The 141,689-nt window shown below is 51.8% G+C and overlaps 1 protein-coding gene across 1 annotated transcript; it reads left to right on the top strand.

Annotated features, from left to right (window-relative positions):
- The first annotated feature begins 40,431 nt into the window (after positions 1 to 40,431).
- On the top strand, positions 40,432 to 138,124 carry BCL11B (BCL11 transcription factor B). The gene is given in 5 exon segments (XM_053889782.1): positions 40,432 to 40,574; positions 54,086 to 54,454; positions 81,069 to 81,124; positions 81,126 to 81,282; positions 130,930 to 138,124. Coding segments are annotated over 5 exon segments (2,703 nt in total). The 5' UTR covers positions 40,432 to 40,516; the 3' UTR covers positions 132,993 to 138,124.
- The last annotated feature ends 3,565 nt before the right edge of the window (positions 138,125 to 141,689 follow it).

Raw genomic sequence — 141,689 nt, 5'->3', positions numbered from 1 at the left:
AAAAGAATCGGAGACAGGTACACAGCTACTTCATACCCCAAGTCTTCCGACATTCAGGTTCGGACCCTTCTCGTTCCTGCGTGGCGCCCTCCTTACCATGGGCTATGTCGCAGCAACGAGACTGATTCACGAGCGTGAATCTGTGTGGTCACGCCCTAGCAGCAATGATAAGAAAGCATGTGGCTCTAATGTCGCTGCTTGGGCACAGGATGGTGATGCAACACTGTGTCCACAGGAGGGGACAGAACACAGAGGGGAAAGAGGCACGGGGAGGCAGGTGGAGGCACCCCAGTCACTGTTCTATTCCCGCTTTGCCGGCTGGGATAATTTCGGCTTCGGGTTTTCAAACCTGAGGGACGTGGGCCTTACGTGGATGTCCCAGATTTACCCACCAGTCCCAACTGGGCGGGGCCCAAACGCAACATGGCTTGCCTTTTCCCCGCTCTCTGGCCCCATCTGGACCATGTCACCTCTCCCCTGCCCTCTTTTAACCCCTGACCCTTTGGTCCCCTGGGCGGCCGGCCCTGTCCAGACGCTGGCTCTCATGGGAGGGGGGCGCATGTGTGAGTGGGGGCGCTGCCCCACAGCAGGGTGGCTGGCAAGGCAGGGCCGGCTCTATTCAACCTTGTCCAGCCCGCGGCCAGGCTCCTATGGCCTCTGGCTGCCTGCAGGCACCCCCTCTCCTCCAAGGTGGCTATCTCGGGTGAGTTCAGACCTCATCACCTTGCTCTGGGTCCTCTTGGTCTTAGGGAGACACGTGTGTGCCTTGTCACAGCAAACCGTATCCCTTCTGCTTCCCCCGCCCCAGAAACTGGCTGCCTCTTGTTCTCTCTTCCCTCCCCAGACAGGCTGGCTGGGGTGAAGCAGCAGCCAACACACAGCCTAAAAAGACGACTGGCAGGGTCACCACCTGTTGCTGCCTGGGGTGATGGCCAAGGACAGCTGGGCGGCCACCAGCCTGTCAGCCTACTTGAGGTTGGGCTTTGGTCCTCAGGCGGCCCAGGTCCTGCAGTAAAGCAGAATTGCACTCAGGAAGGGAAAGTGGCACCGAGAGGGTCTGCGGAGGCGTGAGCCAGGTTAAAGGAACCAACGGGAACATCACTGCACCAGGCGCCGGCAGCAGCAGCGGGAGGCTGGGAGCCCCGGCTCAGGGGTGGGGGTGGGGTGGATGTCACCTGATAAAGTTGCAGTCGTGCGAAGACAAAGCTAAGAAAGCCAAGAATACGCCGGCCTCAACCACTACCCATCTCATCCCCAGCTGGGGCTTCCTATGAGCTGCACCCAACAGGAAGTCAGGCGGGCAGAGCCACCCAGGAAGTGCGGGCTGCCGGCCACCGGGCCTCAGAGCAGGACAGAGGAGGGCGGAGACTGACTTGTGGGGTGGGCAAGTGGTGGCACGTGGAGAACGGTCAGCAGGGTCAGTCACCTGATCTCCGGTGGCCAGGGCGTCACGAAAAGGCTCAGTCCACATCCATGACCTTCCACATATTTTAGAGAGATCAGAGAGAGAGAGAAAGCCTCTGATGTGGGTATGAGGACCCTGCATGCTCAGCCCTCAGCTGGGAGCCGTCTGCGGGAAGCCAGGCCTTGGCCTTGGTGCAAATGCTTGAGGATGCTTTCCAGAGCACCGCAGTGGGTGGGGGTGGGGTGGGGTGAGTAGGTCAAGGGAGCCCCCTGAGATTGGAGGCCTGCTCAGTGCATTTTCATGGGCTCCAGATGGTAAGGGACATCTCACAGGCCCGGAGCAAGGATTGCAATGAGCAAAAGCAGTATTCGCCATTTAGCGTATGCCTGTGGTATGCTACAGGCTGTTTGGGATGCTGCTAAGTTATTTGCAAAAATGCCCAAAGCGCTGGCCACATAGCAGGCATCAGTTTCCCTTGCCAGCCCTTGCAGTCCAGCCCCATTTTATGCTACAAAGGGTGACCCCTGACAATCTGCATCATCCAAAGGGAGTGAGTGCAGGGAGTCTGGATGGCTCAGCGGGTTAAGCATCCGACTTCCGCTCAGGTCATGATCTCCCGGTTCGTGAGTTCCAGCCCCACGTCGGGCTGGGTGCTGACAGCTCAGAGCCTGGAGCCTGATTTGGATTCTGTATCTCCCTCTCTCTCTGCCCCTCCCCTGATTGTGCTCTCTCTCTCTCTCTCTCAAAAACAAAATCAACATAAAAAAAAACAGTATTCACCCCACTGTGACCACCCCGCACACAGGGGTGTCCCTGGCCTATGAGACACTACATTCCACTGGGAATATCCAGGTCCCCTTGCTCACCAGCCACAGGCTCTGAGGCCCCAGGAGGGAAGTGGAGTGGCCCAGGGCCTCCCAGCCTGTCAGCAGAGCCTAGGAGAGCCCTTCCATCCTGGGCTTTCCTGTGTCCAGGAGCCTGGCACCCACCGTGTGGCCACCACCGCTGTGTTTCTGAGGCCAGTAGTGGACTCTGGATGATCATTTACAGATCAGAGGGGGAGATACGGCTGTTGCCAATGCCTGTTTATGTGCCCTTTGAGGGTTATAAAGAGATGGCACCCCTGGGGGCCATGCTTCTGTGCCAGCCCCCCCCCCCACTGTCTCTTTCTGCCTATCTTTTATTGCCCACTCCTATCTTTCTTCCTCCCCAAGCCCCACCCTGGTGCAGAGCCCAAGACCATAACCTTCCTCAAATTGCTGCTGGCTTTTCCTGACCTTCTGCCCCAGGCACAGAAGGTAACTTTATTAGCAGGGCTGGTGAGGGCTTGGCTGGGGCCCCAGCCCTGGATGGTGACAGGGGGGAGTTATGCCTGCACAGCAGAGACCTGGAGTTGTCCAGCTTTGAGAAATAAAGGGGTTAAGGGATCAAGTCCAGGCTAATGATGTCCTGTCTATCTCTAGTGTATTTGCCCCCCACTCTGTCGTCAGCTCCTGCCCCTTGGGGACAGGACATGGGGTTAGATTCAGCCCAGTTCTACTTGTCTGTCCTTCTCCTGCACAGTGACAATGGCTCTGCTCAGAGAGTGAGGTGGCTGCCTGGGATAAGAACTCCATGTTACCAGGGCCCATCAGGGAGTCCTGGGTCTCCATCTTTGCACCTTAAAAAAGATTCAGACCCAGTTCTGTGTCTAAACCTTCTAATGATGGTGACAGTAGTTGATCTTGGATGTAGGCAGCCTCAGTTTGATAGGAAGTAAGAGGACATGGAATCAAATGACCCAGGATTCAACTGGAACCCCTGTTCACTTGCACAGGAACTGGACTTCATGGTCCTCATCCTCCAAATGGACCCATGATCCCTACCTCACAGCCACCATGAGAGAGCTCAGTGCATGTTTACTGAGGGGGCTCGTCATGTGCAATGGGGTCGAAAGAAGGCAGCTTTGAGTCTCGGACTCTTGGGTTCAGCTCTCGGCATCGCCATTGGGCAAGTCCGCTCTCTACACTATGTTTTCCAATTTGCAAAATGGGGATAGTGAGGCCTACTTTTTGGGTGTTGTGAGAATTGAAGCAGTGTGTCCTTGGTGATAGTAACTGCTCAGCAATGGCAGCGGCCAGTGCTGAGGCTGAGAGGAGATGTTAATGTTCCCATTTGACAGGGAGGAAACTGAGGCTCCAGGAGGATGGTCAGATGAATGGTGGACCTGGGTCAGCTGGGCCTGTCTGATGTCCACCCTTCCCACTGGTCACCCAGCCCCTTTCCCCCCCCCTTGACTGACCCCAGCAGAAGTGTTGCTCCTGGAGCAGGCCCAGCCAGCCTTGCATCTCGGCCACAGGCTAGGGGTGTGAGCATGGCTGGGGTGGCATCTGCCTTCTTTCCCTGAACCTGCAGTGACAAGCGAATAGCCACTACTCAGGATCCTGCATTCCACCACCAGCAAGGGACACATGGTGATGGCATCCAGGACGTGGGCCTCAGTACTTGTTCCCCAGTATTCAGACCAGCTCTGCGGTATGGGGGTGCTGGGAGGGCATGGCCGGGGGTGGGGGGGGGTGCACCATCTTCCTCCAGTTCTGATTCTCTTGAGTCATTCTACTCTGGTGCCCAACCCATGTTTGTTTTGTCTTTCTGGGTTTCAGCCCTTTGGCCAGTGGGAGGTTAAAGATTATTGAGGCAACTGACAATAAAAGTGCCCGGCATGCTGGCCTTTGACCATCCATTAGAAGGCAGTGGGATCACATTCTACACAACCGCCACAACGGTGAAAGTGGCAAGGGTGTGGGCCAGGGGCACACCCTCCTTGTATTAATATTAAGAGGACAGTCGCTGCTGCCTGGGCAATCAGGCCAAGTTTCTCTTTCATCTGAAGCCAGGGCCACAATGTGGCATTGTTCTCTGTCTCAAAAGCCACTCCGCGGCCCCTGAGTGGACCCAGATGGACTCCACCTGGCAGAGTAAACACTCATCTAGAGGTGGCCGGTGGCAATGAGAGGAGCTTTCTTTTTTTCTCCTGGAACAGAGATTTCCTTCCACGTGAGTCTGAAAATCAGAGACCTCGAGGTGTTGTTAACGCCCCTGTCTGGGCCTCAGTTTCCTCATCTGGACCATGGTGGTCAGCTTACACTCCATAACCCAGGCAAGGTTCTTAAGCTTTTCTGTGCTGTGGAAGCCAAAGGATCCCTTCCTACAACCACGTTTTCTTAATGCATAAAATAAAACCAGAAGATTACAAAGGAAATTGATTAGGGGCGCCTGGTGGCTCAGGTGGTTAACTGTCCAACTATTGATTTCGGCTCAGGTCATGATCTCATGGTTCAAGCTTCACATCGGTCTCTGCACTGACAGTGCGGAACCTGCCTGGGATTCTGTCTCTCCCTCTCTGTCTTCTCCTCCCCCACTCTTACATGCTCTCTCTCTCTCTCTCTTTCAAAATAAATAAATAAACTTTAAAAAATGAAAAGAAATGGATTATATTGAAATACAATTATCGAGATATTTAAAATCAAGTTTGAGATATAGAAATGCATGTGCTTTGTTCTGAATGCATTAAATAATAAGATCTAACCAACCCCTACATCTATCAACCACTGTAATTTCAAAGTAGGGATGAGTGAAAATTACATTGGATGGTATCTACAAAGGCAAAGTTGCAGGCAGTTTCCATATTTTTTTTTTTTTTTTGCCTAGATTTCTTTGAAAAACAATTTTATTTTGAAATAAGTATAGACTCACAAGAAATTGCAAAAGTCATAGAGGGGTCCCACTGACCCATCACCCAGCTTGGTCCAATGGTGAAATCTGACATAATTATGTGCATTATCAAAACCAGGAAATTGGTGGGCACAATACGATGAACTAGACTAGAGACTTTAACTCAGATTTCACCAGCGTTTGAGTGCGCTGGTCTTTGGGGCATGTTTCTGGTATAGTCCTATGGCATTTTATCACACAGGTAGATTAGTAACGCCATTATCAGAGACAGAATTCTCCCTCGGGACAAAGGAGCCTCCTCGTGATACCCTTCATAGTTCCACACACCCCTCTGTTGTCACCGCTCCCTCCATCCTACTAATCTGTTCTTCATCGTGTATAAATAATAATAGCTAAACCTGTGCCAGGCACTGACCAAGCACTTTCCCATGCCCCAAAGAGATCATAGTTGAGCCTCAGAGAGGTTGGGTAATTGCCTGAGGTCAACTCAGCAGAATGGGTGCCCCTGCATCAAGGTCTTCTGCCCTCAGCCTCTTCTATGAATCTCATAGTCTCCAGAAAAAATATCCTGGACACACACTGGGAAACCCACGCTCGGTTTCCAGCTCCACCTCCTGCTGGTGGAAGGATTTGGGGCACCTGAACCTCTCCGAGCCTCAGTGTTTTCAGCTGCAAGATGGCGGTCTCAGTGCCTGGGCAGTGAGAGAAGAAGGCATGATAAGTTCACCTTGATGCGGAAGCATGCTAGATGCACCTGGAGAGGGCAGGCCTCTCACTTTGGTGGAGCTCCAGGCAACTCCTCTGGGTGAGCTGCCACCCCCTAAGTGGAGTGTGTGTGTGTGTGTGTGTGTGTGTGTGTGTGTGTGCATAGTGAGGGTGGCGGTGATGGTGATGGGAGTGGTGTGCATGTGTGTGTGGGGTTCAGAGCCAGAGTGGCCTTGGGAAAGTTCAGTGGCTACACACACACACACACACAACACACACACACACACACACACACACACACACACACACAGAATGCTTGGTGGTCAGAGCACCTGGCCTGAGGTCCTGGGTTACAGGCAGCTGAAAGAAAGTAGATGTGGTATCTGGAAAAATTCTGTGCTACCAGTTGCCAGAGGAAATTAATGAAAAACTGTGCATTTCGACTGCGATTGATTGAATAAATAAACAAAGAAGTCCACAGATATTGTCAAAGTAACACAGCACTCGGTTTTCTGAATTCCTCGAAATCCTTTTGATTGTAAATGACATAGTTCCAACTCAAATTGTCTTAAGGGGGAAAGAGTTAATGTGGTCAAATGTCCTCCAGGGCCCAGGTACAGAATACTTAGAGATGGGAGGTAGGGGGCTTGGACAGTACTGCTCCCTCCTACCACCCCCCCGCCCCATCTTTTTCTCTCTGTCCATTTTATAATCTCAATTCCGCTCTGCATGCTGCCTCCATGTGTGTGCAAAACAGATCTGGGAGGAGGTTATGACCCCAGGCATTTCCAGAATCACACCCGTCCAGTTTAGTGACTCTAGAGGAAAGATGACCTTTCTCCATAAGCTCCATCCAGAAAACAGGCTGGAGAAGGACCCAGCTAGCCATCTTTCATCCCACGGCCATGTTTGGACCAATTACAGCGGCCAATGGACTCAGCCTGGACTGTTTCCCAAACACTTAACTGGGGAGCTGTGCTAGGCTGAAAAGGCAGCAACAATGGGAGGAGTCAGAAAAGTGTCTGGATGTCCAGGGAATTGCCTGGGAATGTCTAGAGAAGCTCTTTGAGGACAACGAGGAATCTGGAACTGCCAGCGAGTAACCAATGAACAGGATGGATCCCTCAGGAAGCCCCTGAATTCATGCTTAGAAATGTTTATTAAAATTATTATATTATTAAATATATTATTAATATATCATTAAATATATTATTAAAATAATAATTTAAATTATTTAAAATTATTTAATGTCCCATGCGGCACCTGGGTGGCTCAGGTCGTGATCTCCTGGTTTGTGAGCTCAAGCCCTGCATTGGGCTCTGTGCTGACAGCGCAGAGCCCGCTTCAGACCCTTTATCTCCCTCTCTCTCTCCCCTTCCCTGCTTGCACTCTCTCTCAAAAATAAATAAACATTAAAAAATTTATTTAAACTCCCATCCAAATATGTAGCTACAAACAAAGCCAAACTAAACTAGCAAAGATGCATTGTATGGCCTCAGTTTAAAGAGGTCAGGCCAAAGACTTCACCCATCCAGCCAGCCAGCCTGCCAGCCATTCATCAAATGTTTGTTGGGTACCTGTAAAGTCCTAGGTGCTGGACATAAATTGATGAATGAAGCAGACATAGCTGCTGCCTCAGTTTGCTTGATGGTGACACTCTCCTGCTCACAAACCTGCCAGGGCTCCCTGGTGTCTAAGAGTGGGGAGGAAATTACTCAGCCGGGCATTTGAGGCATCAACTATCCAGTGCCCCCCTTCCCTTCTAACCTCACCCTCACTCCCCTCATGGGATGACCCATGGTTCCCCACAATCACTCTGCCTTTGCAGGCCTCTGTGCTTTGGTCTGTGCTGTTCCTTCTGCTTGACATGCTCTCTCCCAGTCTCTTCCTGACCCTGTCTGAAGCCCCTTCAAAGCCTGTCTCTTAGGCCACCTTGTCTCTGAAGCCTGTGTTCCCACAGTTCTTTGCTTGTAGGGAACAGAGTGTTGTGGCATCAGATGCTGAGGTCAACCAAGCAATGCAAAGGGTCTTTGTGGCATGAAATGACGGACTTTTCTTGGGGTTGGATTCCCGTGAAGCCCTGGACACTGGGCCTTCCTGTGCATCCCCATTGCTTTCTGAGGTGTTCCATCCTGTTTTCTCACAGCAGGAACATTTGTTTACAGCTTAGTTACAAAACTGTTGGCCCATGTGGTCCTCCAACTAACCTGGAGAGCAGGGATAGTGGCCCATTTTGAAGATAGAAAAGCTGAGGCCCCAGAATTTCCATTTCCAGCAACACTGTGGGCCAAAAGGACAATTCTCTTACTGGAAGCAACTAAAAATCTTGGATTGAGAGAACCCTAAATGCATTTATGAGTTGGCAAGAAAATAAGGTATACTCAGCCAGGAAATAAGTGGAGACGGAGACTCAGGAAGGTGAGCAGAGGGTGAAGCCAGCTCGGACTTGAGGATGTTTGTTGAACCAGGTACAATTGCACATTGATTTCATATATTCTGAGATGAGGAAGTAAAAGTAAGAGTGAACTGGAAATCAATGTCCCCTCCTGAGACCACAAGGAGCACTGCCTGTCTTGGACCCGGGGCCGGGTGGAAGTGAAAAGGAAGCTTCTTCTGAGAATTTGCCTCCAAGGACAGTTTGTAGCCTGAATTAACACAACTTGGGAACCCAAAGAACTTCAAGCCAAAACTTTAGCTTAAAGTGGCCCCTTCCTGGTAGTGATCCCAGGCACCTGAGAGGCGAGAACACAAATTCTCTCAAAACGAAACCACGTCCATCCTAGGCTTTAAGCACTTTCTATAAAGCTCCATGAAAATGAGCAACTCTGATTTAAAAATCACTAGACAGTGGCGCCTGGGTGGCTCAGTCGGTTAAGCATCCAACTGGTGATTTCAGCTTAGGTCATGATCTCATAGTTCGTGAGATAGAGCCCTGTGTTGGGCTCTGTGCTGACAGTGGGGGAGCCTGGTTGGGATTCTCTCTCTCCCTCTCTGTGCCCCTCTCCTGCTCTCTCCTTCTCTCTTAAAATAAATAAACATTAAAAAAAATTTATAAAAAAGAATAAAAAAATAAAAATCACTAGACATACAAGGAAACAGGACACACACACACACACACACACACACACAGAACGTAGGATGAGACAACCAAACTGAAAAGCTTCAGATATTAGGATTATACAATGAATGAAAAAATTACATTTAATATATTTAAGAAATAAGAGGAGGTTTAATTTTTTTTTAAGTTTATTTATTTATTTTGAGAAAGAGAGAAAGAGAGAGAGAGAGAGAAGAGGAGGGGTAGAGAGAGAGGAAGAGAGAATCCCAAAGAGAGAGAATCCCAAGCAGGCTCCACACCGTGTGCAGCCTGACTTGGGACTCAAACCCACGAATCACGAGATCATGACCTGAGCCAAAACCAAGAGTTGGTGCTTAACTGATTGAGCCACCCAGGCATCCCAAGAAAATGCAGGAGGTTTAAAATGAGTAAGTAAAAAGTAGATTAGAAAATGAACTCCTAAAAATGAAACATATATATAATCATTGGAGTTACAAACTCAATGGATGGATTTAATATGAGTTTAGACAAAGGTTAAGAGAGAATTAGTGAATTTGAAGATGGAAAAGTAAAATTATTGATAATTAACCCGGATAAGGAGACAAAGATGAAAATATGAACATGAGGCTAGGAGACTTAAAAGATAGAGTGAGGAGGGAGATGTAGTCTAATTACAACTCCAAAAACAAAGGAGAGGAGAGGAGAGGAGAGAAGGGAGAGGAGGAGGAATACTGGAGGTGAGGGAGGGGAGGGAATGGGGCAAAGCCAATAATATGAAGAGGTAACGGCTGAGAACTTTCCAGAACTGAGGAAAGAACAATCCTCAGAAGCCCTAGAAATTCTAAGCAGGCCAAATTAAAAGAAAAACATAATGCAATGAAACTGTAGGGCACCTAAAACAAAGAAAAGATTTTGTAAGCAGGAGAGTGGAGAGATTTAACATAAAAGAGGGACAGGCTGACAGGTGACTTCTCAACAGAAACAGTTGGAGTCAGGGCATAGTGGAATGACCTTGTACATGTACTGGAAAACATCAGCCAATTCCATACCCAGTGGAAATATCTTTTAGCAATGGGAATAAATACAGTTAGTTTTAGAGAAATAGAACCCAGAAAATCTTCCACCAGTAGATCTTCACTATGGGAACTCTTAAAAATATACTTTAAGCAGATAGGAAATGATCTCAGATGAAAGGTATGAAGTGAGGGAAGGAATGAAGAACTAAGTAGGTGTAAAATGTGGGTAAAAATGGCTTTATATGGGGTATAGAAAACAAAGTACAGGAGCACCAGCATGTACATATAGAATAGATGTTCATCAGTGGTTGCAATGACAATGACGATGACAATGACGATGATGAAGAATACAGCTTGCAGGGTGGGTACACAGAATGGGTGCAGGACTGATATCAGAAAAACTAGGCTTGATCATAAAACTTCCATTAATGAGCTGAATAAGTTTGAGAAAAATTGAACCGTCTGTAGTTTTGTGACAAATTAGATAGGGATAAAAATAGTGCTCACAGGGGTTTTTTTTGTGAAAAATAAATTAGATAATGTGAGAAACAATCAGATCATTAAAACCCTAATCACAGGGCTTGGTGCATAGTTGGAACTTTGATCTCAATTTGAATCTCTACTTCTCAAAGTCTGGAAATAGAGGGATAAGAGGTTGAGGAAGATGGACAGGGGACCAGTCAGTTATGCATATTAACAACGAAGGTGACCATGTATTGGGTATCTACTATATACTAGGCACTGTGCCATGAACTTTGTACACATTTTTTTTAACGTTTATTTATTTTTGAGAGAGAGACAGAGCGTGAGCAGGGGAGGGGCAGAGAGAGAGGGAGACACAGAATCCAGAACCTGAAGCAGGCTCCAGGCTCTGAACTTTCAGCACAGAGTCTGATGCGGGGCTCGAACTCACTGACCGTGAGATCATGACCTGAGCCAAAGTCGGATGCTTAACTGACTAAGTCACCCAGGCACCCCTGTATACGTTTTCTTATTGAACTCTTATAGTACCCTTGTGAAGTGGTCAGTAGCAGCATACCTAGTGTGTTTAACTCCTGAAGCAGGTAATTTTTTAACACTTTACATCCTCCATATAATAAAATTATTTTCAATAACAATTGTACAATAATCAGTAATAAGTACTGTTTTCTTGATTGTTTTTCCATTCTAAAACAATTAAAAAAGAAATATCAATATTAAATACTTTTAAATTCAGTAAAATATTTTATTTGTGAACTAAAATTTTCATTTATCAAATGAAAATGCTAGACCTCTCAATTGGCAAGCCTGGACAATTCCCAACCATTATGCATTCATTTTCCAAATGAACACACGTAACTGAGTTCATGTGTATTGTGTACAAATCTTTTAACTAGAAGTTCTTGGAATTAACTTCCTCGTAGGATGCAATATTCAATAAAGGGTAAGTAATAAAATGTGTTAATTTGAAACTTGTCTACATATTATTAAAACTCAAATGTAATAGCAGCAATTATTTAGAGTTTAGACCAACAAAAATTTTTGGGTTTTTGCCAGAAGTATTTTATTATTGTCATTATTTAGAATGACAAATGCATGGTGTTAATAACAAGCAGATCAACTTTTTGTTTGTTTTATTATTGCTTTAAAATTATCTGTAGATAATTGCCTATACACAGGGTAGACCATACTCATAAACTTACACTTGATATGCCATGATATGCCACTGACTTAGGTATTTTCTTTGAAAATTTTCATATTGGTTGGGACTCTTGAATTTCACATTTATTGTATGTTTGTGCTTCATTCAAAACTATTTTTCATCTACCCATCCATCTAAAATGAATGTGTGTGTACATACATACACACACTTAAATGTATAATAAATAGATCATTCTGAAATTTAATATCATACTATATGATTTTTGTTGTTGTTGTTATTTTCCTTTGAGGTGTGTTAAGGACATTTTATTTTTTCTTTTTTTAATTTTTAAAATTTTTAAAATTTTAAAATTTTAAATTTTTATTTATTTTTGAGAGACAGAGAGAGACAGGGCATGAGCAGGGGAGGGGCAGAGAGAGAAGGAAACACAGAATCCAGAATCCAAAGCAGGCTCCAGGCTCCGAGCTGTCAGCACAGAGCCCAATGTAGGGCTCAAACCCATCAACCACAAGATCATGACCTGAGCCAGAGTCGGAGGCGTAACGGACTGAGACACCCAAGTGCCCCAAGGACATTTCAAATTAGTACATACATGGAAAGTTACACCCTTAAAAAATGGTTATGTGACATTTTATAGTGTAGATGCACCATCATTTTTAAAAAATGTTTACTTATTTTTGAGAGTGGGGTGAGGGGCAGAGAGAGAGAGAGGGGAATGGAGGATCTGAAGTGGACTCCCCCCTGACAGTAGAGAGCCCGATGTGGGGTTTGAACCCACAAACCGTGAGATTATGACCTGAGCCAAAGTTGGATGCTTAACCATCTGAGCCACCAAGGTGCCTATATCACTGTAATTTTTAAAGTAATCTTTCACCATCTACTTTCAAACTATGTCTTTACATTTAATGTATATCTATTGCAGATAGCAGTTAGCAGGGTTTTGCATTTTTTTTTCTAGTCTGACAGTCTTTGCCTTTTCATTTTAGTGTGTGATCCATTTTTATTTACCCTAATTACCAATTTGGTAAGGTTTAGGTCTATCATTTTGATATTTGTTTTCTATATGTGTCCTCTTTGTTCTTTCGTTTCTCTTTTTTTGTCTTATGGGTTAATAAAGTTTTCTGATGTTTTATTTAAATTCATTTGATGGCTTCATGGCTATGTATTACCATTTTAATTTTTAAGGTCCTAGAGATTACAATGGACATCTTTTATTTATCTACTTAGAGTTTATATTGAAAAATTTCAGATAAATGTAGAACCCTTGAAACAATGTTTTAATGTTATAATCGTATATATTACCTCTCTACTGATTATAAACTCAACAATGCAGTGTTGTTACTTTTGCTTTAAACAATCATATGCCTTTTAAAGACATTAAGACAAGAAAAAATATATATCCTAAAATTTATCCACATATTTGACATTTCTGGTGCACTTTATTCTTTCCTATAGATTGAAATTACCATCTGGTGTCATTTCCCTTCAGTTTCATTTAGCATTTCTTGTAAAGTGGAACTAATTACATAATTTTTTTATCTCTATTTTGCAGTCATTTTTGAAGGACAGTTTTTTGGTTGAGAGTTTTATTTTTCTTTGAGTACTTTGAATATGTAATTTGAATAAAATTTGAATAAAATTTGAATTTTAGTCTTCACTGTTCTTTTTTTTAAAGTAGGCTCCATGCCCAGTGTGGAGCCCAACAAAGGGCTTGAACTCACAACCCTGAGATCAAAACCTAAGGTGAGATCAAGAGTCAGATGCTTAACTCACTGAACCACCCAGATGCCCCTAGTCCTCACTGTTTCTGATGAGAAGTCAGCATTTAATTTTATTCTTTTTCCTCTCTATGTAATATGCCATTTTTCTTGACTGCTTTCAAGAATTTCTCTGTATCTTGGCTTTTAGCCTTTTGATTATGGGATACTTAGGTGTCATTTTCTTTGTATTCATCCTGCTTAGGGTTTGTTTGGCTCCTTGCTCTGTAACTTAACACTTTTCACCAAGTATGGGAACTTTTAAACCATTGTTTCTTCAAATATTTTTCTCAGACCTCCTCTGTCATTGCTCTTTTTGAACTCCAATTATACATATGTTGGATTTCTTGATATTGTTTCCAAAGTTCTCTGATATTCATTTTCCCTCAATTTTTTTCTCTCTGCTTTGGATTGGATAGTATCTATTCATTTGTTTTCAAGTTCACTGATATGTTTCCTTCTGCCATCCCCAATATGTTGCTAAGCACCTCTACTACATTTTTATTTTTAAGTTACACACTTTTCCTTCATAGAATATTTGACTTTTTAATAATTTCATCTTCTCTGTTAAAGTATTCTGTTTGGTTACTTACTAAGTTCACATTTTTGCTTAATCTTTTAAAATACCACGTTTCCCTTTGTACATGTTCAATAACTATAATAGCTGCTTCTAAGTCTTTGCTTGCTAACCTGATGGCTGTACCCATTTGGAGTTTCTATTGATTGATTATTTTTCCTGCATGTGTGTCCCGTTGTCCTGTTTATTTGCCTGTCTAGTACTTTTTTTGTTGTTGAAAACTAGACTTTATAGACAATACATTGTAGTGATTCTGGACTCTGCTACGTTTTTTCAGGATTGTTGGTTTTTTTTTTCTAGAAGGCAGTTGATCTGGCAGGTACTCAATCTTCAAACACCATCACTTCCATCCTCAGTTTTTCCAATTCTCGCTGTATTTTCAGCTTGGTTCCCTGGGCACACCACTGCATCAGCATAGTTTGGTGGTTGGCCAAGGATCTGAACAGAGTTTATGCCCACATTTTGGTATTCAATGTGTCTCTGACTTCCTTGTTCCTTTGGTTTTTCTCTTAAAATTTTAGCTGTCTGCCATTCCTGAGCTCTGACCTCTAAAGCCAGTAAGGATTCAACTTTCTGCTGCCTGAGCATTCCGTGTGGGGGGATACCTTTAGTAAAAAATACAGCGAACTTACAAATCTTTTCCAGTGTAGTTCTATCTTTTAAAGGCAGACTCTTCTCTGATTTCTGCCTGCTTTTTTTGCTGGGCTCCTTGGTTTCTCCTCCATGCATATAAAATTAGCGATCAGCCAGGGATTTGGGCAGAGTTTAGAGTGGAATTTTTTGTTTGTTTGTTTGTGTTTGTTTGTTTTTAAAATAGGTTTCACACCCAGCACGGAGCCCAGCATTTTCAAAGTGTTATTTTCTTTTTTCTTTAAGAATTTTTGTTTATTTTTGAGAGCCAGAGGGAGCCAGAGTGTGAGTGGGGGAGGGGCAGAGGGAGAGGGAGACACAGAATCCGAAGCAGGCTCCAGGCTGTCAGCACAGAGTCTGATGTGGGGCTGGAACACTCAAACTGTGAGATCATGACCTGAGGCGAAGTCAGATGCTTAACCTATTGAGCCACCCAGGCGCCCCTAAAAATTTTTTTTCTGATGGTTATTTTTGAGAGAGACAGAGACAGAGACAGATTATGGGAAGGAGGGGCAGAGAGAGTGGAAGACACAGAATCTGAAGCAGGCTCCAGGCTCCCAGCTGTCAGCACAGAGCCCAACGTGGGGCTTGAACTCATGAACCATGAGACCATGAACTGAGCCGAAGTCAGACACTTAATGACTGTACCACCCAGGTGCCCCTCAAAATGTTATCTTATGGTTTGCTGCTGTTATAGAGAAATAAGAGTGATATCTTTATGTTGAGCTAGTAGTTGGCAATGTTGCTAACTTCCCTTATTAATTTTAATATTTGTGTCTGAGAAAATGACAGCTTTATCTTTTCTGATTCTTACATCCTTTATTTCTTTTTCATTCTTTATCACACCATCTAGGATCTTCAGAACCATTCTGATATAAATAGTAGCAGTGATATCCTTGTCTTCTTTTCTATATTAATGGGAAAAGATAAGGATGATGATAATTACAGATTTTAAAATATATAATCTTCACCGGTGTTTGGAGGTTTAGTTCTATTCTGTGTTTGGTAAGATTTTTCTTTTTTTTAATTAGGAAAGGATGTTGAATTTTATCAAATGATATTTTTTCCTGCATTTTCTGAGAATGTACTGGATCAAATGGGTTGATTTTCAAATATTAAACCATCCTTGCCTCTCTGAAGTAAATGATATAAGATCATGATGCATTATTCTTTTTACAAATCATTTGATTTGTAAAATCAATTTGCTTACACTTTGTTTAGGATTTGGGCATCTATCTTCATAAGAGGAACTGACCTGTAATTTTTCATTTTTTTTTAATGTTTTTATTTATTTTTGAGACAGAGAGAGGCAGAGCATGAGCAGGGGAGGGGCAGAGAGAGAGGGAGACACAGAATGTGAAGCAGGATCCAGGCTCCGAGCTGTCAGCACAGAGTCCGACGCGAGGCTCGAACTCACGGACTGTGAGATCATGACCTGAGCCGAAGCCGGACACTTAACTGACTGAGCCACCCAGGTGCCCCTGTAATTTTTCATTCTTATCACATCTTTCGACAACAAGATTATGTTGGCCTTGTAAAATTAATGGGAAAGTATTTCTTCTTCTTTTTTTTTTATTCTCTGGAAAAATGTGTGTAATATTGACACTATTTCTTATTTGAATACCTGGAAGAATTCACCCGGGAAACTGTATGTGCCAGGACATTTCTTTTTGGGAAGATTTTAAATTTCTAAATTATTTATTCATTTATTCATTCACTCATTTATTTAAATGTATATTTATTTAAAAAAATTTTTTTATTTTACTTTTGAGAGAGAAAGAGTGTGAGCAGGAGAGGAGCACAGAGAGTGGGAGACACAGAATGTGAAGCAGGTTCCAGGCTCTGAGCTGTCAGCCCAGAGCAAGACGAGGGGCTCGAACTCAGGCACCATGAGATCATGACCTGAGCCGAAGTCAGATGCTCAACTGACTGAGCCACCCAGGTGCCCCAAATGTTTATTTATTTTTGAGAGAGAGAGAGAGAGAGACAGAGCACAAGTAGGGGAGGGACAGAGAGAGAGGGAGACACGGAATCCGAGGCAGGCTCCAAGCTCCGAGCTGTCAGCACAGACCCCAACGTGGGGCTCGAACTCACGAACCATGAGATCATGACCTGAGCCAAAGTTGGACATTTAACCCATTGAGCCACCCAGGCGTCCCTAAATTACTAAATAATTTAAATATATTTATATAGTAGTCACATTTAAAATTCCTTCTCATGTCAATTTTGAACACGTTCATTTTTCTACAACTTTGGACAATTTATCTAAATATCCAAATGCTTTGGACAATGTTCATATTGAGTCCATGGAATCTGTAGTGATGCCCATTTTTTTCATTTCTAAGTTGGGAATTCATTGTTTGTTTCTTGCCTGATTTTTCTGAATGTTTATCAATTTTAATCATATTTTTCAAAGGAATATTGTTTTCTTTGCTGATTTTTCTATTACATTTTCCCCCTCTTTCATTAATTTCTGCTCTCTTAATTATTTCCTGTTTCTGTCTTTCAGTGTTTCTTCTTTTGTCGTATCTGCCTGTGAGACCATATATTCCCTCTGACTTCAGTTCCATGTAATGTTTTGGTTTGTTCTATTTTTGGTATCATTTCGTTCAGAATATTTTCTCATTTCTATTTTGATTTATTGTTAACCAAGTGGTTATCAGAAGTCTTTTACTTCACTTCTAAGCATTTGGAGGTTTTCTGGTTTTCTGGTTTTTTCCCTCTGATTTCTGCCTTAATTCCACCAGGGTCCCAGAACAACTGAATTATTTCAATCTTTTCAAATTTGTTGAGAACGGCTTTATGGCCCTCCGTCGTCCTGATGTCTTAAAAAATGTTTTTTAAACTTTATCTTGATGTTCTACTTGTTCTTCAAAGGCACATTGGTCTCCTGAAAGCAATTTCATCCTAGCTGAAAGCAAAACTCCATTACCTCATAATTTAATTAATCACACTTCTATTGGTAAACATTTAGTTAATTTCTAGTCTCCTGTAATATTAAAAACCCTGCAATAGACATCTTTGTAGTCCCTTTTTGTGTACTTCTGTGACTCTATCAGAGAATCAGAATTGCATAGCACAGTGGTCGAGGGCATGGGCTCTGAACCAGATTCCTGGGTTCAAATCCTGGCCCTTTATCTTGTCAAAAACACATTCTTCCGGCGCCTACGTGGTTCATCTCTTGAGCATCTGACTCTTGATTTTGGCTCAGATCATGATCTCACAGTGGTGGGATCAAGCCTGCTGTCAGGCTCTGCACTGAGTGTGGAGCCTGCTTGAGATTCTCTCTCTCCCTCTGCCCCTCCCCAGCTCATGCTCTTTATCTCTCTAAAAAGACAAAACAAAACAAAACAAAACATACATTCCTGGGCTCTACCTCAGACCTATTGAATCAATAGTATCCCAGGAGATTCTCATGCTTCTGTAAGTCGGGAAACTATTGCTCTAAAATAAAATAAAGGCTTGGGATGATGAAGACACATTGACTAGAATTGCCAAAGCACAACAGCAGATCACAGATGTTCTAGAAGGGAGGAGAGAGAAAGAATGAGGAAGAGAAAGAGAGAGAGAATGAGAGAGACGAGGGAACAGGTATACAGATATGTAACTGCCTTGGATTCCTTTGCCTCTTCCCAAGTTGTTCCCAAACTTGTGTTATAAATCAGGTGTTCTGGGATCTTCCTTTGTCCTCCAGTCATGCTGATGAGGAAAAGCAGAGTATTCTCAGAGATAATATTTAGGGGGTTTTAACTCATAGTCCTGGGTCTTGGTGGGTTCTGGTGGCTGCTGGAGAGTTGATTTCCATTTCACCTTGGGGGCTAAGGAGAGCCATGTCTCAGGCATTTCTCTTGGGGCCACACCAACAGCTGCCTCACTCCCGTTGGAGGTGGGGGTAGGTTCATCAAAACCAGGTTAATTCACAGAACAAGCTCCAGTGACAGCCTGTGGGGATTTTCTATCAGGATCTCCCCATTCATATTTGCTCTCTCTTTTTTTCTAGAGTTTATTTATTTATTTATTTAGCAAGTGGCGGGGGGACAGAGAGACAGGGAGAGAGAGAGAATGCCAAGCTAGCTCCATGCTGACAGCTCCCCAATGGGGGGCTCGAACTCATGAACTGTGAGATCATGCCCTGAGCTGAAATCAAGTCAGACGCTTTACCGACGGAGCCACCCAGGCGCCCCTGTTTGCTTTTAAGTATTAATCTTGAGACCTTCACCTGAGAGATGTCTTTGGCTAGAGAGGACCTCATTTCTTAGGTTCAGCTTAACATTCATTTTTCCCACTCATTCACTCGACAAATATATATGAAACACAACTGTGCAACACATAGATTTAACAAATACTTACCATTAAAATTCAGTGGCAATTACTGTTCTAATTGCTGGGCACACAGTAGTAAACAAAAGAGATCCAACACTCTGCCCACATGGAGCTTATATTCTGGTAGGTGAAGACAGACAATAAACAAAATAAGTGAGACGTGCTATATTGATTTGTTAAGAACTGCTACAGAAAAAAAAAAAGCACAGGGAGGAGACAGGAAGTGATAGGAATGTTTTACAATCTACTGCACTCACTGATTAATGAATTATCTGACATAAATTTATTTTTTATTTTATTTTTTTAATATATGAAATTTATTGTCAAATTGGTTTCCATACAACACCCAGTGCTCATCCCAAAAGATGCCCTCTTCAATACCCATCACCCACCCTTCCCTCCCTCCAACCCCCCATCAGCCCTCAGTTCATAATTTTAGACTTAACAGAAAATTTGCGAGAATAGTACCAAATACTTTTCAGACACTCTTCATCCAGGTTGCCCAAATGCTAATATTCTACCACATTTACTTCCTCTCTCTCTCTTCTCTTTCTACTTCTTTCTTTCTTTCTCTCCTCTTTCTCTCTCTTATGAACTATTTAAGAATGAAATGTAGATATGATACGACACTGCTTTATCTCTAAATACTTCAGGGTCTTTACTTCCTAAAAACGAAGATTTCTCTTACCTGACTACAGTGCAGTCATCAAAACAGGAAACCGATATCGTTATAAAAGTATTATCTAAATTGTAGTCCTTATAATGCCCTTATAGTAGAAGAACACCCAAGGTCATCCATTGTACTCATTGTCATCTCTTCAGTCTCCTATTTCATGACTCTGACACTTAAAAAAATTTTTTTTAATGTTTATTTATTATTGAAAGACAGAGCGTGAGTGGGAGAGGGGCAGAGAGAGAGGAAGACACAGAATCCAAAGCAGGTTCCAGGCTCTGAGCTGTCGGCACAGAGTCCCATGCGGGGCTCGAACCCACAGACTGTGAGATCATGACCTGAGCCGAAGTCGGACGCTCAACCGACTGAGCCATCCAGGCACCCCAAACATTTTTTTTTAATGTTTATTTATTTTTGAGACAGACAGAGACAGAGCATGAGCAGGGGAGGGGCAGAGAGAGAGGGAGACATAGAATCCAAAGCAGGTTCCAGGCTCTGAGCTGTCAGCGCAGAGCCCGACGCAGGGCTCGAACCCACGGACCGTGAGATCATGACCTGAGCCAAAGTCAGATGCTCAACTGACTGAGCCCCCCAGGTGCCCCAATGCTGACATTTTGAAGAGCACAGGCCAGTTATTTTGTACAATGGGCTTGTTGATGTCTCCTTATATTCAGATTCAGGTTGGGCACTTTTGGTGGGAAAATCACAGAAGGGACATGTCCTCAGTGCATCATATCAAGAGGCATACACTGTCATTCAATGGTAGTGGTGGTGATGTTGTCTTTGATAATTTGGTTAAGATGGTGTCTTCCAGGTGTCCCCAGTGTAGTTACGATTTCACCTTTTGTAATTAAGAAGTATCACATGGGGAGACACTTTGAGACTATGTAAATATCGTGTTATTCCTCACACTTTTATCCATTAGTTTTGGCATCCATTGATAAATTCCTGGCTGATTTAGTTATTCCTGTCATCATTATTACCAAATGGTGATTTTCTAAATAGGTCATTCCTTCTACTTTTCTTAGTTGGCTTTCTACTGTAAGGAAGAGTTTTGGGTCTTATTTATTTATTTTTACTTATGAGTCACAATGGCCTCGTAGATTCTTACTTTATTCTGTAGGTTATCATCCCTTGCTGCCATTATTTATTTTGATGGTCAGGTTGTCTCAGATTGGTCCAGTGAAAGCCCCCCCCCCCCCAATCTGGCTCTGTGCTTTTCACATGTTTCCATCACTTTGAGGTACCTCCTCACCTTTTGCTACAGGAAGATGTATCAAGCTCATCTCGTACTTTCCCTGCCATTTACTCCTTTTAGTGGAGAATGACATTTATTTGCCGAGATCTGGTCTATACATAGGTGCCCTGCTATTCAGGTCTGTTAGCACAGAGACCTGGGGAATTTCACGTGTACATACATACACACACTCATACACACAGTCATATACATTTATATTTACTTCTATGTTTAGCTATCTGTATGTATTAAAACTATGAGTTCATATTAATAACCAAATCCAAACAATGCCTCATGGTCCATTTTATATATCCCCTCTCTGCATTGGTAACTCCTTTCTTGACAGTGAAGAGTCTGGATCCCACTATCAACAATATATTTGTATATTTGTTCCATTCTGGAACGTGCAGAGAGTAGTTTCAGAATTGCTAATTCGTTTCTTTGCAAAAAGGAAGGCCACTAATTAGAATTCAGGATTTGTTTAAAGTCTTTTTCTGCTGTCTGGGGGCACATGATGCAAATACTGAGTTCGAAATTTACTTAGTTCTCCCCTTTGTTTTGTTCTCCCCTTTGTATTGTTCTGTGATGTTGTCTGAAACATTGCTCTGTGTTGTTTATATTCTCATTTAGGTCCTCTTCCCCAACCTTGTTGATTTTCCTTTTTCTTTTCTTTCTTCCTTTCTTTCTTCCTTTCTTTCTTCCTTTCTTTCTTTCTTTCTTTCTTTCTTTCTTTCTTTCTTTCTTTCTTTTTCTATTTCTCTATCTCTTTTTTTTTTTGAGTATGTGAAACATTAACATGGTCAGTGTTATACAAAATATTATAGTCAGAAAAGTACATTCCACCACCTCCCATCTTCCCTATTCTTCCCACTGCATTCTCACTCAAGCTCTGCATGTAGCTGTTATGGACTTATTATGTACTTCACAAGTCCATATGGTGAAGCCCTAACCCTTGGTACCTCAGAATGTGACTGTTATTTGGAGATAGGGTCTTTAAAGAGGTAATCAAGGTTAAGTGAGGTCATATGGGTGTGACCTAATGCAACAGAACTCTTTGCTTTTAGAAGAGGAGGTTAGGACACAGATAAGCACAGAGGGAAGATGGTTATTTATAAACCAAGAAGAGAGGTCTCAGAAGAAATGAACTCTACCAACACCTTGATCTTGGACTTTCAACCTTCACATGTGAGGATATACATCCCTGCTGTTTCAGTGCCCCCCACCTCAAACCAATCTGTGATACTTTGTTAATGCAGCCCCAGCAAACATACAGTAACCAACCTCACTAGTCCTTCATTTCTTTCCTGTTTTTTTTTGTTATTGTTGTTCAAATGAGCAGGCATGTACATATTTTTTTATTTTTCCCTTTCTCTTACATGAAATGTAGTATACTATAGTATGCTTGCATTTTTTCCTGTAATGTTATGTCCTAGAAATCACTCCACATCAGTACATCAACTGCTGAATAATAAGCCAACCATACATTCCTAGAGTAAATCCCACTTGTTCATGATGTATCATTCTTTTAATACGTGTATTAAATTTTCTAATAATTTGTTTGGGATTTTCACATCTATGTTCATAAGAGATAAAGGTCTGTAATTTTCTTTTCTTGTGACAATCTTGTCAGGTTTTGGTATTAGTGTTATTTGTCCTCATCAAAGGAGTTGGGAAGTGTTCCCTCTTTCTCTAAAAAAATGCATAAAAATTGCATAAAATTGGTGTTATCTCTTCCTTTAATGCTTGGTAGAATTCACCGGTAGAGTCATTTGGGTCTTTTTTTTTTTTTTTTTTTTCTTGTTTGTTTGGTTGGGGAAAGGTGAGGAAAGAGGAAGGAGAAAGGTTTTATTTATTTATTTACTATTATCATTATCATTATTATTATTATTTGAGAGAGAGAGAGAGAGAGAGCATGTGAGCAGTGGAGAGGGAGAGACAATCTCATGCAGGCTCCATACTCAATGTGGAGTCTGACATGGGATTAAATCCCATCAAGACCTGAGATGAAATCAAGAGCCAGGTGGTCAACCAACTGAGCCACCCAGGTGCCCTGAGGAAGGTTTTAAATTACAGATTCAATGTTTAGCAGACATGACTGCTACAGCTTTCTGTTTCTTCTTATGTCAATTTTTATTAGTTGTGATTTTCAAGGATATTTGTCCATTTCATCTAAGTTGTCAGTGTTTTAATGTACAATAGGCTGGTTCAAGAGAACCTCTCTGTGAAAGCAATATATGAGCAGAGACCTGAAAAGGGGGTGGGGGCAGCACATCATGAAGATATCTGGGGAAGAGTATACCAGAGAGGGAAAACAGAAGGTGCAAAGGCCTTGAGGCATGCACGTGCCTGGTGTGCTGAAGAACAATAATCAGGCCAGTGAAGAGCGAGAGCGAGAGAGAGTGATAGAGATGAGGTCAGCAAGGTAATGGAGCCCACACCACTTAAGACCATCTAAGCCATTGTCAGGTCCTTGGCTTTTGCCCTGAGTAACCGAGGGGTTTTAGGCAGAAGTCTGTTGTGATTTGGCTTATGTTCCAAAAGTCAGACTGGCTATTGAGAATAGAACCAAGGATGGAGAGAGAAAGACCACACAGGAGGCCTTTGGTCCAGGGAGGTGGCCGTGCAGGTTGTGAGAATTAGCACGTCTGGAAGGTCTTTTAGTGCAGAACCAGTGGGATGCGTTGATGGCTTGGATGTTGGGTGTGGGACAAAGAAAAAGGGACAGGGAAGACTCTGAGGGTTTTAGCCTGAGCAATGACCATTTACTGGGTTAAGGAATATTGTGGGAGGGGCAGGTTTGGGGGAGAGTTCAGAACTCAGTCTTGGAAAGGTATTATTAGTTTATTATTAGACACCCAGTGAGGAGTTAAGAGCACGTGGTTGGGAATGTGCAAGCAGAGTTCGGGGTAGGGATATAAAGTAGGGAGACATTGGCATGTGGGAAGCATTTAAAGTCGTTTGACAGGTGGATGTCACCAAAGGAGTGAGTGAGAATTCGGAAGAGGTCTGAGGGATGACTCTGGGGCTGTCCTATGTGCACAGGTCGAGAGATGAGGGGCCAGGAAAGAGATTGCTGACCAGTGAACAAGAAGAAACAACCTGGGGCATGTGGCCTCCTTGAAGCCCACTGAAGAGGAGGGAGGTCAGCCTTGCTATAGGCTGCCAATGGGTCTGGTACAGTGAGGCCTGAGCGCTAGCCATTGGATTTGGCAATGGAGGTCACTGGTGACCTTGACAAGAGCAGCTGGGCACAGCTGGAGAGCCAAAGCTGACAGAGTGGTTTCAAGAGGGAATGGGAAGACAGTAATTCATCTGAGTATGTGTAGACAATTCCTTCCAAGAATCTGTTCTTCTTGGAGAATTGGGGTGGCACCTGGGGGAAATGTGGAGAAAGTACAGTATATTTTAATTAAAGCCACAAATACAAGAGCCATGTTCTCCATGCCTAGGATTTGTCATTGCTGCAGCACTCTGGGGACTCAAAGGTGACAGAAGATGCCATCTCTGACCGCGTGGAGTTCAGCAGCAGAGATGGGTCTATAGAGATTGACAGCCCAATGCGTGATGCACTGCGATGGGTGAAGCCCACGGGCTGGTGGGAGCCCCACCGTGGGGCCTGAAACCAGCTGAGCAATCCGGGAAGTCTTCCTGGAGGAAGTGGTGCTGGGCTGAGACTTGAAAGGGAGACGAAGGGGCCTCCACCCTGGGGGAGGCTTTTCCCTAATGTCTCTGGTTGGTAATCTTGCCTTTGTTTTTGCACGGCATTCCCCACCCTTGTCTCCTTAGAACTTGCTTCATTCTGCTTCTATTGGTCATTTATCTGGATTCCATTTCTGGGTATCAGACACCTTCCACACCCAGATGCTAAGCTTGGTACTTTCTCCTGCATTATCTCAGTGCGTCTTCAGAGAAGCACCGAATTGCCCCTTGCCTTCCTTGATCTTTGAAGATTCCCACCACGCCCATCATTTCCCTGTCACCTGCTGTTGTCCTAGGTGACTGGGATTCATGGGCCTGTTCCAAGCCTTTGTCAGGCCTAATGGAGACAAAGTCCTATGGTTTCTCAACATCTTGTTTCTTATTTGTTGATGGCACACATTGAAGAGAGAGTTGGGGAATGGCTGGGGCCGCAGCCCCAGGCCCTGGGATCAGGGGCATCAAGGCCCACCTAGAGGCCTCAGGCACCCGCTCTGGGCATGTGCCTCCTCCCCTGGCCTCAGACTCTCTCCTGAGGTAGGTGGACAGCATCATCTGTCGGTTCCTCCCAGCTGTAAAGTTCTCTGTTCTAAATCCATCCATCAAACACTATTTTGAGGGTTTCGAAGTGCAGCCTGGGTGTTTTACATTATCCCACACACCTATCTCACACCTTCCAGAGTTCAAAAGTCTCTTTTGATTGGCACGGGCGGCAAACGGACACATTTCCGGACCAGAGGGGCTCCGTCCGCGAGCCTCTTCTGCCCAGGAGCTGACTGGTCGTCACCTCCAAATCCTGCAGGCGGCAGGTTGCACAGCGAGGAGCAAATTCTCCTAAAGTTAGGCCTCTGAACTACCCGGAAGGGCCCTTATTTCTTCCGTGTGGCGCGGCCAAGCACAGGAAGAGTCGGATGAAGACTCAGGGCCATCAGTAAACACCGGGGGATCGGGTGCTGGGGGGTGGGAGACCCCGACTGGCTCAGCATGAGTAGCCTAAGTCCAATCATGTCACAAATCCTTCGTGTTATCACTGTCACGGAGCCGTACTCCCGCTCCGCAAATTGGTGAATACATTTCCAGTTAATCCCCCTTTGCCCTTTCAGTCGGGACGCTCACACGGTTCCTGGATACGGTGGCCGAGAGGCACAGGCCGCCGGGATCCCACCCACGTTCGCGCCCGCATCTCCCAGCCTCCCTTGCGGTTAGGCGGGGTCACGTGAGGAGCTCTGGCCAATGGGCTTGAGTGCGAGCGGGCTGAGGCCCCGGAGAGCCGGCGCGACGCTACCGCATCCTCCTTCCTCGGCGGTGGCCTCCGAGGCCCCGAGGTGTGGCTGGAGCTGCCGGACGACCGCCCCGGAGCCTAGGCCGTCGGCGTGTGGACGCCTTACGGCCAGGGGTTGGTTTGTACCGCAGCCTGGCTCACCCTGACGGACATGAGGACGTGGAAGGGAATGACTCCCGAGCCCCTGGCACAGCAGCCTGCGGGCCCCGCCTCTGCTGCCGCGGGCAGGGCGGCGCTGGCCTGGCGCCGAAACTCGGGTGTCCCCTCTGCAAACTGGGATACGGAGTCTCACTGACAGGGCGGACGTGCCGGAAGAGTGGATTTGCACGTCCAGCTGGGGCCTGGGCCCCAGGAGGGGCACGGACCGGTGTCAGTTCTCCGCTCCCTCCGGAGCTTCGCGGCCTCGCAGGGAGACCAGCCCCTCCAAGAGCTCAGTGACATCAGCTTGCCATCCGGGCGTACGTTTGGTCAAAGGTGCAGACGCCTGTGCCTGGGCGTGAACCCAGCACTTCTCAGAAGTGTGAACTCTCCGCTCGCCTCCCCCGCGGCTGCGCACGCAGGACCGAAGGCGGTGGAGCCATCCGGAGTCCGCCCTGCCCTTGGCGTCCGCTTTCTTAAGAGGGTAGGTGGACGAGGAAGGTAGAGAGGCCTCTCCCTGGTCTTCCACATGTGCAGGAGCAGGGCTGGGTCTCTTTGCCTGAATGATACCACGGGTGTGTGTTGGGGGAGAGAGCAGTGCCTCTTGACTCGATTCCATCCAGAGCGGTTTCAGCAGAAACGCAAGAGACCTGTCTTTTATCCAGTTCCGTCTTCCTGAGCACTGTATGGTCAGTTACTACCACTACCACTTAGCAGTCGGTCCCTGTTGTGTGTGTGTGTGTGTGGGGGGGGGGTTAATTCTTTGCTTGTTAAACCCCAAAGTGAAAAATGAAACCCAACCACCCACCAAGCTAACACCTCCAGCAGCGGAAGAGTTTCAGAGAGGTGCTGGCTTGTTTTGAGTGTGCTTCCTTGGGGGCTGTGATCGGAGGCTGCTGGACGGATGCTGGAAGCTCCCGGATATTTCCTCCACCAAAATGTGGCTTTTCCCCAGCTTCTGCCACTACAGTCGGAGTTTGAAGGATGCACCAAGCTCCGAGCTAGGACAAGAGGTTGGCGAGGGATGCACGAGTGGGTTTCTGGGTGGAAGGATGAGTCTGCTTTCACCTTGGCCTCCAGATAGTCCTAGTCCAGTCATTACTACCCTTTTTTGAGGCCAACAGTTCTCATTAACATTTTTGCAAATGCAACATTCATGAGTTGTAGGGAGGGCCTGTGGCCTCTGAGCCCCCTGAGGGCAGGGTCCTCATCTGTGTTGTTCAGCTCTGCTCCCCTGTGCCTCGTTCATGCAGGAGCATTATTACTTTCCTGTGGCTGCCGTGACCGAAGTATCACAAACTAGGGGGCTGGAAACAACAGACATTTACTGTATCCCGGTTCTGGAGGCCAGACGTCTGAAATCAAGGCATTGACAGTGTTGTGCTCCCTCTGAACACTCTAGCTTCCCTCTGAAACCCTGTGTCTCCTTGCCTCTTCCAGCTGCTGGTGGCTGCTGGGCTTCCTTGGCATTGGATATATGACCTTTCCCCTGTGTGTCTACTCCTTTTCTTAAAAGAACAGCAGTCATTGGATTAAGAGTTCACCCTAATCCAATATAACATCACCTTAACTAATCACAGCTGCAAAAGCTCTATTTCCAAATAAGGTCATATTCACTGGCACAGGGGTTGGGGCTCAGCGTATTTTTGGGGGACACAATTCACCCCACCACAGAGCGCAATCCGTATCCACCAAGTGAAAGGTCAGATGTTTGGGAGCAGAGAGGGCATGGGAAAATGAGGCAGAACGGGTCACAGAGAGATGGGCTTTGCATGGCAAGTGTGCTTATGTAGCAGTCCACACACCGTGGTACGCCGTGATGCAGGAGAGAGAAATGCTTTTTACCCAGTTCACCACTTTGCCGAAGCCCAGGGTCTTTCTCTTCTGAGGGCCATTGTGCACTTTTGCCATTCATTCATTCATTCATTCAGTGACTCTATTGAGGCCAAACCCCAAGCTGAGAAGTAAGATACACTTCGCTCGCCCCAGGAGCTCCCAAGCAAGCAGGGGAGGCAGCTGTGACAAGGATAATTTGGATACCTTGGGCCGGTAGATGTAGATACAGAACTCTATAAGGAATCTAGCAAAAATGTGGCAGAGCAAGGTTTTGTTTCTTTTTAAATATGCCCCTTTTTTGAGTTTTATTTTATCCAGATCAGGACCCCTGGCCTGAAAGCTGTTTGACCTCATGATTACTGGGGAAAATCTGGGTGCCTTGACAAGGGTGAGGATGTTCTCTGCAAATATCAGAGCAGTGGCACTGATGACAAGGGCACTTCCCCACGACTGCTCAGGGCTGGAAGCAAAACATCTCGAACACAGGTTGTGAAGGTTCCAGGGGCGAATGTCCTCTGCAGGAAGAATAAGAGCCATCCTGTAGACTTCCCTGTTCCAGAAGGCTCCGTGGTGAATACATAATTAGGCCCTCTGTAATTACCAGTTTGAATCTGCCTAGGACACTAGGGCTCCCACCCCCTAATTTACCTTATAAATTTATTCTGCTAAAAAAGTCGAAAATGTCAGTCTTCTGTGAAAGCTGCATAAATGAATTATCTCCCCGGATGACAGAAGGTGGGAAGGAGGGGGAAGCTTCAAGAGGACATTCTTCATTGTGAGTGTCTAAAAGTACCCCACACTTAGTGTGCACCCAGCACAGAGCCCAGCCGGGCTGCTTTCCGAGGCCGAGGCCCAAGCTGTGTGTGTGTGTGTGTGTGTGTGTGTGTGTGTGTGTGTGAAGCCTGAGCTCCACCGGGGCCAAGAGCATGAGCTCCACATCCCTGGTGGGTGGGGGGAGGTGGCGTTTCAAACCAGCCTCTGCGGACCTTAGAAAATCTTAGCTCTGAGAGCCGTTTCACATGCTGGAGGCCCCCGAACGGAAGGGAATGAGGGAAAAAAGAGGCAGCTTCTTGGGAAGGGTCTCATCCAGTCCGACAGTCCCCCTGCACCTAGGATGGCCCCATGCCAGGATGGGGCCCTTCTGTGACCCTGCATGCATCTCAAGGCCAGATGCCCCCATGGAGCTCTTCACAGCCCAGTGCTGGCTTTTTTAATTCTTTCACAAACCTATATAAAAAATGTATGGCGAGTCTTCAGTGACGTTTTAGGAGGTTTGGGAAATCAAGTTCTTCTAAAAGCCCTTCTAATCCCATAACCCTAGCACAGTATCGGCCGCCATTCTGGTATCTCTATCCACTCTTTTTTTTTCCCACAGGTGGCTTGTATGTTCCCACCCCCACCCTCCAAGCACTGCTGCCACAACTTTTTTAACTTCTGGGGGCAGAAGTGCCGATCCTGGGGAATTTCGAGACTAAAGAGGGAATCACTGGTGGCACTCTGGTCCCCATCTCTCAAGTGACTCCCACTCACATTCTGAGAGGCTTCCTCCCGGCCTTTGTTCTGCGGGCTTGGCTCTTCCAGCTGCCGTTCCAGGTTGTGGATATATGAGTCTTGTAGTGAGATCTAGCTGGCTCATTCATTGATGACCTGTGTGCCCACCGAGGGCAGGGGAGAAGAGGCACGTCCCGGCTGTCTGCTTGGAAGAAATCAAGGCCCGGCGCTGTGTGGCAACCCACTTGCCAATAAAGACTGTGGGGTTTTCCTCTGGGTGTTTCCAGAGGCTAGCCGGATCCGTGGCACATAGTAGGGGCTTCATCAGGATTAGTTGAATACGTTCATGAATGAAACCTGGGGAGGATTCCTCTCTTCCTTCCTGAGATGAAGTGCTGAAATGCACGCAGGTCGGGTTGGATGTGGTTCTCCTCCAGAGCCCAGCACAAGGCCCCAAAATAATAATGTATATAAGTTGTTAAATGCTTACCGCGGGCCAGGCCCTGTGCCTGGGGCTTTCGGATCGGTGACCTGAGGTAATCTTCATGATCGTCTCAGATGTAACACAGGAGGACCTAGGACGCCAAGACCAAGAAAAGAGGCTGTTGACCTGAGGTCTACCAGCCACCAGTGGGCACAGTGAGGCCTGGACCTGCGCCTCTCGGAGGTGTACGTCCAAGCTGCTTGTGCCCTGCCCTGCATATCTCACAAGGTTGCGGGAAGGACAGACTCAAGTCAGGGAAGTGGAGGGACTTTGTCCCCCGTGACGCTCTGTACTACTCTGAGTGAGTTGTCTGTTCCAGAACTTCAGCAGCAGAACCCCTGTCTACACCACTCCCTCTCCCTGCAGAGGCTCATTGCCTCTGTGAGTCCTTTTTGGGACTCCAGATCTTACTTCTCTCTCCTTCTTCATCCCATTTTTCTCTGCCTCTGTTATTTTGGTTTCAGAGCCATTGGTCATGTTTTTTCCCTGGATGTTGCCATCCCAAATGAAAGGGAAAAAAAAGCTTCTTCTGCTAATCCCATCGTAGACCTGGTTTCTTTCAAAATTTTCTCCTTCTTCCTCTGTCCTCATCCTGTGCTGACTTGGCCTTTGCTACTGTGGTTCCGCATCTAGTGGTGTCCCCAGCTGCTCGCTGCTGTGGCCCTGCAGGAGGGCTGGAAACCGAGTCTGGGTGGAGACTGGTGTGGTTGGACGTGGAGACAGCCTGGGGTCCATTCTGGCCCTGCCTCTTAGTGGCTGGCCTTGGCTTTCCTGGGAATGAAGGTCCTTGTCTTCCCAGGATTAGATCAGGCAAATGACCTAACAATGTCATTAGACCATCGCTCTTTGACCTAGTAGGCCTTGAAGGTCTTGGAGAATTCTGTCATCTGTGACCAAAGACCCCTGCCCCCCATTCCTGTGCTCCCATGGCACTTAGGACACATGGGCTGGAGTACTTTTGGGGGGCTCTATTAGATCTGGCATAGTCCTGTCACCGTGTCGTTGACGTCTGCTTTTCCTTGTGTATTCCTCAGAGCAGGGGCGGTATGTGAAATTCAGGCTTGTCTGAATGAGGAACCCGGGTACTGACCGTCACACGATGCCGCCATCTGGGCCCCCAGCCCTCCATGTTGTGTCTAGCAAGCTGGCACCCTATCGGTGTGTGTTGTTAAAATGTTACGAAGTGACTGCCATGTGCCAGAGCCTGGGCCAGGCCCGCTCACCTCTGCTCCCACGGGTTCTGAAGCCCTGTCTGATGAGGGAGATCACCCGGCAGAGAAATAAACGCCCTCTCCTCAGGCCACCCAGCCGCTGGGTGCCTTTCACGTGGTGTGAGACGTCAGGTGTGTGCCCCCGGCTGCATGCAGCGCAGGATGGTGCAGGGTGGGGGCCTGGGGCGGGGGGACTTGGGGCAGCAGGCGGCCCTCTTGGCTGGTGGGGAGGGGGCTGACAATTGGCCTGGCTGTCACTCCTGGCAGGCAGGGCTCAGGGGGTGGATGCCTCATCCAGACCCAATGTCCATTTTTCATTCAGAAGGAACCCTCGATGGGCGCAGTGGCGGTGGCTGAGGCCAGTCGAGTGGCGCTGGGAGCCAATGTCCTTGTCACCTTCTAACAACTCGTGGGGAGCTTCCGCCGGATTACGTGGGATGTTCAAGGGCCATGTACGTCAGTGGCGGCTGTCACCACCAGAGGCCGGGCAGGGCACCGGTGCAGCTAGGGAACCTGTGCCACTGTGTGTGACCACTGCCCAGCCCGGCAGGTCCTCTGTAGTCACCGGGAACGTTGAAGTTAAAGACTTTGATGGGGAGCGGCAGCGGGGAGCAGCCCAGCACATCGCGGAGGAGACGGTGTTTCCTAACACTTCCGGAGGACAGAGTGCCAACTGGCGTGGCCATCTTCGCTTCGGGGGTCTCCTGCAGCCTCTGCCCAGGAGTCTGGGGGCTCACGTGCATTTGCCCCTTACTCGGGAACCGTAACCCTCAGAGATCAGAAGGAGCATGGGAGCGAGACGATTCAATAAACTCACAATAAAACATCCAAAGCCTTTCATACTTTCTCACTTTCTTTAACTCAATTTATTTTTCATTTTGTGGACAGAGATTTAGTCTGGGTATTAGTTTATGATTTTTTGCTGAAGGAATTACTCAACACACACACATATAAAAAGGAAATATTATTTTTATCACTTATTTTGTGCCATGTATACCATAGGAGAAAAAAATGGAGCGAAATCACTTCAGTACCGCTGTGTTTTTCATTACAAAGTTATTACATATAGAAATTACTCCAAATTATCTGAAATGAATGGAAATTATGAGGTTTAAATTCCCCAGGTTACTGCAGGCACAGCTCTGGAAATTTATTTTGTCATCTTGCTGAACATAATTGCTACAACAAAATTTCTTCCATTTTACAACTGCAGCATAACTTATTTATACCGGTGTAGCTGTAATTTTACATCAATAAGTTGAATGGGAAGGAATACACAGGTGGTAATTGAAAACAATAATTTGTGCTGAGGTCCAGGTGGAACGGTTGGCTGAGGAAAAGACTCCAGTTACCATCGGCAACAGCTTTGTGTCACCGTGGCCTCTTCCCGTCCCGTTTGCCAACACCCGTCGCACCATCCAAACATCCTCAACCGTGCCCCCCGGGGCTGCCACCGTCAGAGCCAGGGTTTGCCCGGCTTCGAACGGTGGCCCGTAGATCCCGGTCAGGAAACTGAGGCCTCGGGGCCCTGGGGGGATCGAGGGGCCCGTGCTGCCTCTGCGGCTCTAGTCCTTTCCTTCTCATGCTTTCCAACCTGCCTGTGGGTTGGGTGCCTGTAGGTACCCGCAGCTAATTAAGGTGTTTGATAGATTTCAATTGGAGTATGAGTTCTTGCCAGAAACATTGACAGTTCGATTCCCCGAACACAACGCAGAGTGTTAAATCCACTAATGCTTTCTGCATTACTGTGTTCCTTCCCAGCCGGAATGTGTGGTCTGGGTACAATACCGAAATGGTCCCCAAGCAGGCGTCCTCACTCTTCAGTTCTCTAATTGTTCCTGTTAAGCAGATACAAATAATGAAACTGCAGATGCCAGAGCTAACTCCCAACAGCTGATGAATCTACCCGCATGAATACAGAGGTCCAAATTCAGATAAAAAAAAAAAAATGACCGTAAATCTGTCCTGTTTAGATTGCAGCCCATTGGAGACAGGTAAGAGAGAGGTGGGCGCCTATGCTCCCGTCTCGTGTTCCACTCCAGGACACGTGTGGGAGGGGACGAGGGGCTTTGTCACGAGTTCAAATGGGAAATGTTACTGCCACAGCCATATTTTAGAAGCCATTGTCGTTTCAGTGTTCCCAAAGGCTTAAAGTCACAGTGAAATCATCTTTTTTAAAGGACCCAGATTAAACTAATGCCAGAATGCACAGCAACCCAGCATCTCGGTTTTCCCTGGGTGGCATTAATTATCTTTTGTTGTAGCAAATTGTCTGCCTTGTAAATTGAGCCGAGAGAGTGTCTTCAAGCAGATGCAATGGTTTAATATGCGCACAATGAAACAACTTTTATAACTTCCGTGTACTCTATATTATTCCATCCCCAATTATGTGCCTGCAGTTCAAACTTTGTCGCAGAGGCTTGCTTGTCGTCCTGCACCCTGACCCCTTCTCTATGAAACAGAGGGGAATCCACTTAAGTGTTTTCTAGCATACAAAGTACCTTTGTTGAATTCACTGGAAAGCATTTGTGGACTGTTTCTGAAACTACAAAACAACGGACGAGACCTCCCAGATCCCTTTTTCTTTTCCGGGTCTGGGAGGCATATCTGAAACAAGGTGTTGGCTGGTTCTTATTTTTATTTTTTTGGTAAGCGCCCCCTTGCAGCATTTCATTAGCTGTTCCTTCTGAGGGATGCTAGCCTGACTCATGCCTCTCTCTCTCTCTCCTTCTCTGTTTTTCCCTAAGCGAGTACTTCCCTCTCACTTCCCTTTCCCCCACTTCCTTTGTAGACCGCATCAAGGCACAGACAGGAGTATTCAGAGCCTGGGATTGGGGGGGGGGGTGCGGGTGGAGTTTGCAACTGAGTCACGCTCACCTACAACTCCAGTTTAGCATTTCCTGAAACTTCCTCTTTCTCAAACTGCTTAAGGATACAAACTAATTAATCCTCACAGCCTCATAAAACCCTTGTTAGGAAGGTGATCATTATTGTCTCCAACCCCAGCTCCTCCCCATCTCCTATCACCAGACACCTCATTGTAGTGCCAGTCCTGACGACAGCGGTTGACAGCCAGACTCAGAACTGAAAATTCCCTTCTGGATCCCGGTTCTTTCTCCAAATGAACCATTTCAACTCTCTATCTCTTCCTTGTCTGTGCTCCAAATAGGGTAGATCGACGGTCACTAGACCACTAAATTCAGACTAGCGTGTGCAAGTGTGTATGCACGCATGCATGTGTGTTTTGCATTTTCAGTTACACAATTTGTAGGCTCGGTGACTAGAGGGAAAGCAGCATAGAGCCCCTTTCTGTGCAACACACGCGCACACACACACACACACACACACACACACACACACCACCCCTCAGCCACTCTGTATAAGTAGGGGTGGGGGGTGGGATTTGGTGGAGTTTGATCATCTTCGTGAACAATATTTTTTCCCAAGTCGACCAACTGGGTGATGCCAGTCCCTACCAAATTTGAATTGATGACTCAGAATTAAAATTAGCAAGGCAAGAAAATTCCAAATGAGGTGAGAAAGCAGTAGAAATAGTTCCAGATCCCCTAGTACTGAGCCATTCAATATCATTTCTGATGACAGGGACAGAGCTAGGAACATTCCATGTGGGTGTGAGTCTTTTTCATATACGGAGAGTTGGGTAAGTATTTTTAAGGAAAATAATACATGAATCAGGAACAGTGAATTTGGTTTAACCCCCTGCAGGCTGCAGCTATAAAGACAGCAGGCAGTGATGTTTCTCAGTTTTCCTAGAGCTTACCTATGCTTCATGTCCTTAAAGCAATAGTTGGAAATTTACCAAGGTATCAAGCCCAAGTGTTTCTTGCAGAAACAAGTGAGGTGCAATGATAACCATGTTTTAACAAAAGCAATGTTGCTAAATTCATTACATGGAAAGAATCGAGCGAACAATTGCTGGAAGGCAAGTGTTGTGGTCCTGTCTCTGCAATAAAGTGACAATGCAAAAAACCCCTCCAAATCCAGCACAGCCTTAATTGAGTCCTTATGGCATTTAGAGGTTTGCTGTAATTTTCAGAAATGTCTTAAAATAATTCTAGAAGATATGCCAGGAAGCACAAAAGGCCTCTTTCGTCTTTTTATGCTTCTGGATTTGAGAGCTCCTAGAGATTCTAGAACTGTAAGGAAGGAGATAAGGGCCATTTTGAGAGCTTTATTAATATGTATATTAAGAGGCACCTGGGTGGCACAGCTGGTTAAGTCATGATCTTGAGGTCTGTGAGTTCGAGCCCTGCGTGGGGCTCTGTGGTGACAGCTCGGAGCCTGGAACCTGCTTCGGATTCTGTGTCTCCCTCTCTCTGCCCCTCCTCACTCATGCTCTATCTCTCTCTCAAAAATAAACATTACAAAAATTTAATATGTATATTAATATGATTTGATTAGTACCACGATTACAGTTTCCTCAAAAATTAAAACAAGTCAATCAATCCACTGATCAGATTGATGTGTTTTCTATGTCCTCATCTTTAGTCAATAGTGTTTATAGATCCTGAAGTAAAGAAATTAACAGGCAGTTTGCTTCTGAGTTTGCTTTACACCCGTGAATATGGAAAGATCTGCCTTTTCTTTGCAGATTTTTTTTTTTTTCTTTTTAAGCACCAGAAATGAAGCCCAAAGTAATTTGGTAAGATGTGTTGCTCAGTTTTCGTATTGCTACAAAGTTATTTGACTACATTTTAGAGGGTGGATCCCTGTTTAAAAAAAACAACAACAAATGAAATGTGGATTTTCCTTCTACAGAAACATTGGGAGTTCCCATTTCTATTGACACGACTTATCTTGGTTCTTTCCAGATTTTTGTAAAGACGTAATATAAAATATAACTGCTCAGAAGGCAAAGATAACATTGTAGGATCTCAAATAGAACCCCACCTCGGCTAAGAGCTAAATATTGAGAATCATTCAAAGAATTTCAAACAAGAAGCCTTGGCTTAGGGGGTCACGTGTGTGTTTAATCTGCCCCCACTGCATGGAATGCTGCATGCGCACACACAGGGAATCCGAACCCCACACAAGGTTAATAAAAATGCACTCTGATTTGATGAAATGATTTATGATTTTTGAACTACTCCTCTATAAAGAAATTTAAAGTGACTAAGAATATGGGGGATTATCTGCTGGAATGCACTGTGAAGCTAGAAAAAGAAGAGCAGGGAAATATTTGTGAGTTCAGAAAGCTTTCTGACATCTGCTCTTTCTCTTTCTCCCCTCCCTCTCTCATTCCCTTCCCCTCCTTCCTTCCTTCTTCCTTTCCCTCCCTCCCTCCCTCCCTCCCTTCCTTCCTTCCTTCCTTCCTTCCTTCCTTCCTTCCTTCCTTCCCTGCAGAAAATATGGCATTTCTTTCCATCTAATTCCAGTCTGCACGAAGCCCCCAGTCTGGACCAGGCACACAGTAGGCCTACAGCACGTGCTGGAGAAATGAGTTTGAGGTATGGTAATATTACTTCAGCATCACATTTGTACCTGTACTTTTCTTTTTATATGTTACTGTGTTAAGCACCTGTGCGCATAAGTGCGTGCACACACACGCACACACACACACTTTTTGGGGACAGGACAGACTTTCATGTATAGAAATGCTTGGTAGATAAAGGGGTGGGGTGGGGTGTGTGTGTGTGCGCGCGCGCAGTGACCTTCTCAGAAGGGTACTGGACACCCCGCCTGTCTAGGGTCCTGAGTAAGGAGTAGGGCCCAAGCTCGGCCATCCCCTCTGGCACCGTCTGTGCTCTGGGCATCAAGAGAGGGGACATATTAGTGGGGGGCTAGCTGCCAAAGCCAGGCGGGGTCGAGGGAGAGGGTAAGGTCGGGGGAGAGGCGGCTATTGATCTTGCGTGGAACGAGAGACAGAGAGCGCAGCAAGACTAAAGGGGGAGCTGTGAGACCAGACATTAACAGCTTTCAGCGCTAATGATGCCCGTGCCAGACGGGCAGAGGGAAAAAAAGGAGACTGGAGCGGCAGCTGGGATTGCTCTCTGCCTGCACCCGGCCGCCTCTCGGGCGAGGAGGAGGGAGGTGGAGGAGGAGGACGACGAGGAAGGGGAGGAGGAGGGCGAGAAGGAGGAGGAGGGGGGAGAGGAGAGGGCGAAGGGGCCAGCCCAGGGCTGGGCAGGGGCAGGGCGGCCTCTCCCCGGCCGCCGCGAGGTGGAGCGCGCCGGCGGGTGGCGGCGTGTCCGGCCCTGCGCCGGCCCGCCCGCGCGTCCCTCTTCCCGCCGTCGGGGCAGCGCGGGGCCAATGAGGAAGTGCTCTCCGGGTCCGTCGCGGCCCGCGCCGCCCCCTGCCCGCTACTTCCTGCCAGGGGTGGGGCAGGGGTGCCCGGGTCCACAGACCCCGCCGCCGGAGCTCCTGCCGGAGCTCCTGAGCGTCCTGCGCAGTACGCGGGGGGGGGGGGGGGGGGTCCCCGGGGGGGGGGTCCCATTTCTTGCAGAGGGCTGTCGCAGCCCCCCCCCCCCCCCCCCCCCCCCCAGGCCACAGACCGCGTCCCCAGTCCTGGTAATTAACCCCAAGAGGGCCAGGGTCGCAGGTTGGAATTTTGGGCGCCGGGCCACCGGCGGTGCCGAGCAACAGGCTAGCCTCGGCGATTTGAGTCAGACCTGCCCCAGGCGCTGTGTGACCTTGGGCAAAGCGCTAACCCTTTCTGGACTTCACCGCGCCGGTTCTCAGACTGAGAGCTAACTCCCAAATTTAGGAGTCTGGGCCGGTTGGGATGACAGTTTATGCTTTTCTTAAGTTTATTAAAGGTGCGTGTGAGCATTTTTTATTTAGGCCACTTTCCTGGAAAGATTTTCACGTTGGGGCTGGATGGGAGGAGGGAGAGGTAGGTACTTCTGGACTTTGGGCCACGTGGAGGTGGGGTGGAGGGCAGCTGTGTGTAGTCGAGGTGGGGGGAATGACGATTCCTACCCGCCCCCTCCTTGCCCAGTGCTCACCTCCTCGGACGCAGACCCTTCAGCCCAGTCCATAAAATTGCATGCTAGGGCACATTTTATTGTTATTAAATTAGGGGTGGGGGTTTGGACTGGGAGTTCACTGCGCTCTAAGTTGTTGGTGCCTTCGCCCCACCCAAGACCTTGGGGGCGAGCTAAAACTCCATGTGTCCCCCAAGGAAAAGGCCCCGAGGGAGGCGGCGCGCCGGGAGGCGTCACCGCCCAGCCAGTCGCTGGAGTGCAGCCGCCAGAGCCCGGCCTGGGGGCGGGGTGGGGTGGGTGCAGCTGGGCTCGCCCGCGAAGCCCAGCCCTGAGCCAGGCCCCGACCCGCCCTGGCCGCCTCCCGGCCCAGACCAGAGGAACCCTGAGATGGGAGAGGGGTCCAGCGCGCGGCGCTCCCAGCCATGGAGGCAGATCATCACATAAGACGAAGTTGGCCGCGGCCTGCGGAGGGATGGGGCGCGGGGGTGAGGGAGATGTCCACGCGGCCGAGGCCTGGCCTTGTCCCCAGGCCACGGACAGGCCCCCACAACTCCTCGTCCTCGCCGGCTGGAGATCAAACGGCTGACAAGGCAGCTGTGTCCTTCCCAGTCTGACGGGAGATTTCAAGTCCTGCCCTGGGCGGAGGCGCACTGGGGGTGGGGGTGGGATGCTTACTTGCAGGTGTCAGTAATTGTCAGGGGGGTGAGAGGGGACTGGGGGACCGGAGGGGGTCACCCACCCGAGTATCTTCAGCGATCCGGCCACGCCCACTTCTGGGCCAACCCGTGCATGTCCCTCTCTCACGCGGATCACCCTGTCCCCTGACCCCTAGGCTTCCCACAGACCCAGGCCTCAGGGAGTGGGACCCGTGTTTGACCTCAATGAGTTTATGGGGGAAAGGCACAGATTCGGGTGAATGAATATTCCCTCCGGAATGGGACTCACACAAGGTCTCACGTTCCCTTTCCCCCCAGTTGTGCTCTTAATTCTTTCCTTCTCTTACGGTCTTTTATTTTGTCGGCGTGGCTCTCACAGAGTGTGTAATATAAGGATTTCTATAGGAGACATTTTTTGGAAGTTTAACCCCGACCCCCCCCCCCCCCCAATAAAACAAAAGTAAAAACAGCTAAGCTCTTCTCCAAGGGGGTGAAATAAACTGACCATGTGCCCTTGTCGACCCCAGTCCACTCAACACAGCCCTTCCTCCCTTCAGTCCAAAAGAGCTTTTGGCGGGGTAGGTGGGGACTAGCGTTGATTCAACTAACTTCCACGCACTCCTTACTCCTCCTTCCTTCTCAGGGGGTCCTGCTCCCCGGAGGGGAGGAGGGATGAACAGGATTTTCTTTTATTTAAAAATACCCTCCTACCCCTCCCCTTTTGCGCTGCGGGTGCACAGGGAGAAGAGGAGCGCCCAAAAACGCTGTTTGCACGTGTGGCCGGCCTGGACGAGTGTGCGCACGGGCGAGTGTGTGTGTGTGTGTGTGTGTGTGTGTGTGTGTGTGCGCGCGCGCGCGCGTGTGTCTCTGTGTGTGCTTTCTTGTTCTCTTACAGGGTACAATGTTAAAAAGCCACCGCTAGTCGCCCCCAGTGCTCCGACTCTCTGGGTCTTTTTGTCTCTAGTGCAGATTAAACGTCACGTCCGCACTTGAACTTGAATTTTATCCCATTGTACAGAGGCAGCCCCAGCCATAGAGAGACCGAGAGCTCCCAGAGAACCCGGACTCCGCCATCTTCACGTTGCAATCTATAGCTCCCAGTCCGCGCCCGCACCGACCCAGGCGCACTGGGCGAGCCGCCCCTCAGCCCCGCTCCCCCCGGGCCCGCGGCGCCAGGGGAGCGCTGGGGAGCGCTCGCGGGGACCCGGCAGCTTCTCCGGCCGGCGCCAGCCTGCCAGGTGAACTGGGAAGGAGCCGCTCCTGGAGTCCCCCCAGAGCCTCGGAAGGGTCAGTCTCCGAGAAAAAAACAGGCAGCCCGCAGAAAGCCCAGAAACAACCGAACCCGGGCAGTTTTACATTGCTTTGGGTTTTTTGAGGGGGCGGGGGTGAGGGGGGTACGAGACAAGTCCCCAAGTTTTCTTTGCTTTTTTTTCCTTCTTTTATTTTTTATTTGTTTGCATTTTTCTCCCTCCCCCCCACCCCACCCCCCCCCCCCACCTCCTGGTAGAAGTGCGCTTTCCACCTACCAGACCCTGAAAGAAAGTGTCAGGAGCGGTGCAAAATCCGGTTTAAGTTCAAGAAGACATTTGGAAGTCCAGGAGGCCAAGCAGTTTGAAGAAGTGTAAGCGATTTTTTTTTCCTTGAAAAGAATATATTTTTAAAGAAACCAGCCAGTCCGCGGCAAGCAACAGCAGATTTTTTTTTTTTGCCTCTTTCTCCTATTTTAGATCGAGAGATTTTTCTTTTCTTTTTTTCCTTCTCTTTTTCTTTTTGCAAACAAAGCAAAAAACAGCATAGAAGAAAGAGCAAAATAAAGAAGAAGAGGAGGAGGAAGAGAGGGCAAGAGAGGAAGGGGGAAAAAAAAAACACAAAACACCAACCCGGGCAGAGGAGGAGGCGCGGGCTGGCAGCGGCGGCGGGCGGCGGCGGCGGCGGGCGGCGGCGGCGGCGGGCAGCGGCAGCGGCGGCGGCTCGGACCCCCTCCCCCGGCTCCCCCCATCAGTGCAGCTCTCCGGGCGATGCCAGAATAGATGCCGGGGCAATGTCCCGCCGCAAACAGGGCAACCCGCAGCACTTGTCCCAGAGGGAGCTCATCACCCGTAAGTGTCCGCTGCGTGCGCGCCAGGGGCCGGAGGATGGGGCTCCGGGTGCCCGGGGCTGGGTACACCGAGCCGGGCGCTGCCGGGGCCGAGCGCCGGGGCCGCCCGCGGGCTCGCAGAGGCAGCTGCGTCGGCCCAGAGCATGGTGGGGGGCGGGGGGGCACAGGAAAGTTTCTTTGCAGCCCCGAGAGTCGGAGCGCTGCGCAGGCAGACGCGCCTCGGGCTCGAGGGCCTGCGGAGCGGGCTCCGGGCCGGGGAGGGGGCGCGCAGGCTGGAGGAGGTGTGTGTGCACGCGGAGCCCGGCTGGACGCTCGCCCCTCCGAGCGGCGTGTGTGGCGGCGGCGGCGCTGGTGGCGGGGTTTGGAGAGGAGGGGGAGGGGGCTGGGGGAGCGGAGGGGGAGGGGGGAGCCGGGAAGTGGGGAAAAGTTGGCGAGCGCGTGGGTCCGCTCTGACGGCGCGGGCGGAGGAGAGCGGGGTGCGCTCCGGCCTAGGGGAGATGCGGGGCTACGGGCCGCCGGCGGCTCCGAGTCCCCGGTCGCTGCACTCGGCCGGGCAGGGCGCCGGCCACGCCGCTCCTAGCATTCCGCCGCCGCCTTTCTCTCCCCTCCTCTTGCTATTTGCAAAAGAATCCAGCTGCGCGGCTGTTTGCTGGGCTCTTGCCTCCCCCCCCCCCCACACACCCCATTTCCCCACCTCCGTCTGTCTCCTGGGATGATCTTGTCTTCTATCCCCCACTCCAAAAAAAGGTGGGGGGATTGGGGGGCTGGTGAAAAAAACCCCGCCACGGGGAAAAAGAAGGATTGCCAGCCAGGATTGGTAAGACAGGGATGTGCTTGTAAAATAGGAAAAAGAAAAAAAAAAAAAAAAGAAAAAAGAAAAGGAGAGAGACCTATCAATCTCTTACCCATCTTTCTATCTCAGTATGTTTCATCTCGCTTCTCTAAATAAACAAGGCAGGTCGCCGTGGAAATCCGCCGGCTGAAATTCCAGCAAGGGGCCGGGCAGGCAAAGTCAGACAGCGGGGCAGAGACGCAGCAGTTTCCAGCGCCCCAGTTGGGTTTATTTAGAAAGGGGAAAAAGCGAGCGCGAGCCGGCCAGGTACGGTGTTTGCAGGGGAGCTCGCCCCGAGTGCCCGCACAGTTGCAGGGGGAAGGACGGCTCGCAGCGATCCCGGCCCGGCGCAGCCCGCGGGGCCGCTGATCCGCGGCGCGCGAACATCTCCCCGCGGTCCTTTCTCTCGCGGTGCCTACCTAGATCGCCGTTGCTTTCTTTCTTTCTTTCTTTCTTTTTTTTTTTTTTAATTGCAATAGAAATAAAACATCCTCAGGGTGCCATCGAGACCATGGAGAGGTTGTGTTCCTGGAATCGTCCGAGCACCTCGTCGGGCTGGGGCCGGGCAGCCCGCGCGGAGGGTGGAGAGGGGCTGCGCGCCCAGCCGCAGCCGAGGACTGGCTGCGGGGCGGCCGAGAGCCGAATATTTATGTTATATTTTAAAAAATTTAAATAAATAAATAAATATATAAAGGGGCTCTCCCCTCCCCTGAACACCCAGCATAGGAGCCATCTGCTCGGAGCATTTGCTGCTGCCGTCTCTCCTTTGTTACAGCAGATACATTAGTAAGAATTTGTGGATTTATTATTGTTTTTTTGGGGAGGGGAATAGATTTTAAAGCGGGGTTCGCCTTGGGAGAGGGATGCGTTTTTGGTGGGAGGGAACAGAACTTCCCTTTTATTTTGCACCATTGAAGACTCACTGGTTGCATTTAAAACAAAATGTTTTACAACCAGACTTGAGCATGGTTTGATTAAGGTCCCTTTTTGGCCGGTTGACATTCCGTCCTTTTACCAAGCCAGTAGCCATCAGCTTATGCCTCTGCACCCCCCACCCCCTTTAGATGGTGGACTGGTGGTTACAATGTCTATATTTGCAGAGGTTAATGTCTCTAGGAGGCAATTTGCCCCTCCATACCCTCTGTGTAATTGTGAGGGGTTTTGAGGAGGGGGAAGTTGAGGGGGGGTGTTCGGGCAGTGGGGAGCAGTCTTAGGGCTGCATTGCCAGGCTGGAAGCAGCGAAAGGAGTCGGGAGTGTTTGCAGTTGTGTTTAAGGGGGGGAAGAAGCAGGTAGGTTTGTTTTGCCTTTGCTCTCTCCTCCTCTGGCATTCCTGGGACAACAGGAGAAAGCCCTGGTCAGGAAGACTGGTGGCAGCTGGGCGTGGGGGACGAGGCGTGCCTGTGTTGGTGCTAGCAACATCCTTCCATCCTTCATTTGTTCCCCTCTGTCTCTCAGCCTTGCTCGGAGTGGTGCTGGGGACAGACAGCCGCTGGCTGCCACTGGAGCAGGGCTGGAGGGAGAGAGAGAGGCAAAGGAAAAGAGGGGCGAAGGAAATCTTGCCTGCCTTTCAGGGGCACATGGAGCTCAGGGCATGTGCAGGGGGTCAAGCAGAGAGAGTGGTCCAACCAGTTTTCAGACAAGGCTATTTATGATCAAAAAGCAGCTGGCTTTTCTGTTTGTCCTGTGTCACCCCGGGAGGTGGGAGGGGCAGAAAGGGGAATGGCAAGAATTAGATGCAGTTTAGGCTGCGTGGCCTGTGGAAGTGTCTCTACACAGTGATGCAGGAGTTGTGGGTTTAGGGTGCTGGAGAGCCCTGGCCAGCAAAATGAGTGCTGTCACAGCCCTGACCCGGGGTTCGCATTTTAGATTTTAAATGTGAAAGGAACTGCCCCAAATGTGCTGTGTCTTCAGTGGGGTGGCAGCCCGTGGTTCTTTAGAGACCATGCAACTTAGCATAACTGCTGGTCTGGGGAAACGGGAAGAGCACAGAAATAGCAGATAATCTTGGGCGGGGGGGGGGGGGGGGGGTGGTGGTGGTAGAAGAGCTCTGTAGTGAGCTGGTTAGATATACAGACAGGGAAGGAGAAAAGTATAAACCAGTGTGGGGGACAGCTGGGGATGGAAACCTGGGCTTCTGGTTTGTTTCAAAATATTTGACCCAGATGGGTATGGCTTTTAGAACCGGAGGACAGACACAGCTATTAATAAAAACAAACACAAAACAACACAGTGACAACAGTGAGGAGGGAAGAAGAAGGGGGCAGTGGCTGACCAGGCAGAGGGAAGGGTTGTGAGCCCGCTGTGCCAGACAGGGAGAGTAGGGGGAATGAAATGCAGTCCAGTCCATGAAGGAGCTCCAAGGCTTTTCAGAGAAAATAAGATGTCCATGGCAAATTATACAACCCTAGCGAAGGTGATTGTTCAACAACCTACCAACAGGTTTCCTTGGAAGATCAGTGATTTTCTGTATGAATTCACGATTTTGCAAAACAACTAGAGACCCAAGGTTTGACACGGGAAGTTAGGCTAACTGTGTTAATTTCACGGTTGCCTTTTAAATTGGGTTTTGCTGTGGCTGTGTGTTTTGGAGGTGGCTGGCTTCACAATGACCTTAACTCTCTGGGGTATAGTGTATCTCCAGTTGTCCACAGTCTTTCAAGATTGGGCCTCCGATAAATTTCACCAGCCATGGGCCCCTCTTTTTTTTGGGGGGGGGGGGCGGGTAGGGGGAGTGAAGTTTGTCTCCCACTCTGCACAGAAGGGAACCCCATATCATTAGAAGTGTGATATAAGTCAGCTGCTCTGATTCCACGGGAGAATAAAAATGTGTTCATCAGAGGTGTTATGCCAGGCTGATTTTATTCATTTGTAATTCACACCTGAGAGAAAACAGCCGTGAGCGTATTTTAACAACCCTTAATATTTTTAAAGGGTATTCTTTCCCTCCCTGAATATTATGTACATATGCATATTTCTTCCTTTAAGGGTGGGAGCTTGCTATCTGCCCGGACTTTGGCCTTGGCGATTTTTGTCTGGCCTTCAAAATATTTCGTAACAGAAAACGAATCATTTCTCAAGCGCCGGAGCGAATGCGGTGGCTTTGGTGAAGCCTTAGGAACATGGAGGGAGGCTGGGGTCAGACGGCTGGGGCGGGGACATTTCGCTGACCACAGTGCGGGACCAAAGGGGGCTTCCTGACGGAAGAGAAGGCCAGCTTTATTGGCGTTAGGTCTCCGGTCAGATGGAAACACGCAGAGCGGTTCGTTTACAGATGCCAGCTGCTGACTGTGGAGCGCACCAGTTTCTAGCGTCTTACCACAAGCGAGCTCTCGACGCTTTGAGCTTAGAGCATGTCTTCGACCAGCCTTTCCTTTTTTTCCTTTTTCATCTCCCTTCCTGATTGCTTTGCCATTCTCTGTTGCTTGTTGTGATAAAATACTTTTCCAAAACAAACTTTCAGTTGAATTGGCTTCTGGTTGATGGCAAGCCTGAAACGCCGCGCCGTGCCTGGTGCCACTTGGCAGCTAGGGGGAGCTCGGTGCCCGTGTCATGCCTTGCGCCTCGCTACAATGGGCCAGGAGCGAGCTTCCGTGGGTTTCCACCCGCTGCCGCAGCACTTTGCATTGCTGCTGCAAAATGTCTTAAGTGTGAAGTTGTAATATTGATTTTCCTGCAGAGATTCGAGCGGGACAAAAAATGAGAATATAAGTTTGAGAAATCATTTTCAAGCTATTGGCATTGATTTACAAGCCCTCACTAGGCAGATGGGGGACCTTTTTCTTTTTTCTTTTCCCGATTTTTTTTTTTTTTTTAAACAGTTAGAATGGTTAGTTCGAACGGGTGCGTTTCCCCCTATTAGTCTGTGGTCCTTGACTTTCTGCAAATTCCATTAGGCTCTTAAGGCATCCGTGATCAGATTGAGGGCGGGACTCCCGGGAAGAGTATACATCATTTTGTCCATTTCTGTGTTGTATGTCAGAGACCCGGGGAACAGTCGAGAATCACTGCTTTTGGGAGTCATGCTCCTAAAACAGCTTGATGAATGGAAATCCTTTTAGCTCAGGTTTTATAACACTTGGATTCTCAATTCCATTTATTAGGTAATGTTCCCACTGTACTAAGGGAAATAGCACCATTCCCCAAAGATATCAAATGCCAACTCAAATAATGTGTAAAACTTTGTTTGGAAGGAGTATAGGCTTGCTAGACCCAGCGTTGCTAATACCTTTCACCCCCAACAGTGCCTTAATGGATGGCTCTTAATGAGACTCTTTCTCTCCTAAACGTGTAATTTAGTGCTGGGGCATATATGTGCTTTTGATCACGGGGTTTCTGGATCTATAATGTCTTCTCCAAGTTCAAGAAATCTGCAGGACAGCACAGTTAACCCCGAGTCTTGTGCTTGAGTTCAGTATATGGGCAGAAGAGGTTGCCCTGAGACTGGAAGGAGTGCTTTTATTCTAACCTGAAAGAGAAATAAATTAGGTCAGACAAAAGCCTAGTGCTGTCATCAGCTGAGAAAGAGGCTTCACTCTCCAGTGCGGAGGGCCAGCAATTTATCTGAAGATTTCTCTACTTCATTCAATGTTTGAATTGAGCCAGTCGCGAGCATATCGCGGCTCATTTGACAACTCAAGATGAAGTGGCACAGTCACCTCACAGCCTTGGGCTGGGCAGTGGCCTTCGGCCTGCAGAATATCGTTAAAAAAATTCAGTTTAGAAATAGCCAATCCTTCACCTTGGAACTTGGGAGAGTTTCACGAGCTGTAACTAAACACGAACTGCAGATATGACGGTGCTTGACAAAAACGATGTATGTGGGGAGGGTAGAGATGGGGTTCTTGACCTTTGGGGACGGCCTCCTGCATCCCGTGTGGCTAGAGGAAGGCCCCTCTGACTGTCCCGTTAGGGCCTACTTTTAGCGGAAGCTCTCTGAGGACTTGGGACTCCAGGTTTAATGCTGGGGGTCACATCTGGGAGGACAAGCAAAAATAAACGCTCCTTGGGGACTGCACCCAGCACCACACGGTCAAGTTGCTGATGCCGGCTGAGCATCCTTCTCTGAAGGTGGCGTTAGCTGTAGGCACACTGACGTATTTTTTCATGGGGAGAGGGCACAGAGAGATACTGAGAATGAATGAATGTCACCCAGCTGCTCTGAGTATGGCTTTGTCGCTTCGCAGTGCTCTCCATTTACTCAAATGATCGGGTCTGGGGTCCTGCGTGCCCTGTGGGCCCCCCCCCCCCCACCCCGTTCCCTCTTCCCACAGATCTCTCTTCCTTTCCAGGGAGGCAGTGAGATCTGCTCGTGTTCTGGTCCCCATTTCTCTACCCCTCCCCAAGAAAAGCTGTTTGTTGATTGCCTCTTTTGAGCAGTACTTTCCCCAAGGCGTGTATAAAAAGTGCCAACAGCAGGCTATTTGGAGACCCGCCGAAAGCACAGGGACACACTTTTTTCGTCTACTGCACGAGCCAGTGCGGGGGGGGGGGGGGGGCGCGGGGGGTGGGGAACAGCATCGGTTTTACTGGCAAAAGTGACACCAGATCGAGGTTTGATTAATGGTGCTGCGTTCACCGGGACTTTGCGTCCGGCATTTTGACACACGCAAGTCTTTTGTGTAGTTGCTGAAATTCAAGAAATTCATTCTTTCTTTCTTTCTTTTTTTTTTTTTTCCCTCCAAGAGAGCTGATAATCTGCTTGGGTGTTGAATTAGCCAGCCCGAGTTATTTTACTAGAGTGAAATCCCAGACCACACAAAATTAAGTAACTTCAAAGTAAAAAAAAAAAAAAAAAATCCTCTGTTGTATACAACTTTTTTTTATGACCTCCTTCCACTGAACTGCAGAAATACAAATACATTTGTGAATGTGCTGGTGAGTTCTCTACTAAAACAACGCGCATAATGACTCGAGAAAGTTGAATGCCAGTGTTGCTGTGATTAGCGTGTGCTTCAGAAATGGATGTGCTGCTAAGAAAAAAAAAATTTTTTTTCATGGGGTCATGTTTAAATTTCTACCTTGGAAAGGAGATGTTGAAATGGCTTCTGTCCTTCCTCTGTCGCTCTCAGCCTCAGAGAATGTCCTCCGGCTAAAGGCTTACAGGCTGGTGTCCTGTAAGGGTCCTTCTTTTCTTCTGCTTAGCACCTTTGAAAAAGCATAGCATTAAATAAAAACAAATCTCTTCATTTGGCCTCAAAGCGTGCTTTTATATCCTGTCATTACGAGCCCTGTTGTGGCTCTGCAGATTTAAGGCATTTGCAGCTCTGTGGACTCTGCTGAACGTGCTTGGAAGGGTTTCTATGGTGGGTAAATCTTTTTTCTTTCTTTCTTTTTTTTTTTTTTTTCTTTTAAAGCAACTATTTTATTTATCAAAACATAGGTCACTCCATTCCTCTGGTTTTGTGGAGTTGGCTTTTTATTAGTAACCTTTTTAGTCATGGACAGGATCTGTGAGCGCACCTGAACGCTGTTTTCTTTATTCATTTCGCCCTTTTTTTTTCTTTGGCTGCCTTTGAATGTGTGAGACCAGGCCCCCTGAGCTCAGTTTTTGGAGTTCTGGAGAGGTGGATGCGGTGGGGGGAAGGGAAGGTCGGGTGATGGTCTGTAGTGCAAGTTGGGGTGTTTTTTCAAGGAGCTGTTGTTGACACCAGGCTGGGGTGTGTAGGGCAGTGTGTGCATGTGGGGGGGTCCTCCTCCCACCCTCAGACCTCCCCATCCAGCCTCTGTCACAGGGCTGGGTGACTGAGATTCTTCCTGTACCCCCAACAGGAATCCCCGCCTTCCTGGAATGCAGGCCAGACTCAGGCCTTCCCCTGCAGGCCCCGTCAGCCAGACCCCAGGTCATGTCCACGGGTTGCCCAACAAGGGCAGTGTCTTCACAGTCTTCTCCCTGTCTTCCTACCCGGCTGCCAGAAATCGCGACAGTTTCGCTGGAGGCTCCAGCTGGGGTTGGTGTGGAGCAGAAGGGGCCTGGTGGGGTGGTGGCCCCCGCGTGCGCCCGCCCTGACAGCGGATTTGAGGGCGGTAGACAGGAGGCCTTTTTGGAGCATCTGGGAGAGGCACAGGGTCTCGGCCAGCAGCTCTGAGACCTGGACCGGCTGCACTGCTCAGTCCTCCCGAGGAGGGCAGGGGGTCAGGTGAAGGAGCTCACCTGTGCCAGGCGGCCTGCTTATACCTGCCAGGCTGTGTCCTCCCAGGGCCAGAGGCCGCCCTCGGCCTTGCTGGCTGCAGGAATTCGGTGGGCAGATGGGGCTGGGGCTCCCACCCTCAGACGTGTTCTAACCCCTCCTGGCCCCGTGAGGCCATTCCTCCTAACGCATGCCTGGCTGGGGTGACGTTCTGCTCTTATCTCGGCTGCCTCTGCCGGGCACTTCATTATTCCCAATGTTCGGAAGAACTTCATAAAACCTCTTGTCGTGCCTTTAAGCGCCATCTAGTCATAGATTATTTTCTCCACCAAGAATTGATTCCTTCTCTCTCCCATCCACCCGTCTCCTTCCTCCCCTCCCCACGGTTGTTATTTTCTCTTGGATCCAATAAATTAAAAATTGATGGCAGCTCAGAAAGTGTTGCGCTCCGTCGAGTGTGCGTGTTGGTGGCGGTGGCGGTGCCGCCTGGAGTCTCAGCCCCTCCCGGAACGTTCTCGGGGAGGAGAATGAAAAGATCCCTTCACAGATTATTGGTGAGCATGGCTTCCGTCTTCGTAGGAAGCAGGTGTAAAGTCTCCAGTCGGACGCAGAGCTCTGGCGGACAGATGCTGAACATTTCTCGTAAACGCGCGTACACATCATGATGGCGGCCGTGACGTTGGTGGCACACGATTTTAAGAGCCTGGCACCCCTCCCCCCACATCCTTCTCCTACCCACTCCCCCATCACCGAAACAATAATTCTTCATGGGTTTCTCTTGGACTGGGGCTTAGCGGTTAGGGATTTGGATTTGAATCGGTGCAGGGTAAGGGCGACATGGGCCTGTGTGCTGTATGTGAAGCAATGCACACACACTCTGGGGACAGCAGGCGGTCGGCCCCTTGGCTGGAATCCCCCAAAGGGCAGGTGCATGGGCAGTTGTTACAGATGGACCAGGGCGGGTGGGGCCCTTGGAGCCCTGCGTGTGGGGGAAATCACTGGCCAGGTAAGGCCCTGCTAAGCCTCTGCAGCTGCTGGGGGGTCCTGTTGGCTGCTTGGCCGGGTCGGTGTTAACGATGTCTTTCCATTTCTGTCTTCTGCCCCAAATTCCTTCCCAGCGGAGCTAAGGCATGGGGGAGTTTGTCTTAGGCTCAAGCGCTTCCCCATCTACTTGACAACAAATAACCATTATTATTTGCGAACCCTGATTTCATTGCTTCTAAATGCGTTTATCAGCTGGGAGGAGGCCTACCCTTGTAAATAAAATGTGGTTTTGTTGTAAAAGAAAATTAACTCTGTGTGTGTGTGTGTGTGTGTGTGAGAGAGAGAGAGAGAGAGAGAGAGAGAGGCAGGATATGTATTTGTCTGGGAGCTTTAGGATTTCGTAGTTCAGAACTCACCCCAATGTGACAGCTGACCCTGCGTCCACTCGTTTTTCCTCTTAATAAGTCAAACATTTTAGCAATCCCTGTACTTTATTCGGCTCATAATAGTGAGAGCAGCAAGCAGTATTTTCCAGAGCCGCCTGACAGTTGGGGAGCTTTTCACGAAAGCAGAAATCCTCCCAGAGGAAGGACCTCATCTCTGCCTCCTTTCCTTAAGGCCTGAGTTTGCCGGACAAGGCAGCCTGAGGGGCTGGTTTGTTGGGTGGGTCTGGGAATTCGAAAAGCTGTTTTTGTTGTGTGTCTTTTCTCTCTCCTGGTGGTTTGTTGTCTCTGGGTGACCGTTTGGGCCGCTCAGGCTCTTCCAGCAGAGGCATGGGGTCAAGGAGCTTTGTGGGGCCCTGAGGCTCCAGGTGCCCGCAGGACAGGGAAAGGAGGGTTCCCGGAGGGCCAGACGTGTCTCCCTTTGCCCTTCCTTGAGCGTGGCCAAGTGGCTTTTTCTCCTTTTATTTCTTCCAGCGTTGATACGGTTCTAAGAAGGGACGCACACGCGCGCGTGCACACGCACCCCACACACCCGGCTTGGTATCCGCCTGTCGGCGGAAATGAAACCACAGCCCGTCTTTGGGGGTGTCTCCGAGGGCTGTGAGCACAAGCCTCCAGGCTCAGCCAGCTGTCTCGGTCCACCCCCTGCGACCCAAAACTTGACAGTTGAGGGGTTCATGCTGACTCCGTTCCCTGAACTTTGGGGGTGATGTTGCCACCTTCCTGGGAAGTATCTCACCCGGCAGGGCCCCACACCCCAGGGCTGGAGAGAGGAAACCCCATTCTTGGAGCTGTCATCTTTGAGTTTGACTTTCAACACTGACAGTGGGAGGGAAGATTTGTTTGTTTCTTTTGCCCCTGGCCCTCCCTAGGAGGCCGCTAGCTGGGCCCTGGGCCCTGGGTCTGGGAAGTCCGGGTTCAGAGCTGTTCTGTGGGACACCCTGCAGGGCTGGCTGCCCAGGAGGCTTGGCTGCAGGGGGGGGGCTGGGGGGAGGGGCGGTGCCCAGAGTCATGACTGCAGCACAGTGAAGGATTTTGGATACTTTCAAACTCGGTGCAGGGGATTCACAGGGCCTGCTGCATGAGGAAAGTGAAAAGGCGGAGAGAGCCAAATAAAGGAAAGAAAACCAGATGTTGCCAAAAAAAAAAAAAGAGAGAGAGAGAGAGAGAGGTTGAGAGAGAGAGAGAAAGGAAAAAAGTGCTGGTACCCAGTCCTTAGCAAAGGATAGTAGGCAGAGTCAGGAGCTTGGGGACAGGCAGGCTTCCTTGACCTTTGCTAATTCTGAAAGAAGTCTGTGTTTCTTTTGAATTAAAGGGACGAATTGAAATTACGTAGCTTAAACCCTGGGAGCAGAGAGGAGGTGTTGGAGCTTTCTAGAGCTCCTCCCAGGGGAGCGGACAGACAGGGCCGAAAAAGTTAATGAAAAGCAAAACAAAACACAACAAGGAAAAGAAAGATTAAACTATTGAGCGGCAGGAAACGCCTCCTGGTCCTCAGTGAGGATGGTCACGCTGGAAGGGTGGCCGCCTCGGTGACGGTGACGCAGCAACGTTGCCAGGCCTACTTGCGAGTGGCAGTTCAGACAGGACCGGGTCCGGCCACCCTTCCCACCACGGAGCTTGGAGCTTGCCCCGTCTGTCGGAATGCTCTGTTTCATTTTGTACTTTTTTTTTTTTTTTTTTTGCTTTTCATCTCATTTCCTTTGTGCTTCTCTCCTTTTTTTTTTTTTTAACAAAACAATATTTTGACATCCTCCTCCCATTTATTAGAGCTCCCTCTCTAGAAATGGCGCACAATACATCCTTATATTTCTAAAGAACTGTTTTCACAGCCCTCTCCTTTGGCTCTGAAATTATGTATATGTAATTGGTAATTAAAGGTGCGAGCTTTTCAATATAAACAGTATTGCTCAATGTTAGATCATTAAAGGGAAAAGAAGCACCGAATAATTACCTTTTACATTCTGACAAACCGTTCGCAGGAATCTGGGTCCCCCCTACAACCACCGTTCGGGCGTGAGGGTTGTGATTACATTTGAGCCATACCAAAGCATCTTTTCATAAAATAAATTGGTAAATTAATTATGTATCCAACTCCTTTTTAAGTAAATTCTTGATTTCTTTCTTTTTTCTTTTCTTTTCTTTCTTTCTTTCTTTTTTTTTTTTAGAGTGTAATTAATGGTTCCCAGGGCTGGCTTGGTGAAAACTGTTTCTCTTACCTTTTAGGTTCTTTGTGTTAGAGGTATGCCGGCAACAGATTTAGGATTTCCTCATCCTCGTGGTATTTTTGTGCTGCCATGGGTCTAATGCATGTCTCCGTGTAATTCACGGGGGAATCTGTCTGTTTTTCTGTAACCACAGGCAGGATCTCAAATCGTAACTTCCCTTCCCAGCAACACCTGCGTATCAACCTGTCCACGCGGGTTCGACCATGTTCTGTGGATTACACTGCCCGTTCTAGATTCAGCATCACCCGTGGACTCTCACAGGCCCTGAAGAAGCTGTGTTTAGAAAATACAGAACAGTGATTTATATGGAGGATAGAAGATGCCACAGAATTTTTTCCTTAAATTATCTGTTCTTTGGCTCTGGCCCGTCAGTAACTTCACTGCCACGGAATGTGTTTTCCTCCCTTCCATTCCTTCTCTCTGTTCCTCTGTGGTTTTCATCATCCCTCACTAAATACCATACAACTGAAAATTTACCTGCCTCCTCGGGTCGCAGACCTCTGGCTGTCCCTTGGCTTTTCTGAGGACCCCGACACTTGCTCTGTCTTTACGACTAAGTCGTTGGCTCCTGAAAAATTACAACCCAAGTTTGCTCAGACCCCGAGGGAGTGTGCAACCTCGTTGCCCACTTCCCTTATTTATGACACTTTCGGCTGCCGAGCCCTCCAGTTTTCCCCCTGGGTGTTGCTGCTTTTTGAGGCATTTATTGGCTTCAAAATATTTGGGTCCTATGTCCCCTACAAAAAAAAAAGAAAAAAAAAAAAGGAAATATATCTGCTGCTAAAGAAACGTGAAAATGTACAGCCCATTGAAAGTGTGGCTTGTCATCTGCCAAGAAATGCGTTTGGAGCCTGAACAGTTTTTTTTTTGTTTTTTGTTTTTTTTCCTTTTCTTTTTCTGGGAGTGAAAATAAAACCAACCAACAAAAAGGACAGTGGGGGAGTTGATGAGTGTTGGGAAATCTACAAAGTGGTGGAGGGCTGACCAGGAGCAGGGTGTTTGGCAGGAAAGCCGGCTCCCTCTTTCAGCCAGCCGACTCTCTCGGCGTCCTTTCCCCGGCATTGTGTTTTTCTTCAGCATTTCTTTTTGAACCAACACTCACTTGTTGCTTTCTGAGCATGCGGGCTTCTTTCTCTCCTAAGGACTGGCTGCCTGACGCCCGTCTGGGGTTCTGCTTTCTTGTCTGGGGTGCAGCCAGGTCTGAGGTAGAGGAATACAAGCAAGGCTCCCATGAATGGGGAGGACATGAATGAACGCTGGAAGGGAAGGGGGGAGGGGCGGCCGAGCCAGCCCAGGCAGGGGGAACCGGCTGGAAGCTCTCAGCCTCGGCTGCCCACTGGAATCACCTGAGGAGTCTTAAAAAAACAAAAAGACAATCTGACTTTTGGATCTCCCTGTAACTGGTCTGGGCTGCCGTCTGAGCACTGTGTGTATATGTGTGTGTGTGTGTGGGGGGGGGGGTGTTCGGAGCTCCCCGGGTGATTCTCAGAGGATGTAAAGCGGGAGAGACTCGTCTCTAGCTTGAAGCACTGGGCTCGTGACACTGAGCCTCTTGTGAAAGCGGGATGGGTGTTCTGTGCACGCGCACGTGTATGTGTTTACATGCTATGTCGTGGGGGGGGGGTGCAGGGAGGGGGGGAAATCGACAGCAAATAAACTACAAAGCAGTCAGTTCAGCAGTAAGTTAAGCAACAAACGGGAGCTGCGGAGTTGCTCCTGGGGCCTCAGTTTGCCCATCTGTGGCTTCCAGGGGTCATGCACGGACTTGGTGAACTCTAGTATCCTGCAGCGGAGGGGCCCCCTCTTGGTGGGGAAGGGTTGGGATGGCCGAGGGGTGCCTGTGATTGCCTAAGCCCATCTCTGTCTTCTCTACCCCCCTCTCCTCTCTCTCTTCCAGCAGAGGCTGACCATGTGGAGGCCGCCATCCTCGAGGAAGACGAGGGTCTGGAAATAGAGGAGCCCAGCAGCCTGGGGCTGATGGTGGGTGGCCCCGACCCTGACCTGCTCACCTGTGGACAGTGTCAGATGAACTTCCCCCTGGGGGACATCCTGGTTTTTATAGAGCACAAGAAGAAACAGTGTGGCGGCAGCCTGGGTGCTTGCTATGACAAAGGCCTGGATAAGGGCAGCCCGCCGCCCTCTTCGCGCTCCGAGCTCAGGAAAGTGTCCGAGCCGGTGGAGATCGGGATCCAGGTCACCCCCGACGAAGATGACCACCTGGTCTCGCCCACGAAAGGCATCTGCCCCAAGCAGGAGAACATTGCAGGTATGGAGCGTTGCACCGGCCAGGGCACCGCTGCAGCCACCTCCCGGGTCCCATGCCTGCCTCCCCCCTCGCTGTGCCGGGGGCCGGTACCGGGAGGATCTGGGGCCTACGGGGATAGGACCACCAGCCAGGGCTGGCCCTTTCTGAGGGGCCACTGTCTGGGTGACTCTCAGGACGAGACAGGGCCTGGGGCTTAGAGAGGCACAGCTGGCCGCTGGTGGCTTTGCTTTTGGCAGTGAGACTGTGTTGTGGGGCCTAGTCCATAGGTGGCCGGGAGTACGGAATGGAAATTCGGAAGGCTAACTGGCCCTCGGTTTGCTGGTGTTCTTGGCTCAGTCTCTGGCTGTGCAGCCAGATAGTCTTGGGTTGGCGTCTGTGTTCACGACTTGGACAAATCAGTTTTTCCATCTCTGAAATGGAGCTGAGGAGACCTATCTCCGTAGGGTTGTTGTGAGGTGGGATGAGATGTGGCCTGAGGGGAGGGCCTGGCAGGCGCTTTGGAACAGGAGCCCTCGTCTCCTCCTCTTCCTCTCTCTGGCCTCAGATTCCCATCTGTAAAAAGAGGTGATCTCAGAGGCCCCTTCTGATGTTGCCTGATCCTTCCAGGAGGTCTAAGGAAGGGGCCGTGGGGACGTGTTGGAGCACCGCGCCCCTCCCCTTCGGCATGCCCACCCAGCTGACCACCTGGACGAGCAGGGGTCGGGTTGCGTCCTCCAGCTGGGTCTGCTCGCCACAGTGAATTGGCACCCTCCGGGCCGTGGCCGCGGCACACCAGAGCCTCGTCCGGGGAGCCCACGCTCCGTGCCAGCTTCTGGTTCGTACTTCTGAGCCTGGGAGGCCCAGCAGAGAAAGAGGGCCTTGGTTGCCCGTGTTCCCTGGAACCTACAGAAAGATGGCATCAGGGTGCCTGCAGATGAGGGTTCGGATCCTGCCGGTTGACATTGGACAAGCTGCTTCATGAGTCTAGGACTCAGTTTCCTCATCTGTTAACAGTGGGTGAAAATACTGGTGGGCCTGGTGTCAGGACTGAATGAGCAAGGGGCTCCGTAAATGCTTTGCTAGCGGAACTTTCCCACCGGGGTCCCCTCTGGTGCCTCAGTGGGCGAGTAGGTGCCGGCTGAGTTTTCGGCATGGCAGCTAGCGGAGGTGCTGGAGGGACCGAGGCTCTGGGTGCTCCTCCTCGGAGGGTGGGCCTGCTGGGGCAGAGGGTCCCATCACCCAGGAGGCAGTCAGGGCGATGCAGCAAGCAAGCCACCTGGCAGCTTGGAGAGGTTGGGCCTCAATGTGCCCATCTGTAAAATGGGATGAATGAGCTCTCTCTTGGGAAGAGACTGTGGTTGTGTGCAGACTCCCACTGGCACATGCCGGGTGCTGGGGAGACCCCGTCAAATCCTACTGGCCTGTGGGCTTTGCCTTCTGGTGGGGGTCCTGGAGTGACCCCTCTCACGCTGTCAAGTTGCCAAGGGCTTTGAGGAGAATGTCCAAACGCGCTCAGGGCCGTGGTCACGTAAACCCCGGTTTCTCAGAATGCCCTGTGGAGCTTAGCGATGCTGCCTTCGTTAGGGTTGGAACCTCCGGTCGAGAAAGGTGCTGGGTCCCTTAGGTTGGTGTTGTTGGTGTTTCCGTGGCTTTCTTTTCTTTGACACTGGGGGCGTAGTTTTCTCCAGTAGAATAAACACCTGGCGTCAGTGTCCACAGACCTTTCTGGCACGGGGGGTGGGGGGGGCTTCTGCCCATGAGACTCTGGTCCCTACTACTGTTTCAATGGATGGAAAGGCATTTTGCTTTCACCAAAATCCATCCGAATCCTCGTTTTACGTTGAAAGTATTTCCCAGCGAGAGCCTGCCGATCACTGTGGGCAGGTTTGTTTAAGAAAGCCACTGAATGTGATTTCATAAAAGGCAAAAGTTAATCTGCAAGGCGGCTTTGTCCTCATCCCCCCACCCCTCCCCGCGCCCCTTTTCTCGGGTTCTAATACTGCAGCAGCCTACAGTATTTTTATTTTATGTGTGACGAAAGATATTCTTGGCCTTTTCTGTTCAGCAACAGGACGAATGGATTTCTTCATTCTCGAAGAAATATGTAAAATAATCCCTTAGAAGTCTAAAGAGATATGTTTGTTCAAAGCATTTAAAATGTTATTTTAATCAAAGGCACAAAACAGTCTCCATGCTGTGTCAGCTGAAGACAACCACGATGTCTAAAGACATCATGCTTTCTTTCCAGTCTCCCTTTTCCCTTTTTCCCCTCCCCACTTGGGCACCAACTTTTCTTTTTCTCCTTCCTCTTCTTCTTCTCCTTCTTCCCCTCCTCCTCCTCCTCCTTCTTCTTCTTCTTCTTCTTCTTCTTCTTCTTCTTCTTCTTCTTCTTCTTCTTCTTCATTTAATAAAAAGGAAAAGATTAAAGAATAAAACTTCAGTGGCTCCAATGTGTAAAGGAATTTAATATGGTGGGAGCATTAATTATTTTAGCTTAATTGAATTCTGAGGACTTGCATTACTTGCATTTCTGTAGACAAGCCCTGTTTATTATTTCTCTGTGTAGATTAACAGTAAAGGAAACACAGATAACTTTCAGTTATTTATTGTAAAATAAATGTGTCAATTCATGTGTAAAGCAAGCTGCTCAAAGATAATTGAGTCTTTATATTTTAAGAGGGGGACTAGGAATCACAGGCGCTTCTCCGCCCGGGCTTCCGGAAATCCGCACAGCTGCTGCCCAGGCCCGTGGCACCGCTGGCCTCGCCCGGGCCTCCCCTGTTCCTGCTTCCCGTCTGTGCCGGGGAGGGATGCGCTCGAGCCCGTCCGTGCCCCGCTGTGCTTCCCAAGGCCGGTTGCCGGTGAGCCGGTGGCTGTTAACCTCTTGGGTGTTGGTCTCTGGCTTGGCTGTCGCGAGTGAGGTGCTCATGGTGACCCCGAGTGCCTTTTCTTTCCTGGAACCAACAGTCTGTGTGTTGTCCAGACGGGTTCTAGCCCTCCATGCTTCCAGAGGCGGGGATCCTGAGATGGAGGGGCGGGGCTGGCCTGTAAATATGTGGGCTCCCTTCCACCTGCACGGCCGGCCCCCCCCAGGGTGAGATGGGGGTTGAAATTCGGTCAGTCATTGCACCCCGGTAGGACTCTGGATCAGCCCTTTCCTTGGGACACTGCAGTTTGGAGATGGGCATAAAAGGAGTAGTTAATTATTTCTTTTCTTTTCTTTTTTTTAATGATAGAGAAGTAGGAGAGTGGCAGGAGGAACTTTCTGGACTTTGTATCCTGGAGGGCGTTCATTCTTCGTTCATTCATTCATTCATTCGTTTATTCATTTACTAAACAAGCACCTGTTGCTCTTCCCCTGCCCAGAGCCTCCCCACCTGGCCAAGGGGTGACAGAACCCCCAGGGGGTGGGAGCATGGCCTTCTGGGCTGCTTCTCTGTCCCCCTTGGGGGACATGGTGGAGTATGAGTAGGTAGCAACCTCACTCTTGATGTGTGCAGTTACGGCCCTGGGCCCTGCACCTTGGCCGTGTGCTGTGGCCAGGGGAGGTCCATGGTGCCTGTGTCTGAGGCCCATCTGGGGACAGATGGGTGGGGGCGGGGGGGGCGCTTGGGCAGAGGTGGGGGCTTCGGCCTGGAGACCCCACTCAGGGCAGGCGTCTGCCTCTGTAGGAGTTCTTCACATTTCCTAAGTCCCTTTCCCACTACATTCTCCCACCTGTGCGGAGGGTTCTGATGGAGCTGGGAGGTGAGGGTAGCAGATCCTGGGGTGGGGGGAGGGGGAGAGGAGGTGGGTTCCGTGGTTTGCAAAGAGCGGGAGTCTCTGAACCGTTATCTGGGACGGGTGACTTGAGGAAGGGTGGGGAGAAGGGGGCTTGGGGTGCTTGGGGCTCTCAGCTTGCACCAGGGAGGCCACGTGCTGCCTGCCAGCCTTGGCCGGGTGACCTGACCTTCCAAGCTGCAGTTTCCTCACCCAACAGTAACTGTGGGGCACGGATGATGCGTGCCTGGCACCCGGCCCACGTGCTGCGGCCTCCCGCCCTCCTCCTCCTCCTCCCCCTCCTCCTCCTCCTCCTCCTCCCTTGCTGGTGCTGTTACCCCAGCTCCATCGTTCCCTGCTGTTAGCGGTGCTAAAGTAGGCCTTCCAGGAACTGGGGAGAAACTTCCATTGGGCTCGGAGAATTCCGCCGTGGGAAACCGAGTCCGCACAGCTGTTGTGTGTCCCTCTCCCCCAGTCATCTTTGGTCACGTTACTGTCGCGTGGTGACCGCTCGGATAGCGGGTCACTCTGGGGAGGACCGTGGGCAGCATGGGCTTTGGTGGCGGTCGGGAGGGGTGCGATTCCAGAACCCACCCAGGCAGGCCGCCTCACTTTTCTGGGCCTCGGGTTCCTCCCCGTACCTACTTTTCAGTCCCATGCCAGGGACGGACGGAGGCCTATAGGGCACCCACCTAATGCAGGGTCCCCCTGCAGCCAGATGCCTGACAGGCGGAAGCTTCTAAAAAGCTTTCTAAAAGAGCGTGGATCCTGCTTGAAAGCACGAGGTGTTTGCTCCTCAGTGAGAATCTTGAAAACTCACCTGGGGTATCTCTCTCAGCCATTTACACCGATTCCTCCTTAGAAATCCCCATTTTATAGCCACTGGAGGGAAGGCTCTTGATCACAGGTAATTCGTTTTTACGTGTTATCACCCCTTCCATAACCAAATGGAGCTGTAACCGGAGGAATGAGCCATCAGCTGTCAGTCATAGGTTTGCCTTTTGCCTTTTTTCCCCGTCCTTTCCCCAAACCCCAAATGTCAGATTTCTGGAGAAATGCAGGAGGCAGGCAGCGGGTGACAGGAGGTGGCAGATCCCCCTGGGCTGGAAGGAGCAGGCAGTTCTCTGCTGCGATGGCCCCACCCACTCTGCACATCTTCATCTAGACCTAAGAAGGGACAGGGATGCGCCTGGAGGCAGGAGGGGGGGGGGTGGGAGGGGGTCCTCGTAGCAGGCGGGACACAGGCAGGGGACTTGGTTTGGGGTCCCAGTGACCCATCACTAGTCAAAATGTGTTGCAGAAAAGGGCTTCTGATCAGCCAGAGGATTTACATGCCGCTCTGCAAATGTGCACTTCAGACTTTAAAAAAAAAAAAAAAAGAGAGAGAGATAAATGTGAAAAGGAGAATATTAGCTTGGCCAGTGGAAGAAACTAAATAACTTGCTTGTGCTGGAAAATGGAGATAAACCCCACTTGCAGGGTGTCTTTAAAAACTTGCGCTTGATATATTTAGAGTTGTTATTTTGCCTCCAAATTAAGATTAGTTAAATCCGTGTGTGTTGTCGCATGGATTATATTTTTGTATTATTAAATTGTGACAGCTAATTATTAGTTCTGTCTGCACCAAGGAATGGTGGAGGGTGCTGCCTGAGAGACATGGCCCTGGGGCTAGGCATAGTAGGGCTGACCCCAGAACTTGGGCAGGGCTGGTGGCCGATGGGGAAGAAAGAGGGGGCCTACCTGGTAACCCACATCGTGCTAGGTGCTTTTCTTGGCTTATGTCGTCTTGAAATAGATACCAACCTTCAAACAGGTACCTCTAACCCCGCTTTGAAATAGGTATTTCTAACCCCACTTTGAGCTAATGCTTGGAGGGGCTAAGGGGCTTGCCCAAGGTCACACGGCAAAGTGGAGTCAGCCTCGACACTGCCTGGCTACCTCAGGTAGCCCAGGGAATGGAGGTTTCTAGGGAAGCGTAGTCCAACGCTGCCTGGCTGGCGAGACCTGTGGGGGCAGGCGCTACCTCTAGACCCTGTCCAAGGTCTTCGAAGAGCATCCCAGGGTATGACACTTGCGGATATGGCCCAGGGCCTTCAGGCCCCAGAGGTCTTGACCCACGATCTGTGGTAACATCATACTGTTGTCTGTACTTCGTGGTGAAGGTTTTGGAGAGGTGGGTAGTGGGGAAGAAGGCAATAAGATAGGAATGCAGATGGGTGGATCTGGGCTGGGATTTGGGGTTTGCCAGTGACTTGTTGAATGACCTTCAACCAGTTTTTCACCTCTCCAAGTCCCCATTTCCTGTAGCATGGAGGTACCTTTCAGGCTTGTTGCAAGGTTTGATTTAGACCACGTACGCACGCACTAGGTCCTTGTGGAGTTGTTAGCTGTTATTAATAATGGAGAACCACCGGAGTGATCCGTGTGGGGATTGTGGCCTCTTGGCCTGAGCTGGAAGGATCTCCTTGCTGACCCTCCCATTCTTACCTGGAGCTGGTTACTGGCAGGGCTGAGCCCAGACCCCAGTTATCTGGAGTCAGGTGCCCTCTCGCCACACCAACCCGTGTGACTGGAGGCAAGCCCTTTTCCCTTGCGGAGACCCAGTTTCCTCACTTGTAAACGGGGGGCCAGAGACTGGAGGTAAATGGTACCAACGGCTGCAGAGTGTCAGCAGCTGTATACATGACCGTCGCACTGAATTGTAGTGGAAAATTGTATTGAATTAAAAAGAAGACAAGGGACGCCTGGGTGGCTCAGTCGGTCGAGCGTCCGACTTCGGCTCAGGTCATGATCTCGCGGTTTGTGGGTTCGAGCCCCGCATCGGGCTCTGTGCTGACAGCTGGGAGCCTGGAGCCTGCTTCGGATTCTGTTTCCCTCTCTGTCTGCCCCTCCCCCGCTCATGCTCTGTCTCTCTCTCTGTCTCTCTTGCAAAAATAAATAAACATTAACAATAAATAAATAAGTAAGTAAGTAAATAAATAAATAAATAAATAAAGACAAAAAGTCCTAGTTAGCTACAGGGTCATTTTGGTTTTTTTCCTCAGGTTTCCTTTAGGTTTGGGGCCCTTATTATCTGTGATTTCCAAGCTTGCAGAGCCATTCAGGAAGGAGGAGAGGAAGTTAAGGAAGGGAGCGAGGGAAGGCGTTGGCTCTCAGGTGGGGAACCCTCAGCCTCAGTTATTATTATTATTATTATTGGGTTTTTCATTTGACAGTAAATAGTTAGCAGTTGGCGTAAGTTTTTTATTAGGCACTTGACAGCTAGCCTTTTTTTTTTTTTTTGCCAATTTTCGTTCCTGACTGATGCATAACCATTAGCTGTAGAAACTGTTAGGAGGGGGCTCTGTCAGTAAACTATAACTAGGGCAGTCCGGCTGTCACCCCTGTGCCCTCGGGTTCATCTTTTCCCTGAAGAAACAAAAAGACTGCATTTTCACATTTGGGTTTTGAATTTAACGCGCACTTACGAGAACTTACGGTGGACCACTCGCTGTTTGAAGGGCTTGGCAACTATTGACTGATTTAAACCTCCTCACACCTCCAGGAGCTAGGGTGCTGGTATGAAGCCCACAATACCAAAGAGGAAACTGAAGCACAGAGACGTTGAGTAATTTGCCCAGGGTCACACAGCTGGTAGTAGGGGCCCAGGGTGTGAACTCAGGCAGTCATGCTCTTCCTGTGGCGCCGCTGTGCATCCCGTGGTCGTAGTTCATCCTCTGTTCCCATCCACTGTCTCTGCCCCATGAGAGGTGATAAATCAGTTACTACTTTCGTTTTGTAGATGAGGAGACCGAGTCCTAGAGGGGTTAAGAGGCTTTTGCATAAACGCTTCTCGAGGCAGCGGCAGAGTCGAGCCTGGGCGCCGGGCTCCCGACTCCCGGCCAGTGACCTCCTCACAGGGAGCCCAGGGGACCACGAGGGTCTGTAACTGCGGCTGGCACAGGCCGCTTCTGGTGCCAGCCAGACGACGAGTGATCTCCACCCTGAGGGGCAAGCTCCGCGACGAGACCTGGGGCCTCGTGGGAGCTGAAGAAGTCGGGACGGTGGACCTGCCCCCACCCCGGTCCTGTGCACGTCGGTGGGTTTTGTGCCGACCGCTGTGCAAAGCCGCCTTGTTAGGGGCTGAGCCGGGCCTACTGAATGCGGGGGGGAGTGGCAGGCAGAGTGGACTCGGGCCAGAGACCCGGGGTACGTGTCCATGCCCTGCGGCTAACGGGCGGTGTGACCTTGAGCGGACCCTCCCCCTCTTTGGGCCTGAGCTTCCTGAGCTGAAATAGGAGAAGGAGCTACCAGTGGTTTCCAACAGCTGCAGGGCCCCCCCCCCCCCAACCCCCGCACGTGTGGGGGAGGGGAAGCTTCCTACCTACACCCTCCCACCCAGCGGCCGAAAGGCTTTCCTCCTTTGGGCTTAGGAAGTAACTTTCTTTGAAGACACTGGTGGCCGAAATGAGAGCTAGTTCTGCTCAAAGCTGCAGAGAGCCTTCCGGGAGGATTTGCTGCCTTCACGGAGAGGGTCACCGAGTGTGGGCTCAGGACCACTCGTGTATGTCTTCCAGGCCCTGACCCTGATGTTGTGGGTGTGGTTTGGTGTTTTTTTTTTTTGTTGTTGTTGTTAAAAGGACCTCCCTCCCGAATGGTATAAACCTCAGGCCCCACAAAACCTGAAGCCAGCCGTGACCCAGGCGTTCCTAGGTGGTGACCGGTTGACCTAAGGGTGTAGGGGCCTCGGCCTTGCCCAAATTAAGCCCAAGAAGGAGCTCCTGGCTCCAGGTGACCAGGACTTGGAGGCTCCGAGCTGGACCCAGGGACCTGGAGGCCTTTCTGGAGAGGGCAAGGCTTCTAGGTTTTATTTTATGTAATTACTTTATTTTTTAGTTTGAATGTTTATTTATTTTTGAGAGAGAGACAGAGACAGAGCGTGAGTGGGGGAGGAACAAAGAGAGGGGAGAAACAGAATCCAAAGCAGGCTCCGGACTCCGAGCCATCAGCCCTAGAGCCGGACGTGGGGCTCAAACTCACAAACCGCGAGATCATGACCTGAGCCGGAGTCAGACACCCGACCGACAGAGCCACCCAGGTGCCCCTTGTTTTATTTTTTTCATTTTTATTTATTTGTTTTGGGAGAGAGAACACGTGTGCGCATGAGAATGGCTAAGGGGCAGTGAGAGGAAGAGAGGGAATCCCAAGCAGGCTCCAAGCAGAGCCTGATGCGGGGCCAAACTCATGAGCCATGAAATCATGACCTGAGCTGAAATTGGCTGCTTAACCTACTCAGCCACCCGGGTACCCCTAGGTTTCATTTGTATTTTGTTTTTTTAATTTTTTTAAACAATTTTTTTTTTAAGTTTATTCATTTTTGAGAGAGAGAGAATGAGAGAGAGTGTGTATGAGCAGGGAGGGGCACAGAGAGAGAGAGAGAGAGAGAGAGAGATGGAATCCAAAGCAGGCTCCAGGCTCTGAGCTGTCAGCACAGAGCCTGACGTGGGGCTTGAACTCACGAACCGTGAGATCATGACCTGAGCTGAAGTCGGACGCTTAACCGACTGAGCCACCCAGGCGCCCCTGTTTGTATTTTGTTTTTAAGTGGGTTTCCTTAGGGCCCTCCTGGTGGTCTGCTGGTTTTGATCTGGAGGAGAGGGGATGGCTTAGGAAGGATGATTCTGTGCTGGGGTGGGGGTGGGGGGGATGAATGTGTGACAGGAGAACGAGGAATCACTTGATGAGAGTTAGGTTGGGAGAGTGCTTGCTGCTGGTCCCAACTGCATGAAAACTGGGACCCCAGGCTTCTTTGGGTAGAAGGATATCAACAAAATGGCCTTTTGTTGGAGGTGAGAAGTCAGAACCCCCCATTCCTGCTGTGGAGAGAAGACAGCTGTTCAGATGCAATGCCGAGGGCGGGGTGAACCTCTCAGCTCAGGACAGCCACCTAGTTTTCTGAGCCAAGGCAACGTTTGATCAGGGCTGTTGACCGCCCCGGGGCTGGGTACCCGCACACCTTCCATAACCTTCTGGTTGCAAGTGTGGACACAGCCTTAGATGCAGGCAGATAAATCCAGACTCAAAGGTACAAACAGGTGTGTGGGTCAGTGCCCACCCATGATGAACCCCCATGGACAGAGCCCTGTCCCCTTGTTAGCCCCCGTGCCTAGATTGTGAGGAAGCTCCGGTGACGACATCTGTCCAACCCTGCAGTGTCCAGAAAGCACAATTCAGCTTTTCTGACTTCAGGTACCAAAGGAATCCTTGAAAGTCATAGAGAAAGCACTCACTGGCTTTGTTTTAAAGACTTTTCCGGGCAGAGCATGGCATCTGGAGAATGTAGTCCCCCAGCTGGGTTCTAGGGGTCCCCCCCTTGAGGGGGGGGGGGTGGTGGCCAGGGACTGCCTGTCCTGGGCTTCCTCTCTAGCCATCTAGGGTTCTTTGTTTCCCTTATGGAGAAACAGGACAAAGCTTTGATGACCCCTTCCCACCCCAGCAACTGGCTAAAACGTTTGATTGAGGTCGGTAGACCCCACAAAACTAAGTTCTCCAAGGGAGCCAGAGTGGATTCCTTCCCCCTCCCACCGAGAGTTCAAAGCCAGCCAATTAAGAAACCTAAACAGTGTGGTCTTCTCCTTGCATCATTGACATCATTGGCTTGTAAAACTTTCCCTGCAAAGGAGGCGCCTTTATTCGCTGGGAAAAAGAAGTATATAATTTTCCTGACCTGGCTTTTGCTTTTGAGGGGAAGGAAAAGCGAGAGGGAACTCATTTCCAGAAACAAACAGGGCCCAAGATAGCAAACAAGTTCCACACTCCCATGTCCGGGACTTGCTTTCCCACAGCACAGCCATTCGGGACACGGAAAATGGCATTTAGTGGAGGACGCGAGACCCTCGGGGCTGCCTAGTGCTGGGGGTCCCAGGTGGGGGGGGCGCCTTCTAAGACTATGGGGAGCGGTGGGGAGTTGGACATCAGAATCCAACCAACCCTGAGACTGAACTTCTGCTCCCATGAAACCAGGCGCCACCTGCCTCACCACCAACGCAATGCCCCCTGTGCCCCGACGGTTGCAACTTTCAAGACTCATCTTGCAACTTTCAAGACTCATCTTGCCCCCTCTCGGGATCTCCAGCGACCCTCCCCACGCCTGGCCTCCTCGCCTCCGTCCCTGACGGTGCCGCCTTTAGCAAATCATTCCCTTCCACGTGGGAGGGGGCAGGGGCAGAATTCCTGACAGGCCGGTCGGGGACTTCAGGCCCCGCCCCTGGGGGGGCTCCAGGGTTGGGGTCCGTAAGTCTCCCCTCCTCTCACTTCCAAGCCCGGGCACACCCGAGGCGGGTGGTGCACGGCTCAGGCGGACCCCGCGCGGAAACGGTCGGACACTGGCAACACCGTGATTGCACCGGGGGGCCTTCTCCGCGGTCGGTGCCCACCCCCCATCCGGCCGGCTGCGGTCCCGCGGGGGGCTCTGAGGCGCCGCTCCCGGGCCTTTGGGCGCGCCTGCTCCCCTCCGGGCAGCCGGCCTCGCAGATTCGCCCGCGGCCTCTCCAGCCTGCGCCCCGGGGCGCGCGGTTAGGCGACCATCAGCCACGTCTCTTCTGCTCTCCCGGCCCTGGCCCGCCGCGCACGTTGATTGTGTCTTCTTGGGGCGGGAGGGCCGAGGGGGCTCCAGGTCCATGCATAATTCGGGGGCTTAATGGGCCAGCTGCCCGAGCGGGGCGGCGAGGGGCGGGCGGAGGCGCAGCTGACCCTGCCCGCGTCTGGCCTCGCCGGGAAGGCGCGCTTCTTTCTTCCTCCCGTGACAGCTCCCCTCCCCCTCTCGGCCCGGGTCCGAGGGGGGCGGGGAGTGGGCGAGTCGTAGGGTTAGCCCAGGGGAGGGGGCTTCCTCGGTGCATTCCAGCAACTTTTGCTTTGGGGGGGGGGGGGGTGGGAGGCGTGCAGTGAATCGGAGCCTCCCCGGGACCTGGCTCCAGAGGGAGCCGGGGGAGTTGGAATGCAGGTTTCCTCGGAGCCCTCTGCAGCCCTCGAGTCTTTTTTTCCGAGCCCCTTCCCCCCGCCCCCGGCGGCCCCTTGTCGGCCCCCGCCCGGCAGCAGCCCTGCGAGCTCGCCCTTGGCCCCGGGCCAGCCCCCTTCCCTGGCAGCGGGCGGAGATGGATGGAGGCGGAGACCCAAGGTCAAGGGCGGGGAGCCCGCCGGCCCGGGGCCCCTTTGTGCGCTCGGGCCCGCCCCTCCTCCACCCTCCTTCCCCTCCCGGACCCCCAGGCGCGCGCCCTGACTAGTGACCTTCCCGGGCGTGGGGAATTGCATTTCAGGACCCCTGAAAACTCCCGCCAGTGGCCCCAGCCTCAAAACCAGCGCGCGAGGGGCGGGGCTCCTGTCTGGGGTGGCGTTCCTTCCCGGGCATTTGTCTTGGGTCCCGGGGGCGCCCCGGGATCCCTTCTCCGCCCGCCGCCAACGCTCTGAAAGGGTCGCGCCCGACCGAGCCCGGCATCAGCCCACCTTGGCCCGACAGAGCCCGGCAGTTCCCCGGATCCAGGTGAGGCCCGTTTGCAGGGAGCCTCAAAGAGTTCCTTTGTGCGTTTGTGTCCATCCAGGGCAAACAGTCCCGTCCCAAAGTGGTTTTCTTTGTAGCTTTCCACACCCCCCACCCCCCGGTGGGGGGAGGAGGGAGAGCCTGCTTTTCTAGAGGGAATTCCTGGGGGCTGGGATTTTAAAACACTCAAGAACAAAAGTGTTTTCCCAATTGTGTGGGAATGGAACCCTCTAGTAGAGTAGGGCACAAAGCCTCGTGGAATTACAGGGAATTAATGTCAGTCCTTCCTCCAGCCCGACTTCTCTTACAATAAGCACCCCCCGAAAGAGAATTTGTATGCAAATGGTCACCTTGCTAGGAGTCTCTCTTTATTTTTGCTTCTTAAAAATTGGCCTCCAATTGTTTAAAGCACTCCAACAGACCCTTAAAGACCCAGAAAAGCAGTGGTTGGACGCCCAATGTATTTACCACAAAGCTCTTAAGAAAATGTTCAAACATTTTCCCAAAGCTGTTACTCCAGAAATAAAAATGTATGCTGTTTGCCTATAGAAGATTAAAAGTTTACCTTCACTGTGACAGCTTTTCTAGGCTACAGTTGGAACCACGTCTCTATTTTCCATTATTCAGAAATAGGTCTGAACCAAACGGAATACATTTGCTGTAACAGGAGTCGAGGTAATTTTTAAAAATATGTATATACATATTTATTTATGATTTGGGCTGACCCAAATCATAACAGAATATCGCACTTTCTGTGCTATCAAAGGCTAAACTATTTTGTAAACAATGCCTTCATGGCATTTAGAGTAAGAGTCAATCTTAAATCTCAGATTTAGCTATCCCGAACTTTGAGCAGCTTGCTTTTCTTCTGGAGGAATCTGAAGGCATTTGTCAATTTATTTTTTGAAAGGCCTACAGAAAAGGTAACAAATTCAACACTTGGGAACTCAAAGCTGCTGGCAGTCCTGGACAGGAAGGTTTTCATATCTGCCTGAACTTGCTCGGTGATTTCTCAGACGTCCATTTATAACAGTTCCAACAAGATAGAATCTGCCTTTGAATATCTGTAAATATCTGTAAAGATCACAATCCGGCACTCGTAATGGTCCCAGACTGGAAAGGCAGATTCTCGTGTTTGATTAATATTTATGTTACCGGATTCCTTTACAGAAAGAAAGATGAAACACTAATTATGTGTGTGTGTGTTTGAGGGGCCCTATCCTAGGTCTCTGCAGTCCCTTTAGAGGGATGTGATACATTTTAGGATTTTTGGAAACAAGGTGCCTATGGGGGGGAATTGTTCCTGTTGGCAGGTAACTGTGTGGTTGGCTGACTTAATGGCTATTACACGGAGGAGGAGGAGGAGGGAAGCCAGCTTATCTCTGCCTTCTTTATTTTGAAGACTCCACAGTGATAAAAAAATTATGGGTGATTTCTTCCTCTAGTTTTAGGTTAAGCCTTGGGGCAGGGCAGCGGAAGTTCTCTGGTCTAGAATCCTCCTGGAAGAGAGGATTCTGTAGCCCTGCCTGGGTGCCCTCGTGCCTTCTGAGGGCACACACCAGTTTGTGTCTGAATGACGGGGTGGGCTGCTTTGTGTTGTGGTCTCTAAGCCACTAGGCCGGTCTGCGAGGTGCAGGTGATTTGCCCTGCTTTATTCAGGAGCCACGTGTGGGACATTTGCTTGGGAATGGGGGGTTTTGTCAGCCCTGATGCTGTTGAAATACCAATGGAATTGTTATCTAGAGGGATCCCGCAGAGGCCTCCTTTGGAGATGCAGTTAAACATCTTCAGTTTTATTTGAGAAATTGAGATTTCTGTGTAGGATTTTCTAGAAGCGTGGCCTCCCGGAGCAGCGCACCTGAGCCCCGGTTAGCCTTTCGACCCCTTTTTGCTGCCACTGGAGTGTTAGGGGCCACTGAACTCGTGGAAGCACCGGAATCAGGATGTTCACACAGTCTCAGATGTGTTTGTTCCTAAACGGCCCCGGGCAGATCAGTTCGTGTCTTAGTTTCTTCACCTATAAAATGGGGATCTCCAATTGATTATGTTTCTGCCACCGTATCCAGATACGAAAACCAACCATTCCGCGAGAGTGAAGTAATTGCTGATTTCAGAGACATCGCAAAAGTATAGACTCTAATGTTGTTCAGCTCCACGGGGGCAGGGTGACTAATTTGCAAAAGGGAAAGGAATCAAATAGCTACTTGTGTAGCATGTCATTTTCAATGCAAGGAGGAAGAATTAGGGGATTTAGGGGGGAGTCTAAGGGGGAGGGTTTGAATTTTCAATTTAGTAACCTAATACCAGTAGGAAATACCTCTCCCCGATTGCCATTCATTTTGGGGGACTGACACGCCACCCCAGCTCTTTGTTCCTGTTGGGGACTGTCACGTGATTCAGAATCTTAACACGGAGTGGGGTTAGCTGTTACTCTTGACCTGAATATACCAGAAGAGGTATCTTTACTGACGTTTGCAGTGTGGCCCAGAAGGACAGGGGTTGGGCAGAGGGGGTGTAGACTTGGGGGTGCAGAGGAATGCATACAGCAGGCAGCATTTAAGTGCACAGTCTTGTTAGGTGCAGAGGAGGAAGGAAGTCGGTGCATACTGGTGAGGAAATTCTCCTTTTTTTTTTTTTTTTTTTTGGCCACCACCTCTCAAAGCTAACAAAAATAGGCATTTATGCTCCCAGAGCACACAGCTGGCTGTTCTGAAATGGCACCTTCACTGGGGAAACGGGGAGCCCTGACTGTCCTTTTGGTCTCCATCTTACTTTTGGTTGTTGTTTATCTTTTGATGAGGCTTGGTTCCTTTTTTCCAGCCAATGCTGAGTGGAACCTGAATTAGATTTTTTAAAAGGAAGGACCTCTGGCAGGGCCAAAACCTCTGGTTTAGTCTCACCAGTTAGAAAATACAGATGCTTGCTTTATGTATTTTGTTGGTTCACCCCGGCAGGACTCAGACCCCAGGCTTGAGTTTGGGGGTGGCGGCGGGGGGGGGGGCAGCGTGGCACTCTGCCTTCTCCACCGGGGACTTGATAGAGCCCTTGTTCCCTAGCATTAGAGCCAGGGTAGGGTGGGGGGGCACAGCAGATACCCGTAGCCTGCTTTGGTGCAGGCAAGGAGCCAGAAGCTGTCTGGTGCTCCTTAATTGAATACAGATCTCGCTCAGTTCCACGTGGCCCTGTGAGGTATGGGCAGGGAGGGCAGCGATACTTCCCCCCTCTCCCCCGTGTCTGGACTTCGAAGCTCAGAACCCCCTCCCACCAGCTTGAGGGGCCTCAGCGCCTGTCCCAGCCCCCAGACCAAGGCTTTGCAGAAAGACTGGGGAAGTGGGCAAGAAGATTGCGCGACGCCCATGTGAATATTGTTTGCAGGAGCTGGGTCTTGTATCTTTGTTAGTGGCGGCTCGTTAATTAACTGGCATATTAATGTTGCCTTCTTTTGACACATGCGTGTATTTCGGGGCAGAAGAATCTTGTTCTCCTAAAACTGAACCGAACCGTTTAGGAAGTCCTCTTACAGAACCGCCTGCCTCCTCTCTCTGTCCCCGTTGTCCCCTGCTCCCTCTTCCTGTCCCCTCCTCCCCACCCTTCCTTCAACCCAAGTGGGCTCCTAGTTGCATAGAGGACAGGCGCGTTAAACACAGCTAAATAAATCGTGTTTACGCTTGCATTCTTGGTAGTGAAAAATCTGTTGCCTGTTTTTACTTCCTTATTTCTCAGCATTTGCTTCCTACCTGTTTTTGAGCACATGCCCAGAAATAGTAGTTTTGTCAAATGAGGGGATAATGCCAGCCAGCCTTTCTTGCTGCCAAGGAAGCTGCTGGATTTTGCAAAACAGAGTGACGTTTTTTTAGTGACACTGATGTTTTTTTTCCTCCCCCAAGAAATTAGGATGTAGCATAAGAGCATTAAAATGCACTTGGGGAAGAAAAAAAAAATCCCATGCAGTCACCCCCGTGGCACAGGGACACGCGCGGAGCAGGTGCACGTTTAGAGACAGGTCTCACGTTCGTCTGCACTTGGCGGCTCCAAGGGCAGGAGGCAGCCTTCGGATAGGAGAGGATGCTTAGGCCTGGAGAGCTGAGTCAGGCTCCCATCCTTCAGCCCCAAGACTTCATTTTCTCTGCCATTTTGGATGATGTGGTGTAAAGATTCTGTTTTTCTTTTTTTCTGGTTGGTTGTGTGTGTTTCGTTTCTGAGGCCTTCTTGAGCAGTGCCTGCTCTGTGCTCTTCCTCTGAGGTTACCGTTAGATTCTAGTCCTGATCCGGGTCTGGAGCTATCATTGTTTATATAGAAGAGTGGCCAGGGAGACCCCTCCCTTTTTCTGCATCTTTATCCACCCTGTCCTTTGCAGGGGGGGGGCGGGGCGGGGGGTAATCTGAAAAGTCATTGTCATGATATGCTGTTTGCTGGGCAGAGAATTGCAGCCGAGACAACAGATTAAAAAAAAAAAACAACATTTTTTTTTTTTTTGAGCAGTTTCAAAAACCATTAAAAAAAAAAAAAAAAAAGACAACGCTGAACGCTCCTACCCCAGGCTTGTCTTATCCGGGAATCTTTGCTGGGTTTCTGCAGTGGGTTCTGTCTGAGGCCCCAGCACATCGGCTCCGTTTCAAAGACAGCCAAGGGGAAAAAAAAAAAAAAATTACAACAAAATCAAAGTCCGCGTGCTATGATTTCCCCAATTTCTAATGGGAATACCCTGCAATAGAAATGATATTTCCATGGAGGACTGTGCTACCGGTTTCTTTAATTACATTAAATAGCGGCATAAACCTCAGCTGCTTGTAAACCTCTGTTACACTGGCAGTGGCTCGGGGAGCGTGGCTAGATTGAAGCCTAAGGAGCAGCATTCCCCGTGTTAATGTGCTAACAATCTTTATTCAATTAATCCCGCGAAGTGTTAATTTTTACAAATTTTGTTGTGCACACACTGCATATCACCGTCAGTGTGTCAGGAGAAGAAATGGATTTCACGTCAAAAAACAAGGAAGAAGGTGGCTGTCAGCCTGCTCCCTTAGAAGAAAATTTGTGATTGTAGCCGTCAAATGCTACCCATGCTGAAAGGAAGGCTCACAATATGTATATTACATGCCGTCTACATGCAGAAAACTCCGTTTAAAGGAGCTACTTTGTTGAAAGTAATTACAGGCCTGCTCAATGTTTTAGGCAGTGACATTTCAGACTTGGCTTGGAAACATAAAGAGGCCACAGAAAGATTTTGTTCTTACGGGATGCAAAGCAGCGCGCCTCAGTATTCTCTATGTCCATTAGTAGGAGGTAGGAAGAATGAAAAAGGAGAGAAAAACAAAAGACTCCATCAACAGCAAAAGGCAGGGGAGAGCTGGATTTTTTTATTGATGTTAGACATGGTTGCACGTAATTCTCACACATGTAAGCGAAACCAACAAATGCATTTAAACTATAGCAGTGACTCCTTTTCTACAATTTGTTCTTTCTTTCCTCCTATTTTCCTTTCTTTTTTCATCCTTCCCTTCTTCCTCCTCCTCCTCCTCCTCCTTCTTCCCCTCCTTCCTTCCATCCTTCCTTCTTTCCCTCCCTCCCTCCCTCCCTTCCTTTCTTCTCCTTCCTTCCTTTTTTCCTTCCTTCCTTCCTTCCTTCCTTCCTTCCTTCCTTCCTTCCTTCCCCACCTACTCACCAAGTTCAATTTCTTTCCCTCTAAAACAAGAAACCCTGCTGGCCCTCATGGTTGCACATTCCCTTACTGTGCAGGTAGGGATTTTAGAGTCCAGTCTTAATAAAGGTTGATGATGCTCTCAACATTCCTCAAATCCACGACTCTGTCTGTACCTGGGACTGCTGTCCCTTTTCCTGGCTGCCTCTGGCTTGGAGTCCTTGCAGTAACCTCTTTCTGGGCACTCTGTTTTCTTGATGTGCTTTTTTATTGGCTGTGCTGAGTTGTTTTCATTCTCGATTCTGTGGGATGCTCAGAGTTCAGACCTCCCCCTTCTATTTACTACATCGCATTCTCTGCGCGTGGGGGCTGAGCCAAAGCCAGTGTTGGAGTTTGTGGGGCCTGCAAACCGCAACAACTTTTTGAACTCACCAGTTTTTAAACATGTCTGTAGAGGACCAGCTTTTTAACAAGTGTCAGGATTCAGTGTTTCCAGGTCATTCCTCAGATGTCAGGTACAGTGGATGCTGATGGGGGTGGGGGGGGGGGGGAGAGTGTCCTTAGTTTAAAACTCACTGTAGGCACCAAATCTTGGAGAGTCATCTCGTGGTGTATTTCCCTCCTGTGACATGTGGCTTCTGTCTTGACTGAGGGTCCCTCCTGTCCCCCACCAACTCTAAACTAATGCAGTCCACGGGGAGTGTTCGTGGGGAGGGACACGCCTAAGAGACGCCTGGCCAAGGCTATCATTGGAGTCTGGCCACAAAGTGCCCATCTGGGAAAGGGGCATGGGGTCCTGACCCCAAGTCCCCAAATTCTAGATGTTTGGAATCCAGATGACTTATCCAGCTTTTTACTTCAGTTCACAGGATGCGCTTTGTCTCCAGGAGTGCTTTGGGAAGGTGTGTGGCGTGATGTACTGTCAGTGGCTCCTAGTGTAACGTAATAGGCCATGACTGAAGGATCTTGGGTAAATCGCAGTCCAGGGCAGAAACTGGAAGACTGAAGCAGCTACCCAGCTCTGATCAGAAAGTCTGAATCTGGGGAAAAGGGGGCAGATTTCTCTGCTGGGTATTGACCAGCTGTTTTTAATGGTGAGATTCAGAGAATCTGTCAACTCCTCTTTGTCCTTGGCCTCTGTGGATTCCCCGGTATGCATGGAGACATTTGAACGTGGCCTACGTTGCTGATATATGCATGTCTGTGTGTATATGCATATATGTATCATCTCTGTCTACTAGATGTGCATATGCACATTTTTCTAACGGTGAAACATCTGGTTTCACCTTCTGTTGTGCCCAGGCCTGCCCATTCCAGGAGCGTGGGCCCCGATCTGGTGGACCCTGACTGCTGAGGTCACCCGAGAGGACTCCTGTCTGTTTTTCTGTGTGCGTCTCAAAGCCGTGGTTCAGAGGCCTCAGCATCCCGGCCAGAGGACAAATGATGGTGGTTTATTTGCATTCCAGCAGCTGAGAGGGCTCTAGGGATTTCCCTGGATGATGAGCAGAAGAGTTGAAGCTGTACGTTTTCCCTGGCAGATGTCCACTTGGGGGTGGAGTGGTCAGCCCCGAGCACTTGGTCAGTTTACCCTGAAGCGTTGGCAGAATATGATTCAGACACATCCTTCCTCCCGAGTAGCACCTGACATTTCCTTTGCTACTTTACCGGGCCTTTTGGAAGGGCCATAGAAGGTTTTGAAATTTGTGATGTAACCCTTACAGATCCTTGGCCCGGGGCGTTGCCCCAGAGTGTTTCGGCTTCTTGCATCTTGAGGAAATTGGGGTCGGTGGCCATTGAAACAGGTGCTTTTGGACCCGGAGATGGGGTGGGCGTGTGTGCCTGCTTCTGACTACAGGATGCAGCGGCCGGGGGACGACCTTCCCTTTCCAACCTTGGTGGAAGTGTTGTCGAAGGGCACGGTCATTGCTTTGCCTTGCCTCTCCTTTTCGGGGATGCATTAAATGTTCAGCATGCTGGGGAGCGAAAAATAGGTTGAAGCGGTGATTCACTGTGACAGATCTCAGGAGTGCGCGAAGGGGGAGGCGTGAGGCGGAAGGTGGCCTGTCTCGGGGTGCTGGAAGGGATTTGCTTCTGGCCTCCGCTCGGTGGCCCAGCCTTCTCGGCACCCTGGTGTCCACGAGGGCCATGAGGGCATGTAGGGGTCTCTGGATGGTCACTGGGGAAATGGCAGTTGGACTGGCCTCAAGCCCAGAGATGTTCTTGAGGCCCTTGGCAAGCCCACCGCTCCCCGCTGCCTGGCACCCGCAGTAGCCCTCTCTAGGCCGTCGGGAAACCAGGCAGGCCCTCTCACCTGCACGGGAAGGAATCCCCACCCTCCCAGCCATGTGAAAGGGCTGCCGTTTTTAGCAGGAAGCCAGAGTAAAGGCCCAGCTCCCATTGGAGCTTTGTTTTTATGGCCCCCATGTGATGGCCCTGGAGGATGTCTTTAAACACAGCTGTGCAAACCCTGTGAGACCTCATTTCCCCTTTCTGTTGCTTGTCTTTTAAAGGACGCTAACACGTGCACCCCCGAACTCAAAGCCGTTGCAGCAAGGACCAGAGACCCGTGATGGGCACTCAGACTTGGCTGACTTAGAAGGAGGATCCAAAAGTGGGAGGTGGGGACTTGGTGGCCTCAGCTCCCCGCAGAGAATTTCTCGATCCCCCAAATGCTCTGGTGCACGGAGCTGAGCCGGGCTGCACACACAGCCTGCTCTCTTGGCCTGTCTTGGGGACCTGTCCTGACATCTGTGGGTTTTCATGGTGACTTACATGGCGTTCACGTAAATGCTTGGATTCCCTTTCTGCTTTGTTGTTCATGATGATGATGATGATGATGATGATGATGTATTTTATAACGAAATGAAAAAGCAAGTTCTAGCGTTTGCTGGTTACCAGCCCTTGGTGGTTAAAAATGAAGAAAAGGACATTAAATGATACCTGTGGAGTGAGGGAATTTATTTTCTGAGTGCCCGTCCCCCCCCACCCCCAACTGGTGTAGCACTGAAATTGAGTAACAAAGAAGGCTGCTTAGAATCCTTCTCTCTTCCTGCTGTCTTCCCCCCCCCCCCCAAAAGAGAGAGCTGAGAGAGACAAATGGTGGGAAGGCTGGGTCTTGTGGGGTGAGTAGCCATTGCCTGTCTCATTTAAGGTGGTGCTCCACTTGTTTCAAATAGGAAATTGCCAAAATGGATGTCATCGGCTGCTAATTAGATGTATTTTAACTGCAGGATCATTTTACCAGCTAATACTGTTATTATGTGCTTCCATGTGAACCCATGGTGGAGCTGTTAAAGTATGAGCCAGCGGCCCGAGCGCACAGCTAATGAAGCCTGCACGCCATCGGTGGGGCTCTCCCCTCGGTGGCTCTGAGGATGCCCAGGCCAGGCCCCGTGGGAAGGCTGAGTCCTTGCAACTTCCCAAGACGTGCCCCCGTTTATTCGCCTGTGACCACCTTGTTTATGTGTTTTGACCAGGGTCCGATTCCAGGGGAGCCCCTCAGCTCTCTAGATCTCACCATCCACGGTCTCGGGCCTTTGGGCCAGCCTAGAAGCAACTCATGACCACCCGTCCTGATGTGCCATCCCAGGCCCCATCACTGTTGGGCGGTGGGTGCCCCAAAACAGTCAGGCCTGAACCTCAAGCATTGGGTTTTCAAGCCTGAGCTGGCTTCCCTCCATCCTCTCTGTCTAGCAAACCGGAAAAAGAGTCCTGATTTCCAGTCGGTGTTGGGGGGAGGGGGGCTAGAATTGGGATGTTTCTTACATGCGAGCAGTGCATTTGACTTTACTCGGTTCCTCGGTCTCTCTCCCGCGCCCCCCCCCCCCCCCCCCCATACATAGCATTTTTGATCATCCTTAAGACAAAGTAGCTGGCAAAATATTTAAGCGATCCGAAAGAAATGTTTTTATTTGCGCCGCGTGCGAGTTGGGTTATCTGCCGATCTTGTTTATGCAAATTTGGGGCTGCCTTCCAGCAGTCTCTTCGCCTCTCAAATCTTTCCCGGCTCACATTTCCATATTTCTGCGTGCATGTTCTTTGTTAATCACTTGGCAAGCGCTTATTTGAATATTAAAAATTTCTTTAATCATCAAAGGCAGGAGCACAGTCTCATGAATATTCATATTTTCCCCCCTCCTCAGACTGGATTCTAGTTCATTACCCTGCAGTAAAAGCCAAACAGCCATCAATCGCCCTCATTACAGGCTCTGGCGTTTTGATTGGCTGCCTGCTGCCCAGAGCTTTTTTTTTTTTTTTTAATTTTTAAAATTTTTTTTTTTTTTTATTTTTTCCTCTTCTCCTATGAGCTGTCTTGTACAAAAAAAAAAAAAATCAACAATGCAAGAATAAATTTCTCCGGTTGAAAAACAACTTTGCAAACTTGTCAAACAGCCCTCATGGCTTGCTGCTGCTGAAGCGGTCACCAGCACTACCCCCGCACCCCCTCTTAAAAAAAAAAAGAACCCAGGAAAAAAAGGGGGGGGGGAATTAAATAAATAAATAAAAAGGGAGAAACTTGAGCCTCAGAGATGAATATTTGTCAAGAGAGTTGACGTAAGTTTCATTTGCATAATGACTTTGTACTTCTGCATTAATAAAATTTGCATATGAAGCCATGTTAATTACTCCTGATCATGCTTTTTGCATTCATGCATAGTAATTTTCTCCGACTTGTGAGAATTAATGTCTTGGCATGGGGGGGAGGGGGCGCGGGGATTGTCAGGTTTCCTTGCTAGTGGCCCTCACTCACCAGCGCTCGCTCCCTGTCTGTCTCCCTCCTTGATCTATGACTCATTTTTGCGCTATCAGTAGGAGTTCTTGGCTTAAAAAATGTATCAATTGAAAAGCACCAGTAGGGAGAAAAATACACGTCTCCTGCACCGCGTCTTCCCGAGCGCCTGGCGCTCGCCGGGAATCTGGAACCCTCCGCGTGGGAGGGGCGCCCGAGGATTCAGCACTGGGAAAGGTGCATGCTCCCCTCACGACCAGGCTCGGGCTTTTCCGGGCGCGTTTTTTTGTGTCTACATGCCGGTGGGCTGTGGGCGTGCTCGCGGGGTAGTGCGCATGTGTGAGTACCAAGCAGGAACATCTATCTGCAGGGCCCCTCTAGGAGAGAGCGCGGCAGGTTCCAGACCCCCACGGAAAGGATGCCTTGCAAACTGCCTTACATCCTGATTTGGAGCCTAAGAAACGTTTTTAGGGATCTTATTTTTGGACCTTTTGGGGCCTCTAGAGCAACATTCTAACCTCTGTGAGCCTCCATTTCTTCATTTGTGAGGGTGGGGGTCACTGGTCCTAAATACTATGATACGTGTATTCGTTGTTTTTTTTTTTTTTCCCCTAATGAAAGTGAACTTCCATGACAAGGAATCGAGCCAGCCAGGGCTTTATTTTTAAGCCACCTGGATCCTGAATAAAGCTGACATGGCGTCTTGGTGTCCCTGTGCCACATACCTCGGTGCTGTTCCAATCCCAGAGGGGGAACCCACCTAGAATCGTTTGTAAAAGAGTGTCTTGCAGGGCTCTGCGGGTGCTTTCCAGAGCCAGGAGAGCACCCGGCAGGCATTCCCCGCCAGGCTGTGGGAAGACCCACAGGGAGCAGGAAAAGTTCCAGAGTGGAAAATAAATGGACCATAGTAGCCGTTTATCCAGTGAGTGTTCGCTAGAAGCCAGGCTCCGGCCAGGCTTGCCCTGACCTTCCTTTAGAGGCAGGGCTCCGAGAAGGTGACTCGCCCCAGGTCACGTGGCCAGGAAATGGCAGAGGGGATTGGACCCACGCCTCTGCTCCCTCTGCTCCAAGGCTGCTTCTGAGCTCCGGGCTTCCTCTGTGTTGCCAGCGTGTTGCTCAAGTGCTCTGTCAGGTGCATTCTCGATTTCCTGTCTGCACTTCTGAATGCAGACACTTCTTCCTCGAGGACCGGTGAGGGCTGGGAGGTGGCCTGGGAGGCCTGCTGAGGCCAGAGACAGTCCTCGCCTAAGGTGTGCAGTTGGTGATTTTGAGTATATTCGCGGCGTTGTGCGACCATCACCACCACTGATTCCAGAACCGTTCATCACCCCCAGCGGAAACCCCAGCCACTGGCCACCTCTTGTCCACCCACCAGCCTTCATGCCCCTGCCCCCAGCCACTGGCAACCTCTACATTCTGTCTCTATGGATTTGCCTACTGTGGACATTGACTATCACACGATGGTGGCTTTCCGGGGGGGTCACCTTCCGCTTTTGCTCTAGCTTCAGAAGAGGTTTTCTGGAGTATCCACCTTTGGACTGAGCTCCAGGTTTAAGTTGCTCCGGGTGAGGGGGATCCCCCCAGGTCGGAGGTCCTCGGAGAGCACCTGGAGTGTCCTCTGTGGGCAGCTTAGGGTTAGAAGCCACTCGCTCTTGCTGTCCTCACTCCCTGCCTCCTCTGAGCCAGCCCCTAGAGCAGGTGGTCCTCAGTGAGGTTGGAATTCTTAAGGAGGCTTTTGGAAGCCCCTCCAGGGGGCAGCATGGCCCCCACCGCTACCTGAGTTGGGGACGACCTTGCCTTTACAGGCCCTGGCCTAAGCCTGGCCCTTCCAGAAGGAGAGGTTTGTGGCTGGACCTGCCCTTTGACCCTTCCTCGCAACCTTGGAGACCCAGGTCCTGCTCCGTCACCGCTTGGGAAGACAGTCATCAGGCCCCGGACACTCCTGTCACTCTTTCTTAGCCATGGTAAATGGTGGTGGCTGTGTCACTGACTTCACCCAGAGCCTGGAGGCCTGGGTTTGCTCTTTTCCAGCCTCCCGTGGCCTTACTGAGCCCAGGGACCCTCCAGCTTCCCTCTGCTCCACGCGGCTCTTCTTCTCAGCATCCCAGGGCACCCCAGTCACTCCACCCCAGCTGCAGCCCGAGGGCTGGCGGGACATATCCGGCCTTTGGAGATGCAACTGGGTTCAAGTCTCAGATTTCCCGGTGCTCCAGCACCCCCTCTGGGACGGGGACAGTTTTCCCTGCTGAGTGACGTATTGGTGGTGAACTGCCTGCTGTGGTAGGTGCTCTGCACAAAGCCCTGTCGGGAGCCTCCGTGGGGCGAAGCCAGACTGACGAGGACAGGGCCGAATGTGCAGTGTCCAGTGCTGGGGTGGGGGTTTAGGCAAGGACTGGCCAGGGCAGGCTTCTGGGAGGAGGCAGGTGACGCTGGCCTTAGGTGTCTACCTTACTTGGGGGCTTGCACGGAATGTGTGGCTGGAACTGTGTGGGTCATTGGCCGTGCCCTTCTGGGACCGTCCTGGGCTCAGCAACGCCCCGGGTCCCGAGCTTAGCCTCATCCGAGGTCCTCATTGGCCCAGGGGAGTCCACGTGGCTTTGGCTTCTTGGCAGGACATTTGCAGGGCTTCTCAGGGGTCCTGAGGCCCCAGCCCTGGATAGCACACGTTTTGTAGAGGCAGGTGCTGTAGCTAGAGAGTTCTGGTTCCCGGAGCCAGGCGGCCAGGGTTTGGCGGGGCTGGCTGCTGGCGTCTACAGTTTTCTGTGTCACGTCACCGGCTTCCTGGTCTGCGCAGTGGGTCTCCCAAGCCCTGCCCCGTGGACGTGTTGGGAAGCTCACTCAGGATGAGGACTGACAGGATCCTGGGCTCGGAGTGGGCTTGCAGGGTCCCGTGGTTCTCCTGGATGGGGGAATCCTTGTGGGGGCCACAAAGTGGGCAGACCTCCACCCTGCAGATCCGTGCGGGGTGGTGAGCGGCCTCGGTTGGCCTCCTTGGCAGAGCTGGCCCGGGGCCCAGCTGCCCCTCATCTCGTTGATGTTTTCTTTTTGTCTCCCTGATGCTTCCCTGCTCAATTATTTACCCGGGGAATTCGGGCTTCTTCACTTGTGGTTTTGGCAAGGGCTTCACACAGACTTTTGCCCTGGTGGTTCTTAGCCATTTAAGATAACGGCCAAATCAAACGCAGGCCTTGCTGGGGAGCCTGCGAGCTGTGGGGCTGGGCGGAGGCAAGCCAAGCTCCTGGCCCTGCGTCGTGGCTGTTAGACTGGGGGCGGGGGGGGGGGCGCGGAGACGTCCCAGCAGGGCGGAGGTGTTAAGAGGGGTGGTGGGCAGTGCCCGGGTTTTCCTGGGGTGGGGGAGCGTTCAAAGCCTCGCGAAAGGCCTGGGGCTTGTGTGCCGTGTGCTTTCTGCTCAAGTTGCTAAAGAGGACGCTGGGCTGGAGAGAGACACCAGCTGGCCGTCCGCCAGGCCGCAGGCTAACTGGTGCCCAGGTGCTCAGAGGTAGACCTGAGGTGTTCGAGGCCTGAACACACAGCCCGTCCTGATAGGCCAACGGTGGTGGCTTGGCGCTTCCCAGCTCTTCCAGAGGGGGGTGGCCCAGATTTCTGGGAACGAATCCCCAGAGGAAGACAGATCCAGAACACTCTAGAAGCCCCCACATGGCGGGTGGGGGTCTTCCTGGGTACAGGGGCCCTGACAGCTTCTTTTGCCCCCGCCCACCCAGGGATTGGGAGTCTGGTCCCAAGACGGCCCAACCTGGCAGCTGTGGAAGTAGGACCCCCCCTCACCCCTCACCCCCCACTTCCCATGGCCTCTTACCTGCTCCCCCAGCCTGTGCCCAGGTGCTTCCCTGCAGGGAAGCCTGGCACCCCGGGGCCTCCCACTCTGGAAGGGTGGCCTGCAGCCCTCTGCCCCGGGCCCCTGTCCCGCACCCCGGGTCCCTTGTACGGTCCAGGGCCCGACTGACCAGTCCTTTTTTATTGTTTTTTCTCCAGGGCCGTGCAGGCCTGCCCAGCTGCCAGCGACGGCCCCCATAGCTGCCTCCTCCCACCCCTCACTCATCCGTGATCACTCCACCTCTGCGCACCCTGGGCGCCCCGCCGCCCTGCTTCCCCCTGCCGTGCTGCAGCGCACGCCCGGTCTCGGGTGACGGGACTCAGGGTGAGGGTCAGACGGAGGCTCCCTTTGGATGCCAGTGTCAGTTGTCAGGTAACTGACGGCCGCGGTGGCGGGGGGGCGGGGTCCCAGGGGTGGCGGGGTGTGCCCTGGGCAGGGCCGGCCGCTGCATCTCCCAGGTGGGCTGGGCAAGGTGGGGACCCAGGGAGGATGTGTGGTCCCACCCCAGTGAGGGCACCGGGGGAAGTGGTGAAGGACGTCAGCGGAACTGCACACTGGTGCCCCTGTCCCCATCACTTAGGAGGTCCCCCGGACGCCTCCGCCCTTTGCGAGGGTCTCACTCCAGAATGCATTCCTTCAGCTTCCAGATTTCATCCTCTTTGGGCTGTTTAGCTAAACCTTAATTGGATAACGCTTAACATCTGAGGTTTTCTTCTGCCCCCGCCACGGCCATCCCCTCTCCCCCACCCCAGTCACTGCCCCCCTCCCCGAAGGCAGCGCTGGGAGAAGATTCCCTCCCTGGCTGCCCGTGTCCATCGCTGGAGCCGTCCAAAATGCTGAGTTTCTCTTGGCCAGAATGTGTTGCCCATTAACTCTGAGACAGAAGAGTCACTCTGAAGGAGCCCTTCAGCTGTGGCGGTGGGAGGGGGTGAGCCTTGTGGGGTTCCTGTGGGGTGGGGCTGTGCACACGCCTACTGTGCGCCTCTCTGCAGGTCTTTGCGGCTGCGCAGTATACAGATGGGCAGACGGGGGGTCAGCACAGCGGAAAGACTGTTTTCCATCACCCTCCCCATCTCTCTTCCTCGAACCACGACCCGCACTCGTGCTGTGGCCCAGGGTCCCTGGAAATGGCAGGCCGAGGCCTCCCGCCCCCTCCTCTCCTGGTCAGGGCCTGGTGCCAGGATGCTGACGTAGACACAGGTGGTGGTGAGGGTCCTGAGGCCTGGTTTCCAGGCAGGGGCCAGGAAAGGAGAAGGGTGGGTGCAGAGCTGGGGCCGATTCAGTTGGTCTCAGCTTTGTCCCCAGGCCGTCTTACAGGCTTTCCCTTTGATTTGGGTAGAGAAAGGAAAACGATTGTTACCGGACAGATTGTGCTTTAATTGAAACTGTCTGGAGGGACTGTCCGTGTGGAGCCAGGTGGCCCTGGCTGCAGGGGCCAGAAGTCCCTAGGCCCTTCCTGCTGGTCAGGTGGCCTGCAGCCTTCAGCCAGCTCCCGCTCCGATGTCTGGTGGGCTTATACCTGGAGGTCACAAAGCAAAGACTAAACATGTCCGGGAAGGGGTCGGCACCACTGGCAAAGAAGCCAGCCCCCTGCTCGCGGCCACCCTAGTGCCCCTGGGGGATTGGGGCTCCCGCCCCAGCTCTGTAGGTCCGTGCTGTGATCCCTGCTTGCTGAGCGAGGGATGCCTGCTTCGTCTGGGCGGTTGCCCTGCTCTCGTGCTTCCTGTAATTAGTGCTGCAGCCCCTGCAACCCACGCGGGGGTCGCGCTATCAAAGATCAGCCTGAGTGTTTATGACTAGACTCGTCAAGGTCTGCGGTACAGAAACATGATTTCCCCGGCAGAGGTGCACCCAGGGGCTTTGCTTAACCCTCTGCTGGCTCTGGCTCTGCTTAGAAGCTGCCGCCAGTGCTGAGCGGGAGCTGTTACATCCCCATTTTGCAGATGGGGAAGCAGAGGTCCCGGGAGGCTGAGTGGCTGTCTTCGGGATGCCTCCCACCCAGGTCACCCTCTTCCCACGGAGCCTCGTGCCCCTGCTTGCATCCAGGGGTGTTCGCAGCTGGATGCGCTCACACGCTCGCCCGCAGCCGCCCTACCGCCCACTTCCTTCTAGGGACCGTGCGTGGAGGGTCTGCTGTGTAGCCAGTGCGCTGGGCCTTTCGTGTGCCTTCTTGGATTCAATTCTCATAGGAACCTTAGGACGTCACTCTCCCCACTTTACAGATGAAGACATGAGGCTCGGAGATGTGGAGGTCTGATAGCTCACATCCATTCATTCATTCTTACACGAAAAGCCCTTTCTTGGGCACCTAGTTGGTGGCACTGGGCAAGCCAAGGAGTCAGGCACGGTGGACCCCTGGCCTCTGGCAGCTTGCATGAGTGGAGATGGGGAGAGCGGGATCAGGGTCCCGCAGAGAGGACGCTTTGCAGGGATGGAGGGCGGAGGTGGGATTTGACCCTGGCTGATCGTCCAGAACCTGCTTCAATCTTTCGTACTGGCTCTGCTGGCTTAGAGGCCTTCTTGGGTTTTAGAGCTTGATACTCTGAAGGCTTAGAGTCCGTGAGCAGACCCCCATATTGATGTCGGTGCTCAGGGAGGAGAGTGAGGCAGGGTGGGCTCCGTTCCTGGGGTCCTCTGGGACCCCCCTTCTGACCCTCTTCAGAGGCCTGTCCTCGGCCTCTGGTGCTAGCTGGGCCGTGACTTCCAGCACCGTCTTCGTTCCCTGTCGGGTCCCCGTTCGTTAGTCTGCTCTGGGTTGTTCCCCCCATCCTTTCTGATCAGTGTCAATACCTGAAAATATCCTGCTCCGAAGGTTTTTGTCCCTTTGTGGCTTCTGTCCCTGGCACTGGGCTGTTTGCTGAAGTGTTTTTAGTGCCTATTTAATTAGTAGTTGGAATGCAGTCATTAAATCCACAGTAACCCGTTAGGAAGAAGCAGTCCTCTGTAAAGACGGAGAGGGGCCACCGTCCTCACTTTGTTTTGTCTCTTTGCAGATCAGGATGCACTGAACCTATCTCTTCAAATTAATACGGAAAACCCCGGAGTAACCGTGTTTCACACAGGTTAATTGCATGCCCGTGAATGCGTTCAGAGTTATTTATAGAAGGATGTGATTTTATGGGGGAGAAAGCCACACAGGTTTGTGTGTTTGTGTATCTCTCTGGCTGCTGGTGTCCCAGACAGCCCCGCCTCCCAGGACCCCAACCCCAGACCTCCTGATGGTCACGGTGGGGAGAAGGGATTTGGGCTCTTTGTTGCTTTTTGACTCTGCTGAAATAATGGGGGGGGGGGGGCTTTGAGTCTGGGCATTCCTGGAAACTGAAGTTTCTCCCCCGAGAAATTTCATGTAGGAACCACTCCAGGGCGCGCCCGTGGCGTCCTCGGCCTGTGGTCCCGGCCTTTGCGCCACCTGGCCGGTAACCTTGAATAAGCCAGTCTCCCTCTCTGGGCCTGTTTCCTCTTCTGTAATAAAAAAATATATATGCCTATATACACTTACCTAGGCATCATATCATCTATTGACATGACGTTTAAAAATGAGACTCCACGTTTGACTTCTTTTTTTTTTTTTTTTTTTTTTTTATTTATTTTTGGGACAGAGAGAGACAGAGCATGAACGGGGGAGGGGCAGAGAGAGAGGGAGACACAGAATCGGAAACAGGCTCCAGACTCTGAGCCATCAGCCCAGAGCCTGACGCGGGGCTCGAACTCACGGACCGCGAGATCGTGACCTGGCTGAAGTCGGACGCTCAACCGACTGCGCCATCCAGGCGCCCCTCCACGTTTGACTTCTAAAACAGACGATACTGATCATTGCAGTTTCAGTTACAGGCTGCTGTGGGTGACTGGGCACGTGACTTGGTTAAGGTTCCCAGGGCAGGGGTGGGGTGTTCAGAGAACGGTTTGAAAACCTCTGGGCTTTGGCTCCCCTGAACCTTTCCCCTTTCTGAGGTTTCTAAGAGTGGCAGGCAGTCGTTAGAACGTACCCACTGCCTGCGTGAAGGCTGCTGCCCTTTATGGCTTTGTGACCTTGGGCAAGTCATTTCCCTCCTCGCTCCTCAGTTTCCCCACCTATAAAATGGGGGTAACGATAGTACATGTACATGGCTTGCAAGATTGTTTTCAGGATCGGATGAGGTCATATATGCCAGGTGCCGAGCCCAGTGCCTCACGCTGAGTAAGCCCTGTGGAAGTTCTGATTCATGCTCGAGCAGAACGGGTTTTACAACACCACGTCGTTACGTGTCCCCCGCCGTGTGGAGTTTTCCTTCAAGCTGGACCTCCAGTTTCTACTCTTAGAGGCCTTCAGCCTCTTGGCTGGCTCAGATCATGTACCAGCATCGTGAGGTGGACAGGGAACCGAGGAACGTCATTGCGTATTTAAAAGCCACAAACGGTCATCAGCCACAGTGATTGATACACGCGCCTGGTGAAGTTCAAGGTCTCACGGGAGTGGAAGTGTTTGGATTTAATGGAAGGAGTCAGTTGCAGCCATTAGCAGATGCTGAAATCACAGGGCAATCTTGTAAAGTTAAATTCAATTTACTTTTCTACTGAAATTGTGCTTGCTGTGTTATTTAACTAATCTGGGGTTTCTTGGCATGGGTTAAAGGGACAATAAAGATACAAAAATACCTGTAAGTAAATAGTAGGGTTTAACAGTAGACGGTATTGTGTCCTCCTTCAATTATATCCCAGTGTTCATTTGTGTCGGTTTTTATAACCGGAGCCATCCAATGGGACACTGTGGACTAGACCACCCTAGCTGTGCAAGCTTGATGCAATTAATACAGTCTGTCTGGAAAGTGGCCTTATTTCTGGAAGTTTTATGTTAATGATATGGTCTGTGCTTTGCACTTTTTATACCAGAACAAGAAGCACGCTGCAGTTTCATTCTGGACTGGGTTTGATTAACACCGGAGGATCAGTGGGAAGCCAGAGGGTGATGCCGACCGGGGTGGCAGCACCAGCCAGGCCCCCACCGGCTCGCCGCCTCTCTCCTGGTGCAGGGGGTGCAGGGGCGCCCCAGTAGGGCATGAGGGCCTCCCTGGAGACTCTGGAGGGAGGGGTGAGTATGGGGGTGAAGAAGAGAAGTGAGCGTTGGGGGAACGCGTGTGGACAGAAGCACTCCGTCTGGGGAAGGTTCGCGACATGCTCTTGCGATTTCCTTCGCGAAGTTGCATTTGCTGTGAGTCTGCCTGGGCTGACCGGGTCCCGGTGTCAATGGGGGCTGGCTCGCTGCAGAAAAAGGGCTCGCAGGGGAGTCATTAAAAATTTAAAGAGTCATCTGTACGCCTTGCGATGTCTACCTTGCCGAGGGGGCCGGTGGGCCAGCATTTACAACCCATGAGTGATTCTTGCCTGTTCCGCGTTCTGTTGTGGTGTCCTCCTGCCTCTCGGGATCACACCGCTGCAGAGGCTGCCCTGGACCGCCTGTCTCTAGAGCCCAGATGCCTCCTTTCGTGACTGGGGGAGGTACCAGGAGAAGCCACGGAGAGCTGCAAAGCCCCGGGGATGGAGGGAGGGGGCAGAGGGCAGCAGGGCCTGGGAGCACCCCAGAAAAGCCCTCTACCCGGGAAGTCGCGTCTGCTCCGACACCTACGGGATCCAAAGGCGCTGGGTCTCCAGGGACCAGACAGAGCTCAGTGCTGCCTAGTGGGGGAGGGGGGCGGGACTGAGGCAGGGGCACCTACCGGCATGACTGTCCTCGGATAAAAGGGGTCCCAGCAGCGTCCCGGAGAGGAGACCACTGCAGCCACGCCAGATCCCATTTCACTCTGGGCCGGCCCTTCGGACGTTCTGAAGGCAGAGCTAAATCAAAGAATTCTGTTCAAATCCGTACAAGATGTTGCTGTTTCCCTGCTCTGACAGGAGAGGCATTTGGAAGTGCAGTTTCTTTCTTTCTTTCTCTTTCTTTCTTTCTTCCTTTCTTCCTTTCTTTTTCTTTTCTTTCTTTCTTCTTTTTTTTTTTATAGCTGTCTTAAAAAGGAGTTTGGCTGTTTAGCACAGCTGGTGCTCATTACATTATGCACTGGCAATAAAATAGCATGTGTAATTAATTTTTAATGCGGCACTGGATGCAGTGCCTTAAAGCAGTCAGTGGATGTGAGGAGCCAGCGCTGGCCACCGACATCAGACATCTCAGAGCACGTGGCCGAGGAGGCTGGGGCCCTCCACGTGGAGTGGAGGAGTCCAGACGTGGGTTCGCCTCAGCGGACCTGAGGCTTGACTTCCTGGCTGCTGACCTAGGACCAGGGGTCGCAAGAGATCACCCCGTCGAACGCCTTCCTCATCTGGGTGGGTCACCGGGGCACAGGCTGCGTGTGACACGAGCTCTGGGTCCTTGATGCTCTGCCCGCTAGGCCCTGTTACCTCCTTGAGTGTTCAGACTGCAAACCGGGGAGGGGGTCACCGTCCAGCTGAAGCCGCGTGAAATGGACGATGTGACTCGGCGGCAGAGTTTTTGCTCCGAGGAGCCCTGAACGTTCAGCTTCTTGGGCCCTCAGTGTTGCCATCTGCGGTTGGGACACGCCTCCGTGTGCCCTAGGCTTGAGACGTTCTGTGGTTGTGCTCTGATCCCTGGCTTCTGCACCCCTTCTCGGGGCTCTGTGGTGCCGATTCGTGCTTGAAACGAAATGTCACTGTGGACGTGTACTGTGCGGAGAGCCGTGGGCCCTGTGGGACCGTGCTCCGTCCTTGTTCTCAAGGTGCCTGGGTGGGAATATGTGACCCTGGGCTGGGTCTCAGTTTCCTTCCCTGTGAAATGGAGCCACCGGAAGTACCTGCTCATCATCCGGAGGGTCCGCCGCGTGGCCACTGCGATGGGGTGGCCACGGCTGAGCACCAGCGTGTGCAGAAGCGGAGGCAAGGGGAGAGGGGAGGGACAAGAAGGAGGCCGCCGGGCTGTCGAGAACCCTCGGGTGCCCCGTGCCCGATGCCCACGTGGCTGCCATTTCTTTGCAAGTGTGCTTGCTGCCTGGGAGATTACCGTTGGCCCTGCTCCTGTGACTTGCCAGTGTTTCCCACCGGTCACTTGGCAAACTTTGCTCAGGCCACCCCATCCTCCTAACGCCCCTAAGAAGAGGCAGCCCCCCTCTCCTTTTGCTCATGAGGACCGTGGGGCCCCCAGCTTGTAGCTCTCCCCTCCTGTTTCCCGTTGGGGTGCACAGTGGCTCAAACAGGGGCAGCGGGAATGCAGCTCGAGGTGGGAGAGCAGACCACGTTTGGACATGGGCCTGGGAGCGTCCCCAAGGTCTCCCTTCATTCGCCGGCCGTGCTGCTGCCTGATCGGGGGCAGGGCGTGGGGGTCCGGGAATGAGCGCAGTTGGGGGTCTTGCCACGGTGTTCGGGGTGCACAATGAACGTGAACCGCGTGCTCTGGGATACCCTTTCTCTGCTGGAGAAAATTGAAAGGACCAGGCTTACAGGAGCAGGGAGGTCCCTGCAGACCTGGGATTTTCCTGATGGGGAAGGTGAGGCTGGAGGCCAGGCAGCTTCTTCCAGCGGGTGCCCAGTGACAAATGTGGATGTGGGTGTCAGCAGGGAGGGGTCCTGCTGACCCAGAGAGCCCCCTCCAGCTCTGGCTGCCCCCGAGAGGTCTGAGCTGTGAGTGACTGCTAGGGACACAGAGTAACCAACCCTCAGGCCACCAGAGGGAAGGTTGAAGCCTGGGGCATGGGTAAAATTTTTTCTTATGTCCTCGCCCTCAAATTGGGTTTCTGGGGTCTGGCTGGGGGTCTGGGAGACGGCAGGTGGCCTCATTGAAGCCTCTATCGGGTCTGTGTGACTCCGCATCTCTGGGTTTCCAGTGCCCGGGTGGCCGTGGTCCTGTAGGTGCCCCGGAGATGCTGGTAGACGGCCGGGCCCTGGAGGGGTCGTGTTCGTGTCTGTGAGAGAAAAGAGGAGACACAGAATGCTGTTAGTTACTGCCTCATTTTTGGTACACAGTCCCCTAGAAGCAGTTTTTCTTCACCGGAGAGAAACAGACTTGTGTCGTCCTTAAAGCTCGAGGTGTTGTCTTTTTTTTTTTTTTTTCCTTGGTGGAGGGGAACAAACTGTGCTTGACTTTTTAAACCCGAGGGCCAGGCAAGGTGGAGGGGCTGTGTGCTGTACATATTTCACAATCAAACCCAAATAGTCTAAGCCGTGAAATATAGTTTATCCAAACATAATCAAGGCTGGCCGGTTTAATCCAAAAATCTGTGGGGAGAAACCCTTGGTGGGCAGGGGTCCCTCGGGTGGGATTTCGCACACAGCCTGCCATCACACCTGAGGAGAAGTGCCACCTGCTCACCTCTTCAGGCCCCTTCTTGGGGGCGGGTGTGTGACCGTGGTGTATGGTCAGTGGGCATGGGAACGTCAGCCCTGGCAGGGTCTTTCTTACATTTGGCAGTGGGGCCACCCGGTTATGGTCGGGTTACCATTTCTGGGCCCTCACTGCGTGTCAGGCCCTCCGCAGGGCCTTCCTAGACATTTCAAGCTTCCCAGCACCTTCTTTCCCTACAGCCTATTCTGTAGTTTGCAGGTGAGGAGACAGGCCAGGGAGGTGGTAGAATGTGCCCGAAATTGCACAGCTGGTCGGCAGTGGACGTGGGATTTGAACCCAGGTCTCCTTGGGTCTAGGGGACACAGCCTGCTCCTGTCCTTGCTCTCTGGCTCCCAGACCACCCTCCTGCTGGCCTGCTACCTGGCAGGTGTGAGTGGGAGCCCCAGAGGGAGAGGCGTGAGCTAATGAAATTATCCTGGAGTGCTGGAGGGCTGGCCGGAGCCCTGGATAATAAGAGCGCCTGTACTTCAGGCCGAAGACTTCAGCCGAAGGGGTCAGAGGACTTGGGACTTCTTGGAAGAGGTTAACGCAGAAATGGAGTCACTACCTGCAGAGACAGGGACATTTGGAATCTTTTCGTAAATCCAGACATTTTTAATCCATGCCTTTGTTAATAGGAGGTGGGGAATGGCTGATGGGAGGGGCCCCGGATGCACACGTCGGCCCTGAGAGCTGTATTTAGCCCGTGCCTCCTGATGCACCCTTTCTGGGCTTGGCGTGTGCTTTGTTAACAAGTGCCTCATTTTAGTCTTCTTTTAGAAAGTTTATTTATTTTGAGAGAGGGAGAGAGAGAGAGAGCGAGCGCGCGATCTTGAGCTGGGAAGGGACAGAGAGAGGTCCCCAAGCGGGTTCCGCACCATCAGCGCAGAGCCTGACGTGGGGCTCGAACTCATGAACCCTGAGATCATGACCTGAGCCGAAATCAAGCGTCGGACCCTCAACCGACTGAGCCACCCAGGTGCCCCTCATTTTAGTCTTGATCTGATAGCAAAAGGAGCCACTGCTTGTGGGCCCACCGTGTGCCACGGGCTCTGTAAGTGTCATCTCCGCCGATGCTTTCTCACAAGGGTGTGAAGATATTTCTGCTGGATCTTTTTTTTTTTTTTTTTTTTTTTTGTAATCTGTGGTAAAGCATACACAAGTTATCCTTTTAGCCGTTTTTTAAGTGTATGGTTCTGCGACATGAAGTATATTCACATTGTTCTGCATTCCAGTGCTACACCCCCACCCCCGGCCAGCTCCAGAACGTCTGTTCTCCCAAACTAAACTCCGTCCCCATTGAAAGCTAAGTCCCCCACTTCTCCCGTCCCACATTCTACTTTCTGTCTCTACGAGTTTGACGTTTGTGAGTATCCCATGGAAGAGGAATCAGACAATGTTTCTCCTTCTGTGACTGGTGTATTTCACTCAGCTCGATGTTCTCAGGGTTCGTGCATGTTGTAGCACAGGTCAGAATTGCCTTCCTTTAAAAAAAAAAAAAGATATTTACTTTGAGAGAGAGCAAGCACGGGTGAGCGAGCAGGGGAGGGGCAGAGAGAGAGAGAGAGAGAGAGAGAGAGAGAGTCCCAAGCAGGCTCCGTACCATCAGTGCAGAGCCCGACACGGGGCTCGCGCTCACGAACCGTGAGATCATGACCTGAACCCACATCAAGAGTTGGACGCTTATGGGGCGCCTGGGTGGCTCGGTCGGTTGGGCGTCCGACTTCGGCTCAGGTCATGATCTCACGGTCCGTGGGTTCAAGCCCCGCGTCAGGCTCTGTGCTGACCGCTCAGAGCCTGGAGCCTGTTTCAGACTCTGTGTCTCCCTCTCTCTCTGCCCCTCCCCTGTTCATGCTCTGTCTCCCTCTGTCTCAAAAATAAATAAACGTTAAAAAAAAAAAAAAAAAAGAGTTGGACGCTTAACCGACTGAGCCACCCAGGCGCCCCAGAATTGCCGGACGAATGATACTGCCTCGTGTGGCTACGCCGCGTTGTGTTTGTTCATTCATCCCGCGAGGGATGCTTGTTTCTGGCTGTCGCGAAGGGTGCTCCCGTGGACGGGGAAGAGGAATCGCCGGACCACGTGGTCATTCTGTGCTCAGTTTTACTTACTGAGGAGCTGGTATTTCACGTTCCGCCTCAGCAGTGCTCCAGAGTCCTGGTTTCTACACTTCTTCACCTGATACCGCCCCCCCCCCCCCCCCCCCGCCCCCGAGACTCGGGTGTGGACAACAACTGGCCCGAGTTACCTGGTAAAACGGGAGGGTCTGGGATGCGGCCAGCTCTTGCTGGGCTCAGACGTGGCGCCTGTGGCCGTCGTGCCGGGCCACGTCCCCCAGGATGTTTCCTTTGAGGGTCTCTCACCCTGGGGTGAGGGTCTCTTATTTTTCTTCTAAGTGCTTCTTCCCAGGGACGGCCTGTCTCCCAGGCTGCTGATTTTTAGCAGTCAGCTAAACATTTTGCTAGCTTGAGAGTTTGGGGAAGAAAATTCTGCAAGTGGACAGTTTTCACTTTCCTTTCTGCTGTGTCCTCAGGGTGTTGGTTTGGGTTCGGTGTAGCAGGAAGAGCCGTACACTTTAGAGTGGGGACACCTGGGAGCAAGGGAGAGCCCGCTGGTGTCCTGGGTCCCGCCCTGCCTCTCTGCGAGCCTCTCTGGGTCCCCATCTCTTGGGTATCATCATGCCAGCCTTGCTTCCCCCGCGGGGCTGGGAGGAATGGGAAGGGTGGCCCCCTGAGTTGCACTGTAGGACGTCTTCCTGGGTCTACCTCTGTGATGGGGTGGCCTCGGGTCCTTTGTGCAAGGGGGCTGGGGGAAGTGATTCTGGGGCTCAGTGAGGATTATTATGTAAGGCTGTGGTTTCTGTTGCCCTGTATTAGTTCCTAGGGCTACGGTAGCTAATGACCACAGGCGAGGTGGCTTCCAACAACAGAAATTTGTCACCTCGCAGTTTTGCTGGCCACAAGTCCAAACTCAAGGTGTTGGAAGGTCTTTGCTCCCTCTGGAGGCTCCAGGAGAGGATCAGTTCCTGGTCTCCTCCAGCTTCTGTGGCTCCCGGCGTTCCTTGGCTGTGACCACATCCTGTAGCTCTGCTGCTGTGGTCGTGGCCTCATCCTTGGGGCCTGTCTTCTCCTCTCCTGGACAATTAAAACTAAAAGAACAGTTGTCATTACACTTAGAGCTCACCCGGATAATCCAGGGCGATCTTATCTCAAATCTGGAACTTAATTACACCTGCAATGATCCTTCTTCCCAGTGAGATCACGGTCACAGATTCCAGGGATTTGGTTATGGACATCTTGTTGGGGGGGGGGCACTCTTCAACCCACAACATACCCCTTGCTGGATTGGAAGCCCCTTCAGGGCAGGAACCCCATTTTGGTGTCCCTTGTGAACAACCAAGTTTCGGGACCGATTCAGGCATATGCGACAGAGATGTACTGGGTTGAGCCTGGAGCTGGTCTTCAGTGAGATAGCCACCTTGCCCCCAGGAATTTGGTGATTTTCAGATGCCGCCACCTTTGGGCAAAACTCAGACTTCCATGTTTTATAGAAGGTTGTGTACCCCTCCCCCCACTCCAAGTCCTGTCCCTGTGCCAGATCAGAACACAATTATTAACAAGGGGGGGGGGTGGCTTTAAAAAAAAGTCTGCAGTGATTATTATGAGAAAAAATTAGCAGAGCTGAATAGGAACTAAAAATAGCTGGACACATACTTGCCTATAATCTATTTTTTTTTTAAGAAAATATAATTATTTTTGTAAACTGGCTCTGAGAAGCCAGGAGTATTTTTAGTCTGCATCTTCTAAGACGTGCATCTTTTCAGGAAGAGCAGCTTGGAGCCCACTGGAGTGTGATGTCACCCAGCCAGGCTGCAGAGGCTTGCAGAGCAGGGGCGGGGGTGGGGTGTGCGTGTGGCGGGGGGAGTCAGAGGGTCAGGACCGAGTCCCGGCCCCGGTTTGCTGAGCGTGTGTTTGATGGGGAGATGGTCCACGAGCAGATGGACTGTGGCCTCCGTGGGTGCCGGTTGCCTGGGATGTCCCGTCCCAGCCCCACCGGGCCAGGGGCTGTTAGCATCAGGAGGATTGCAGCTGGCTCGCCACCGGGGTCGGGGCGGTCAGGGGTTCCTTGTGGGCAAGGCTGACCTGATCTGACGTCCTTGCTTGATCCGGGTCTGAGTGGGCCTGCAAGAAAATACCCAAGACTTGAGGGAAAACATTCCATGGCTTTTTTATTTGGAGCCAAACATTGCCTCATGTAATTTTCTCCCTGGTTTTTCCCATTGCCTCTGCCAGTGTCCTTGGGCCTGGCACAGACCCCGTAATAAAAGGCCCTGTGTGCTTGTGTGTTTATGTGTGAGTGTCTCTGTGTGTGTGCCTGTGCGTCTACGTGTGTAGTGTGTGTGTATATGTGAGCGTGTGGGTGTGTGCACGTACGTTGGCGGGTATGTGAACGTGTGTGTATGCATGCACGTGTTCATACGTGTGCACGTGTGAGCGCGTGTGTGGGTACGCGCATATACACACTCACGCGTATGTGTTTTCACACGTACACGTGAGTGTAGACGAGCAGGTACGGTGTGTGTGTGCATGCATGTGTGTGGTGGCGCAGGGCACTTATCGGCACAGCAAGGGTCACCTCCCCTCCTCGCCCAATGCAGGGTGTTTATGATGGAAGCACTTGGATTATTTTCCTTCCTGAACTTTGTAATTCTCCCTGGATCGCGGAGTGCGATCGTGTTTCAGTACCGAGGCCTGCTGTGAGAGGCTTTGAGGGCGAATCTCTCTGGGGGTGAGTTTGTCTTCTCACTCCCTTCCAGGGGAGGCCGCATCCCCGAGCCTGCCCCCGCCTCAGACAGGACCCACTGTTCACAGTGCCAGAAGACGTGGCCATGCTGGTGTGACCCACCCAGGAGGGCGTGCGTGAGGACCACGGGCTTTGGATCCAGATGGCGAGTTTGAAATCCCGGCTCTGACATGTACCGGCTCTTTGACCTTGGCGAGGGACCTAGCCTTTAGGACATCGGTTTCCTGGTCTGTGAAACGAGGTGGTGGCAGCTTGGTGGGACGGGTAGCAGCCGGCTAGCCATTTAGCGTGGGCTTCACCCTCAGCACCCCTCACCCGGCCTCTGCAAGGAAGGCACTGCCGCTCCCGTTTTACAGATGTGGAAACTGAGGCAGCCTGACTTCAGAACGCTTAACTGCACTATTAGACTTGAAAACCTCTCCCGGTTACCTTCTACCACCTTCAGCAGCGGCTGGTGTATAAAGGTGGAGAATGGCGGCAGGTATTACCTAACATTTTTACTGTCATTATAACTATAATTATTACTATCACAGTCATCACCATCGCCATTTCCCTGGGTGGAAATATTCCAGCATCCACGTGGCTTTTCCCCTTGTGGCCGAGTCCCGCCTCCCGACATCTCTGGTTTCCGGGGAGGCCGTTTTCATCCCGTCCTACCCACGGCATGGGCATTCTTACCTTGCGTCCCTTGGCCCGTCCCCCTGTCATCCCCCCTCCCCCCCCCCCACTTTAGGGTCTGTGTGCATTTGAGTTTTCAGAAAGTCTTTCTCCTCTAATCGAGATAATGAGCACAGTATTTCCAGAACCGCTGCACTAAAAGTCAAGTGCAAAGTGATGGTTTTCATTTGTTGTTCTCTCTCCTTCTCTCTCTCTTAATATGCATCTCTTTAAGGAGGGATTGGCTGAAAGCAAACAGCTAATAACCTATGGATTTATGGAGCCAGCGCGAGCCGGCTTAATAAGCTTTTATACCTGGAACCGGCGTTCTGTCCCTTTAAGTTGAAACTCCAACTTGCTTGGTATTTTACAGTGCCTGGTTTCATTTATGCTGGAGCCAGACTTACTATGTGAGAGCCGTCCGCATGCTGGAATTAGTCTTAAGCTTGCTTCTGTGGCGTTGCCAAATTCCATGTTTGTGTTTTATTTAGAATTCTTTTCACGGCCAGCCGATTCTGTTCCGGCACACACAGGCGCTGTTGCGCCCCATGGAGAAAATAAGCAAGCTTGCGTTTTCTTTGGCAGAGGCCGCGGCCACAATAGACTGCGGTCTCCGAAACATTTTTTAAAAGCTATTTTAACCCATAACAGATGCATAAAGTCGGCACAGGCATGCCAGTTTTCTTAGTTTTAATTAAAAAATAATTACAGTCTAATGGGATGTTAGTGACACATTTGGATGAATGGTGGGTGACATTATCTGCAACTTAGAAACGAGTGCCTCTCCCTTGGCCGGAGCAGAGGTGGGGAGGAGTTGGGGAGGGGATCTGGATATCTGTTCTTCATTGCAGGATGGGGGTTGGGGCACTGGGTGCCGTCCTGGGCACCGTGGGGTCCGGTGGAAACCTCCGTGAGCGGTGTGCCGCACGCACTCAGAAGGGACATCCTGCCGTGGCCGGCCGGGTGACAGAGCTCCCGGGACGCGGTGACGAGCGTCCCAGGAACAGTGGTATTTTGGTGCAGCCTCCGTCCTGGCATGCTCGATGGGGAAATTCTCACCTGCGGGGCTCCTCAGCAGGCGACAGTGGTACCTGGGCGCTGTGGCCTCAGACCAGCTTCTCGGCTCCCGTGATGCCCCTTCCCCCTCAGGAATGACCCATCAGCTCTGGGACCTGCTGGGGGCCGTGTAAAGTAAGAAGATGCGTCTGAAAGGTACAGAGGCAGAAAGACTGTCTTGCCTGGTACTGCTGTTTCAAGAAGTCTGCCCCCCAGATGCTCATCCTGGGTTCCGTTTTTATGCAAAACTTGACTCTCCTCGGAATCCGGAGTAGAATGTGGGCTGGGACATCCCCGGGAGGCAGGGTCTCTGTGGAGACTCGGGGCGGGGATGTGGACGGAAGCATGCGGACTTGGCCAGGAGGAAGGGATCGATGAAGAGATGGGCGTTTCTGGGGCTTCTGTGATGTCTCATTACTCCCACTAACTAGGCAGCCCCCACTAGGAGGTGGCGACAGGTTGTTCTGACCCCCGAGCCTTGGTTTTGTTGGCCCGTACCCAGCGTGAGGAGCACGCCCTGAGCAGAGGGAGGAGTCCATGTCCTCGGGCTTAGTCTCCCCGGAGCCAGCTCTGCTGGGAGGAGGACCCCGTAGGGTCGGAATGATGGGGGCGTACCTCTCTAATAGGCGCTGGGAGCTGTGTTATCCAGAGCCTTCCAGATCAAGAGGAAGATGCCTGGCCTAGCTGTGCCCTCGCACCCTTCATGCTGTTGGACAGCCTCATGTCCGACTCATGCAGCACGCCCTGTCCGGGCCCCTGTGCAGCATTACCGGATGCCCTTCGAGCGGGCACCCCCGCGGAGTGCCCCCAGAGACAGGCAGGTACTGGCTCCAGGCCACCACATTGAGTTAGGGCCTGCCTGGCTGGCCTCAGACCTCTGGGCAGGCCCACGGGGGACCACCCCATGGCTCACAGTGGGTTCTGAGAGACAAGGGACAGGCTGGAGACCTTTATTTTTACTTCGGGGGTGTTGCAACTTACTGTCGGTGGAGTAAAACGAGCGCTTCTTAGACAATGTTTCCCTGAGTCCAAATTCCTCAGAAGTGAAAATTAAGTTCCTCTATTAAAAACATGAGTCATACCAGCCCAGATGAGAGCCATCGTGGCGTTCCTCGAATTTTTGGAAGGGAAACATCGCATTCATGTTAATCCTTTTCAATTATACCTCATTGCTGACAATCCACTGGGCGTTTCACATCGCGGACCTCTGCACTCTGATCGCTGTGGAGACTTGCACGCAGCACCTGAGAGAGAGAGAGAGAGAGAGAGAGAGAGCACGAGCACATGGGGCCTCTGTTTCCCTTTATGTGGGCACACCTAGGTCCGGGAGCCTTGCTGCCTAGCGCCCCAGGGCTTCCTTCGTTCCCTCTGCAAGGAGGGAATCTTGAGTCTTGGGTATCTAATTGCTGCAAATGATTAATGTCCACTTGCAAAGATTCCATGTCTGTCTGCCCACGTGAACTGGAAGCAGATGGGAGTGGGGTGGAGTGGGTTCCCTGCTCCATGCCTGGCCCTGGCACAGAATCCCGGGGTCCCCTCTTCCTGGTGGGTTTCCTGCCCGGGTGAGGGTGCAGACAGGCTAGGTTTTTTGTTCCTTCAAAGAAACTGGTCTGTAGATTTGGTGTTATTGTATCCTTCCCAGAATGCCTCCAATAACCAAGTCGGGGACCAAGATAGGGAGGTGTCACTGGTGGGGCAGGGACAGACCCAGAGACTTCTTGCTTTGGGGGAAAGCAGCCAGAGATGCCGGGGAAGTGGGAGAGGGTGGTGAGGCTGGGGTTAGCTTCCCTTGGCTGTCGCCTCTCACCTTGACCATCATGACCCACCAGGCCTGGGCCACAGGTGGGCTGACCTTTGGCCCCAGATGCAGCTTGCAGGGGGCGGGGGGGGGGGGGAGAGGGAGTGCCTCTGGGAAACTGCAGCTTTTTTTTTTTTTGTGAGAAATCTGAGACTTGCAGTTCAGCAAGACACAGCTGTCAGACCAACCCGGACGGAGTTCTGTCTCTCCTGCTTGGGGTGTGCCGCTTGAGTTTTGGAAATTGGACCTTTTTGGGGACAGGGTCCATTTTGCTTCTGCTTCTCTTTATTCAGCAAGATGCTGCACCCTGCCCGCTGCTCAGGTGAGTCCTCTGGTAGGAGGAGCAGTGTTGAGGGATGCATCTGTGGAGGACGGAAGATGAGCGGGGCACGGCAGGACAGTGGAAGTCATTGACCCGAAGGGGACAGGCTCTTGGATTTGGAATCGGATACAAAGTGTGGTTTCTGAGTTGGGAACCATCACGTTTTTTTTTCTTTTAATGTTTATTTATTTTTGAGAGAGAGAGAAAGAGAGACAGAGCACGAGCGGGGGAGGAGCAGAGAGAGAGGGAGACACAGAATCCGAAACAGGCTCCAGGCTTCGAGCTGTCAGCACAGAGCCCGACGCGGGGCTCGAACCCACAAACCACGAGATCATGACCTGAGCCGAAGCCAGATGCTCAACTGACTGAGCCACCCAGGTGCCCCTGGAACCATCACGTTTTGGGGGGGTGATGTGTGTGGGAGATTGGAGGGGGCTGGACGTCAAGTTCATTTACTCCTGTTCAGCCGAAGTTTCCTCTTTTTATAAGAACAAGCCCCTGTAGCCGATGAGAAGGTCAGGCCGGAAAGCAGACTGTGTTACTCATTACGTCTCTCAGAAAGTAGACAAGGACTTAGAATGTTGGCACCAGCAGTGGGGGCTCCAGAGAGCAGGGAAGAGCATGATGAGAGCCCCTGGACGGGAGGTGGGCCAGCGTGTCAGCTGTGGGACCTCTCCGTTGGCACATTCATTAACCTTAAGGAGGTCAGGGGAGTAAGAGTGATGGCCGCATGTGTCCAGAAGTGTGTGTGTGTGTGTGTGTGTGTGTGTGTGTGTGTATGTACATGTGCACGTATGGGTGTATATGCATATGTGTGCGAACGTCTGGGACCAGGCTCCTGGCCAGCTGCTCTGTGGTGCTTTGTAAAGGGCCAGGGAGCAGACCAGGAGGCAGTGAGGTGCCCAAGTGCCACCACGGGCTCTCCTGAGGATCCCGGGATCCTTACCCCTTTGGGTGCCCACAGACTGCCCTGAGGTTGCTTTCAGAGGCAGAGTCTGGTGGGCAGAGAGCCCTGCCGGGGACCCACCAGGCCTGAGATTGCTCTGGCTCTGCCCTTTCCTCACTGGGTGACCTTGGCCCTTCATCTCCATCTTGGAGCCAGGGTTCCTCGCTCACTGAAGGGAGACGGTGCAGGGTGTGTGCCCAGTGCTAAATACAGGGCCTGGCATGGCTGGGCCTGGCTCCCCAGCGAGGGGAGTGATTACTGATCTCATGATGACAGTTGTCACCGTAGGTAGAGGACAAGGAATCTTCTCCACGGTGACCCAGCAGTCTGCAGTGCTGCTTACAGCCGAGCTGAGCCGGTGCTGGCGAGGGCTGGGCTCCCTCCCACATCAGGGACCTCCCACATCCTAGGTGTGGAGCCCCCAGGTTTGGGAGTGTCCAAATCCCCTCTCCTGGACCAGTGTGAGCTGTTCTGTGGGGGCAGCAGTAAGTGCCTGGATTCAGTTTTGGGGGCATTCTTGTCCCTAGAGGGGAGCCCTGCCCTCAGTCTCTCTGCTTGGGCCACCTGGAGTCCCCTGCCAGGTACCGGCTTCCCAGTTTGCTGGCCTGTGTCTGTTTCTTTCCTTGAATGGCCACCCACACCTTACCGTGGACTCAGACCTCAAGCTGTCCGCTTCTTGGTGTTCGGGTATGAGCCGCTGGGGCTCCTTAGGGGCCTGTTCCAGGCCTCGAACAAAGGGGCTGGAGCCAGGGAGCTGGCTAGCTGAGTAGAGAGCTCTATTCTCAGTAACTTCTCCCTGGAGAGAGCCTTCTTAGTAAACACCTCTGCAGTCAAGGTGGACTGGAAAACTGTGCCCTTGCATTTACTGTGGCTGATAAAGCCCAGTGATGTATGGAAATTCTCGGCAACTCTTCCTCCCCTTCCCTGGTTTCAGCCATTCTTTTGCACTAACTCTCCCAGCTTTCCTCTTTTCTGCAATCTTTGTTGTGTCTGTTTTTGTTTGTTTCCCAGAAGAGAGGGGATGCTGTGGTCCGGAGAGGTGTTAGGGTCCTGTGTGGATACAGCAGGCACACCTCCAGTGCTGCCCCCTATACCTAGTTGATCACAGCACCTCTTCCCTCTGGTGGCGGGGTGGGGGAGGGGGGGCTGGACGCCTCAAGCGGACGGGTGAGGCAGCCACTACTCATCGATCACACCGGCCCAGAAGTTGAAATCTCCTTTCCATCCTGGTATGCCTTTGAGGAAAAGTCGACGTGCAGACTTAGGCAGAGGGCATGGTCGACCTGGCCAGTTCAACCCTGGGCTGCGGTCTCTGAGGTCCTGCCTGGGCCTTCCTCTGATCTAGCTTCCGGGAGCAGTGGGTCCTGCCGGCCTGAGGCCCAGGCTGCCCCCCACAAGGCCCGGCCAGGCTCCCCAGGGGTGTGTGTGCCAGTGGCACCTTGTTGACATCACGGTGAGCCCTGATGGGTGAGCTTCTCGTTCCCTCTTGTCCCGGTGCCACGGGGTTTCCGTGGCTGTTCTCCGCTCCCAGCCGGGAGCCCTTGCACTGACCTTGTCCTGGCCTGGGACTTGGCTTGTTCTGTCACATGGCCTCTGTGGTCTCCGTGGATTTCCACCCCAGGGCCGTGGCCTGCTCTCTGGTCGCTTGAGAATTCCCTGCTGATGTCAGTGAGGCTGTGTGTTTTGAACAACAAGCAGCAGAGTTTTGGGGTCTAGTGTGCACGTGAGCTGAGAGAGGTGGGATGGCAGCTGCGTCTTACAGATGAGGAAACTGAGGCTCAGAGAGTCAAGGCTCCCCTTGGAACTGCATGGCTGGGAAATGGCAGCAGAGGACTCCGTGCTGGTCGCGAGGTCCCGGCCCTTCTGTCCTTCTCGTGAGGCACGGTTTGAGTGCAGAGCCTATCCCGTGCAGCTGTCTGAGTCTCGTCCGCTGTCACTGTGCTGTGCCCGGGACACGTTCTGGCTCCCCTGTGGAGCTGCCCCCACCCTCTCTCCGCCTGGGCGTCCTTGTTCCTGTCCACGCTGGACTTGCCAGCTGCAGTGTTTGTGCCTGTGTGTGTGTGTGTGTGTGTGTGTGTGTGTGTGCATATGCACGCATACCTCCCCTCTAGACCGGACCTTGGCTGAGGCAGGGACGGTGTCTTTCGACCTGTGTATCTCTGACATGAGCGTCGTGGATGGGTATCAGACTGATTCTTCCAGCAAACACACCTCCGTGCTACCCCACTGTGTCTTGGGCCAGGAACATGTCAAAATGGGGCCCGGCCAAATTCTGGAAAGGGGCTTTGCCCCCAGCCTCCCTGGACAGGGTGGAGGCAGCTGCATGTGTCGCCTCCCAGGCGAGCGTTATAACCAGAATCGTGAAGTCTGGGGCCACAGGGAACGTGAAAACCTTCTTTCCTCTTGTTAAAGGCCACCCCGTACTTGGTCTTGCTTTGGTTGGTTCCCCGTCTGGGCCGTGAAGGAATGGCTCTTTTAGGACTTCAGCACTTCTGGAGACCTCGAGAAAGCTAGGTGTAAATATTAGAGCCTGCCAACAGTCAGTGGCAGCAAGTTCCTAATAAACAGACTCCCAAGTAAATAACGTGGTGATTATCAGGCCAGCAGCCCCAGAGACGCTGGGCTCTGTGGGGGCTGGTCCCCGCCCGCACCTGGGATCCAGGGCTCAGGGCCTGTGGCTGACACCCCAGCTGTCAGCCTGGCTTTGCCGGAGAGGGAAGGGATGGGGCACCCGGGCGAGCTCAAGTTCATACTGTGTGGCCCAGAAGGACGAGGGCCGAGGTCCTTCGGCTCTGGCTTTGAAGGGCTCAGAGTCCCCCACGGGAGCGTGAACTCCCTCTGGCTGCGTTCTTGGCCTCCAGGGCCCGCTGGACTCCTCTCCCAGTGCTGCCTGCTGTGCTCAACCATGCTAGCCAGGCCTCTGTCGTAGCTTCCATTTGTTATAAGACGCCCACTCTGTGCCAGGCCTGGTACACCTGTTATCTCATGTCCTCCTGAGGCTGCTACTGTGATATTGGTATGAGGAGGCGGGGTCGTGGGGCCTCTGTGACTCGCCCGGAATCACCCATTAACACATGGCGCGTTTCCAGCTGGAGCTGTGGGACCCTGCTCGGCCAGAACCTCAGTGCTCAGGGCAGGTTACTGTCACGTGTCTGAGCCTGGCCTCATGGGCTTCTCGCTCTCTCAATGGGCCCTGGGTACCTCTGCCCTCCAGCCTGGCCAGACTCTGTCCAGGGAGTCCCTGGGTCTCCAGGCAGCCGGGACCCTACTCGGCGAAAAGCTCCCCCAGGCAGCGCTCAATACACGCCTGTGGGCCCAGCTGGTCAGGTTGTATCCTCCTTGTGCGGGACAGCAGGGCTCCCAGGGCACAGGGTGTGCTTTGCGTGTCTGCCTCTGGGTCTCAGCACTCAGTGCAGGACTTGGCACCCAGGAGGGTCTGCATGAATGAAGGGTGTGTTTGGAGCCTTCTTGCTACCAGGAGTGGGTGGGGGACTGGAAGTGACTGGAGTGAGTGCCTGAAGCTTGCTCAGTTGCATCATATGCAAGAATTCGAGTCCAGAGGACTTGGCTGGAGGCGGCTTAGGTAGGAAGGGAAGGAGTGGGGGGTCTAACCCAGGTGAGGTCTGAGAGTGGCGTCTGCAAAGGCTTATGGTGATGCAGAGGGACCCCTGAGCTGGAGTGCCATCCTGTTCCCATGCCCTCTTTTGTTATTCTTGCCGTAGCTGCTTCCATAATAAAGGGATGTGAAATCTCTTACTTTAAGTAAACCAGTGGCAGGAGCCTTCAAACAGCCATAAAAGGATGGGAGTCATACAAGCAAGGAAGGGACTGGAGAGCTCGTCCGGGAACCTGTATTTCAGTGGAGCACAGAATTTGGCTCTGAGCCTCCTGGCAGCCTGGCCACAGGGGAACCCGGGTGAATTCTGCTTTGCTTAGGAAAGAAAAATGGTTCAGGATAGAGAGATTTTTGCATCAACCTCAATCCTGGGAGACTTCCTCCCATGGTTTGTTAGCTCAGGTAAGGCCTTTATCTAACATGAAAGTCCAGATAGTAAATATTTTAGGCTCTCCGGGCCAGTGACCTCTCTTGTAGCTAATCAGCTCGGCCATCGCAGAACGAGAGTATTCATGGACAGTGTGTATGTACCCACTTGGGTACGACTGTTGTTTCAATAAAACTTTATTTACAAAAGCATGTGGCCAGTCCATGGCCTGTAGTTTGTGGATCTCCAAGATAAGGAGTAATAAACGTGATGCCGAGGGATCGTTCTAACATTAGCACACACAAAAAGCAGGCATCTTCTCACTGACCTTGGAGGCAGTTGAGACAAAACCTAAGTAGAGAGTCTGATCCGTCTTCCTTCAGACCTCCTCTGTCCAGACCATCTCCCAGACCTCATTCTGCCCCTGGAGAGAGAGAGAATTACATGCATATCCTGTCGGGGGCCACTGGCCCGGGCGTTGGCCTCCCAAAGCCTCAGCCTGCAGGTGGAAGGCAGCCCTGTGGGCTCCCCTCCTGTGGGACCAGGCTGTCCCTGTGGGGTTGATCTTCCTTCAACAACTTGTTTCTGCAAAACAGATACGTGAAGGAAGACCAGCAGTTGTTGGAGGCAAAATAGGAAATTTCTGTGAATTCCACATATTACCACATACTTTTTTTTTTTTTAAATGTTTTTATTTACCTTTGAGAGAGAGAGAGAGAGAACCAGAGTGCGAGCATGGGAGAGCAGAGAGGGGGGAGACACAGAATCCGAAGCAGGCCCCAGGCTCTGAGCTGTCAGCACAGAGCCCAGCGTGGGGCTCAGACTCGTGAACCTCGAGATCATGACCTGAGTCAAAGTTGGACGTTAACCGACTGAGCCACCCAGGCAGCCCCTTTACCACGTCGTTTCAGTTTGGTTGTTTACTCACTCCTGACCCCCGTTCCACAGAGGCTGTGAGGACTGCATAGACGTACGTTTTGCCTCTTTTTCTTCCTCTGCAAAATGGAGGTTCACAAAGCACCAGGACAGGACAGGCACACAGGAGGTGCAAGGAATTAATTTTCTTCTTTCCTTCAGTGCTAGAGTGGCCAATGCCTTGTAGTATGGTTGCATTTAACTAACAACTGTCAGAAGTGGGTGGTGCAGCCTTTGGGACGATCCTTGAATTTTTCCAAAACTGTAGAAAACCCGAATGAGGGCACCAGAGTAGACAGGAACTCTCTGGGGGCCCAGCTGGCTCTGGCATCCTGGGTGGGGAGAACCTCTGGCCACCGGGTAGAAGCACTGTGTGTCGCTGGCAACTCCGGAATTCTCTCTCAGCTGCCCAGATGGTCTTACTTTCACGGACCTGCATTATTCTAATTCTCCCTTCCCGCTGCTTCGAAAGATCGCGTTTCCATTAAGTAATGATCATTGCATCCTCCCTTTAAAAGCAATATCACTGGAGGCACATCTTCTGAACACCTGCCCGCAGGTGATCCGAGACTCTGCCCACCTGGTCCCAGGTACCTGTCGGTGAGGCAGTGGCAGTAACGGTCTTGTGGCACCAAGTGGGCTTAATTTAGGTTCTAAGCCAAGCGACTGTGTTTTACTTTGCCCTTGCGGCCCTGTTTTGGATACATTCATAAATTTCTTTAACATTTTGAACAGTTTTAAAAATGTTTATTTACTTACTTTGAGAGAGATAGAGTGCGTGTGTGTGAGCAGGGGAGGGGCAGAGAGAGAGGGAGAGAGAGCATCCAGAGCGGGCTCTGTGCTACCAGCACAGAGCCTGACTCGGGACTCCATCCCACGAACCATGAAATCACAACTTGAGATGAAATCAAGAGTCAGATGAGCCACCCAGGCGCCCCCTTGAACATTTTTGAACAGTGTCCTTCATGATGACCTTCAGGGACCCAAGGATGGAATTAGGACACTGGTGCTCAGTTTTGTCCGCTTGGGCTCAGGCTCGTGCTCTGCCTGGGAATGAGGCGCATTGCCCTTGAAGAAGAAGGATATAGAAGTCTTGTCGGCTCATGTCTGTGCTCAGCTCCCAGCTGCCCAGCACTGGCCTGGGCACGGAGGATGTGCTCGGTGCCCTCATGTGTTGGGAAGGCAGCTGAGGGGTCACTGAGTGCCCCACTCGCCTTCCTGGGCACTGTTGGGGGGAAATTCCGGGGCAGGGGAGCAAGCTTCTGAATCTGCCACCTGCCTTGCTGTGCCGGCTGCCCCGTCCCCCACCCCGTGCCGCACCTGTGGTCACTGCAGACAGGAGATACTCGGGGCCGCTCAGGTACAGGCCAGCAGCTCACAGCTGCCTCAGCCTCTGTGCCGATGATGCCAGGGAGGGAGATGCCTTAGCTCCAGATGCCTGACAAGTGGCTGGCCCCCAGAGTCCACCAGGGGCCTCCCACACAGCTCAAGCATGGGTGCCGTCTGCAACAACTTCCAGGGACAGTGGCTGTCCCCTTCAGCTGCACACCCCCTGTCATCATACCCGAGATGGCCTTTTCCATTCCAAGGCTAGGATGTGACTCGAGCAGGGTCCCAGAGGGTCCGTGCTCTGTGGGCTGGGGCCGGGGCAGTGGGAGAGGTTGGGGTTGTCCTCGAGAGGTAGAGAGGGCCACTTCCTCCGGTGCTGGGCTGCAGTGATGCTTTTAGGGGTGTGTGTGGGGGGAGGTCCCTTCATAACGCGCCCCTATCCCCCACCTGAGACAGCCTGCTGCAGAAGGTGCATATAATGGACCCGTTTGTGAAATGAAAGAGCAGAGAATGAATGAAAGAGTGAGCTCTTTGAAGGCGGTCGTCTTGTCAGGATCCCCACGGTGCCTGGCGCGTAGTAGGTGCTCAGGAAATGCTTGTTGAACAAACAAACCGAGGAGGAACCCATTTTGAACTTGCTTTTGAGAAATTAAGGCCACGGACACAGCACCGTGTGTTCTGTCCATCCCACATCCTGAGGATGTGTGCGCTGTTTCTGCTGAGGTGTAGACAGGATTTACAGGTGCGGACCCTCCATTTGGTGCCTGCCGTGGAGACCTGCTCTGCCCTGCCGAGGCCGCAGGGGACGAGAAGGGGGCCGGTGGGCAGCGGTCCTGCTCTCTGGTCCTCTCCAGTCTCTGAATCTCTCTGGGAATGGGCGATCTTTGAGATAGCACACGGAGGGGCCCCGCCTCATGCCTGGGCCCGCTGGGACTTTCTTCTGTCAGAGCGGGGTGTGGCTAGTGAACGGCCGACGACGGGGGTGAAGGGGCCCCGTGGGATTCTCTGCAGACGCAGTTTCCAGTGGCTGCCCCTCCCCCAGAGCACGTGGGCCACGAGGCCAAGTTGTCTGGTCCAGCTCCCTGCCCCACCGGAGACCCAGGTCCCGGGAGGGGAAGGGTCTTGTTTGGGTCACTTAGCAGGGGTGGAACTGCATTAGACCCCAGGCTTGTTCCGCCTTGCTGCCCCACTGCCCCCGTGGTGAGCTGGCCTGAGCGAGGCTGGGGTCAGGGGTCACACTGCCCTGCACTCATGAGGGCTGTTGGACGTGGCCTCCAGTGGCCAAGAGGTGGCTTCTTCTGTCTGCCCAGGGCTTTGGAAGGATGCAGGCCCTGCCCTGGCCTTGGGGGGAGCCTTTGGGGGAGGCGCTCTTGCTTTCCCCTCGGCCCCGTGAGTCCTCCCTCCATCCCTTGAGCTGTCACGTGGTGCCGTGGTCTGAATATTTGTGTCCCCCTGCCTCCAGTTCATGTGTTTAATCCTAGCTCCCAAAGTGATGGTATTAGGGGGCAGAGGCTCGAGGACGCGATTAGGTCACGAGGATTAGTGCCCTCTTTGTAAGAGACCCCAGAGCGTCCCCGCACCCCCAGTCTCTTCAGCCACAGCAGGAAGGCTGCCGTCTGGGAACGAGGCAGGGGGCCCTCACCCGACCCCACATCTGCTGGTACCTTGATCTTGGACTCTCGGCCTGTGAAACCGTGACAAATAAAAGTTTGCTGTTTGCCAGCCGCCGGGTCTGTGGTGCCGTCAGGGAGCCCCAGTGGACTGAGACGCTTCAGGACAGGGAGCCCCTGGGTTTTCCTTTTCATTCCAAGGCACAGTCGGCTGACCAGCCAAGTGCTCCCCGGCACCCTCTCTGACCAACGCCAGCAGACTTGGTGAGCTCCTCCTGGGCTCTACCCCATAGAAAGCTTTCACAAGAACAAACAAACGACCCCGGGTGTTCGCACAGAGGCCAGCGTGTCTGACTGGTGCTGTGGGTGCGTCCCACTGGGTGGCACCTGAAACCCCCGCCCCTGGAGGCACCAGGGTCCCGAGACAGGTGCGGTGCCCAGAGGTGCCACATAAAGAGCCAGGGGACCTTCAAGGAAGGCGGGGAGCTCTGGAAGGGGGTCTGAGCCGGACGTGAAGGAGGCAGAAACATTCCCCGGTGGTACAGAGTGCGAGAGACCGTGTGAGGCAGAGGGACTGGACCGCCTGGGGTGTGAGGGAGCAGGAGACTCTTCGGGACTCAGGAGTAGCTGCAGTGGCTCGATGTGGGGTGCCCGTCAATGAGGACAGAGAGGGTAGAGAAGGCTGCTGGCAGCAGATGAGGATGTTTGGGGCCCCGGTGTGGGGGTCTGCTGTTTCCCCAGGAGGCAGTCCTTGGTAGGCCCCTGGGGGCCCCTGGCTGTGTGACCTTGGATAAGTCACCTCACCTCCCTGAGCCTTAGGTTCTCATTCGTAAACTGGAGGGACCCCGCCCCCACCCCACCCCCACAGTGAGATGATGATCGTGCTGATGAGAACGAAGATGGTTCCTGCTTCATCAGGCGGTTGAAGGTTTGAAGAAGGGTCTAGTGTGAGTGTGCCTAGTATTTGGGAAGGTTGCCCTGATACCGTGTGGCCCCTCAACTCCCCAAAACCCCTAGTATTTGAAGCATACATTTTGTGATAGTTTTTCTTAAAAAAAATTTTTTTTAATATTTATTTACTATTGAGAGACGGAGACAGAGCGTGAGTGGGGGAGGAGCAGAGAGAGAGGGAGACACAGAATCCGAAGGTGGCTCAGGCTCCGAGCTGCCAGCACAGAGCCCGACGCGGGGCTCGAACTCACACACCGCGAGAGCATGACCTGAGCCGAAGTCGGACGCTTAACCGACTGAGCCACCCAGGCGCCTCAGTTTTGTGAGAGCTTTGCAACTACTGATTGGCTTTAAGCACTTGATGGTCAATTTGTTTCTCAGACATTCTTTAAAGTGAGTCTTGTTTGGCTTCCAGGACTAGAAATCTCTGGCTCAAGTTTTTTTTCCTTTGTAGAAATATTTGCATGGGCCACTGGCCACTTCCCTTGGGCAACTGGGTGCTCTGCGGTGTGGATCCTGCCCTTAGGAAACCACTGGGTGTCTGAAAGTTGGGGTGATGTGTGTCCACTCTCTGACTTGCCTGGACGCCGGGGCTCCTCCCCACCATGCTGGGCCTGGCTGTGCCAACTTCTCTGTGTCAGCGGAGTCTGGTCTGGGAGGAAAAAGGCTCCAAGGGCTGCCTGAGGCAGCTGGCCGAGGATCGGGAGGGAGGGGGTGCTTTGCATTTGGTTTGGGTCAGCAAATACTGACCAAAGCTTGCTCTCTGCCAGGCCTGGGGGAGGCCCTGTCCTTGAGTGCAACCATCGTGGTCTCCCAGTTTCCATTGTGGGTCGGTCCGGAAGTGTCCGTGCCAGCCTCCTGCCCTGTACGTGGGCAAGTGCATTTGTAGGGGAGCCCAGGGCCCTCCCTGGCCATGACCCTGTCTGGAGGAGCGGGCCACGTGGGGTGAAAACAGATGGCCTTCCACCCTAGTCAGGGTCCCATGCAAGGTGGCTTCCCTGGGCTGGGGCAGAGGGTCATCTCCCTTTCTGGGGAGCAGATGAAACGCCTGGACCCCAGAAATAGGCCTGTCACGGTTGAAGGGCTTCCAGATCGGGGATCCTGAGCAGAGCGTGCTGAGTAGACCCCTTGCCCGATGGCTGCTGTGCCTGGGCCTCAGTTGCCACCCGCGTCCCCCGCCTCCGGCTGTGGGCGCTGGCCTTTCACACTTGGCACCGGCTCAGCTCTGGGCTTTCTGAGCAGGGATGTCAGAGTTCCAAATGGGACTTCCGCGGGGCCCTCCCCTGCCCACCAGGGTGGAGCTGGCCCACCCCTCAAGTCTGACCGGGCCTGGCTTTGGGGGCCAGGGAAGTGGGCGGGCTCTCTCTCCCCTGTGACGTGGATCCCTGCCACAGCCCAGATTTCTAAACACTCACGGGTGGGCCTAGTGGGGTTTCACTGCTCACCCGTGCTGTGTTAATAAGATGGTTTAAAAAAAAAGAAAAGAAAAGAAAAAAGACAAGAGCCCTGCCTGCGGTGGGATTTGGTGCCTTTAGAAGCAGAGGGACAGAGAAGTAAGGGGGAGCTCTTCCACAAGAAATAGACTCTCACATCTTGGGATTTGGGGAAACAGAACAGGCGAGGCTTTTTTTTTTTTTTTCTTCCTTCCTTCCCAGGCACTCCGTATTATTAAGACACTCTGTCTTATAAGGGATGCCGGATAATTAATCCTGTGGCGAGGCAATAGCAACAAACGTTAGAATATATTTAAATAATGAGGAAGCTCTTTAATGTGGACCTGTAGAATAATTGTGGGCCAGTGGCATGAAGGAGCGGGGATCCAGATTTATTGAAATGTACTCACCCCTTCAGAAGACGGGGGGTGTGTTCTTTTGTGTACATGCACACGCACACGCACGCATGCACACACACAGCGTTTAGCCAGAACCCTGCTAAGTCTTTTCCCTTTTCAGTCGAAAGGAATCAATTATGCCTTGTGGTCGCTTTCCAAAAACCACTTTTGATTGTGTGATTTTGTTTCAGTCGAGAGCTCCAATCAGCCCCTCAGAAACAAGCCGGGGAATAAACCCTCTCACCAAATATCTGGGCGTCCGTGCACATTCTCAGCAATTGAGAATATTGACAGCGATCAGAATTCCGTGGCTGTTGAAACCTCGCCTCTAATTGAACTGGGAAAGGTAAACCCAGATTCAGGGCTCTGCACGCTGTAATTGCAATAATTTAATTTAGCTATTTAACCTGTAATTCAGTGGTATTTATTAAGGAGCACGGGAGAAAATGAGGCCATTAGGAGCCAGAGATGAATACATTGAAATGAAAACGAACACTTCTAACTGCCAGTTGACCTTCGGTTTGTAGCAGTTTTTATTAGGCTGGTCACGGTAATTACCAGGACGTGAATCAGGGAGGAAAGTGAATAATTCCGTAATGAACATTTTTATTCATTATCTCGCATTTTCAGGAAGCGGAGAAGCACTGCGCAAAAGTATCGGCAACTCGCCTTTTCTGTTTGTTTTTTGAAAAATGATTGTTTGTGGACAATGGCCCCGTGCACGGCGTCATCCTGAGGAGGGAGTTGGCAGCCCGGGAGTCGGGAGAGAGGCGCACGGGTGTGTCGTCCGCGCTGGGCAAGCTCCTGGGCTGTGCCGGGGAGACTGCTGTCCAGACGCGGTGGGCATCCACCCGGCAGGGACCAGGAGAACCACATGCCTGCCGGGCCGGCCGGGGGCGCTTTTCCAAAATTAGTGATCAAATGGGAAGTTTTCTTGACGTGTGCTGACCCAGGCGTGGGGTCAGCCAGCTGTTCTTGCACCCTGTCAGGGTGAATGGTCTAGAGGTGCAGGGTTACGGGGGCCCCGGGGATAGCTGGGAACACGTAGTGAGATGCTTCATACCCCTGGACCTGCATATGGGGCGCCATCCTGAAGGTTCGCCAGGGATGTGCGGGAGAACGTGTACACGCACCTGCAGGCTCCTTGTAATGGTGGAAAGTTCTGGAAGCAAGTAGATCCCAGGAGGGAGGAGGATAGCTAGAAGGTGCAGTCTCCCGGTCGTATGGTGGGACACACAGAGCAACCAAAAATAATGACTTCACGGTGTCTCTAGCGATGTGGGAAAATGCTCCCAGTGTAACTCCAGGAGAGAAAAGCCCACAGCAAAACTGTACGTGATATTTCTTTAAAACTCAGAAGACCCTGTCACGTTGATTTCCAAAGTTATGGTGACTTTTGCTGATTGGAAAGAGAAGTTTCTAGCCGGGCACCTGTGATTTCATTAGCTCCTCCTGGCACTTCCCAGAAAACCATCCAGCCCTTCGATGTGGCAGGGCTACATGACAGACTGTGTCAGCCCAGCCGTGGGGACAGCTTCCCAAAAGGGCTCAGTACCCTTGCGCCATTGGGAGGCGCCTTCGGGAGGCACCTTCTTTCATTGACATTATTTCCATTCTCTGCTTGTGGCTCCAAATCGGAAGTCAGGGCCTCCGTGGTGCCCAGGCCTTCCTCCTCTGGGGCTGGGGCGCATGCATCCGAAGTGGGACATCTGTTGAGTTGGTGGCCCTGGTCCCTGCATCTCCTCTTCTGCTGCTGCGCACCACATCTCTGGCTGTGGTCCTTTCCGTTCAGATAGACGTGTTAGACTCGCACTCTCTAAATGCAGCTAGAGGAGCAAGTGTAGTGTGTACGTGTGTGCGCATGTGTGCGTGTGTGCATGTATGCATGCATGTGTGTATGTGTGTGCACATGTGTATGTGTGCGCACACGTGTGCGTGTGTGTATGTGTGTGCGTGTGTGCATATGTGCACGTGTGCATGTGTGTGCATGTGTGTATGTGCCTGTGTGCATGTGTGTGCATGTATGTATGCATGCATCTGTGTGTATGTGTGTGCACATGTGTATGTGTGTGCGCGTGTGTGCATGTGTGTATGTGTGTGCATATGTGCACGTGTGCATGTGTGCGTGTGTATGTGCGTGTGTGCATGTGTGTATGTGCCCGTGTGCATGTGTGTGCATGCATGCATCTGTGTGTATGTGTGCATGCGTGTGCATGTGTGCGTATGTGCATGTGTGTATGTATGCATGCATCTGTGTGTATGTGTGTGCATATGTGTATATGTGCGCACGTGTGTGCATGTGTGCGTGTGTATATGTGTGCATATGTGCACGTGTGCATGTGTGTGCATGCATGCATCTGTGTGTACGTGTGCATCTCCGTGTGTGTATGTGTGCATGTGTGTGTGCATGTGTGTATGTGAACGTGTGCATTGTGTGCATGCATGCATCTGTGTGTATGTGTGTGTATGTGTGCGTGTGTATGTGCATGTGTACGTGTGTGTGCATGTGTGTATGTGCACGTGTGCATGTGTGTGCATGCATGCATCTGTGTGTATGTGTGCATCTGTGTATGTGTGCATGTGTGTGCATGTGTGCATCTGTGTATGTGTGTGCATGTGTGCATCTGTGTATGTGTATGTGTGCATGTGTATGTGTGTGCATGCATTCATCTGTATGTGTATGTGTGTATGTGTGCATCTGTGTATGTGTGTGCATGTGTGTGTGTGCATGTGTGTATGTGTGTGCGTGTGTGCAAGTGTGCATGTGCATCTTGGTGTTGTCAGAGGAACCTCATTAGATACACGGGTGATACCCACCCCGCCTCAACAGGGTCTTCAAGTCCTCCCTGGAGGCTTGCTTCTTGGGGGAGGGGGGTTGGAATTCTCTTTCCAATTTCTAATTTCCCAGCTCCACTCATTTTGTTTCTTAAGTGCACTATTGGTTATTGGGGGAAGAAATACAATGACAGGTCAGCCCTGAATTCAGAGTGTCTGGACCCCCCTTTGTGTAACAACCTCGGCCGACTGGCAAGAAGGGGTGAGGGGGGTTCCTGCAGGCCCCAGGGCGGTGCCTGGCACGTGCTGGGCCCTCTGCCCATGTGCCTGTCTGCCTCTGGTCTCCTTCTTGCTCATCTGCCTACTGTGTCTGACCTGATACCTCCATCTGTAATCCTGTACAGGCGCCAAAGAGATGACTATTGGCAAAGGCAGTGTCGGGTACCTTCTTAGAGCACGGGCTAGGGAGGCTGGAAGGCCCGCCATTGGCTTCTGGCTCTGCATCTCGGGTCTGGGTGTACTCCCAGGTGTGAGAAGGAAGTTCCCGAGATTATGTCCGTGTCTTCAGGCCAAGTTCTAGCACAGAGTAGGCTCCTGGTGAAGGTTCCTTGTTCCCCCCCCAGCTCCGAGCTTGCTATTACCATGCTCAGCGTGATAATCACAACACCTCCCTAACGGCAGAGGACCCAGTGGCACCTTGGATGTGAAAACACCTGGCTTATGCCAGATGCCCATCGAAAGAGCTAGCTGGGCTTTTGAGGCATCTAATATGGCTTCAGAAGCATTTGCATTTTTCAGAGTAGATGGGTGCACACGCTCTCTGCACACAGGGCTTCTGTGTCGTCGTTAGGGGCCCCAAGATCCCCTTGCCATCTCTCCCTGTCCTGTGGACACAAGGTATGTCTTCTCGGCCATGGGCACATATTTCCCCAAAGTGCAGCCGAGCCCTCTGAACCTCTGAAGCTTTGGGTCTCCTGGAATCTCGGGAGCATTTGCCAGAACAGCTGCAAACGGTTCGTGGCCAGAGGGAAGGGGCCGCTGCGAAGTAGGAGCCTGGAAAGGCTGTGTGCGTCCTGGGACCTTTGGCTGAGGACGCATGGATGGCCATGGTCGTTGTTGGAGGGGGCACGGGGCTGTCTCCTCGCAGAGCTGGCTGGCCCACCTGCCTTGTAGGGGAAGAGGGAAGGCCAGAGCATCTAAGCCTCTGTGTTGGGGGGATAGCTAGGGCACCCCCTCCTCATTTTCTTAAGGTTCAGAAGAGAGGGTCACGGCGCTGTGTCCCAGTAGCCACCATAGCAGAACGCGGCCTCCTCGTTCCTGTGGAGGAACTTTGGAACCTTTCCTCGTGGTTGCCTGGTTACAAGATCATCTGCCCAGAGTTCCCCAGAAGGGGCTTGGCTGGGGAGCCACAGGCAGGGGAGTCGGGGGAGAGTGGCTGCTGTTGGGAATGCAGTGAGTACATTCGATCATATCTAATTCCCATTTATGTTACGTCGGACAGCCCCACTGCCCAGCTGCCCTCTTGAAGCCTCGGACCGCTGGGGTTTTTTGATGCATGAATGAAGCCTGGGAAGTGGGCCAGGACTTGGCTCATGGGCTTCTTCATCATTTATTAGCTTCTAGTTTTAATTGTTTCCCGACTTCTTTCCAGATATTTATCTAGCAAGAATTGTCAGTCCTTGCTGCGCTGTGCAGACGCGAGGGGCGTGCGCCAACTGCAGAATGTTAACGGCTCTTCTGGGCGGCGGGCAGGCATTTCAATGGAGTCAAGCAGGTGTCGGGAAAGCAAGCTCCTACTGTGCGTTGTCAGCCGGCGCCGCGTGATGAAGGGGCCCGGATGGACCGGACGAGGCTCCTGTTACAGAGAGGCCTGCTGTCCCTGGGGAGGAGGGGGAGGCAGGTGCTGTCACACAGAGAGGTACAGTTTGTTTGGAGCGCCACCTGGGTTACAGGCCCCGGGACGTGTGGCCTCAGGCAGAGACCTCTCTGAGCCTTGGGTTCTCTGTCCGGGATCCGAGGTGACAAGCCTAGCAAAGGTTACTGAAAACGCGGAGATACTCGGGAAGCGTCTGATTGAGGGGACGGGCAATTGTTTTGGGGGTGCTGTGTCCCAGGGAAGTGTGGTGGGGCAGAGTGAGGTCAGGACGCTGGGCCGCGGATGTGGACATGATGTATCACCTGCCTTTTTGTACTGGTCCCACCTGGGAAGCGGGTTCTGGGGGAGCTCTGCAGACGACCTGCAGGGTGTGACGGGGGCGCCACTGGCAGCTTCTGTTCCTTCCCTTCCAGAAGGAGCCCTGGGTCCGCCATGTTGGTGCCTGAGGCGGTTTGGGAAGGTTCCTGAATCAGGAACCAGGGCTTGGCTGGTGTGTGACCTTGGGAAGTCCTTTCTCCACACCGGGCGGCCTTGGTTTCCCCATCTGGTACTGGTTGGGGTTGGGGACTGGGCGACCTTGCTTGTCACCTACCCTTAGTTTCACGATTTGGGTGGCCTCAGGCAGGCGTGAGTCAATCCTCAGCCTCGGCTTCCTCGTCTTTGAACCTCAGTGAAAATCCGTACTTCGGGGACCGCCGTGGGGGTGGAGAGGGGCCCTGCTGACCAGGTGCCTGAGATGCAAGTCTGTCGGCTCTCTGAAGGTCACCGTCATCAAGGGCAGTCGGCTCTGTGGCGGAGATGATGGGCTCTTGTGCCAGACTGTCCAGGCCTGGGTCACGGCTCCTGCGCTTCCCTTCGGACCCCGGGCCTCGTAAATAAACCCGTTGAGTCTTATTTTTCTCCCCCAACGAGAGAGAGATGAGCTTACTGTTGAGGCCATTTTACCGATGAGGACTGAATGAGAGGCACAGAGAAGTTGAGTGCCTCATCCATGGTCGTCAGCTAGTAACTACTGAGCCTGGACCAGAAACCCATAGTACACATGGGGCAGCACTCCTGGGGGACCAGCCTTACACCCAGGCCCCTGGCTCTGCCCCCCACTGTAGAACAGGGATCCAGAAGTCCCAGCTCCTTGGCAGGCCTGGCCCACCAGACCTGGGTGTGTTTTCTGAACCGGTGCAGGCCATGCACTGACAGCTTCCTCTGCCACTGGGGACACTCTGGGACTGGAAATATTTGTCTTCCAGAGGGGGAGGAGTGGGGACAGGCACCCCGTGTGGCAGCCCTACCCCCAGCCCTCAGTTTCCTGATTTTGCTTCTTTCCCTGTCATGTTTAGGAGATTTATGGTGGAGACCAGATGCTTCGTGTGCAGGGACATACACGTTTGTCACAGAGTTCCCATTCCTTTGGGAACCTGTTGAATTTGCAATTTGCTCTGGGGCCGTATTGATTGGCAGAAACCATCAAAACCCGCGGTGCCCTCGTTCATGTTGACAAGCGCGGGGTCCGAGAAAATGGCTGGATCTCGTGGCCGTAAGGCCCTGGTTTGAGGCGGCTGTAGGAAAGGGGGGAAAATAAAATCCCTCGCTTTTCAGCTTGCTTCTTGAGCGGGAGGTTAAAAAGCCCATTTTCGACTTGGGGTTTTTAAAGACCGATCCCTTCTGAGATTTGGCCCAAATGATTTGAAACAAAATGATCATAGGGTTGATTAAAAAGTGTGCCATCAATCTGTCTTTGTGGTCTGGACTGAAGCCTCTTGTTAACAGTGGAGTTTGTAAATGTTGTGTGTTTGACCATTGTTTCTTCACTCAGTTATGCTTCCTATCCTAGATTTGGGTGTACACACTTATTTCTTAGAAGGGAAGCTTTTTTTTTTTTTTTTTTTTTTGCAGAAGGGAGTGGTGAAGTGGATGGGGGAGTTCACCCCTCTGCGGGCAGAAGCTGAGTTCTCTAGCATGTTCTGCCCAGCCGATGGTTATTATTCCCCCAGAAAATAATGTCCTTTTTTTTTTTTTTCTTTTCCAACTTGCTTTTAACATTCTGCCCTTGGCATCTGTTCTAGGCATTGTGGACGAACCGTAGACTGTGTTCTGACAATGGGTTAAAGCAAGCACTTATTGAAAAGCATTCTCTACTTAATTACATTTCCTTCTTCTGGAAGCTATTTTAATTTTTTTTTTTTTTATAATCACATGTTAATTGTGTATTAGCGGGGCCTTTCTGATTAGTTGAAAACATAATGAAACCTTTGTAAACAACACAGAGAGAAAGAAAGAAGGAACGTGTGAAGCACAGGCAGTGCTGAGAGGCCAGAATGACTACATTTCTTGATTCCGGGGAGGGGTGGAAATTGTACCTGGATGTCCCTTTTTTTGTGTGATGACCCCCGCTGCCCCATCCCCCCGGTTGGGGGAGGGGTGCGGGATCATGGCTACTGATCAGTGAAGGGAGGAGGGGTAGCTTCCTGAGGGGTCCTGCTCTTCCTGCCTTCGAGCTCTGTCCTGCTGCCATTCATTCATTCCCTTACTCATTCATTTCCTTTGCTCATTCATTCATTCACTCATTCACATTCTTAGCAGTAGCTTCCTCTGCTGAGCACCGATCAGGTGCAGGGTTCTTTACACGCACGCTGTAGACCCGCGTACAGGGGTTCATGCCACTTGGGGAGAGGGGAGCTTAGCTCACACTTGAGTAACTCATTCACGTTCAGCCGAGCCTAGAAGCTGGAGAACCGGATCTGTCAGGCCCAGGGACCCACATCCCCCAGTGCGGTTCTGAAGTCCTCGTGCCCCTTCCTGCACAAACTTCAGCAGGCTCGGAGACAACCTGGTACCTGTCTAGAGGGCAGATGGGTAGGAGGAGCCAGCCGGGCTGGGCCTCTGCCCGTGTGTGTGTGTGTGTGTGTGTGTGTGTGTGTGTGCGGTGGGGAGCAGGGGGCACATGAAAAGGAAGCGTGCACCCGTCCCCAGAATGTGGCAGCATTGTTTCGTTTTCCACCTTTTGACATCTTTATTGAAAGCCCCAGCCCCCGTTTCCAGCCCCTGTTGTGGCGGGAGGGGCCCCGAAAGCCCTGCTCTGTTCCCCATTTGGAGGGCTGGGCTTACAGGGGTTTTGCAGTTCCCAGGCTGTTATTAGGGAAGCGTGGCCGGGGCGTTTGAAATGCAAGCGCTACTGTGAGCGAGCGCCAGGTTCACCGTGCGCGCTCCAAGGAAACGCGGCCAAGGCAGTGTTGTGAACAGCCGCCAAGCAAAACACACGCATGCCGTCCAGCGGAGCCAGCTCACTTCTGCAAACAGAGGAAAAATTGACTTTCTGATTTGGAGTGTTTCTGCAACTAAGAAGAACCACTCGAGTGATTGTTCTAAAAATATTCTGGAGGCAGCACGTTCTCGAAGGCCTCGGGATTCTGAGCGGTCCTTAATTGTACTTTTTATGTAATCTCTCTGGATCGTGGTTTTTAAAAAAAGGAATTTGCTTAAGCCCGTGCGGTCATCTTCCTGCCCCCCCCCAACCCAGCCGCTCATGTCCCCCCCGCCCCCCCCCCCCCCCCAAGTATTGCTGCAGCGTGAAAGAGTGCCATACACAGCAGAAATTGTATTTTTATCTCTTTGACTTCAGGAAGTATATTTGGGTTTTCATCTCCTGCAGCCGCTGTCGCAGGGCTCACATCTGAGCAGCCGAATCTAGGGCAGCCCCTCACGTCCCTGCTCTGGTGGCCGAACCCTGTTCTGGAGGGAGGCGTCCCCAGGCGAAAGGGCTTCTCGAGGAGGGCTGGGGCGAGGGGGTGCCGGCACCTTTGACGCCCCTGCTCCCTCTGCCAGATCAGCCTGGCGTCCCCCTTCACGAGGCACAGAGCTCCCTGGGAGCCCCGGACCCGCCGTTCCCGGCGACTGTGGGATTCAGATGATTTCTGCAATAATGAAGCTGACTGGGTTGCCACCAGCTCCTTGACTGCCAAAAAAGTAAACGATGTCGGCCCCTCCTCCTTCTCTCTGATTCTCTGTTTTCTCTCCACCCTCTCTCCCCACCCCTCCTCGCTCTCTGCCTTTACCCCGACTCCCCACTTCTCCCTGGCTGTCTGTTTTGCAAGTTCAGCCCACAGCGCCTACAAGGCTGGAGGATTTCTTGTCGTTGGGTGTTGAACAGCATCCCTGCCTTGACCCAGTGCCAGTGACACCCTCACCTCCCCGAGTCGTGGCAATCAGAAATGTCTCAAGACATCGCCAGTCCTCACTGGAGGGTTTTTTTGTTTTGTTTTTTGTCCCAAACTCTCAAGCAGAAAAAGGCCTGGGGATTATTAGGACCTATTTTTAGGTTTACAAATAAGCAATAATAGGGTGGGAGCAAAGGCCTTGGAAATGGAGAATGAGTTCCCACTTGAATTTCACCCCCCAGAGTGAGTTTTTAAAAAACGAAGTCGCTGGATGCTCCCGGTTTGAGGGATGGCCCCGGTGTGGCCGATGAGGGGCGGTGAGCTGTCCCTTCACAGCTTTGTTTGCAGGGGTTAGAATGACCAGAGTCTGTGCCTTCACGTAATCAAGCTGTTTCCTCTAAAACGTCTCCTGTGCTGAGCTTATCAGACAGCTTTGCTAGTGTTAGGTAACTGATCACCGTATTAGTGAAGCGACAATCGAGAGGAACTTGCCAGTGGTTTTGGCATCATATGCCAGGACTTGCTCTGTACAATTGCCCTCCCTCCCTTCTTCTTTCCTTCTCTGCCTCCTTTCCTCCCTCTCTCTCTTCACTTCCCCCCTTCCCTTAGAGATTTTTGCCCCCGTGGTAGGAATCAGACGTCGCCTGCTCACTGGCAAGCACCTCATTTTGACGACACAGGCCGTTCCCCGTTTGCAGGAATCCCGTTCTGTGGCCTTGAACGCTGACTCATTACTGGGGCAGCCAGGAGGGGTCAGGTGCCAGGTCATTTCGCCCATCGGCAGACTCATCTTCGAGGGACCTAGAAGTGGGTGGTCAGCGGGTCTCGTGCCGGCCTTCCTTGGGGCGGTGCGTGGCCAAGGATGCGTGTGACCGCGAGAGAGCGATTTCCTGGGCTCAGCCAAAACCCATGCTTCCGCCGGCTTCTCTCCGCCAGCTGGCCACCAGAGCCAGCCTGGAGGTGCGAGAGCCATTTGGAATCACAGGACTCCACCTCCCCTGAGGCCTGGGCTTCTCGGCTTCGGGTTCTCCAGTGCAGACCGGACAGCACCACCCTGGGGGCCTCCTGGCCCCAGATTGTACAGTCGGTTTGGGCTGCTGGTCCCCTGCGCGCCCCCCTTGCTCCGCCCACCCCCTGTGTCACTAGCACGGCCCCCTGCCCCTTGGCATTGCTGCCGCTTTCATGTGCCCTTTTGGGGGGGGCAGCGCTACGAGAACCAGCTGGCACCTGCTGGGTGTGCCACCGGCAGGAGCCCCATCTCGCCCAGCCCCTGAGCCGTGGTTGGCTCTGGCCATTGGGCCTGCCCAGCCACCACGCCGAGGCAGCCGGTGTTTCCAGAGGGGCCATGTTGTAAGCGTGCCCGTCATTCTCTCCCCTTCGCAGGTGTGCGTGCGCGCGTGTGTGAGAACCCGTGTGTCTGGGAGGTGGAAGGGTTCGGTCTGTCTTTTCCATAACCTCCGAGGCACTTGCTACATCTCTGAACCCTCTGATTTTCTGGCGGCACCGGGCAGCTCGGCTGCGCGCAGAGCGCCCCGCACTGTGGACGCGGTGCGGCGCCTGGCGAGGATGACCATCTCCCCGGCTGCCGGCGGGGCTGGAGGAAGCTGGCACCGTGGCGGAGGCGAAGCTCTGCAGAAGTGCCGCGGGTTTTTCATATGGAAATGTGAAATAATGGGGTGATTAAATAGAGCTGTATATTAAAGTACATCTGACATTAGAATTACCATAATGTGCTGTAGCCTTAGGCTGAGTACTTTATTTGCCATCTGCGTCGGCCCAAAATCCCCCGGGGAAGCGCTAAAATATTCTGAATAAACTCAGCCCGAGTTCTTATTGAGAGTAAAATACCATTTGTGGCACGTCGTATTGATTCGTCTTAATTGTGGTGCAGAAAAGAACATTCACTCGCTGATGACTTTTGTGCTCGGTGACAAGCTGGCTGGAGTAACTCAAACACTGCAGTTGGTTAACCTGGACGGGGCCAGGCGGGCACCTCGGCCCCAGCCAGGGTGCGGCGGTGCCCCCCCCCCCCCCCAAGGGGACGCGCCACAGCTGGGGCTCCCCGCCAGCCCCACCGCGCTGTTCTCCAGGGAGGGTGCCCGGGAGATGGGTGCCCCATTCGGGGGGCAGGGGAGGTTCCCGCGCTGCCTGCGGGCCCCTCTCTGTGCCTGGCCTTGCCCCTGCACCCGGGGGGAAGCGCTGACCGGCTGCGGAAGGACGATGTTGTGGCCCGTTGTCCTCAAGGGGCCATGGCTTCCGTCTCAGCCTGTGGTCGGAGAGGCGTACTGTGCATATTGAAGAAAGCAAAACTAAAAGAAGAGAAGGAGAAGGGGAGGAACCCACCCACCCAGGCAAACCCAAGCGTGGCTGGTTGCCGGTTAGTGGCGGTGGGACCGGGTAACCGTCCCTGCAGCCCTTCGGAAGAGGTGGGGGGAGGGAGGGCGGCACAGTAAAGACAGATGACTGGTTGGTGGGAAAACACTTGGTGATCCAGACAGCGCTCCCCCATTCGCGCGGTCCAGTTTTTATCCTATAATTGCCTATCATTATACACAATTTAAATATTCAAACATTCTCCACAAACCTTGGGCTAGCGTGTTTTTATTACAAATTCAGAACAAGGGAATAACCTTTAACTTCAGAGACAAATGAGACAAATTTACAAGTGCATGTCTGCTGTTTTCTTGTGTTTTATCAATCCCCGTGGACCGGAACACTTTTGCTATAACGCCACTCTGAACAATATACATATATTACTACTTGTTTGTAGTGTGTCGGTAATGAGTCCCCTCTGCATTCGCTAACCTATATAACTCGGCGTCGAGGCTCTCCATAACGTCAATTATCTCCTCGGAGCTAAACGTACACTCCATTAAAACGAGATTTACTGCCCCTGCAATACTTCTTGGGGTGGAATGCGGAGATTTTTGTGGATTTAAGGAAAGGAAGGAAGCCTTATTCCTGCCTGGTGAAGGAAGTCATGAATAATGGAGAAGAGAGACTTCCTGTGTCAGCCAGAACGCGTGCGTGAGGCACCACGAGGTGTGCCCACGTCTGCTCACAACGGCTCTCAACACACACCCGCGGCGCGTGCCTTGATTTTTTTTTTTTTTCTTACCTGTTCGTTTCTTAATTCACTCTTTATTTTTCCATTAAATGATAAGGAGGATTTGCACCATGCTTCTTCCTCTTCACATCCTCTGCTAAGTTCCTGTCCCCAGAGTGCTGGAATCCTTTCAGAAAACCTCATATTTGGGGGAGGGGGGGTTGGGAGGGGGGGGCCAGACCACCAAAATACGTTTATCTGTCGGCCCACCACATCCCACTGTTGTAGGTCCTTTTCAGAGAAGTCTGCAGAAAGATTTCAAGGGAATCTGACGACGCGTTCGTCTATTTTGGGGAAGACATACTATTTCCAGCTGATTTGAGCGCCTTATGCAAAGGGGGGGGGAGTTCTATAAAGATGATCTTGAGGAATGTGCCGTAGTTTTTTGAGGGTGCTGTAAGTGAGTTGCCACGTCTCAGATCACTCTGTGTGTCCTGCTTCTGGCTCTTCCATCTGACTAGCACACAGTGCTGTTCTCACCCTTCCCCGAGATGCCCCCGCGGTCAGCCGTATTGCTTTGTCTCGGGGCTTGGGTGGCTGTTTCCTGAGCCTGAAGTGCACACCTGGTCTGACCACAGAATCGAGCAGTTGAAATCGAGACTGGGGGGGGGGGGGGCGGAATCTGGGGTGCGTGGTGTCAGCAGCTGTAGTTGAGTTCTGATACTTTGTTCCGCTGAGAACGTGGCCCGCCCTGTTCCTGAGGCTGACTCACGGGTCCAGGGGGTTCAGATGGGAGTCTTGCCGGAATGATAGAACTCCTGCTGGAGAGAGTGATTTAGAAGCCACCTTGTCGGGCCAGCGGTCCTCACAGATTGGATTTTAAACTTCCTCCTTGCATTTCCCAGGCCCCCCTGGCTTCCTTTCTTTACATCTTACGGTTTCATAGTCGGGGAAGGGGGGATCTGGTCTCAGAAAGAGCCATCTAAGGGGTTCTCCTGTGTCCTTTGGCTGTACTGTCATTTTGCTGTATGGAACAGTTTCTGACTCGAGTAGGCCTTGAGTGTGGGTTTAGAAATCTTCATATTAAAAAAATATATATATCAAAGCTTTCGCCGTGATGGAATTTCTAGCAATGGAATTTGTGCTGTAGCCAGCTCAGTTTCTTTGTGGGTTTTCAGAGCCTCCTCAGATTGATCCAAAACCACATTTTCAGTCCCGTATCCTTTTCCTCGCCTCTGTGAGTCTGGGGTCCCACGACCCTTTGTGCATGCCGTTTCCTCTGCCTGGCACCCCCTTTCTCTCCTTTCTCTGCAAGATAGACTCATTTTTCCTTCAGAATTCAGCTCTAGGACCTCCCCCTCTGAGAGGTCTTCCTGATCCCCCCACACTGCCAATCTCTCCCTCCTCTGGGTCCCGTGCCACATGTCACACCGTAGACCTCGTGGCCCGAAGCCTTACTAGAAACGTGTGGAATTATTAGCTCTTGAACTCAACTGTGGGCTCCATGCGGGCAGATGTGCATTTCTGTGTCCCTTCACTCAGCACGGGGCCTGGCATGTGGCAGATGGGTCCTGCATTTGTAGAGCAAAGGGAGGAGGGGGGAGGGGCATATGGCTAAATGATATTGAAGACCTCCTTTCATCCCCAGCCCCCTACCTGTGGCTTCCTGGAAGGGAGGGGTCACAGCCGGTCCCTCTGAATAGTGCCTGCCAGGTTGGCATCTGGTGCATGATGGCCGAATGGAGAATGAATGAATGAATGAATAAGAAGGGCATGTCTCTAGAGCATTTGGGGCACAGTTAGATTTCCTTGGGTTCACTAACTTCCCAGGTGTGCCTCTTTTGCTGGAAGCAAGATTCAGTAGTGTTTTTGTGCACGACCAGCTGTCTAGGGGAACGATAGAGGCTGTGGGGGAGGCTGGAGGCCCAGTCACCCAGCCCCGAGTTAACTCCAGGCATATGAAGCGCACAGCTTACCTGGGCCGCAAGGATGCTGGCAGGGTCGGCGGACTGTCCCCCAACACTGCGAGGCTGCGTGAAGTTTTCCCACCCGTGTAAGGTCTCCGTTCTCAGCCAGGGTACGCGTGCTGTCTTCTGCATGAAGCCCGCAGCTTGCTGGTGTTCACCAGCAGGTAGAGTGGTTTGCGTGCCTGCTCCGGGTCCCTCCCCGGGGCCGGTGATAGTGGCCTTTGTGGTTCCATGGACGGGGCAGCCAGGTGTGTGTCTGAACACAGCACAGGCCCTGGGCTCAGACCCTGTGTGAATCTGGGGTCTGTGAACCATAAGCTGTGTGAACTTACCTGTGATGAGACTTAGTTTCTTTTTTACACGAAGTCTGGATTAAAACCCACTTTCCAAAGTTGCCGTGAGCATCTGCCTAAGAGCACAAGTCCAACACTGGCACGTGCAGATCGCAGGCAAGTTGAACACTCCAAGGTCAAGGACAGATTATGATAGTACGAGTGATCAGTATCAGGTAGTATTCCCTGGATGCTGTGGGAACATACTGGCGGCGGGGGGGTGGGGTGGGGGTGTGCTGGCTCTCACAAGACGTTTTGCAGGTAGAGAAGCAAAAGCAAGTATTCTGGGCACAGGGAAGGGCGGGTGCAAGCTGGTGTGCAAACACGAGGACTAAATGGGGCCTTGCAGACGAGAGCCCCACAGTGCAGGCTCTGAACCCAAATGCAGCCGAGCCCAAATATTCTCCCCTCTTCCGGCACCACGGCTGCCTACGGAGCAGTGCTCGTACTTTTCATCAAATGACTGAGAGGGGGCATCAGGTGTTCCGTGAGCTCTGGCCGCCTGGGGAGGGTCCCTGGTGGATAAAGGGTGCCCGGCTCCTGTCTGTGCAGTGAATGAATGAAGAGCCCGTGTGGCCTTTGCCCTCAGCAGGACACCCACTGCTGCCTACTGAATTCAGCCCCGTCTCACCGGGCTCCCCACTTACCGGGCTTCTGTGGCCCGGGATCCACAGATCCCAGACAGTGGCACGCTTTACGTGGTGATGAGGGTCGAGAGGATTCCGAGGCCTGGAGGGAGAGCGCAGGGATGGAGCGGCCGTGTCTGCCACGGGCACTGGCGGAGGGCGTGGGCTCCGCTAACCGAGCCAGCCGAGGCTGGCTGAGCACCCGGGAGATCGTACAGGATAGTGTATGGCTTTTATCACCACTACCAGGACCAAGAAAGTGCATCTGTTCCCCCATCAGCGTGACTTCACAGAGTTACCGCGGTGCCAGCCCAAAGCAGCACATCTCCACTTTTGAGTTAGCACACGGGCTGGAATGAAAGGTCAGGTAACCAAGGCATAGCCTCCCCATTACCATGTCCAAGTGCCTGGGCCAGGGCCGGGGTCTGTACATTCTCTCTCTTGACCAGGCTTTTATCAGTCAGCACGTAGCTCAAGAGCACGCCGTGGGGCTGACCGCCTTCTTTCTTCCAGCCCTCCGTGTCCTCATCTGTGACACGGTGCCTGGGACACCATGTCCTTAGTTGGGGGTTGTTTGGAGCCTCGGCTGAGGTCCCGTTCTAGTCAGCTGCGGCAGGCTCGTGTAAGGATTTAATGGCGGTTAAGTTACTGCTGCCATTATGCCCGTAGCCGTACCTTCCTGCTCCAAGAGGCTGAGGTTTGACAGAGCACGTTCAGAACGAGCAGGGGTGGTTGTAGATTTTGTAGATGGCCATGCTCAGAAATAATACAGACCGGGGGCGCCTGGGTGGCGCAGTCGGTTAAGCGTCCGACTTCAGCCAGGTCACGATCTCGCGGTCCGTGAGTTCGAGCCCCGCGTCAGGCTCTGGGCTGATGGCTCGGAGCCTGGAGCCTGTTTCCGATTCTGTGTCTCCCTCTCTCTCTGCCCCTCCCCCGTTCATGCTCTGTCTCTCTCTGTCCCAAAAATAAAAAAAAAAAATTAAAAAAAAAAAATAATAATACAGACGGCAAAACCCACGAAAACCGCTGGGGTGGCCAGCTGACATTTTCTCTCTGGGATCATGAAAGGGGAGACCGACCGTATTTAAACTAAGAAGGGGTCTGCACATTGGAGGGAAAATAGTGATGATAATTATTATCATTTTGGAACTGTGGGGACGGTATTGTTAGCAGTCACAGACACTGGAGGAGGACTGGGTGATTGGCTGCTGACCCAAGTGCACCCTGATGTCCAGAGACGGGAAGGGCCTGCTGTAGGAAGACCCTGAGATCCAGCATCCTGCCCCTGCATCTGGGTCCTGGGTCCTGTTGCCTTCCCCCCACCCCCGCCTCCCGCCATGGGCTTATTTGCTTTGTGAAACGTCTCCCTCCAGGGGCAAGGCCTGCGGTGGCCCTGAGTGGGTTCCATAAGATGATCGGTACCCTTCCCTGAAGGGACACGCAGCGTGGCAGGTGAACCTCTTTTTTGGGCATTTTCATTGTAAAACAGGCCCTGACAAGCGTACAAAGAACCATCCATCCCTCGGTGGTACCGCGTGCTGGAGAGACGGCCGGGACCGAGCCTGGGGTCTGAAACCCTGAGGACGGGCACGGCCCTCTCCCTGCTGGCTGTGGGACTCTCCCTGTTTCTCGGAGCTTCCGTTTCCTCACGTGCTGGCAGGATGCAGCCCTCGCCTGGCCTTCCTCGGAGGCCATGTGAGTAACGATGAAATGCGCTAATGCACACAAAAATGCCAAACCAGCTGTAAGGCACTTTGCAAACTGTGGAGGGCTGTGTGAAGCCAAGACCCAAGTCTGACCTCTGCGGCCGGGTGCCCGGATTCTAATTTTGCTGCCGGCTTTGGAGAACATGGCCCTGCTCGAGCTGGGAGTTCAGGTACCCTTGCTGTCGCCCTCTGAGCGGCAGTGACCCACTGCGGCTTCCACAGGTCCGAGTGCCCTTCCAGGTGGTATCAGCTGGCCTTTAGAGGGACCTGTTAAACTAGCACGCTCAGTTATGGCCTTTTCGTTGAATAATCAATTAAAGATGTGGTTTTTTAAAAAAAAATTTTTTTTATGTTTGTTTTTTTTTTTTGAGAGACAGAGTGAGACAAAGTGAGAGTGGGGGGAGGGACAGAGAGAGAGGGAGACAGCAGAATCCGAAGCAGGCTCCAGGCTCCGACCTGTCAGCACAGAGCCCGACCTGGGGCTCACACCCACAGGCTGTGAGATCATGACCTGAGCAGAAGTCAGACGCTCAACCGACTGAGCCACCCCGGCGCTTTTTTTATTGAACATCCCCGATACCTTTATTGGTGTTATTAGAGTAACCGGCATACCAAGGAGGAACAATTATTTAAATGCTCATTAAAAACGAAACAAAACAAAACAAAACAAAACCCCTCCTGGCAGAGGGAGACTCTCATTTCATCTGCAAGAGTCCAGTTGCCTGTCGGTTCCCAAGAGGCACAATGAAAAATGATGTTTCCTCGACGTTTGCAAGTTCTCACTTCCCCGGAACCTCTAATGCATTAGGCAGGCCGCGTTACAATTCCTCCCAGGTTTCATTACTGCCAGACTTACACAGAAAGGCATCGTTGAAACGTGGATGCACCTGCCAGGTATGAGGATGAACCCTAAACACCAAAACCTACAAACTCCTGCACAGTGGTGCACGATTTATGGTGTGTGTCCACATACAGGGTCCCATTGGATACCTCCAGCTCTCTTTGGAGGCAGGCGTATTATTCCCACTCTACTGATGAGGAAACCGAGGCTCAAGGAGGTTGTGATTTGATCGACTTCACTGAGCTGGAAATGTCAAGGCAGAGGTGTGAACCCGTGCCGCCGTCCAGGCTCGTGGGAAGGGAGGGTCTCGAACTTGAGAAAGACATAAGGACTGCCTTTAGAGCCGTTAAAGCGAAGAAGCTCCAGTCTGGGTTTCTGCCAACTGAGGAGTAAAAATGTCTGAGGAAGGAAGCAAGCAAGCAAGGACAGACACGGGCCCTGGCTTCTGAGTTGCCAAGCCTGATTTAGTGATGCAAGTACAGCTGACATTTCTAGGTCTCTAGGCCGGGTCTGACGTCAGTTCAGAATAATCTAGGCATCCACCTGTCACTCGGAACCTCAGCAGCCCCAGCAGCAGCGTGGTGGGAAGTGGGTCCTGTCTGGGCTGCTGGCAAAGTCATCACCTCACGGAGCCTCCGGCTCACCTCTGGGCAGGTGGCCCTGAGCTTGAGGAGGGAGGGGATCATCACCTCTGGTCCCGGGGAGGGGAGGGGAGGGGAGGGGGCCGGCCCTCTGGACAAGGGTCTTCCCTTGCGTCTAAAAAATGAGCTGTCCGTGACTGGTAGGCCGCGAGTGTGAAATATTTAGCGAGTTTTCGAATAGAAAAATGTTCCGAGTGGCTCTTCAAAGACTTCTGACACTGTTCACTTGTGAAAAGCGAGCAGCCCCTAGTGCTCAAGGCTACTTCGAGGCAAGAGAGAACCGTGAACTGGTAATGTGGAAACGAACATTTTATTAAAAAAGAAAAAAAAGGTTGGGGAGAGTGGAAAGGGACTCGTCTAGGGAGGGCCTCTGAGGGCTGTGAGATTTTTAGAAAAGTCAGAAGCTGTCAGATCCCGGGAAGGCCGTCCCTGGCAGTCTTGCCTCCGCGAGAAGGAAAGTCTGGGAACCGAACCACAGCGGTTCATTCAGGGGTGCGGGAAAAGAAAGGGCTTCCTCCGGCGTGAGGAGTGGCCCTGAGATCCGATGTGACAGACGCCTAGCTCTTCCCCACCTGACGGTGGTTTACGGACAGGTGACCCCCTCTTTCAGCCGCTCCAGAATTTTAGCGGGCATCTGTTTTTTTTTTTTTTCCCTTTTCTTTCCTTTTCAGAAGTGGAAACATCTGAGCTCTTTAGAACATGTAGCTACATGCTTCCCAGCAGCTGCCATTTTGAGTTACAAAAATGTTTTCATCGGCCATTTCGGCTGAAGAGCAGTCTTTATTCCTGGCCTGCCAGGGAGTTCTGCGTTTTCTTCTGACATCCCCATCCTGCACCGGCGGTGGAACTTTTAGAAAACGTGTGGCCATCAGAACAAGAAACAGGAAGTGCTCTGGAGTTGAAGCCCAAGGAACGAAGATGATGAACAAAGAGATGGGGGGGGGGGAGGCGGAAGGAGGTGGCCCCACTTAAAAACATGAAGAACAGCTGTGTGCCATAAATCGATTAATTAGAGTTTCCGAAGCCAAGGTGAAGGGTACAGAAACGCTCTTTAATTTGAAGATCTATGACCTTGTGGGATGTGGCACTTCATTTGCGTTATTAGCTCCCGTGTCAGAAAGGGACATTTTATTTATCTTCTTGTTATTTATTACGTATTTATTCTGCCTTGCTCTAGAAAAGGATTTGAGCAGGACTCTAAATATTATGGCTTCTGGCCAGCTCCCTTGTGAGGCAGTGTGAGGCAAAGGGTTCTGTTCTCCCAAGTACATTAACTAATAAGCTAGGACGGGAGATGGCGTCTTCTTTGCCAGCTGAGGGACGTGTGCCGGAAGGGAAGGCCCAGGGCTGGTCCTGCTGAACGGCATCCTGGGAGAAACATGGCGGCCCAGGGCCTTGGGAGGCCCCCTGCCATTTTCCAGGTGGGCAAAAGTCTCCTCAGGGACTCCCAACACGGGGAACCGAATTACCCAGACGTACTGGGCACACCAGAGGGAGAGAATTGCCTCAGCAGATGTACTTGAGCTGGTTTTAAAAGCGAAGTGAAGTTGAAGCTCAGAATTCTTTTTTTTCTTCTCCGTCCTTCCCCCTGCCCGCTGGTGTCCTTGCCGCCACACATGTGTGTACAGACTAGGAGACGAGAGTGGACTGATGATTCTTGGAGGACACCAAACCTGGAACGCACGTCTTGGTTGCCGGTGGGGGGTGCTCTGGCCTAGTTGGTTGTGTGGTCTGGGAGGATCTCCGCCCGGCGCCGTGGGGTGTGCGCACGCTGCCCCCCTGAAGCTGTCTGGCCTACCCTGCGTAGGGCTCAGGCCGTTGGGTCTTCGAGTCGCTTGGTTTTTACAGCTAAGCATGAAGTCCTCCGGAAACATAATTCGAACGAGTCAAAATAAAAAATAAATCTCTGCGTGGGATTTCAGAAGTCCTCAAGTCTTTGGGGGAAAGGTCGAGATGGAGGGGTCTTCTCCACTCTGCACTGCGCTGTGTTCTCACGTCACCTTCCTGACTTGGGGCGTGGACATTCGTCTGCACCTTTGGCTTCTCCGGGGAGTCTGCGGCTACCATGCCTTCTCAGCGTTAAGACCTTCCAGCTACGGGAAAGCTCTTAAAAGGGGTTTTTCAAGATCGCGGCTGTGATGTCTTGTTCTCTTTTCCCTCCCGGCCAGCGAGCGAACCTCGCGGTAGAAAGCAGGGCCCGCCCGCACCTGCGCCTTTATGGGAAGCCCGAGCAGAGGTTCAGACAGAAAAGGCAGCGAGTTTGACCCGCAGGGTGAGGAGGGTGGCCACGAGACAGGTTCTGGCTGAAACATTCAGCCTCCATTTTGTGACGGCCCCGATGATGGACAAAGACAGTAACGTTTTTGGCTCAGTGCCCACAAGTGTCCGCTACGATTTGCTTCCGACGCCACGGGAGCCAGTATGTAACAAATCCACACTTGCCACCATTCATCCTGACCACCCCGTCAGATTTGACATTCCCCCGTGCGGTTAGCATTCTGGCAAAGGACTTCATGGAGGCCAGTGGCCCCCTATCCAGTGCCCTCCCAGCGGCCGGTGGAGGCCGGCTTCCGTGGTTAGGGCCATGGGAGGAATGGGGCGGGGGCCTCCGTGTGTGAGGCCATAGGAGGAAGGGGGGGGGCAGCCGCCACACAGCAGCGATCTTCTTATGCTGAATTCCTTCTGTTCCTTCGTATCCACGTTTAAATTTGATGGTGCTTTCTGCATGTAGTGTGGTGTGTGAAACCCTAGAAGGTCCTACAGCAAAAATCCCAAACGATGCAGAGGGATCAGCCATGTCACTTCAAAACAACGTCTGCCAGGCAGTTGAGTGACTTGTGTGTTTTAGAACCTCCTTGGATCAAGTGTTGACTAACCAGTGGTTCTAAAGGGGGGGGGGGGCATTGAGCTGCGGTTTTGGCCCCCACCAGGGGACACTTGGTAACGCCTAGAGAGTTCTGTGATCCTCATAACCGGGGAAGGGAGTGTGACTGGCTTGTAGGGGGTGGGGGCCAGGGATGCTGCTGAACATTCTACAAGGCACAGGACCCCGTCCCCCCAACACAGTTATCGAGATCCAAATGTCACCAGTGGCCTTGGTGGATAAAACCCTGGTCCCTCACGGTTGTGGTGTCCCTGCTGTTTTATCGTTGACATCAGTCATTCTCACCAACGCGGCCTCATTTGGCTTCTGAGGCAATGGGGATAAGAGCGCCTCTTCTTTAGGGGAAGCAAGCAGAAGCCTAGGAATTTGGGGCTGCTCGCTGAGGTCGTGTGGCCGATCTGGGCTCCGCGGGGGCAGCCTGCCCACAGAGCCAGCTTGCCTCAGCCTTCCAGCCCCGTGGAGTCTTGGCCGGAGCGTCGAACACGTCGCCGGCCTCGGCCTGCTCCGAAGGGGCCCCGAGGCCGCCCTCCAGAGCCCCGCGGATCCGGGACTCGCTTCGCGCCCCTCCCCCCCACCGCGCGCCTTCAGGTCCGTGGCCCCGCGGTGCGCGCGCCCCGTCCGCTTCTCACGCTCTCTCTGCCTTTCTGTCCGTGTGTCTCCCCAGGTAAAGATGAGCCTTCCAGCTACATTTGCACAACATGCAAGCAGCCCTTCAACAGCGCGTGGTTCCTGCTGCAGCACGCGCAGAACACGCACGGCTTCCGCATCTACCTGGAGCCCGGGCCGGCCAGCAGCTCGCTCACGCCGCGGCTCACCATCCCGCCGCCGCTCGGGCCCGAGGCCGTGGCCCAGTCCCCGCTCATGAATTTCCTGGGCGACAGCAACCCCTTCAACCTGCTGCGCATGACGGGCCCCATCCTGCGGGAGCACCCGGGCTTCGGCGAGGGCCGCCTGCCCGGCACGCCGCCGCTCTTCAGCCCGCCGCCGCGCCACCACCTGGACCCGCACCGCCTCAGTGCCGAGGAGATGGGGCTCGTCGCCCAGCACCCCAGTGCCTTTGACCGAGTCATGCGCCTCAACCCCATGGCCATCGACTCGCCCGCCATGGACTTCTCGCGGCGGCTCCGCGAGCTGGCGGGCAACAGCTCCACGCCGCCGCCCGTGTCGCCGGGCCGCGGCAACCCTATGCACCGGCTCCTGAACCCCTTCCAGCCCAGCCCCAAGTCCCCGTTCCTGAGCACGCCGCCGCTGCCGCCCATGCCGCCCGGGGGCACGCCGCCGCCGCAGCCGCCGGCCAAGAGCAAGTCGTGCGAGTTCTGCGGCAAGACGTTCAAGTTCCAGAGCAATCTCATCGTGCACCGGCGCAGCCACACGGGCGAGAAGCCCTACAAGTGCCAGCTGTGCGACCACGCGTGCTCGCAGGCGAGCAAGCTCAAGCGCCACATGAAGACGCACATGCACAAGGCCGGCTCGCTGGCCGGCCGCTCCGACGACGGCCTCTCGGCCGCCAGCTCCCCGGAGCCCGGCACCAGCGAGCTGGCCGGCGAGGGCCTCAAGGCGGCCGACGGCGACTTCCGCCACCACGAGAGCGACCCGTCGCTGGGCCACGAGCCCGAGGAGGAGGACGAGGAGGAGGAGGAGGAGGAGGAGGAGCTGCTGCTGGAGAACGAGAGCCGGCCGGAGTCGAGCTTCAGCATGGACTCGGAGCTGAGCCGCAACCGCGAGAACGGCGGCGGCGGGGTGGCCGGGGTGGCGGGCGCGGGCGGCGTGGGCGGCGCGGCCAAGGCGCTGGCCGACGAGAAGGCGCTGGTGCTGGGCAAGGTCATGGAGAACGTGGGGCTGGGCGCGCTGCCGCAGTACGGCGAGCTGCTGGCCGACAAGCCCAAGCGCGGCGCCTTCCTGAAGCGCGCGCCGGGCGGCGGCGGCGGCGGCGGCGACGCGGGCGACGACGACGACGCGGGCGGCTGCGGCGACGCGGGCCCGGGCGGCGCGGTCAACGGGCGCGGCGGCGGCTTCGCGCCGGGCGCCGAGCCCTTCCCGGGCCTGTTCCCGCGCAAGCCGGCGCCGCTGCCCAGCCCCGGGCTCAACAGCGCCGCCAAGCGCATCAAGGTGGAGAAGGACCTGGAGCTGCCGCCCGCCACGCTCATCCCGTCCGAGAACGTGTACTCGCAGTGGCTCGTGGGCTACGCGGCGTCGCGGCACTTCATGAAGGACCCCTTCCTGGGCTTCACGGACGCGCGCCAGTCGCCCTTCGCCACGTCGTCCGAGCACTCGTCCGAGAACGGCAGCCTGCGCTTCTCCACGCCGCCCGGGGACCTGCTGGACGGCGGGCTGTCGGGCCGCAGCGGCACGGCCAGCGGAGGCAGCACGCCGCACCTGGGCGGCCCGGGCCCCGGGCGGCCGAGCTCCAAGGAGGGCCGCCGCAGCGACACGTGCGAGTACTGCGGCAAGGTGTTCAAGAACTGCAGCAACCTGACGGTGCACCGGCGGAGCCACACCGGCGAGCGGCCTTACAAGTGCGAGCTGTGCAACTACGCGTGCGCGCAGAGCAGCAAGCTCACGCGCCACATGAAGACGCACGGGCAGATCGGCAAGGAGGTGTACCGCTGCGACATCTGCCAGATGCCCTTCAGCGTCTACAGCACCCTGGAGAAACACATGAAAAAGTGGCACGGGGAGCACTTGCTGACTAACGACGTCAAAATCGAGCAGGCCGAGAGGAGCTAAGCGCGCGGGGCCCCGGCGCCCCGCACCTGTACAGTGGAACCGTTGCCAACCGCGAGAATGCTGACCTTGACACTTGCCTCCGCGTCTGCGCCACTTCGGCACCCCCCCTCCTCCACCCCCCCCCCCCGCCCCGGGGCCCCCACCCCCCACCCCCGCGCGTCCCCGGGGGCCCCGGGGGAGGCGGCGCTCCAACCTAACCTGTGTCTACGAAGTCCTACGGAAACCCGAGGGTTGATGGAGGCAGTAAAAATTGTGGAGCCTTTTAACTGTGCAATAATTTCTGTATTTATTGGGTTTTGTAATTTTTTTGGCATGTGCAGGTACTTTTTATTATTATTCTTTGTGTTTAAATTCTTTTAAGAGATTTTGTTGGGTATCCATCCCTTCGTTGTTTTTTTTTTTTTTTTTTTTTTTTTTTTGTTTGTTCGTTTGTTTTTTTAAACCCAGTAGTAGCCTGAGCAATGACTCCCGAGCAGTGTAGAAGGGAAGCTTATCTTTTAAATTATAATTTGGGGGGGAGGGCGCTGCTTTTTTGAAATTTAAGCTAAGCATGTGTAATTTCTTGTGAAGAAGCCAACACTTAAATGACTTTTAAAGTTTACTTTTTTTTAATTCCTTCTTTGGTCCTGAAATAAAAAGTGGCATGCATTTTTTTGTTTTGTTTTGTTTTTTTGTTTTTGTTTTTGTTGGTTTTTTGGGTTTTTTTTTGGGGGGGGGTGGATGTACAGCGGATAACAATCTTTAAAGTCGTAGCACTTTGCTTCAGAGTTGGAATGGAGATGTAGCACTGATGATGTCCTGAGTAACAGAGGCCTTTTCTGCAACCTTTACATGATACAAGGAAACGTTTGAGTGGTGGGGGCCCCCACCCCGAAAACTCCACACTGCCGGAGAAATGCCAGTTTTTGAGAGCTGCGGGCAGGGGGCGGGGGGGATGGCCTGAGAGCATTCTACAGTGGTGTGGCATCAGCAGATACTGTCCTTTTCTTGGGCTGTGGGTGTGCCCTGGGGTGCCGCCTTGGCTCTTTGCTGTAGATTAGGCTACATAAAATGGGCGGAGGGTACCTTTTTTTGGGTAGACGGTGATCTTCAGTGACACAGGAAGAAAGCCACCGTATTCTTTCAGGCTTCTTCTGGCTTGATGGCTTCTCTCTCTCTCTCTCTCTCTCTCTCTCTCTCTGTCTCTATCACCCCCACTACAAAAAGTCCCAAGTCCTATGTTGCTACAAGTGATAATTTATGACCGTGTCTCAAGCAGACAAGTGCCCTGGACGAGGTGAATTGAGAGAAGTTAGTAGTCTCTCATTTAATGCACACTGATGACATTGTACGGACAGGGGGGAAAATCTTGCAAATTTCTGTTCCCTTTTACTGGAAAAGCAGGGAAAGAGTTCCATCCGAAGGTGCCCAGCGCTACTTTCCAATTTTTTTTTTTTTTCTATCCCATTAGGTTGGAAGGTTCTAAACATTGGACTGTTAAGATTAGACATTGGAATTCTGTTGACCCGCACTTTAAAGCTTTTGTTTGCATTTAAATTAAATGGCTTCTAAACAAGAAATTGCAGCATATTCTTCTCTCTGGCCCAGAGGTGGGTTAAACTGTAAGGGACGGCTGAGATCGAGTGTCAGTGTTGCTAAGCATGGCATTCACAATACTGGCACTATAAAGAACAAAATAAAATAATTTATTGGACAGTTTTTCTACTGCCATTCAATTTGACGTGAGTGCCTTGAAAACTGATCTTCCTATTTGAGTCTCTTGAGACAAATGCAAACCTTGTTTTTTTGTTTTTTTGTTTTTTTTTTTTTGGAAACGAAAAGACTTTTTAAGAGTAAAACAAGAAAAGTACATTCTTTAGATACAAACAAAGCCACCTTTACCTTTAATTAGATTAAATTTTAAAAATCCTGGCTGAAGATAGAGGACGTGAAAATGCCATAAGGACCCAATCAAATGAAGAAATAAACCCAGCACAACCGTGGACATCCTTAGCTGAATTATCCTCAACCCCTTTTGTTTTTTGGGACAACGCTGCTTAGATTTGGCGTGGAGGTGATTTACTGCTGAATTAAAACTCAAGTGACAGAAGTTACACGCTGATATCGTTGAATGAAAAACAAAACAAAAACAATTCAGGAACAATGGCTAATTTTTTTTCTAAAGTTAAATTTAGTGCACTCTGTCTTAAAAATACGTTTACAGTATTGGATACATACAAGGGTAAAAAAAAATCGTGTGTATGTGTGTTGGAGCGATCTTTTTTTTTTTTTCAAAGTTTGCTTAATAGGTTATAAAAAAAATGCCACAGTGGCTGCGTGTATATTGTTTTCTTTTGGTGACGGGGTTTTAGTATATATTATATATATTAAAATTTCTTGATTACTGTAAAAGTGGACCAGTATTTGTAATAATTGAGAATGCCTGGGCATTTTACAAAACAAGAAAAAAAAAAAACCCTTTTCTTTTCCTTGAAAATGTTGCAGTAAAACTTAAATGGTGGGTCTATAAATTTGTTCTTGTCACAGTAACTGTAAAGTCGGAGTTTTAGTAAATTCTTTTCTGCCTTGGGTGTTGAATTTTTATTTCAAAAAAAAAATGTATAGAAACTTGTATTTGGGGATTAAAAGGGGATTGCTACACCATGTAGAAAAAGTATGTAGAAAAAAAGTGCTTAATATTGTTATTGCTTTGCAGAGAAAAAAAAAATCACATTTCTGACCTTGACCTTATTTTTCTCTTCCCGCCCCCTCTGGAATGGATATATTGGTTGGTTCATATGATGTAGGCACTTGCTGTATTTTTACTGGAGCTTGTAATTTTTTAACTGTAAGCTTGTCCTTTTAAAGGGATTTAATGTACCTTTTTGTTAGTGAATTTGGAAATAAAAAGAAAAAAAAAACAAAAACAAACAGGCTGCCATAATATATTTTTTTAATTTGGCAGGATAAAATGTTGCAAAAAAAAATTTGTATGTTAAGTCCTATTGTACAGGAGAAAGAGGGTTGTTTGACAACCTTTGAGGAAAAGAAACAAAAGGAAGTCGTCAAATGCTTTGGTTCACAGATCCTTTTAGTTGTATATATTTTTGTCGAAATTGGCCTATACAAAGGACTGTTCGAGCAGGGCTTCTCCCCGAACGCCCCGAACCTTGCATCAAGGCTCCCTGGTGTGGCCACAGCAGACCGGATGGGAAATCCTTTATTCGCGTTGAGTGGGAAAATCGGTTTTCGTAAAGATGTTGGTGACATCTCGCAGGGTCCTCTTGTTCTCTGAGAGGCCATCTGTAAGATGTCAGGGGTCCGAGGAGAGAGCGAGAGCATCTTCCTTCTCTACCGTCCATCGTGGCGGTCACCACCACATCTCCCGCCCGTAAGAGCAGAAAGAAATGCAAACCGAGCTTTCTTTAGTCCTTGGGAAAACCTGAACCAGACAAACGGAAGATGTAACAAGAGCTGGTGAATCAGCTAGGCACAGGTGACGTGAGCTGCTGTTGAGAGAGCAGCACACACTGGATTTCAGGAAGGACTCCCCGTCACAGCCAGGGCCTTTCATGCCGCGGAGAGTGTTGGCCTGTTGTCTTTCTTACCTGCTCTGCTGCTTTTCTCGCTGAAACCTACATTCCGTCAGTTTCCGAGTGCCGAGGGCCTGGGATGAATTCGGTGCCTTTCCATATCTCTCTCTCCTTCCTCTGCGTTTCCTCTCCATCCCTCTCTATCAGCCCGTTGTTTGTCTTCTTCGTCTTTATTTAATTTCTTCTCTTTCTCCCTCCCTGTACCCCCCTTTTTCTTCGTCCTCTTCTTGTTTTTTCTTCTTCCTTCCTTTTCTCTTTCTTTCTTTCTCTCTCTCTTTCTTTCTCTCCCTTTCTTTCTTTCTTTCTTTTTTTTTTTTTTGTAAAGCCAAGTAGCTTTAAGATGAAATAAAGTGGTGGTTTTTTGGATGAGGGAATAATACATTAAAAAAAAAAAAAACCTATATCAGGAAGCCATTTTTTTATTTCAGGAACTGTAAAAACCATTATTTCAGGTTGTGAAAGTATAACCAAGCATCTTTTTGGGCAATTTCTTTACCAAATGCAGAAATCTTTCTTCTGGGAGCTTTTCCGTTCAGTACGCCCCTCCCTCCTTGCCACCTACCTTTGCAAAGTGAACAGAAATGGGGAGGAGGGGAGAGAAAGCTGAGATGTCAGTTTCCTACCTGCCCGACCCGACCTGAAGACCCAGGGGCTGCCCTTCCCTTCGGATGCCCTGTTAAGGTACTTGAGAGCCTCCAAGGTGGTCCTCCTGTCATTGCGAAAGCTAGCCAGCCCTCACCAGCTTACACAAAGTCACCAGAATGCCAGGACTAAGCCATCCTAAAGCACAAAGATTGTGTCTCTGTCGACCGCAGAGAAAAGCGCATTATGCTTCTCTCTCACGTTTAAGAAGCCGACACTGGAGCAGATGACGCAGTGAGAGGGGCCCCGAGCCTGGGTGACCCAGCCGACCTCAGGCCGGGTTCCATACTGCCACAACTTTGTTCAAAGTTGCCCCAAATTGGAACCTGCCACTTGCCATTAGAGGGTCTTTTACGGGGAGAGGGGGAGGCTGAACTACTCTAAAGCAAAATGTCAGAAAGTAAGGAAGCCAGCCTTTCATCCCGGTCCGAAGCGACGTAGCGAAGGTTCGGTTGCACACAGGCAAACCCGTGATTTTGGTGCTCTTTGTATCTCAAACCCTGCAAAGCAAAGTTCCATTGATTTAAGTTGTTTGCATTTGTACTGGCAAGGCAAAATATTTTTATTACCTTTTCTATTACTTATTGTATGAGCTTCTGTTGTTTACTTGGAGGTTCTGTCTTTTACTACAAGTTTGGAACTATTTATTATTGCTTGGTATTTGTGCCCAGTTTAAGAAACGGGCACTTTTTTTTTTTATTATGGATAAAATGTTGAGATGACAGGAGGTCATTTCAATATTGCTTAGTAAAATATTTATTGTTCCTTTAATTCTCTGTACAAGATTTTGGGCCTCTTTTTCCCCTTAATGTCACGATGTTGAGTTCAGCATGTGTCTGCCATTTCATTTGTACGCTTGTTCAAAACCAAGTTTGTTCTGGTTCCAAGTTATAAAAATAAATTGGACATTTAACTTGATCTCCTAGCCTGGTCCTCTTCTGTGTCTTTTAGGGGTGGGTGGGGGGTGGACAGCTCATTTCCAAGGGGGGGACTGAAGGTCTTTCTCCATTTTCCTCTTGACCCAACCCCTTGTGCCCACATCTGGGAAGACAGGAAATAATGGCCCGAGACACCAACAGTTCTCTTTGTTTATCTTGCGGAGCCGCGTGATTTAGATCAGGGGTCCTCAGTCCTCACTGCACATTGGAAGCACCTGGGAGGGTTTGACAGTCCCAGTGCTCGGGCCCCACCCACACCAGCTTCTATCAGGATCTCTGGAGGTGGGATCCAGACGTCACGGTTTTTGAAAGTGATCCGGGTGATTTTCCTATCCGGCCACAGTTGAGAACGAGTGGTTTAGAAGAAAAGGTACTTGTCTGGGAATGGCAAGACTTGGGTCTAGTTTAATTCATTTTTTTTTTTTTTGAAATGTATTGTCACGTTGGTTTCCATACAACACCCAGTGCTCATCCCAAAAGGTGCCCTCCTCAATACCCATCACCCACCCTCCCCTCCCTCCCAACCCCCATCAACTCTCAGTTTGTCCTCAGTTTTTGAGAGTCTCTTATGCTTTGGCTCTCTCCCACTCTAAAAGGTCTCGTTTAATTCAGCTAACATTTTCTGACTCCCCAGTGAGAGCCACTGAGTGTGGCACTGAGAGGTCAGAGTGGGACAGAAGCCCTTCTCAAATGGCTCTGTGCCTTCGGGCAGGTCCCCCGGGTCCCCCATCAGTGAGGCGAGGTTGTCGGACTGGAGAGCATCTCTGACCACCTGTGACTCTTAAGAGAATTACCTTCCCGTCCCATGTGGCAGATGTTAACGGACTTGAGGAAATGTTCTTTGGGGATAATCTCACAGAGCCAGAAGAGGAAACAAGACCTTTCAGAAGGAAAGAGCTTTTAACTTGATGTTTCCTAGTGCCCAGCCTGGAGCAGCCAAGGTGGAGAAGGAAGAAGGCATTCTTCCGGGTCTCAGCCAGTTAGGCACACAGTTCCCTTCCGTCCCCTCCTCGGGAGTGAGCATCTGAGCCCACGGCTCTGGGTGAAAAGGGATCAAAGGTCCCCTGGGTTCTTGTCCGCTCTTCTTATGTTTCCTGCTCTTAAAGACACAAAGAACATTCCACGCGAGTCATTTCGGCAACCTCACTGGGCACCACCGTGAGCCAGGTCCCCACCTAGGCAGCCCGGGGAATCTTGGCAAGGACGCTGCAAAAAAATGAACACACACCATGAAGCCATGCTTTTTGGAAGCTGTGCCCGCAGAGATGGGAGGAGAGACCCGGCCACGCGTTCCTCTGTGTCCCGTTTTCACCCCAAAGAGGTCACCGTTCTCCCGAGGCCATGCCTAAGCACTGGAGGACAAGACGTGGGATTTGAACCGCAGCACCAAAAATGGTAGCCATTCAGGAGAAGACCTGCCCTGCTTTCTAGGGGCTCAAGGAAGAAGAATCCCCAGAGAGGAATTCTCTTCTTTCCCGGGGGCCCTGGGCTCCGAGTCTTTTCCCAGCTGGCTTTAAAATGCAGGTGTCCGAGACTTTGTGTGTTTTCCCACCCAGAAAACCGGGCAAGGGACAGACATGAAAGGCTCACCTGCTGTCTTGTAACCTGTTCCCTCCCTCAGCCCTTCTAAGAAGGCCACGTTTGGGGGTTGCCCGTGGGGGCAAAGGAAAGGCTCTACTTGATTCTCACCGTCGTCCCATAAGTAGCCCTGCCACCCCAGGTCAGTCCTTTCCCTTTTCTGGTCTCAGTTTCTCCACCCGTAAAATGGAGACTTAAGGCGATCTGGAAGGACACCTTTTGCCTTTGAATGGTTGGACCCCGATGACCTCTGTGTGCCCAGAATACCGACATTCGGAGGGCATGTGTATGTCAGAAATGTTCCCCATTCTGATGACACAGGTCAGGGCGAGAGTGAGTTTCCTGGGCTTTTGCTGGTCGCAGTGAGGTGTCCTCAGCCACGCTGCAGGCCACAGATTCTGGACGTTTTCCAAGGAGTTCCTCCTCATACTTGGGGCATCAGAGCAGGCTGCTGAACACCTGAGTCCAGAGCTGTAAGCTCCTCAAAGTTAGAAAACATTGCCTTCTGCCTTGGAGAGAAAACGAGGTGGATAGAACTTCAAAAAATGTTAAATGTGAGGGGCGTCTGGGTGGCTCAGTCGGTTAAGCGTCCGACTCTTGATTTCGGCTCGGGTCATGATCTCACGGACTGAGCCCCGTGTCGGGCTCCACGCTGAGCATGGAATCTGCTTGGGTTTCTCTCTCTCCCTCGCTCTCTCTCAAAATAAATAAATTAACATTAAAAAAAAAAATGTTAACATGTTAAAATATATGACGAAACTTCTGTGACCTCCGAGCCAGGGAGACGAGGATTCTGACCTCGTGTGTCGATGAAGTCTGGGTTACCAGCTGCCTGCATGGCATAGCCTTCAAGCCAATTTTTACTGGATCCTGGTTACAGACCATCTAGGATGCTCTAAAGAAGTTGAAGCTGGTTGAGATCAGGAGTCTATTTCACTCCCCAAGCAAGGCCTGACCTAGATATCAAGTCTGGGCACGGAGGGAGGTCTTGGGCCTGGTCTTTCCTCTTAAGCAACTCCTTGTTCAATGAGACAGATGCACTATGAAACCAGACTGCAGGACGGGGTGGTGTGGGCAGTGAGAAGGGCGCAGGGGGAGGACAGCTGATCAGCTGGGGAGAGGGAGGAGTAGGGAAACTGTGCAGCTCTTTAAAAGATGAGTAAAGATTCACCACGATGATGAGGACAGTGAGGGAGAAAAGGCACGTCTTGCAGTGGGTATGACAGGGGAAGATGCATGGATATTGGAAAAGCACAGTGAAGCCCACGGACAAACAGAATTTTATAGCTGGCTGAGACTCTTAAAGGTCATCCTGTATTATCCCATATAACATGGGAATCCTCTCCCAAATCCTAAGGTATAGCACACCCATCCATCCACCCATCCATCCATCGATACATCCACCCATCTACTCACCCATCCATCCATCCAGTCATCCATCCACTCACCCATCTATCCATTCACTCATCCATCCATCCATCCATCCATCCACCCACACACTCACCCTATCCATCCACCCACCCATCTGTCCATCCATCCATCCACCAACCCACTCACTGCATCCATCCACCCACCCACTCACCCCATCCATCCATCCACCCATCCACTCACCCATCCATCCATTCACTCATCCATCCATCCATCTGTCCATCCATCCATCCACCCATCCGTCCATCCACAAATAGTTCATTTAATAAACATTTATCAAGGACCTATGCTGTGTCACAGACTCTTCTGGGGAGCTACAAATCAATAAGGTGCACCCTTGCCTTCCAGAGGTTTCCCTTTCAGCGGGCAGGATAAGACACCCACCATTATATCAGTTATTTGTTCCCTTAACTGTCCTGGGGTTCCTACAGAGTGCCCCCATTCATAGGCCTTGGATACAGTCATGCCCCGGCTGACTCTAGTTAGCTGGGGAGGCAGAAAGTGAACAATCAGCATTCTTTCTTTTGGATGGGAGCATG

The sequence above is a fragment of the Panthera pardus genome, unplaced genomic scaffold, assembly GCF_024362965.1.
Source record: "Panthera pardus isolate Hobbes unplaced genomic scaffold, ASM2436296v1 HiC_scaffold_24, whole genome shotgun sequence".
In the NCBI taxonomy this organism is placed as follows: domain Eukaryota; kingdom Metazoa; phylum Chordata; class Mammalia; order Carnivora; family Felidae; genus Panthera; species Panthera pardus.
This window is presented reverse-complemented; position numbering and strand designations above follow the sequence as displayed.